This window comes from Pelodiscus sinensis, chromosome 1, assembly GCF_052426305.1.
Source record: "Pelodiscus sinensis isolate ZL-2025 chromosome 1, ASM5242630v1, whole genome shotgun sequence".
NCBI classification, from domain to species: Eukaryota; Metazoa; Chordata; order Testudines; family Trionychidae; genus Pelodiscus; species Pelodiscus sinensis.
Genome location: NC_143052.1, coordinates 267,729,089 through 267,873,267, shown reverse-complemented (window position 1 = coordinate 267,873,267; position 144,179 = coordinate 267,729,089).

The window sequence follows — 144,179 nt, the reverse complement described above, 5'->3', positions numbered from 1 at the left end:
GAGGAATAAGGGTTATTTCGAGAGAAGGGTTTTCTCTCAAAATAACCACATCTTAACAGTGTCTGTCATTTCGAAATAGCGCTATTTTGAAATAGCACCATAACGTGATTATGGAAATGAAGTACGGGATATTTAAATCCTGGCTTCATTTGCAATTTCGAATGTCTTCATTTGCATCCCTCTCTCAAAGGAGAGTGCAAGTATAGACATACCCTCTGTGGGGTGTGTAGGTGTTCAGCATAAGTCCCTTTCAAAGCAATACAAGCTAATCCACAAAAATGCCCTCTTATACTGGAATCAGTGTCCATACTGAAAGTAATACTGGCAGAACTATATTGGCTTAAATTTACATCTTACCATATTCCTGTAGAACCTTCCAATTTAGACCAGCAGCAGCTCCTCTGGCCAGGCTGTATGGTCTCCAGCCACACACCCAGCCCTTTCTCCATCGCTTCCATGCTGCTATCTGCATATCTTGTCCAGGGTATGCTTGTGATCCTGGTGTCCCCTCCTAATAGGCAGGGCTGGGGCCAGTATACTGTGACAAAAGAGCTGCCAGTGCAGGACATTGGCTCCTGGGAGCATCAGTTCCATATTTGCTCCTTTGTCCACTGGAGTTCCCAGGAGAACCCTGCAGTTCCACAGAAACCAGTTGGATATCTGCATCTGCAGATATACATTTGTATCTGCACAAAGTTCTTTTTATAGTAAATGTCTCTTCTGTTATACTTAGTGCTGGTATACATGAAAAGTTGTAGAGGAGTAAGCTAAGATGTAAATTTAAACCAACATAGTTCTTCCAGTATAACTCCCGGTACTCTAATTCCAGTATAAGAGGGCCTTTTTATGTATTTTGCTTTTATTGCTTTGGAAGGGATTTATGTTAAGCAACCCCCCTAAAAATGACTCCACTTATGTTATGGAATAACAGAGTTGTATATAAGGAACTCTTGCAGTTTAACTATTTTGGTATATTTATGCCCGTATAACTTGTAATACTTTTCTGTATGGAACAGCACTTTAAGGGTATGTCTAGACTACATCCCTCTGTCGCCAGAGGGATGTAAATTAGACATACTGAAATTGCTAATGAAGTGGGGATTTAAATATCCTGCGCTTCATTAAAATAAAAATGTCCGCCATCTTTTGCCAATGCGGCAATATGCCAGCAAAAAGCGGCAGTCTAGATGGGGATGAGTCGACAAGGAAAGCCTTTTCCAACCGATCCCTTATACCTCATGCAACAAGGTTTACAGGATCAGTCAGAAAAGGCTTTCCTTATTTACCGATCCCCGTCCAGACTTCCGCTTTTTGCCGGCAAATTGCCGTGTCAGCAAAAAGCTGTAGCAATTTTTATTCTAATGAAGCATGGGATATTTAAATCCCCACTTCATTAGCAATTTTGGTATGTCTAATTTACATCCCTCTGGATGGAGCCTCTCCTTAACTCTATCATTGAACCAGTCTTGCAGCCCACATCCAGAGAGCATGCAGCTTGCACTAACCTCCCTCCCCAACTTAACTTATAGGGCCTTGGAAATTGAGACCTCTGTCCATCCTAGTATATTTACACTGATTGGGTCTCTTCTTGTAACTGAGTTAAACACAGTCTGACTTTTCTGCATTCCCACAATAACTGGAAGCATTGGTGATTATATCTCACAATTCTTCCATTTAGTGTTAATACAATTTGTGACCCCACAACAGCCACATTGCTTACAATAAGCAAAACACCATTGTAACAGCTGAGTATCTAACACATCTAAGTGAAGCAGGGGCAAACTGCATTTACATAAACACACCTAGGATTTCTTTCTGATTCCTGCTGGCTGTCATGGAAGCATTGATTCAGACCCTGCTTACATCAATAAAAACTAAACAGCATGCATTCCTGACATGCTTACTGTAGAAGAGCCCTGGAGAATACCTAAGAATATTTCCCTTTCTGGGAACCTCTTAAAGATCAGATTACAAAAGCAATATAAAGCTACAAGATGCAGCCATGCAATAAAACATCAACAATTCCTTCTAGTCTGCAGACCAAAGAAGATGTGTCCTATGAGGCTAACATTAACAACAACAAAAAAACCCTTAGGTGACACATAATCCTTTGATCCTGAAGAAATAAATTTAAATATTGAGCTGAAGCATTTGTTGCACAGTACACCTCATATTAGATAGTGTATTGTTTAATTAAGTAGCTAGAAGCATAAACAAATTAGGTTCTCAAATTAAAAACAAAATAGAATTTGCTTCTGCCTCTTTTATGTTCTTTCTGCAAATGTACCAACACACAACTTTGGCAAGAAGGTTTTTGGAACTAGCTATTTTAAATCAAACTTGAAGAATATTCATTGAAATGAATCTTCCACTCATAAATGTGAATATTTTCACTGGAAAAATGATTCTGAAAATTATATTACATCTAATCAGGGAACAAAAGTATATTGAATATATGGAAAATAAAAACCTTGTAATAAAATGCTCACCCACATTTGATGGGCCAGGAATTGGTCATGGTAATTATCCTGAAGACAATTTCAAATAGCATGTTATTTTAGGTAAACTTGCCTATCTTTCCCACCTTTTTTATGATAGGTCTTTCACTAGAGAGAGATGATAACTAGTCTGGTAAATCATTGCTGCCACCCCTACATAATTAGAGGGTTTTTTTTTCATTCTACAATCCCCAAGATTTTACCATGTTCCCCACCAGATGACCACTGTGGGGTTTAGCTACCACCTAGAATTTTTTCAAAAGAACTGGAAATGAGGGTGTGTGTAAACTACATGCCTCCGTCGACGGAGGCATGTAGAGTAGACAGATCGGCAAAGGGAAATGAAGCCGCGATTTAAATAATCGCAGCTTCATTTAAATTTACATGGCTGCTGCGCTGAGCCGACAAACAGCTGATCAGCTGTTTGTCGGCTCAGCGCGCTAGTCTGGATGCTTCTGCACTGACCTGAAAGCCCTTTATCGACCTCCCCATTATGCCTCGTAGGATGAGGTTTACCGGGGAGGTCGATAAAGGGCTTTCATGTGGGCAGGGGAGCGTCCAGATTAGCGCGCTGAGCCGACAAACAGCTGATCAGCTGTTTGTTGGCTCAGCGCCACAGCCATGTAATTTTAAATGAAGCCATGATTATTTAAATCGCGGCTTCATTTCCCTTTGCCAAACAAAGAAATCTACATGGCTCCGTCGACAGAGCCATGTAGTTTAGACGTACCCTGAGACTAGCAGCTCCAGGAGGAAGGTATAAATGTTAGATCGCTTTGTTTTCCTGAAGATCTATAACTGGGGAAACCATTTGTATAATTTATGAATTTTGTGTGAGATTATAAATTCAGGGAGGGTGATGGGTGGTGCTGCAGATTTATTTTGGAAGCAGAAACTAGTTGTGTCTGTGCTGTTGTTTCTGTATTAGCTTGAAATTCCAATGCATGGTTACATAAGACTGAAAATGGGAATAGTCTTTAATTGGGATAGCCCTCTGTTGCAAAGTCATTGTTTTCGACCATAGACTATTTCATGAGGAACTGGTTCAGTGGGGAAAAAATCACCTTTTTAATGAAGTCACCTGGCAGCAGCTTGTGCTTACGTGTGAGGTGCTGGCAAGTGTGGCAGCTGCCAAAGGGTGGGAAGAGGGAGGAGCTGATTGTTCTGTACCATTTAGCTATTTTGGTTCTAGTTGGAAACAAGGGAGAATCAACCCAGCACAAAGGGACTATACTAGGCAGGGGGCAATCCTTGATTTCCTGACACAGATGACCTCAAGAACTCCCAGGGAAAAGGTCACACTGGTCAAGGGCAGAGGAAGCAAGCTTGCCTGAGGTAAAAAGGTTCCATATTAAGAACGTAAGAACATAAGAACGGCCATACTGGGTCAGACCAATGGTCCAGCTAGCCCAGTATCCTGTCTGCCAACAGTGGCCAATACTAGATACCCCAGAGGGAGGGAACACAACAGAGAATCCTCATGTGATCCCTCCCATGTCACCCACCTCCAGAGAAACTGGCTAGGGACACCATTCCTACCCATCCTGGCTAATAGCCATTGATTTACCTAATCTCCATGAATCTATCTAGCTCTTTTTTGAACCATGTTAAAGTTCTAGCCTTCACCACATCCTCTGGCAAGGAGTTCCAGAGGTTGTTGAGTTCCATATTGCACCTCCCAAGGCTATCCTGAAGCACAAAACAATGTCAGAATCTCTGATAACAAGTCAAATAATGCCTTGGAGAACATGAAATGTATATAGGGGTTTGTATTGTCCATATCTCATATTCTATGATTAAATTAAAAAAAATCTGTGTTAAACTGTGAAAAAAGTGTCTCTATATGTAAAATGTTTCACCCTTACCGCATGTCACCTGAGAGACTTAAACTGTAAATAGAAGATTCACACATTTGGGGTGGAGTTATGGGAGAGGTTATGTTAACTACAACCTTGAGAATCACTGTTGTGCTAAGAGGGATTAGGTAGCTGGACAGTGAAGTCCAGCTCGTAATAAGAATGGCAGGTAGGTCTATGACCTTGACAGATTTAGAAATTAGGAATACTAAAATTGTGGCAATGACTTGATTTCATTCAGGCTCTGGAAACTTAAATCTCCTGGAAGTCAAAGGATATCAAGGCTTGCATATCCCTCTCAGCAGTCTGGTAAGAAATATTTGATGAGGTGCTGGTGTCTGGGGACAAAGACCCACCAGTTTTCATGGAGTTTCATCTTATGAAAAGAACACCAGACTAAATATCCAGGCTTTTCATGACTATGGATTGTAATTCATGTCTTTGACAGAACTTGAACTCAAGGGTCAGTATGTGAGTGTTATTCAAGTGAACGTATCACAAAGGGTTTGGGATTTCTCTGAGAATATCCTCCCTAAGTGATAGGCCTTCGGACAAATGAGAGGATGGGTTGAAAACTCCAAATTTCTGAGAAAATGAAAGTTTCACATTTTGTTTGAAATTTTTATGTACTATGTTATTTGATAAGAAATTTTTAAACAAAAGCTCAATTGTCATTTCATTGCATACTGAAAAATATGTGTATAACTTTGAAAAAAGAAGAACTTTTTTTTTGCTTTCTTTTTTCTGCACACACATTACCTTTCTACACACACATTACCTCCCTTTTGTGATTTTTGTGGCTCACCTCTGGACTCCTTCCTATTTCTCTACATCTTTCTTAAAAAAATTGTGCCCAAAATTGGACACAGTATTCCACTGAGATTTCTGCAGTGCTAAGTAAAATGGAGGAACTATGTGTCTTACAATACAATAGTTCTATTAATATAGGCCAGAATGATATTAGGCTAATTTATAATTGCATCACGTTATTGACTTATATTCCATTTCTGATGCACTGTAACCATCAGACCCCTTTCAGCAGAATTACCATCTATCAGTTATTCCCCATTTTGTAGTTGTACATTATATTTTCCTCCTACATATAGTACTTCAAACTTCTCTTTACTGAATTTCATTTTGTTTATTTTAGACCAATTCTCCAACTTGTGAAAGACATTTTGAATTCTAATCCCAGTCTCCAGGATGTTATCTTGGTGTCCTCTGCAAATTTTATAAACATTCTACTATCCAAGTCACTATTGAACAATACCTGAATTGGAACAGACCCCTTCAGATACCTCCCCTCAGTCTGTCAGCAAACCATTGATAATTGCTGTTTGATTATGGCCTTTCAACCAATTGTATATCCACTGTGCTCATGGAGCAATTTACTGGACAACCCTTACTAAATTAAGTTAAACCTCACTGAATTAAATTTTTGTATCACGGTGGGCAAGGAGGGGAATGGGCGAAGGAACTGTAACATCTTCTAGAAAGCTGAGAGGCTAAATTCTGTTCTAAAAAATGGACTGCTCCTGAAGCTACTGAAGAGAGGAATTTCTCCAGAAAACATATGAACAGAAGGGAGACAGTGTAGAGTCCTTTATGGCTAAGGTTTTGAGATAAGAGCTGACGCATTTGAACTGGAATTATTTGCATGAGGGACAGACTTGGGGCATGGACTGCTTGGCTTGCGCTGACTTTTGAGGAAAGTATTTAGCAAGGCTTTAATTTTGTTTGCTAAAAAACCTTAAACAATTAAACCTCATGAAAACTGCATCGCTGGATACGTTGGGAAGGAATTAATCCAGGGAATGAGTTGAGTAAGCAAAGGACAAAGTGGGTCTGTTAGGAAGACATAGGCCCCATACTTTTACAGTATCCTAGTGTTCATTTCATCAGGTCAGATAACTTAGATGTATTCATCTCATCTTAATATTCTTTAACCTGTTCTTTCTTTATTTTGGCTTCCTTTCCTTCTCTCTTGCTGTAAATATTAATTGTTAAGTGTCTTGTCAAAACTAACCTTTTTTAAATGAACACTGTGGCAAAATAGGTATTAAACAATTCAGTCTTCCTGATGTTTATTGTTAACTCTCCTTCCCCTCTAAGCAGTGGACATAACTTTCCTATGTATTTCTTTGACACTTAAAAAACAATAAGGAGAGGTTCTATAAATATATTATGTCCCTCACTATGTGCCTCATACTCGCATACATGCAAGCGTGATGTGGGACGGGCAGCACAAATGGGCATGTACCTCATGCCAAGTGCGGGAGGGGCAAGAGGCCAGCTACCAAGAGGGCCAGAACCTCTGGGTAGCCCAGGACATTAGCAGAAGCTCCAGGTGCCTACAGTAGGTGTTGCCCTCGCCCCCCATGGGTGGGAAAAAGTAGAGTGACATGGCCCTCACCCACTCTGCTCCCCCAGCTCCTGGTCACATCGCTCTGGGGAGAAGATAGGACCATTCTCCACATTCACCATCAGGAAACAGAGTGAGGCTATTGAGAAATGCAGGGAGTAGAGTGGGTTGGGGCTGGATTGCTTTGCTTCCCCCTGCCATTGATGATAAGTGCAGTAGGACCAGATCCCTGCTAATCTCCTGGGCCTCATCATGTGGGGAAGGGGATTTGATGGAAGAGGTGGGATAGAGGCCAAATGGGGTGAAGAAGAGGGAGGAGAGGGGACGGTGCCTGAAGTGTAGGGGAGAATAGACGGGAGAGCTTCTTCTGCCCTCCCCCAGGCTAATTATGGCATGGGAAAAAGTCACGTAGGGGATAGTCAGGTATCCAATACTACCCCTGTGTCCCTTCTCAGCAGATGTCTCTGTATGTATGGTCTACTCTTTTGCATCCCTCCTTAGCTATTTGTCCATATTTCCACTCTTTGTAGAATTCTTTTTCAATTTTCAGGTCATATTGTGAGATTAACGACACTATTATAAGATTTGACAAATTAGAGAATGTTCAGAGAATAGCCACAAGAATGAATAAAGGATTGGATGACATTTCATACCTTGATGGACTAATGGAAATCAATGTGCTTAATGTAATCCAGAAAAGGTTAAAGGGTAACTTGATCACATGCAATAAGTATCTAATAAGGATAACAGAAATGTGATAATTGAAAAATCCATCTGTATAACATACAAAAGTATAACAAGATCAGATGGCTGAAAGTTAAAGCTATAGAAATTCAGTCTAGAAATAAGGAGTATATGTTTAACAGAAACGGTAATTAATCATTGAATCAACTTACCCAGGGTTCTAATGGATTCTCCATTATTAGTCACTTTTATATCAAGACTGGATTTTTTTCCCTTTAAATATATGCTCTAATTCAAACAAAAATTCAGGGAATTTTCATTGCCTGTGTTAGACAGGAGGTCAAACGAGATGATCAGAAGGGTACTTTCTGACTTTATAATCTACGAGCCACTGCAATTATGTGACTATTCAGCAGATAATGCCACTGAACTATAACTTTGAGTCAAATTATTTGTGACTCTTTTGAATGTTCTATATTATTTTTACTACCAGGTCATCATCTTAATCTCATGAGTGGGTCATGAAACCAAACCACTCCTGAAAAATGATGTTGCTCTGATAAGAAAATAATCTTCCACCTGTTTCTCTGCTTTCATACTAAGATACTTGCATAAAAGAAATGAGAAAAATTGTCTTATCTCTGAAAAGATAATTTAAAGATCAAATTTTGATTTAATGAAGATCTGAGTATTTCTAGTGAAAGGGTCCCTAATATAATTGCAGGTTAAAGTAGTTTTCTGGTGTAGTAATTTGTCTCCTTTTTCATATATTGCAAAATGTTTTTATGTCTCCCTGAGTAAGTGCTCTGCGGGTTTTTCAAGCATTCTGAGTGGCTGACTTCAATGCATCATTAATTTGAAAAAAAAATCCCCTTTTACTTCCACAAAAATCACAGACATCGAGAGGGCAAGAGAGCCATGAACAAAAAGGCAGCATGGGTCTTTAAAAGAAGAAAAATCTGCCCAGCAAACTTGACTTTTTTTTTTTTACAGAACTACAGTTTCTTTTTGATTAAAGCAGTAAGACTGCTTGGTCTGCTTCTCATACTAAAATAATTATGTAAAAATTATAGCTGTGCACACTGTAATTCAAATTGTTTTGCCTGTCATTAACATTGCTGCAGGTTCCCCTTCATACTAAAGGTACCACACTAAGATTATCTACTTACAAAAGCAAATTGTATAACAAAAATTGCAGTCTCCATAGAGGTTTGTATATGTTTAATGTTCAACCCACCTACTATTCTATTAAAGTATTTCATTTTAACGTCTGAGGAAGGAGTTATCAAACTTCTTTTCCAGGGACCTGCTTTGAAAATATTTTAGGAAGTGAGGACCCTCCTCCCAAAAGTGACACCCCATCCCATATCATGTCACCCTTACTTCTCCACTGCTGCTGAGGGAAGTGCTGCCTTCTGAGCAGAGCACCTACACAGCAGCTGCTGCTTTCCAGCTGCCCATTTCTTCAGGGCTTGGGCTGTCAGCCCTATGCATAACTGAGAGCTCACAACCTCCCTCCAATAATCTAATGGCTGTCTCAAAGGTTGTGACTCACAATTTGAGAACACCTGGCCTAAAGAAAGGGGGAATGACAAGAAGGTGGAAGGTAGAGTTTGCAGTTATATCAGTTCATACATATATGCAGAAAACAAAGCAAGGGATTTAGTTAAAAATGCAAAGATAAATGCAGAAGAGGGATATGGTAGTTACTGAGCATTTTCATTTGCTTACTTGAAATTATCAGAGATAGCTGCTGCTGCTGTTTTCCCTCTGTGGGTAGGCACTGATTTTTTTCCTAGACATGAACCAATCAGCCCTCTGCTAGGTGGATAATACTTTTTTATATATACACTGGAAGTTTTTAGTGGATTTAATTGAATGACAATGATACAAGACCAGAAATTATACCTGCTTTCATGGCTGGGTTTCAAAAATGGTATCATATTTTGGCTAAAGGAAAGGTCTGCTATAAGTTTGAACTAGCAAGGAAGCTTTAGAATAGGAATGATCCACTGCGGTGTGTCTTCTGGACAAAGAGAAAGGACCAGGAGAGAGCTTTTGCAAAACTCCATGCTATGGAAGACATGGAACTCTCACTGTGTTAGTGGCTAACTATTTTACATTGGGATTTGATCTTAGTTACTAAGAGAATGAACCAAGGTTGAACTCAGTGAAATGCAAATCTTTTATTTGACTCAGCTGGGCTCTTATAGAGTATGTCTAGACTGCATCCCTGTGTCGGCAGAAGGATGAAGATTAGGCAGATCAACATTGAAAACGAGGCAGGGATTTAAATATCCTGTGCCTAATTTGCATAAAAATGGCCACCATGTTTTGCCGACTCAGCCTTATGCCTCCTGCAAGGAGGTTTACAGGATCTGTCAAAAAAGCCTTTCTTTCTCAACAGATCCCCCCCTAGACTGCTGCTTTTTGCCGACAAAGAGCTGAGTTCGAATTAAGGGGTGTGTAGCCCCTTAATCCGAACTAGTGGGAGGCTAGCCCTCCCCAGCTTTCCCTGGTGGCCACCCTGGCCAACACCAGGGAAACTCGTCTGCCCCCCTCCCGGCCCCGGACCCCTTAAAGGGGCACGGGCTGGCTACGATGCCCGTGCCAGGTGCAAGCCTGCCAGCACCCAGCCAGCAGACCCTGCACCTGGCACGGCTTGAGCCAGCCACCCGATGCCCCCCAGCCCTCCCCCTCTTCCCGGGACCAGGCTGGCAGCTCCCGGGAGCTTGCCCAGGACCGCAAGAGGTGGGCACCCGCCTGGTCCAGTGCAGACATCGTGGACCTCGTCCACGACCTCCGCACTAGGCACAGGAAAGCGGCCGTCTAGGGCAGGAGAGCTGCCAGCCTGGCCACCCAAGAGCAGGTTTGAATGAAAATCAAGGTGGTCCATTGAGACCCCCGACCCTGAGCCCTGAGCTTAGAATGGCCGTAGTGGGTCAGACCAAAGGTCCATTTAGCCCAGTAGCCTGTCTGCCAACAGCGGCCAACCCTAGGGACCCTGGAGGGGATGGACCGAAGACATTGACCAAGCCATTTGTCTCGTGCCATCCCTCTCCAGCCTTCCACAAACTTTGGGCAGGGACACCACTCCGACCCCCTAGCTAATAGCACTCCTTGGACCCAACCTCCATGAATTGATCTCACTTCTCTTTAAACTCTGTTCTAGTTCTATCCTTCACAGCGTCCTGCAGCAAGGAGTTCCACAGGTTGACTATTTGCTTTGTGAAGAAGAACTTTCTGTTATTAGTTTGAAGCCTGCTACCCATTCCTTTCCTTTGGTGTCCTCTAGTCCTTCTATTATGGGAACTAATGAAGAACTTTTCTGTATGCACCCTCTCCACCCCACTCGTGCTTTTATAGACCTCTATCATATCCCCCCTCCGTCTCCTCTTTTCTAAGCTGAAAAGTCCTAGCCTCTTTAGCCTCTCTTCATATGGGACCTGTTCCAAACCCCTCATCATTGTAGTTGCCCTAACCTCTCCCACCCTCTCTCTTCCCCTCTCCCACCTCCTTTTCCCAGTCTTCCCTAGTTTTGTTCAATAAAGAGAGATTCTATTTTTGAACACAATTGTCCTTTATTTTGTACATCAGGAAGGGGGGCTAGGGAGGGGTAAGTGGAAGGAGGTGAGGGAGGAATGGAGTACGAGCCCCCGATGGGGAGGACTGGGCTGTCTTTGCGGGCTTCTGGGGGTGGAACCTCTCCTGCAGCCCTCCAATTGCCCCCTCTCCCCAGATGGCAGCCTGCGGCAAGTGCAGTCGGTCTGATGGCCGAGTGCTATGATGTGCCCAGTGTGGGTACTCCGGGCAATCCAAGCCAGGACTGCTTTGCAAGCGGGGCACCCCTGGGAACTGTCTGTCCGGGGTGGGGGTCGGGTCCCTTTAAGCACAGCCCTCGGCTAGCCTGAGACAGCAGCTCCACGCTCTAAGTCCTCATCTGATGCCCTGCCGGCACTGCTTCCGGCCATCCTTAACCCCGGTTCAGGGTCCACTCTGTGTGAACATGCTAGTTTGAATTAGCACAATGCTAATTCAAACTAGTTTTTTAGTCTGGATGCGTTAGTTCGAATTAGCTTAGTTCGAATAAACTAATTCTTACTAAGTTAGTTCGAATTAGCACTGTAGTGTAGACATAGCCTTAGAAAATGTGTGAAGATTAAAAGCATGGGTCCTGTCAGATCACTTTAAAGGGTTTTTCCCTCTCTCGCATACCACAAATGCATGAATTAAAGATAGATGTACTGTCTTTCTGTAATGAAAAAAAATCATCTTTACACTTCCACCCGGTGATATGACCCTCCTGCATCTAACAGTAAATGTGACCAACTAATGGATATGGGATACCAGATGAGGAAAGCTTCTGAGTTATTACAGAGAATTCTTTCCTAGGCTGGTGGATGTCTCCCATATGCTCTGGTCTAACTTTCATAACAGAGGTGGGAAAGGAATTTTTCTGCCAGGTTAGACTGGCAGAAATCTGGAAGCTTTTTTGTTTGTTTGTTTTTCTTTGTTGCTTGGGGCACAAGCCTCCTGCAGGCTTGAACTAGAGTAAATGGTGGATTCTTTGTAACCTAAAGTCTTCAAATCAGGACTTAAGGACTTCAGTAAGGCCTAGTCTCTGCTATAGCGTTAAAAGTAGGAGCTTATGTCTACCTAATTATGTCATTGCACACATTGCAGCCTTATTCACACTGATGTGCCCTACTACACTGACATAAGAACATAAGAACAGCCATACTGGGTCAGGCCAATGGTCCATCTAGCCCAGTATCCTGTCTGCCGACAGTGGCAATGCCAGACGCCCCAGAGGGAAGGATCAAATCAGGTAATTCTCACATGATCCCCCCGTCATCCATTTCCAGACAAATAGGGGTTAGGGACACCATCCCTACTCATCCTGCTAAAAGCCATTGATATAAATCCACAAGGGGCCATGGATTTGTCCATGTGTGTAGTTAGGGCAATTCAGTGCCAATCTAGACTAGGTTTGGGCAATAACACAGCTGTAGTTCTCCAAGGTTAGTCCCTGGTGGGCCTCTGCCACTATATTTACCTGAACAGCTGCAGGCACTGGCAATTGCAGCGCCCTTTGTCTACAGTTCACCTTTTCTGTCCAATGGGAGTGTCGAGAAGCTGCGTGGACTGGGATGCCACTTCCTGCAGCTCCAATTGGCTGGGAATGTTGATCCGTGGCTAATGAGAGCTGTGATTGCTAGTACTTGTGGCCATGCAGGTAAATATACAAGTGGGGGCCCATCAGGAGCTAACCCTGCTGGACTAGATCTGATCCATGGGCTGGTATTTGCCCACCCTTGATGTAGACCCTATTACTTACATGAGTTGCTGGCTATCTCCAGGATGGAGCCCTCAAATTGATAAGAGAGCCAGGCAGCTAGAGCCTATGGGTGCATCTACACAGCAGGGCCTAATTCAAAATAAGCTACACAAATTGCGCTACATCAATTACGTAGCTTATTTTGAAATAGTTTATTTCAAAATGGGGAGCATCTACACAGCACTTATTTTGAAATAGAGCTCTCTTCCTCCAACTTCCCTTCCTCCTCATACAATGTGGGTTACAGGAGTTGGAGTAAGAAGTCCTCCAGCACAAGTATTTTGACATTATTTCAAAATAACTGCCTGCTGTGTAGAGGCGGACTAAGTTATTTAAAAATAACGCTAGTTATTTTGAAATAATATTGCTCTGTAGACTTACCCTATGGCTACATCTAGACTGGAATGATTTTCCGCAAGGGCTTTTGCCCAAACGGGAGCAGCATAGCATTTCCTCAAGAACACTAACAATCTTACATGAGATCATCATTGTTCTTGCGGAAATTCAAGCAGCCAGTGTAGACAGCTGGAAAGTTTTTCCGCAAAAGCATCTGCTTTTGCAGAAAAACTTGCCAGTCTAGATGCAGCCAATGCATTTGTTCTTGGCTCCCCACTTGGGAAGATGACAAGCCCAAGCAGCTGCTGTCAGACTCCCACTTGAGGAGGTGGGAGCTGAGAGCCTGAAGGCAGCTAAACTCCTCGTAGGGAGCTCCATACAGCTGAGCCATGGATCTGAACCCCTTTACCCTTCCTTTTTTCAGTCAACTTAAGATAGGTCAAATTAAATCAATAGTGTAGATGTGCCTTAAATCAGCCAGAGAGTATGGGCCTGTTGCACAAGTGGGTGGGTGAGGTTCTGTTTCCTGTACTGTGCAAGAGGTCACTGTGGCTTGTTCTGGCCTCTGAGTCTTAGTTGGGCTGTCAAACCAAATGTGCATGACATTCCCATCCCAAAGTTATCAATCCATACAAAAGCTAAGTGAAATTAAATATGATTGGACACTGCTTTTATTTTTTTAGATTTAAGTGTGTCCTTCATAATCTGTCTTCATTTGAGCAAAGACTTACCAGGCAACTGACACAAAATTTCTTTTGGCTTATTTTTAACAGATTGAACACAACAAAGTTGTATTTAATTGTGCTACCAGCTATTTAGAAGAGTGCCTCTGTTAAAATCAACACTCTTGTCTACGCTATTCATTAGCATATCTCTTCTGCTAGACGATGAAATATCAAATGCTGAAATGTCTTGTCTCTATTCATTAGATTCATTAGTTTTCATGACTTTTTTTCCCCACTTATCGCCTCTTATAGGCAAGGCAGAATGAGCTAAATTTTACTCTTGCTTATACAGTTTTTTTGTGACAATAGAAAAGTTTACATTTGTGATTTCATAGTTTCTTGTTTTCAGTTAAACATAGAATTATGAATTGCTAAATCTTTTCAATGTTTATGTACATTTTATCCTCATTACTTTTGAACTTTAAAGCACCTAGATGGAAAATGCTATCAGTGGCTGGTGTGGACTCATTTTTAGAATTATAAAACATTCCAAGGACAGGACAAATGTTTGAATACCTCGCACTGGAGAAAAAATAAGGCGATTAGAGCCTGAATGATATTAATTAACTTATTTAATGAATTTTGTGGGATTTTAAAAAAAACCTTTTCTCCTATTATTCACCCAGTTTACACATTTTGGTGAAAAATCTACAAATATATGTATCAAAAGATGAATGTCATAGATTATAATACAATATTCAGTTCCATTCACTGTTCAGAAGTAAATTCATTTAACCCCAGACCTGTGATGTGGGCCTGCACTAAGCTGATGATCAGGTATTTTTCTCCATCCTTTTAGAAGGTATTTGTAAAACAGTTACATATGAGAGGTTTTATTTTTAAATAAGATATAAACCATATGAGGAATAGAAATGCCTGTTCCAGAATCAGGTTGCTTAGCTACTCGGGATGCCCAATTTCCCTTTCCCCAACCACAAGTATCCCAAAAAGAAACAATTATTTCTGAAATTTTGCATAGTGTGCATCATTCTATCACAGTGTTCTCTTGCAAAATCTGGTAAGAATCGGAGGAGGCTCAAAGATATGGGGTCCAATTTCTCCTTTACAGTGATACTTGTGCACCCTGACTTATACAGCCTGCATATCCCCAAACCAGAAATTTGTGGTCCAGCAACAGAATGTTCCTGGATCAGAGAACCCTGTTAGCCTAGTGGCAGGAGGGCAATCCAGGAGGGCCCGGGTTGAAGAAGTGGGACAGGGCAGGGGCTAGCACCAGCCTCTGGTAGCCTGCGACACTGGGACCAGGTTGGGGCATGCCCAGGGCAGCACAGGATTGGGTCGGCGACAGCCCATGGCAGCACAAAGCTGGGCCAGAGCCCCAGGAAGCCCATGGAAATGGAACCAAGGCTGAGGCTGGAGTCAACCTGCAGCAGCTTGGTGCTGAAGCCCTGGACAGCCTGTGCATGTGAACTGCCACATGGCAGGAGCCAGTGCTCTTGGCAGCCCATGGCAGAGGGACTGGGGCTGGTGGCAACCTCAGCAGCCCATGGTAACATGCGGCTGGAGACCCGGACAGCCCACAGAAGTGGGGCCCAAGCCCACAGGCTGTCACAGGGCTGAGACTGGAGCCGAAGCCTCTGGCAGTCTGACCAGGGCCAGAGCCAGCCCCCAGCAACGCATCATAGCATGGGGCTGGAGCCTATAGCAGTGTGGGCTGATGGACCCTACAGGCAGTTCAGCTGGGGCAGCAACAGTGGGGTCAGTGACCCGGCAGGCAGCCTGGCAGGGGCTGGAGGGATTCCCTCCAGCACCCCCCCCCCTCCAAGTTGGCAGAGTTGGCAGTTGGGGGCTATGGCAGTGAACCAGCTTTAGGCAAGCAAATTCCCTGGTTCGAGACTGATCCCAATGGTGCTGGATAAGAGATGTCCAATCTGTATTAGTACAAGGAAGGTATAAATGTGTTAACATGATGATTTGTGAGTTTTTTACACTTGGGATATGTCTACATTGCAGGCTAAAGTCAAGTGAAGTTAATTACATAGCTGAAGTCAAAGAGGCTTAACTCAGCTTTTAGCGCTCTCTACACAGCAGGAAGTTAAAGGAAGAACACCCTTACTTCGACTTCCCCTACTCCTCGTGAAATGAAGGTTACAGGAGTCAGAGTAAGAAGCCCGTTATGTTGAAGTTATTTCAAAATAACCGGCTTGCTGTGCAGATGCTCACTCTCTTAGATCAAAATAACAGGAGTTATTTCAAAATAAGTGTGCAGTGCTGACATAGCCTCACTTTGCTGTGCTGCACCTAACTGCACATGGGGCAGTGTAACAGAAAATCAGGCCTCTTGTGTGGAGAACATGTATTTGAAATTTAATTTTAAAATGGTATAATTCATTCAAGATATCTTCTAAATGGCTTAGTCTAAGGGAGCTCCACACTGAGGCTATGTCTAGACTGCAGGCTTCTTTCGAAAGAGGCTCTTTCGAAAGCATCTTTCGAAAGAGCCTCTTTCGAAAGATCGCGTCTAGACTGCAGGCGGATCTTTCGAAAGAGAAATCCGCTTTTTCGAAAGAGAGCACCCAGCGAGTCTGGATGCTCTCTTTCGAAGACGGCCTCTTTACGTTGAAGAACGCCTTCTTTCGAAAGAGGAACTTTCGAAAGAAGGCGTTCTTCCTCGTAAATTGAGGTTTACCGCCATCGAAAGAAAAGCCGCGTTCTTTCGAAATAATTTCGAAAGAACGCGGCTTGAGTCTGGACGCAGGGGAAGTTTTTTCGGGAAAAGGCTACTTTTCCCGAAAAAACCCCTGAGTCTGGACACGGCCTTAGGGTATGTCTACACTGCAAAGTTAATTCGAAATAACAGCCATTATTTCGAATGAAGTTTAATAGTGTCTATATATGCAAAACGCTATTTCAAAATAGTTTTTGTGTTTAGATGTGTTATTTCAAATTTGCTTAATTCGAATTAACTATTTTGAATTACGTTAACTTGAATTAACACTGTAGTATAGACATACCCTTAGTTTGTGGTCTTTGCCCAAAAGTGGCTTTTAATAAATGTTTTGGTTTTTTGTGTGGAAGTAATGAGGCATCAGAAAAAAAATCCTGTTCATGACATTTATCCAGTAAGACAGGCAGAGCAAGGATTAGCTACAGGTTCGGTAAAGCACGGATGTAAAAATAGAATCAATGGAATGCTGAGAGAAAGGCACTGAAGAGAAAGAAGAAAAGGAACTGCATGCTTAGGCTTTGCTGGCTTAAGGGGGCAAATTAATTTTGGGTGGGTGACTGAGTGTTGAAGGATTATGTGGCTATGGGGAATAGTCTGGATTTGTTACATCTTCACTTACAGAAAAGTCAATATTTGGTTTTTATTAACATTTCATTAGTTGTACAAATGCAGGGTTGTTTTGGGGAGTTAGCTGGATTCCAAAAAAACCATGTTTTTACCTTTAACTTCCTTTTTTTCTTAATTAAAATAAACCTCATACTCTGTGCTAAATGTTTTAAAATGAAATGTTATTTCTTTTCATTAGTTCCATACAGCTAGGCTAGGTCTACACTGTGTGATTATTTCAAAATAAGCTATTTTAAATGATAACCCCCTAAATAACTATTTCAAAATAGAGTGCTCACTCTACAAATCCCTCTCAAAATATTGCAGATTTATATCAAAATAGCACATCCACACTGATTGGAGCCTGAATCACATTTAAAGCTCCCCAGAAGTATTCCGGGCAGGGCATCAGGACAGCAGTCATTTCCTGTAGCTGTTTCCTGAGGCTATCTGAGGCTTGAGCTTAAAGGGGCTCTCCGCTACAGCTGTGTCTCAGACTCTTCTATATCACCTACCTCCTTGAGGGACAGCGAACTCACCATGTACTCTGGCTGCCCTTATGGATACCACAGCACTTCTATCATGGAGCCAGACTTGCTGCAAAGCAGTCACTGGCTCTTAGACCTCCCGCTTCACCACCTGTAGCAGTTTATGCAGGCTGACCTCATGGCACTGCAGGACCATGACAATCAGCTCAGAATGGGGCACCTTCAAACTCTGGCCCAGGTGCTCTTCATGCCCCATAGTCTCTTCCATCCTCCCCTGAACACCTTCCACCACTGCTTCTGGCACCAGGAGACTAGTTCCAACTGGTGGGACTGGATTATCATTGAGTGGTGAGATGACCAGCAGTGGCTCCAGAACTTCTGCGTACAGGACACCTTCCTGGAGCTCTGCGAGTGGCTCACCCCTGCCCTCTGGTGACTGGACACTTGAATGTGACATCCCATCCCCCTCTAGAAAAATGCTGCCATTGTACTTTGGAAGCTCACCATGCCGGAAAGCTACTGCTCTGTGGAGAGCCAGTTCAGTGTGAGGAGATTGACTGTTGGGGCTGTGCTTATGCAGGTTTGACTCTCTTTCTATAGTCCTTGGAGAGTGGTGAATTACTGGAATAGGTTGTGAGGGGCGCGGTGGACTTTTCCTCCCTGGAGGTTTTTCAGTCTCAGCTTCATAAAGCTCTGCCTGGAATGTTGGCCCTGGTGTGGGAAGGGTCTTATGTTCAGGGACCTGGCAAGGGCCCTGGCAATCCTCTGATTCTATGTTTCTATGATTCTACAGGTGGTGAAGGCCATTAATGATATCCAGCTGCGCAGGATCATCACTCTTGGCAATGCAGAGCCCATCATCACTGGCTTTCCTGCCATGGGCTTCACCAACTGCAGGAGGGGGCATTAATGATACCCTGATCCACATTGTGGCCTCTGGCCACCATGCCTTGAATTTCACCAATAGGAAAAGGTACTTTTCCATGGTCCTGCAGGTCCTCATGGACCACTGGGGCCAGTTCATGGACCTTTACGTCAGGTGATTAAGGAAGGCGCATGAGGCCTGTGTATTCAGGAACTCTAGCCTGTTCCAGGGGATGCACTCTGGCACATTTTTCCCTGACTGTACCATTAAGTTCAGAGAGGTGGACATGCCTATGTGCATCGTGGACAAAGCAGCCTGCCCCTTTTTCCCCTGGCTAACAAAGCCCTACACGGGACACCTGGACCCCATGAAAGAACGCTTCAACACCAGGCTCAGCAAGTGCTGCATCATTGTAGAGAGTACCTTTGGCTGCCTCAAGGGAGGTTCCGAAGCCTACTCTCCTACCTGGACCTCAGCAACTGGAACATCCCCCAGATGGTGGTGGCCTCCTGTGTGCTCCACAATCTTTGTGAGAATAAGGGGGAAACTTTTCTGCCTGGTGTGAGGGAGACAGAGGCAGAGTGACTTGCCAGAGCTTTTGAACAGCTGCCCACTACTGCCATCTGGAAAGCCATCTGGGGGATGTACTCATCCAGGACACCTTGTGGTTTCAGCCAAGGCCAGCCATAAGACTCTGCCCCAGGCCTCCCCATAAGAAGTGTCGGCATAGTCCCTGTGTGCCTTTTTCCCCCTCCCCCGCTCCTCACTACTTTCCCCCCTTCTCCCTTCCCTGCAGATTAAAAAAAAAAGACTTTTTGGTTTGAAACAATAAACTCAGTAATTTTTATTTGGGGAATATATAACTGGGGAAGGATTGCTGAAAGAACCTGGGAAGGGGGAAGAGGTGGAAGGGAGGAGGAGGAACTCAGGGATGGACCTGGGAGGGATGCCTACCTTGGGTGTGTTGTGATGCCTCGGCTGCCCAAATAGTCCTACCACCACATGTGTGAAGCCCTCTGTGGTCCAGAGAAAGGAGGAGAAGCCTGGGGGAGATGGGGTTGGCACAGGTGCTGGGGGGAATTGTCAGGGAGCGGCTGCTAGAGGGACTTGGGGGGAGTGAATGCTAGAGGTACCTAGGAGGCAGCAGGTGTGGGGAGCTGGCTGCTGGACTGCTCAATGGCAGCAACCAGGCACTCCATGTCAGTGGTGAATGCTGTGCATGTGGTCTCATGCTGGAGGGACAGCTGCTCCCTGATGGTACACCGCAGCTCCAGGTCAGCATGGTGCTTCTCAAGGTCAGTGGTCCACCCCTGCTGCTCCTGTTTAAAACTGCGTTGGAGGGCACACAGACACTTGAGGTGTTCTTGCACCAGGTCATTTTGGAGTCACCTTTGCCTGCATGTCTTGCGGGATCGAGAAGATGATGCAGGAGATGTTGCATGTGCTACACTCATAGTTGCCCCAGCTGAGATGATAAGTCAGAAGGGCAGTCATCTCAGGAGACACGTGAAGCCCTCATCTTTGAGCCAACACCACAGATCTCAGGTCAGACAATGGCAATGTGTCTTGAGCAAGGCCATTTGTTGCCTAGATAGTGTGCCCTTTCCTTGCTATCCCCACATCCCAGGGACAAGCAGGCATGAGAAGGTACCAGCCAGGCCACAAGTCTGTGGGCAGAAGCGGGGGAGATGGCTTCCTTCTGTGCTGCACACATGCCTGGTCCAGCAGTGGCGGTGTCCTGCAGAGAGAACTTCTATCCCTGCCTGCTGCAGGAGAGGGAGGAGGATGTTGGGGGAGGTGTGTGTAAGTGGCAGACACCACTTGTCAGGGAGGTCGGTAATGGGATCCCCCTCCTCGAGCTTCCTCCAACAGGTTGCTATGCAGAGGATCGGTGTCTTCTGCCTTGCTGCTCTTGAGTAGGAGCTGCCTAAGAGGATGGGCAGCTCTGCGCCTTGTGGTAGCACTTCTATGTGTGTCCCTGACCCCAGCCTCCTTAGTTGTGGCTTGTCACGGGAAGGTGTCCCACCACGGAATCCAGATTAAGGTAGGCCTCTGCAGAAACCTTGTGAGAAGGAGTAAGGGGTTCTTGTGTGATAGTCTCATAGGGCTCCATGTGTACCCATTTGCACAGGGTACACAATCCCCAGGTTAAGAAGGCTGAGAGAGGATTGGACAGATCTTCGCAGCCTGCCACCTCCCCCACCCCACATAAAGATAGGGAAAGTTACAGAATTCACCGGAAGTGCCTCCTCATCTGAGTCCTGGGAGATATCCTGGGAGAGGGGGACTGGCTCCAGGGAGATGATTATCTCCTGACTGGCAGGCATGGTATCAATGCTGGCCTCCTCTGCCTCCTCCTCCTCATCCTGGTCCTTTGCCCCACCCTCCTAGAGGCTGACAATGGGTGTGTCCATGCTTGAATCCACGACAGTGCTGGGATGTCACCAGCCCCTCCCTCCCAGGATTCCATGCAATTACTGGTAATACCAGCAGGTCTAAGGTGCCACTCCAGAACGGGAACTTTGTTCCCTGGCATTGATGTAGGCTTACTTCAGTTCCTTTATTTTCATCTGTACCTAGTCCAGGGTGTGGGTGTGCCCCTTCTGGGCCTGGCTTGCAGCCACCCAGCTGTAGATATTGGCATTCCTGTACCTGGTGCAGAGATCTCTATTCTTACTGCTGCTGTTGCTTCTGGGAAGCTTATACCAGGATGTCCGGCAGGATTTTCTGCTCTGTCCAACCAGTATTCTCAATTCCAAAAGACCAGTCACTTACCCTAGCTCAATTGTGTAATGAGTTGGGTCTCAGTGATCCTTGTGAAGGGCTGATCATACCATTAAGACCTCCTATCTGCCCTCTGGGATACCCCACCACCTGCTGAGCCAGCAGCTCTGGTCTCACACAGCAAAGGCACAGAATTATGGTTACAACCCACAGTAGAGCAACAGAGACACTGAGAACTGTTCAGTCCTGGGAACACTCACTCACAGGGACTTGATACAGCAGCTAGGCACACAACCCCACTGGGATCAACCCCCCGATAAATCAGTCTTATTCAGCAAAATCATAAGTTCTCTCTCTTTATCAATGAAAGAGAGATCTGCACCGCTGTTGTCCCCCCACCACAGGTAACAATTATTTGTACTGGGCGTATTAATAAACAAAAGTGATTTTATTAATTATAAAATGTAGTATTTAAATGGTTGCAAGTGATAACAGACAGAGTAAAGTATGTTACAAAGCTAAATAAAATAAAACATGCCAGCTAAGCCTAATGAACTAAGATGTTGTTTCAAATCCTAATTTCTTACCTAGATCAATCTGAAGGAGACGAGTGCATGAATTCATTATTACTCTTTGTCTATTGTTCTAATGTCTCACAATAGCTCCTTTTAGTTTCAAAGGCCTATTGCTTGGACTTGAGCTAACATCTGTAGGCGGCCAGCATTTGCATTAGAGAAGATTTTTTTCCTGTCTGAGTGACACCATTTGCTACTGCTTTCTAACAGGGAATACAGATAAGTGAGAGAAATGCATGAAATAACCTACAAGATATTCATAAGTTTTAAACATCAAACACATTCTTACATCTCTAATATCTATCTTAATAATGCTAACACAGGCAAGCCAGACTGGTTTCCTGCTGTGCATTTGTCGTCTCCAATGAGGCCTGGGGCTATGGGATGAGCAAGCACCTGGTCCTCCACTGTCACAGCCCTCTCTTAAGTAAACACAAAATAACATTTTGTTTTTACTGAGGGGGTAATCAAGGCAGAGTGTTAAATGACTGGGCTAAGGCAACAAAGGGACCTGGTTTCAGAGCTGGGATTAGAGAAAAGTTTGCTTTCAATCCCAATAATCACTAAAGACCAGATTGTAAAAGGATTTAGGCCTTGCTGCATTCAGTGTTGCAATTCTTAACTGATTTAGGTGCCTGAATATTAAAAAGGGATTTAGGAGCCAAAATAATATTGTTAGTTGATTAAATTTAGGCACCTAAATTCCTATGGATAATTACAATTAGGACAATAATATTGAATGCAGCAATGCTTGCCCATTTCTAAACATATGAGTTACACTCCTATTCCCAATACAGTCTACAGCGGATGGTCAGCAGAATTGGTGGCTGAGCTGCAGGTGGCTAAGTAGGAGCAGACTTGTGGTCTTTGCATGACTAGCATGAGCCAGGTAACACCTACTATTATTTCACATTCTTCTGTTATTCCCCTCACAATTGATTAAGCCTCTGATTATAAAAGCTAGTCCATAAATGCCTAGAAAAATCACTATGACAAAGTTCAAGTGCTAGATATGAGTTCACATTTTCAAGGCCATTTCTGCTAGATGCTTACTTGCCAAAGTAAATTGACCCTTTAAACATGTATAGAGTCAGTATACCTATTGCTGCTGTTTTCTGTGCTCAACAAAGATGGCTCTGTATGTAGGATAACATGGTGGTGTTGGCTACAGAACAATTGAAATAGTAGATCAAGGATGTGGGAGTAGATTTGTAGACTTCAGATAGGCTATTACAATGTAGTTAAAATGTAATTAACTATGGTCTGTGGTATGAGCTTTTTTCTCTCGTGCTGAGAAAATGAGCCATAAGTATGATATTTTAAAAGAGGGTTTTATAAAGGCTTTGGAGAGAAACTGGTAACTAGAAATTATATTCTGGTCAGGAGGAATAATCTATAAACTCAGTGGAAACTGGATGAATTATTTGTGATCACAACTTTTTAGTTTCAACTGCTATATACATTATCTCAAAAGTACCAGTATTCTTGTTATTATAAACAACTCTGAGGTGGGGTAGAAGGGCGTGTTACCGTCATTTTTCCCTTTACTGCTTTCAAAGTACTATGCTGCTTTCCCTACCTCTATACCCTCTGGTGTCCTATATAAAAGGTTTGTAAATGTTTTGTATAGTTCTGTATTGAGAAAAAAAGATGAAAGATTTCCAAACTCTGTCCTGCAGCTCACAGAAGATGGAAAAGAGTTCTTTCACTAGATCAAAATACATTGTTAAAAAAGATGCTAGGTACAATTAAGGGAATGAGAAATGTTACAGCAAGACTCCAGATTAGAAAGGGCCGTGAAGTCAATCTTATCAGTTGGGTATATTTTACATTTCCAGTGAATGCAACAATTTAATGAAATCAAACAGGGACTGTGCCTGATGCAAAAGAGCAGTAATTGCCCTAATCTCTATTCTACAAAGAAGCCAAAAAGTTGTTGTAATAATAGCCCCATGTCTCTGAACATGGAAGTCTACACCATTTTGATATGACTCTCCCAATAGGCTTAATTGCATAGTCTTCAACTTGAAAAATACAGATGAACTCAACTCTACCATTGCAGGCAGTGTGAATAGACAGTTTTATGTCTTTATTGATGCTTGGGGTTTGGGCCTTGGTATTAATATTCCTTGAAGTGAAGTTGTTCTGAGGACAGGCATCCTCAAATTTCCTATTGGGAAGGGGCACAGTAAGGGGACTTGCAATACTATGTGAGAAGAAATTATAGGGATCATATGGTCATAACCCTTAGTAAGTCAAATACTATCCAAGATGGAATTTTACTTGTTTTTGTGATGGGATTTCAGCAAGCAAATTTAGGATCCTGAAGTTTTGTATTGGACATATTTCAAGAAGTGGTGGTGTGGGGAAGCGGAGGAATCCTCTTGGGGCTATTTGAAAAAAAATGTACCTTGTCTCCCATGCAAACCTGATGATATCTCACTTCTACTTTTGTGGATTGTTGATGTCAGAAATGCTGACTCATCAAACTGAGCTCATTAAATGATTATTTGAACTAAAGAAATGATTGAAACATCAGCAGAAGCATCCTAAATTTTCTCTCTCTCTCTCTCTCTGTCTCATTGGGCCTTTGTTTCACATTTATACCTTGACAGGCTGAGCTAAAGTAATTGAAGACTATACGATCAAACAACAAATGGATCAGTGCTGGCATAGACTTTGACCCTGATGGGTTCAGATCTATACCTAATGCTCACATCTAAATCTTCTGAGCTCTCTTCTGTCTCCATCCTTCCAACTCAGCTAGCGTTTTCTTTTATGCCATCCTCTTTTATCTTACCGCTGAATAATCATTACTCATTTCTCTGTAATGATGCTTAGTACCTGACAGGCATATAAAATGCAATATCCTTGAGGAGTATACAACCTCAGGCCCTAACTGTACAAACTCTTATCCATGTGCTTAACTTTAGGCCTCTGGGTAGTCCCATTGAAATGACATGGATGCTGAGAGATGTCAAGTTAAATATGTATTTGCAAGTTCAGGGCCTTGATGATCCCCATAATATAATAAGAGTGACAGAGCATAATAGTTATGGAAGGGGATTGGAGGTGAGACAGAATAAACATAGCATTATAATACAGGTACTTCCCTCATCCATATAGAGAACAACATGTAGCTATGGGTTTATCACACATTTCTTATTACATGCTATCTTTGTGTAAATAAATACACACTCTAGTTGTGGGAAACTGCACACATTTAATAACTTGTGTACACTTGATTTAATTAATTTATTTTTAGGAAAATTTATATAGTTTTAATCTTATTTGCTGAAATGGTTTGAAATCAATAACAGACAATCAACATATATTTTAAATACATTTAAACCTATGAAATGGGTATACAGCTTTCCTCACAAGAGCAACATAGTGGCTAATATTTAGAAAAGCATTTTGAGATCCATGCAAGAGTGGTGCTGCTGTGTATGTGTGGGCAGGGGATGAAAATTAGTGGCTCTCAGAAAATGCACCACCTCTTTTAGAGATTGTTTACAAACAAAACCCTAAACTTCTAATGGCAAAATGGAACTGCACAACAAATTTGAGGTTAGGAGGGACTTTGAAATTTCAATTTATCTGCAGATGATCATAGATATATCATTTTTATATTAGGTCAATTTTGAGGTTTTTCTAATACAGGAGAGAAGACAAACTAAACATACTGCTCTCTAAGGGTACATTTACACAGTAGTGAGAACCTCGAAATAATCTACACAATTTGAGCCACACAAATTTCATAGCTTATTTCAAAATAGTTTATTTTGAAATTTGGTGCTGTCTTCACAGCACTTATTTCAAAATAAATTGCTATTCCAGTGTCTTCCTTATTCCTTGTGCATTGAGATTTACAGGAAGCTGGAATAAACTGCCCATTATTTCAAATGTATTTTGAAATAACAGGCGTGCTTTTAAGACATACACAACACTATTTCAGGATAACATATGTTATCCCGAAATAATACCTCTGTGTACACATATCCTAAGAGCTACAGTGCACCTGTAAATAGAACCTGAATGAATGGTGCAGTATATAGGCATATTTATCTTGGAAAGTAAGAAACACCATATTTCAGAGACACCTTAAGAGGAATAATTCTTTCTAGGGCTTTCTTGAGGAACTTGGGAAAGTGACTCCTATGATTCCTTTTCAAAAATAGCCTATATCTCATACTAAGACATATATCCATTTACCTCTTCCTTCTCCCTGCTTGTTTCCCTCCAACTGTCTGTGACACTTGGGAATGGAGTCTGAAAAAACCTAGGACATCCATGTGAGGGGGAGGGTAGTCCCAAACAAATAGGGGTATGTCTACACTACCACCCTAGTTCGAACTAGGGTGGTTAATGTAGGCAACCGGAGTTGCAAATGAAGCCCGGGATTTGAATTTCCCGGGCTTCATTTGCATATTGCCGGGAGCCGCCATTTTTAAATGTCCGCTAGTTCGGACTTCATGCCTGCGGCTATACGCGGCACGAACTAGGTAGTTCGGATTAGGCTTCCTATTCCGAACTACCGGTACACCTCGTTCCACGAGGAGTAACGGTAGTTCGGAATAGGAAGCCTAATCCGAGCTACCTAGTTCGTGCCACGTGTAGCCGCGGGCACGGAGTCCGAACTAGCGGACATTTAAAAATGGCAGCGCCCGGCCATATGTAAATGAGGCCCGGGAAATTCAAATCTCGAGCTTCATTTGCAACTCTAGTTGCCTACATTAACCACCCTAGTTCGAACTAGGGTGGTAGTGTAGACATACCCTAGTAGTTTGAGACTTCTATTCTTTTCAGAGAAGCATAATAGCTCATTTTATAGCAGTAGGTATATTGCTGAGAGAGAAAAGAAAAATGGAATGGATTACCTTAGGTACCAGGACACAACATTCACACAGGGGAAAAATAATTCTTATTCCTTTAGTGATGTACTTAATAGATGAGCTTCTCAATAGATTTCCTCTGGACTCATCCCTACAGTCCTGTGTAATTTCTATTCAATATGTCCTCATGGGCCAGCTCCTTACTTGATTCATCTCTATGGAAATACCTTAACATTCCACATAAGAACGTCTCAGAACTTCCCTGTTCTGACATTTACATTTCTCACTCCCCCCCCCCACCACCTTCCCTAAAAAACTGAATTTACAAAGTTTCATACCCAAAAACTGTTCTTGTACATGTTTTATTTGAGGAGAAATACAACATAGCAACTAAAGAGGTAAGTGATACAATTTTAACTGACTTTAAAATCCTTGCTAAGAATTAGGTGTTGCCTACACAGAATTGGGTGGTAAGACTTTCACTGACTTTATTGCTAACAGAAGGGTAAAACTAACTAAATATAAAAACTTTGTCTGACAATAGAGAGAGACAAATTTGTAATAGAAATTTCATATGCTGTGTATACTTCATCTAGCAAAGGAACAAGAAGAATGCACAGTGAAATGAACATTCACTTGGATGCAGATCGTGTACTGACCAGTTTAAATAACTATTTAAACATACGTCATTCAGTTCTCTGCAAAACTTCAGACCTTTGAATTGCAATATTATCTATTATACCCTATTATAATGATGAAGGGAAAGCATTAGGAAAATGAAAACTATCATTAGTGTCAAACCCAGCAAACACTACTTTAACAAGGACATATTCCCAATAGACATCTTTTATGTTTAAAAGCTCAAAGCACACACAGGACAATTGCAGCATAACCTCTGGATAACTATATAGTGATCATGTTTAGTGGATTTTTTAATGGCATTACTATGAAATGTGTTCATTTAGTTCTGTCTCTGTAAGAGGTTTCATTTAATGTTGCATTCCTTTTCTCTGAATCGTTGCTACTTACTATTAAAATTAGATTTTAGGTACAGTGCAAACCTATTCATTGATTAATTAAAAGTATCAAAGTAGAATAAAATAGGCCAGAAACATAATTGGCCATTTTCTGCCTTTGTCTTATTTCCTGTTCAGCCAACAAATAGACTTATACAGACATTAGGCCTCAGATACTTCCTCTATCTTCCTTATACTTTCTCTTGTTATTAAGTGGACTGCTAAGGTAAATGTGCACAGTAAAAGCGGCGAGGAGTCCTGTGGCACCTTATAGACTAACTGAAGTGTAGGAGCATAAGCTTTCATGGGCAAAGACCCACTTCGTCAGATGCATGGGCATGCATCTGACGAAGTAGGTCTTTGCCCATGAAAGCTTATGCTCCTACACTTCAGTTAGTCTATAAGGTGCCACAGGACTCCTCGCCGCTTTTGCAGATTCAGACTAACACGGCTACCCCTCTGATACTGTGCACAGTAGATAGACCCGTGGATTCAGTCTGTTCCTGGTTGGCCAGAGATGCTAATAAAGCATAGAAAGGAAGTAAATGACACCCTGTCAAGGGTTTCACAAAATGTATTTCCTACTTTCCCTTCAGACATACATTTATCCTGCCATACCCGTGAAGATGGGAGGAACTTACGAAAGAGGGCCAGTTTATGCACCACCCCTTGTTCAAAGCAATCCCTTGACGTGCATAGAATGCAAAATTCAGTGTCAGTAAATCTACCTACCTACAAATAATTTAAAACCAGATTTTGTCACCCATGTTAGTAGTGGCTTATGTTGTAAATAGCCCTGCTGATTTAAAAGGGTCACTCATGGAGTAAGATATTACTCAGTATGAATAAGACTATTCTTTGCAATCCGTGATAAATCAGTAACATATTTTATTCTAAAAAAAACTCTTTTCTTGACTCTTTCCGGGTTCTTTACCATATAACCCATATCTGCACCAGGATTAGAGGGCTCTATAATATGTAATCCATAAAGCAGAGTAGGCTTTCCTCAGCCTATCGTCAGGACTCAGCTGTTTGAGGTTTACCACTCTTCTCCTCACCCATCTGCAAAGGGAACAGACAGTGTTCAACATGATGGGGGGACATCATCCACAAAGGCCACAAGGTCTCACCCTATCATGAGAGCCCGAGGCTCATCATCAAAATTGCAGCTCTTTTACGAATTCATTTTATTCTCTTAACCACATTGGAAAGCAACCATTAAAAACATTAGGCAAGGTCCCATTGAAAGACCAATTAGGAAGAAAAGGAATTAAAGGGAGCTTGCAGATACTAAAAGATGTAATACTAGAGGATTAGCATCAAGCTATTTTCATACAGAGGAAAGATAAGACACATAAGAGATCAGTGTGGCTGCAAAAGGAGCATTTTAGCAATCTAAACCCCCCAAAGGACACATGCAAGAAATGGAAAGAGGGACATGTCACAAGGGAATTGTACATGGGAACAGCATGTGTGGACAAAATCAGAAAAGCCAAACAAAGAGTTAGTTACAGCTGACAAGAAATGTTAGCTTCAACTGAAGGGGGGTTCTTCAAATCCGTCAGACAAAAAAAAAAGGTCAGGGATGGTCTGGGTTTGCTTCTCAGTGGAGAAGGTGAATTAGTAATAGAAGAGAAGAGGAAGGTTCAATGCCCATTTTATATCAGTAGTCTCACAAAAAATTACTAGTCTTCTGGTCACATGTTACATTGCAACGGATAGTAAAGGGAAAGGTATGCAGACTGGGATAAGAAAAGAACACGTCAGAGATCTTCTGATCAGTTTCAATGAATTCAAATCAGTTGGACTGGATTTACCTCATAAGAACATAAGCACGGCTATACTGGATCAGACCAAAGGCCCATCTAGTCCAATATCCTGTCTGCCAACAGTGTCCAATACCAGATGCCCCAGAGGGTGGAATCACAACAGGTAGTCCTCATGTGATCCATCCCCTGTCAACCACCTCCATAGAAATAGAGGCTAGGGATACCATTCCTACCCATCCTGGATAGTAGCCATTCATGGATCTAACCTCCATGAATCGATCTAGTTCTTTTTTGAACCTTGTTAAAGTTCTAGCCTTCACTGCATTCTATTGTAAGGAGTTCCAGAGGTTGACTGTTGACCTCAGAGTACTTAAGGAATTAGTTGAAGAAATCTCAGAACCACTTGCAATAATATTTGTAGATTCATGGATGACAGGAGATGTTCCAGAAGACTGTAGAAGGGCTAATGAAATCTCCATCTTTAGAACGAGGGAAAGGAGATGGAAACTATAGATAAGGGGTTTCCTGACTTCAGTATCTGAGGAGCTACTCAAGTAATGTATGAAGCATTCAATTTGAACATATCTGTAGGTCAAAGGGGGAATCGCTAACAGCCAACCTGGGTTTAAGAACAAATAATTCCAAACTAGCTTGATTTCTTTCTTTGATGGGGTTACTGGTTTGGTGGATAATATACCTGGAGTTCAATAAGGCTTTGATATTCCATGATATTCTGATAAGTAAGTAGGAGAAATGACAGCTGGGCTGAACTACCATTAAGTGGATAATTGATTAAGCAACTACAGAGAAAAATAACTATTGTTGGTATGTCAGATTGGAAGGAGGCCTCTAGTGGGGACCCACAGGAAGCTGCTGTGGATCAGATGTGTAACATCTTTATTAACAATCTAGGTATAGGAATATAAAGCATATTGATTCAATTTTCAGATGACACAACGCTGAGGGTTATTGGAGAACTAGGCTATAGAGAATAAAATAAAATTCTTCAAAGAGAAATGAACTTCCATTATGAATAAAGATTTCCTTTGAGTCAATCAGCAAAAATGTGTAATTATCTCACATTTCTGAAGCATTGGGCTAATACACTCAATCAGTGAAAATATGTGGGTATTCTGAATATTAGCTCTTCTACTCAAAGTGAATTGACATTTGGTTTTATGCTGAATCAAAATAGTAAAAATCAGTTTTTCATTAAAAAAGCTTTCAAAAACAACATGTTGTGGAACAATCAAAATACCCCCATTTTTCAGAAAGTTGAAATCATTTTTGTTCTGACTTTAAAAATCAAAATATAAGTAGAATATAATATCACATTTTGAAACAGTCTTCCCCCCCCCCCCAAAAAAAAACAAATCTTCTGTTGTGGAATCTCATGCCTCTTTCACCTGGATTTCCAGTCCCTCTAGGCTCCCATCCCGTACCCCCTTCTACAGCCCCAAACTCTTCTTCTCTGCTTATTTCCTAATACCGCATTATCCTAGTAAGGATTCATATGTCTTATTTCCCCCTTCTCAGAAATACTCTGATTAAGCTCCCACAAAATAGAACTGCCACTCATCATTCAGTGTGGCAATCTCTAGCCAGTCATTTCAATTCCTCCTTTCACTTAAGTGGAGGTTTTTGATTAATTCATCCTTAGATATGTTAATTGAAGGGTGAGTTCACAACTATCAAGAGGCCTGTGGTTCATCCTGTCATCAGTTCCTCTTAGTTTGATGTTGACAGGACAACAAAATGAGGACAGACACATCCATGGAATTAAACAGCAGGTCCCAACTTTTACCAATAACATATAAAGCCCCCGCAGAAGCACTTTGGGATGGGCATCAGGACAGAAGTCACTTCCTGGAGCTGCTGTGTGAGGCTATCTGAGGCTTGTGCTTAAAGGAACCCCTCTATACAGTCTTGTCTCAGGCTCTTCTCCATTGCCTACCTCCAGTTCTAACTGGTGGGACCGCATCGTCATGGAGCGGTGGGATGACCAGCAGTAACTCCAGAACTTCCATATGTGGAAGGACACCTTCCTGGAGCTGTGCGAGTGGCTTGCCCCTGCCCTCCAGTAACAGGACACCCACATGTGACATGCTGTCCCCCTCCAGAAGCAGGTCGCCATCACTATATGGAAGTTTACCATGCTGGACAGCTACTGCTCCATTGGGAACTAGTTTAGTATGGGGAGATTGACCATAGGGGTCATGGTCATGTAGGTATGACCCACCAAGGAGGGTGGTGAACTGCTGTAATAAGGTTTTCTAGGGACGGTGTGGATGAGTGGAAGCTCCCTCCATGGAAGGTTTTTCAGTCCCACCTTCACAAAGCCCTGCTGGGGGATGGGGTAAGTTGGAGTTACGCCTGGTATGTGGACACGGAGGGGTTGTGCTTGGGGAAACTCCTGAGGGCTCTGGCAACCCTGTGATTCTATGTTTGTCTCCTTCTACAGGTGGTGAGGGCCATCAACACCATCCTACTGTGCAGGGTTGTCATCTTAGACGATGTGGGCCCCATCATCTCCAGCTTTGCTGCCAAGGGCATCCCCAACTGTGGGGGGCCCATTGATGGCACCTGTATCCCCATCCAGGCCCCTAACCACTGCACATTGGATTATATCAACTACAAGAGATATTATTCTATGGTGCTGCAGGACCTCATGAACCACCAAGGCTACTTCACAGGCATCAATGTTCGGTGGTCGGGGAAAGCACACAATGCCTGCATCTTCAGGAACTCCAGTTTTTTCCAGGAGATGCATGCTGGCACTTTTTCCCCAACCGTACCATCAGGGTTGGGGATGTGGACGTGCCTATGTGCATCATGGGGGATGCAACCTACCCTCAGCTCCCCTGACTGTTGAAGCCCTACACTGGACCCCTGGACCACATCAAGGAACATTTTAATGCCAAGTGTCAGGGTGTGTTAGGGTTAAATAAGGGGTCTTGGTAGGTGCAATCATGGTAATGAGGCATGACACAGGCAGACACAGCTTCTATTGATTTACAGACTTGTTTGAATTCCTCCTTACCTCCTTGTTCAGGATAAAGGAGCATGCAGCTGTACTCAAGGTGTAACTTTTTAATGAATGGCCTATGTGTTAGCAATGCTATCCTCCTTCTTCTTTTTTCTGCAATGAAATATAGATTCAGGGACACATATCCTGTACCCTTTGTAAGTTGCTAATGACAGGCATTTTGTGATGTGAAATCTGCCAACATTAGCCAAAAAGCTGTAAACAGTAAACAGGGGTGGGTATAATTATACACATTCACCACATGGTTATGATTATGGGTGTTCACATTACTAAATTAGGGCCTAAATGTAATTGATATGTGTATTTACACATTAACTAAGATAAAAAGGTATAGCTGGGAAAATTAGTTGCTCACTCGCATCCCAGGTAACAGGGATCTGAGACAGAATGAGTATCTTCAATAAAAGTGCCCTGTTACCCCATCCACCTCTGGGACAGCCTGTTTCTTTTCTAACACCAGGCTCAGCAGGGCCTGCATGATTGTGGAGGGTGCCTTCAGCCATCTTAAAGGGAAGTTCCATTGGTTCCTCACCCTCCTTGACCCCAGCCTCCTTAGTAGTGGCTTGTGGCAGGAAGATCTCCCACCATGGAGTAAGGAGTAAGGAAAGCCTGTGCAGGAACCCTGTGAGCAACAGTGGCATCCTCAGTGTAGCTGTCTGCTCCGGACTGGTGCTCCATGTGTACTCACATACACAGGCTGCTGTGTGATCTCCAGGTTGAGAAGGCCCCTTGCCGACTGTTGCCTCCCTCTACCTCCCTTTCATGTTTAGGGAAAGTAATAGAACTCACCTAATGGTCCTTCCCTGGCTTCATCTGATTCCTGTGTGGCATCCTGGGAGAGGGATACCAGCTCCAGGGACAGTGTGACCTCCTGGCTAGCATGCATAGTGTTGGTGCTGGCCTCCTTGCCTTCCTTCTCTTTCACCTCCTCCTCCTTCTCCTCATCTACAGCCACACCCTCCAGGTGGCTGTCCCAGGAGTCCACAACAAGGGAGTGGGGAATGGACAGATCACCCTCCCAGGATGATAGACAGGTTAGATAGACATCTGTCAGGGATGGTGTAGACGGAGCTTGGTCCTGCCTTGAGGGCGGGGGGCTAGACTCGATGACCTCTCGAGGTCCCTTCCAGTCCTATTATTCTATGATTCTATGATTCTATGCAATGGAGGTGCTCAAAACAGGGGCAGGAGTGGGGTGCTGCCATTGAAAGAAGTCCACCAGGTCTGACCTTAGCCTGCAAAATCTAAGGTTTCATATAAACCCAAGGCCTATCATCAACAACTCCAGGTCTTTTATCTCTGATAACCATTCATTTTATTCACTTAACTGCACTGGAAACAGGCTGTGAGTTGTGTCAAAGTCAGACACAGGAATCACAAATTTGTCAGACCACTCTGTTTATTAGCAAAGCCACTCTGCTAATACATCCAGAAAATGTGAGTACCATACAAGGCTCAAACCCCCTTGATTTATCCAGACAAAAGAAAGCAAAATTAACAAGATTACAAAAGGGAGCAAAACTTCATGTGATTCCCATGAGACTAGTCACGTATCTTCATTTCCTTATCAAGCCTCAGCAATCTCCTGTCCATATCTCACTGGTTATCTCAATTACTTTCTGTCTAACACCTAGGCTGTGTCTACACTGGCACCCTTTTCCGTAAAAGGGATGCTAATGAGACACTTCGGAATTGCAAATTCCGCGGGGGATTTAAATATCCCCCGCGGCATTTGCATGAACATGGCTGCCGCTTTTTTCCAGCTTGGGGTTTTGCTGGAGAAAAGCGCCAGTCTAGACGGGATCTTGCGGAAAATAAGCCCTTGAAAGTAGGAATAAGGGATCTTCCAGAAAAGGGCTTATTTTCTGCAAGATCCCGTCTAGACTGGCGCTTTTCTCCGGCAAAACCCCGAGCCGGAAAAAAGTGGCAGCCATGTTCATGCAAATGTCGCGGGGGATATTTAAATCCCCTGCGGAATTTGCAATTCCGAAGTGTCTCATTAGCATCCCTTTTACGGAAAAGGGTGCCAGTGTAGACACAGCCCAAATGTTCCTTTTCTTGTTATTCCAGACACACCTGGCTCCACTCTGACCATCCTGTATACCTACAAACAACATTAACATCATCTTCTCTTTTCTGTTCAGGAACAAACAGTATTCTTTGAACTTATTCTATTATTACAGTATAATTCATCTTTCTCTTACAATATAATTCTTTCCACTTTCACAGTTGATAGAAGTAAGCGGCACCACTTCAGTACCTCAGTTAGGTAGTATGCACATTCAAACTTTACCCACAGTGAATTGCATGTCCTGTCACTCCAGGGTGGCAGAAACTCCCTGGACCTCTGCCAGTTTGACCCAGGGGAAAAAAGTATTCCTTCCTGACTCTTTAAAGAGGAGATTGGCTAGACCCACTGTGTGTATCAGGCTGGGTTCCCATTCCTATCTGTGTGGGTAGGATGGACTGCTAGAACAGAGGTGAAAGAGGTACCGTATAGGTCTTGCACTGAGCTAAATCCTCGTAGCTGGAGAATACCAGCCAATCAGCACCTTTATTCCCTAGCTGACCAACGGGAGTCACACTATCATTGGAGGAGCTCCTAGTGTCCCTTGGCAAAAGCCTCCCTCCATTGGTACTGGGTCTGTCGCCCATTTACTGCTAGCCCCATTAATTCCCCCTGTTTTTTGTTGTGGGTGGCATTTAGCAGCATAAGGCAGCAGAAGGTAATTGAGTATTTTGGGGGGTATAGGCTGTAGTTAAGGAACTACTCAGTCAAATGAACCCAAATTTGGCTTACTAATGCTACTCTGTACTCGTATGAGGCACATAAAAAGTCAAAGCAATATGCTCATCCTTTTACAGTTTGGAGCACTTAAAAGTCTTAAGCATATAAAAGGGATGGAATATGAACCCTTTATCTGTTTCTCTGTGTGACAGTGTGTCTGTCCCACACTGGCCCTTTAAGGATCAAAAAGGGCTGTATGAATAAAGACTCCTGGAGGGGTGGAGACAGACATACTTAAATGGATACTATCCAGTTCTTATACACTACAGTACACATATATCCTAAATATTATATTTGAAGGAAGTGTGTGTGTATGTTTACAAAGTGTGTACTTATCTGTAATTATCACTATCCTACATAAAGAGCTTAAAATTTTCACTGTTTACATTAATTACAATAATTTTATTTTATAATTATAGTGAGAACCTCCAGGGAGTCTAATAATACCACATTTGGGATAGTGGAAAAAAACTCTGCTTTGCTTCTGCTCTCAGAATGCCCTAAAGATGTGGTATTATCTATGGATAATGCATGCACTTTTGGGTCTTAATTGCTTAATTATTGGATGCTCATTTCTTGTCTTCAGAAGTCATTACTATGTGTAAATCTGGAGTAGATATGTCAATGTTTGATTTAACTTTTTAAAAATTTGTCAAAAACATGGCATTAACCTACTATGTAATGATCCTGTATTTTAGCAGATTCTGGGTTAATAAATAAAAGTTAGGGGTAGGGAAAGTAGTTCTGTTATGAGTTATACAGTGTTGATTCATTTCAGAACCAGATTATACTATCAAATATCATTATCATACTTTAAAAAATATTCCTGTATGTGGGTCCTTACTGCATTTGGGATCACATTGTGGTGGTACATGGGACCAACAATGATTTGCTTTCCCACAGGTTGGCTATTTTGGACATATTAGAAAAGAGCCTTTGTATATCTTCTCTTTGGTTCTTCTCTCTTCCCACCCACCAAGATAGCTGCAAGTCATTCCTGCTGCCTTCTGTTGGGCAAACATATTTAAAATGCCTCGAGGGAGAACCAGTCCTGAAAATGAGAGTAATGGTGGCATAGCTGTGTTACAGACTGGGGGGCTGGCATGGAGTTTCCTTGTCTCAAACCACTGAGACTCTTCTTTATGCTTTCTGGGAGACTGTAGCAGATAAGCGAAGTATAGTGTTTCAGAGCTCAAAGTAGTGCACATGTAGATTAGTTTGATAATCATCTTCCCTATAACTGCTATCTTGCCACAGCTTTTGGGAGTTCATCTTTCTCACACCCCAAGTACTTAGACTGGTATCTTCTGCTCCCCATATGAAGTAATAGTAAACATGATAGCAAAGGAAACATTTGGAAGAGGCAATACGCTGCCCACTTTGTTCTGTTCTTTGATTTCTATTCAGCTAAGACATCTGTGTTTGTTTGGGTTTAAGTCAGACCAAGACCGCTGGCAAGCCCTGTATCATGAACACATGCAATATTAATACTGCATTAATAAATCCACATCCTCTTTACACAAGGGAGGCCAGTGACTTTGCTAAAATGACTTCCATGATAGGTCAAGCCCATTAGTCTTTCTGTGCCAAGAAAAAGAAGGGTACAATGGGTTGTAGAGAAGACTATTTTAGTTGGAGGGTGCTGATACAGGGACAAACCAAAAATTACCTAGGGTCAAGTTTACAAAACCCCAAGACCAATACTGTCTTAACACCTGTACTGGGACATACGTGTCGTTGATGGATGGCAGTTACCCATAATCTGGTCATATAATCTCGGGAAACTAATCCCTGCTGAAATGTTAGAATCATAGAATCCTAGGGCTGGAAGAAACCTCAGGAGGCCATAGAGTCCAGTCTCCTGCCCAAGGCAGGACCAATCCCAACTAAATCATCCCAGCCAGGGCTTTGTCAGCAGATCAAGACTTAAAAAACCTCTAGGGATGGAGATTCCACCACCTCCCTAGGTAATCTATTCCAGTGCGTCACCACTCTCCTTGTGAAAGTTTTTCCTAATATCCAACCTAGACTTCCAGCACTGTAACTTGAGACCATTGCTCCTCTTTCTGCAATCCATCACTACTGAGAACAGCCTCTCTCCATCCTCTTTGGAACCTCCCTTCAGGAAGTTGAAGGCTACTATCAAATTCCCCCTCACTCTTCTCTTCTGCAGACTAAATAAACTGAAATCCTTCACCTTCTCCTCATAAGTCATGTGTTCCAGCCCCCTAATCATTTTGGTTAGCCTCCGCTAGACCCTCTCCAATGTATTCACATCCTCTCTATAGTGGGGAGACGCAATACTGCAGATGTGGCCTCACCAGTGCTGAATAAAGGGGAATAATCACTTCTCTTGATCTGCTGGCAATGCTCCTCCTAATGCATCCTAATATGCCATTAGCCTTTTTGGCTACAAGGGCACACTGTTAACTCATATCCAGCTTCTCATCCATTGTCAGTCAGTCAGGGTATGACTACACTACAAAGTTAGTTTGAACTAATGGACGTTAGTTCGAACTAACATTCATAGACACTACACTAGCGCTCCGTTAGTTCGAATTTAATTCGAACTAACGGAGCGCTTAGTTCAAACTAGGTAAACCTCATTCCACAAGGACTAAGCCTAGTTCGAACTTACTAGTTCGAATTAAGGGCTGTGTAGCCCCTTAATTCGAACTAGTGGGAGGCTAGCCCTCCCCAGGTTTCCCTGGTGGCCACTCTGGCCAACACCAGGGAAACTCTATGCCCCCCTCCCGGCCCTGGACCCCTTAAAGGGGCACGGGCTGGCTACGGTGCCCATGCCAGGTGCAGGCCTGCCAGCATCCAGCCAGCAGACCCTGCACCTGGCACGGCTCGAGCCACCCACCCGATACCCCCCAGCCCTCCCCCTCTTCCCGGGACCAGGCTGGTGGCTCCCGGGAGCTTGCCCAGGATCGCAAGAGGCGGGCACCTGCCTGGGATAGTGCGGACATCGTGGACCTCATCCACAACCTCCGCACTAGGCACAGGAAAGTGGCCGGCTAGGGCAGGAGAGCTGCCAGCCTGGCCACCCAGGAGCAGGTGTGCATGAAAATCAAGGTGGTCCACTGAGACCCCCACCCTGAGCCCTGAGCTTACAATGGCCGTACTGGGCCAGACCAAAGGTCCATCTAGTCCAGTAGCCTGTCTGCCGACAGCGGCCAACCATAGGAACCCTGGAGGGGATGGACCGAAGACAGTGACCAAGCCATTTGTCTCGTGCCATCCCTCTCCAGCCTTCCACAAACTTTGGGCAGGGACACCACTCCTACCCCTGGCTAATAGCACTCCATGGACCCAACCTCCATGACTTGATCTCACGTCCCTTTAAACTCTGTTCTAGTTGTAGCCTTCACAGCCTCCTGCAGCAAGGAGTTCCACAGGTTGACTCTTTGCTTTGTGAAGAACAACTTTCTGTTACTACTTTGAAGCCTGCTACCCATTCCTTTCCTTTGGTGTCCTCTAGTCCTTCTTTATGGGAACTAATGAAGAACTTTTCTGTATGCACCCTCTCCACCCAACTCCTGCTTTTAGAGACCTCTATCCTGTCCCGCTTCTGTCTCCTCTTTTCTAAGCTGAAAAGTCCCAGTCTCTTTAGCCTCTCTTCATATGGGACCTGTTCCCAACCACTGATCATTTTAGTTGCCCTCCCCTCTCCCAGCCTCTCTCTTCCCCTCTCCCACCTCCTTTTCCCAGTCTCCCCCAGTTTTGTTCAATAAAGACAGATTCCATTTTGGAAGACATGTTATCTTTATTTTGTACATCAAGAAGAGGGGCTAGGGAAGAGTAAGTGGAAGGAGGAATGGGGCACGAGCCCCCGATGGGGAGGACTGGGCTGGCTCTGTGGGCTTCTCTGGGTGGAAGCTCTCCTGCAGCCCCCCAATTGCCCCCTCTCCCTAGATGGCAGCCTGCGGCAAGTGCAGCCGGTCTGATGGCCGAGTGGTGTGATGTGCCCAGTGTGGGTACTCCGGGCAATCCAAGCCAGGACTTCTTTGCAAGCGGGGCACCCCTGAGAACTGTCTGTCCGGGATGGGGGTCGGGACCCTTTAAGCACAGCCCTTGGCTAGCCTGAGACAGCATCTCCATGCTCTAAGTCCTCCTCTGATGCCCTGCCGGCACTGCTTCCGGCCATCCTTAAGCCTGGTTCAGGGTCCACTTAATGTGGACACGCTAGTTCAAATTAGCAAAACGGTAATTCGAACTAGTTTTTAGTTTAGTTCGAATTAGCTTAGTTCGAATTAACTAATTCGAACTAAGTTAGTTCAAATTAGCGCTGTAGTGTAGACGTACCCTGAGTCTCCAGCCTGTAACAATGCTTGGGGTTCTTCTGTCTCAAGTGCAGAACTCTGTACTTCTCCTTGTTGAACCTTATCAGATTTCTTTTGTCTCAATCCTCTAATTTGTCTAGATCACTCTGGACCCTATCCCTGCCCTCCAATGTATCTAGCTCTCCCCCTCCTTTTTGGGGATGTTCCCAGAGCCTAATATAACAAAATAAAAAGGCAGCTTTATTTGTATGTCTTCATGGATTATCAAAGAAAAGGATGTAATCAGGATTAAAGCTGAAGTGCAGTACATTCACCCCCCCTCTTTTTCAATCATGAATTTCAACAATATTGTGCCTGAAAGACAAATACGCTGTTTCTTCCCAGAAATGAAATACCTCACACAGAGATTAAGATTATGAGAACAAAGATATATTTCTTTTGAACTTGGTAATACTGGCATGCAAAAAAAAAAACCCCAGCAAAGTCACAAACAACATATTTAAACAAATGTTGCAGCATCATGTGAGAAACAAATCTTACGAGGCCAATTTGTTTCAACTCAATGCACTTAAATGTAGGTCTTTCTAAAAGATAAGCACTAGCTCAATAAAAAGTTATGTCTTACATGCAGGAATTACTGCATGAAATTTTATGCTACATTTTTTTTATTCGGGGAATAGTCTAGATTATTGTAATGGTCATTCTTTGGCCTTAATGTATGAATCTAGATAATTTATCATGACCATTAGTAGGTAATGTCACTCTGATATAGACCTCTGTCTATCTGGATGTGTCCATTCAGCTGGTAATATGCTCACAGGACATAGAAAGGAACTGAGGAACTACAGATATTTTACAGGCGCTTACCTCAGAGACCATCCTCTATTATTTCAAAGATATTTTCTTAATAAAGAACATTTTTAAAAGATGCAGGCTCAACCTCACTAATTATCAGATTGTTAACTGGGACAAGAGCTGTGCCGATAACTGATTTTATTTTTTGGCTTGCTGGCAGTTGTGAGTACAGGTTGAACCTCCTAAATCTGGGACTTTCTGGTCCAGCAACATCTGTGGTCTGGCAGGATCACAGATGTTGCTGGACAAGAGAGCCTCCACCATTGGGACTGGTGAGCCCCTGGATGAGGCACAGCAGGACAGCCATGGATTCCCATCTATGGGAAGCCCCAGCTGGGCACAGCAGCAGCCACTGAGCCCCGACCCGGCGTGGCAGCAGCAGGTCAGCCACAGAATTCCGGCCAGGAACAGCAGTCATGTGGCAGCCATGGAGCTTCATCCACAGGAAGCTCCAGCCAAGTGGGGCAGAAGCAGGGCCAGGGTGTCTGGGGAGCTCTGTCTCCAGAGAGCCCCATCAAGGTGGCAGAAGTGGGCCAGAGCCAAGCCCAAGCACTGTAACAGCAAGATTGGAGTAGAGCCAGCCATGGAGAGGGTCAACGTCCTGGGAGGCTGGTGGCAGGGAACATCTGGCAAATTCCCTCATTCAAGACGGGTCAGGTCCCAAGGGTGCTGGATCAGGAAGGGAGAACCAGTATTAAAAAAATAATATATTGAGTCTTACACATGTTTTGTTGAATCAAAAGCCAAAAGCCAAAGCTAGAACAGGTCAAACACATTGTTTCATTTCAATTTTGGGTACCTGGAAGCAAAGGGAAAATAGAAATGAAGGACTAGATTTAAGAGGAGAAATGGGTGTCCTTCAGAAAATTGAGGAAGATATGGTGGTGCTCTCACTGTGCCCTAGTCACTGGGCTATTGAGTACTTGACTAGAATGCAGAGACTTGAATCTATGTATCCTATAACCTAGGCTAGTTCCCCACTATTACGCTACTGGCTAATCTGTGGTAGGTGGCATGTCAGTGTCTGTTATTGAAGCTTCTCCACTTTGTATAGTTCAATATTCATAAAGCCAGAGGGTGAGATGCCCTGTAGCCTGTTGGTTAGGACACTCACCTAAAATTGTGGGTGGGGGAGGAAAAACCTCTGTTCCAGTCATTGCTCCAGCTCATCTTAAGTATTTATAGATTTGGGATAAAAGATAGAGAATTCAATGACTTGAATAGCAGTTTTCTTCTCTGATTCTTAATTTTACGAAAACTGCTGGGCCTATTCTCTTGACTCAAGATCAGTGTCATGAGGTAGGAGCAAATTCCCTAATTCAGCACTGCACAGATGGAAAATAGTGGTATTTCATATAGAATTGTATTTATATTCAGTAGCTGAAGAATTCAGGAGACTGTAGAACATCAGTTGCCTGATATGCTAATTCCAAATGCATTTGGCCTCATGAATGTACAAAACCATACATACTCTCACTGCCACAAAGTTATTAAAAGTAAATCAGAAGTGTGTATAGTAGGTACTGACTCTAAATTACACACAACACTAGAAAAAAATGAAGCAATGGCACAGATCATAAATTTAAGTTATCATATAATAAGGAGTGAACAATAGAAAAGGGAACAATTGGGCACCTCAAAACAAATGTACTTTTTATCTCTGCTAATTGCATGATAAACCTGTCCATGCAGTACTATACAGCGTGTGGTTTTTATAGTAATAATTGTTTGTTTGTTTGTTTGTTTGTTTGTTTGTTTGTTTGTTTGTTTGTTAATGCCCTGTCAGCCGACGGTCAGGGCAGTGCGTGTGTGTGTGTTTATACACCCGAGTCTTCAACTGTTAGGACACAAGGTCCTGTTACTGCAGGCGGCCTTAGGGGAGGCCTAAGGGCGCCCCAAAAAGTTTTACGTTCATGTCTTTGACCGTTAGGACCGGGGTCCCTTCACGGCGGGAAGCCAACAGGCTGACAGACACCCCAGAGTTTACAGGGAGAGCTTATTACACCTCAGACTTTGACTGCTAGGATACACGATCCCTTTGCAGTGGGCAGCCTAGGGACGGCTGAGAGATGCCCCTATGGATCTGTCCCCTGGAAGCGACATGATCCAAATGCTCAGTTCTGTCTCTATCTGACCCTTATAACCGGCTGGAGTTCTTTTAAATTGTGCTTGGTTCTGTAACAGCAACTGAAGGAGTCAGGTTAAAGCTTAAACAGTTACAGGTTTATTCAAGAAGCTTATAAATTATATGGTTACAATGGCTATTGCTCCATTTCTTAACCGCTAGCAAATACAGATTTTAAAATGGTTACAAAGGAAAAAGGAAGATAGAAAATAATGGTACCAAGTGACAGCTTAATTTTTAAAGAGCTTTATTTTATGCATGCACTAAAACAAAAGGACACATACGGGTACAATTTTTACCCCCTTCTGCGTTGCTCGATTCCAGCAGGTCAGGCCAGGATTGGTGCCTCAATTCCTTGGAAAGATGAAATACGAGGTGGGCGTCCCCATGGACCTAGGGAGGCAATGCACCTAACCCGACCAGCAGGAAAAGGGTGGATTGGCACTCAAAGTGAGTGTGCTGCTGGACCCATCTTTATACCCATGGGGTCACGTATTTCTCTTTCTTATCTGTGATGCCAAATGGTGCTGGTCCATCTTTGTGACGCCAGTTCTTACAAGGGAGTTGTGAACTTAATTTACACTTGTGAGAGAGATAACTAAATTGGGAGTACTGGGCATTCTTTTCTTAGTGGGAGATTCCTCTCCCAGGGATGACTATGTGTGATCATATCAATATAAGTGCCAGCCAGAGCAGTTCTCGCAGCCTCGAGGTCAGCTTATTGCCTTGATCACTCTTTCTCATATCTATGTTTTTAGCTTACCCAGGGTCTTGTCAAGGCTTCAAGGACTATGTTGATATTATTGCTCCTTCTCTGCCCTGTATACAGGCACTTCAGAGGGGCAAACAAGATGGATGTGACAGAGAGGGGTGGCCTGTCTGGCTACACACCCATGTTACAAAAATTTGTTTAATATTTTACTAACTAGTTATTTACAAAGAAGCTCATGATACCATCTACATTTTTGTTAGTCTTTGATGCTAGACTATTCATTGATTTTCAAGTTTTTCCAGTTACAGACTAACTTGGCAACCCCTCTGAAATTATTTAGTTACTGTATCCAACCAAAATAATCAGAATGGTGAAATGACGAACCACAAAATCTGACTTTGAAACAATTGTATCATATTTGTTTATTTGTTATGATTCCAAATGCTGCTAAAATAATGCCACTTTTACTACAAATGTGTATGAACAAATGTGGAATTTTCATGCATGCAAGGAGATGCTTAAGTAATAATATAATTCCATTTCTCCTACTACTTCATTTTCTGATCTCTTTGGGGGCAGGCATTCTGTTTTTTTCTGGGGCTTCATCCCCATTTTGTTAGGTATGTACAATTTCAGATGTGGACTCCATATGTTACTGTCATAGAAATTCAAAAAATCAATATAAGTATTTTAAATAAACAACATTCAGGTTTGGAAATCAGCTAAAGTATGGCACTGGTATTAATTATAATTTAACAGTAATCTTGGCTGAATAAGGATAATGGGACTTGACCCCTAGAAATGGGCATAGTTAATAATCAAGTTCATCTCATCTGAAGAAGTGGGTTTTGTCCACAAAAACTCATGATAGATAGATAGATAGATAGATAGATAGATAGATAGATAGATAGATAGATAGATAGATAGATAAGTGTCCAAGGTGCTACAGGACAACTCATTGATTTTATAGTCCATTATATGGTTAATGATTATTTTAGTACAACATTTTGTACTTATTTTTCTTAATATAAATTAATTGTATTTAACTCATTTTAACAGAAAGAATAAAAATTGATTAAATTTCATGGCAAACCACTAGAGAGCATCCATGCATAAGCAGCAAACAACTTTGTACTCTGCTTTAGTACACTGTATTTTAATAATGCAAAACTAATGCCTCTAAAATAATAATAATAATAATAATAATAATAATAAAAGGCAATTTCTTGACACCTTTGTTCAGTACTAGATTAAAAACTGAATATGCAAGTAAGTCAATAAAAATTCACCTCCTTCCTCCTCTCTCCACACACACATTTTTTATATGCTAATAGGGAGGTCAAGATAGGTGGAAGAAAGTTTGATGTTTTTCAGTTGAAAGTCCTATTATAGTTAAAGTAGTCATCTGAACCTTATTAAAAATATATTGTTGGAACAATTTCAAAAAGACTATGAATGCGCATTGCTAATCTTAAAAACACATAAACCATATTTTTCCCTCATGAAACTGGCAAATATATGTTGCTTAAAATGTAGCCACAATAGCTCTGCAATTTCAGTGTCACAGGCTATGTCTACACCATAAAATTAGACTGAATATATTGATGTTGACTTTTAGCATCCTATTTTATAAAATCGAAGGTGCATGTCCCCTCTAAGCATGTTTGGTCCATGGAGCGCATTCCCACTACCGTGGCTACTATCGACTCATAGGTTATGTCTACACTGCATTCCTCTTTCAACAGCGAAATTGCAAATGAATTTCCCATGCTGTTTTTGCATATTCGCTTTCAGGTGCTATTTCGAAATACCCTATTCTGAAAAAAGAAATGCTGTCTAGATGTGATTATTTTGAAAGAAAACCCTTCTTTCAAAATCACCTTACTCCTTATAAAATGAGGTTTACGGGTAATTTTGAAAGAAGGGTTTTCTTTTGAAATAACCACATCTAGACAGCGTTTCTTTTTTCAGAATAGGGTATTTCAAAATAGTGCCCGGATGCGGTTATGAAAATGAAGCATGGGAAATTCAAATCCGTACTTCATTTGAAATTTCTCTCAGCTACATTTGCATTGCTCTCTTGAAAGAGGAATGCAGTATAAACATACCCATACAGTGATGTGCTGTGGCTAGACATCCCACAGCTCCTTCCACCCATTTAAATTCTGTGTAAGGCTCCCAATGCCTGAAGGGACAAAAACATTGTCATGGGTGGTTCTGGGTACATCTCGCCAGCCTCCCATGATGCACATACCTCCTGCCTCCCTCCCTTCTTCTTAGTAAGCTGTGGCAAATAATCATGTCATGTCCTTTTTCCCCTGGTTATCCATGCAGATACCATATCATGACACACATGGACCCTGCTTAGCTGCACACTACTGTGGCAAGCATTGCAAACACCTCATGTATTATCCTGCCATTTAGCCAGCAGCCACCTACACAAGGAAGAATGTGAGGAGGATCCACACACAGACATGCGGGTGTAGCCCTGGAATTTTTAAACTAATAAGTCAGTTTGTTATAATAAAAGTATGTTATAGCAAAAGGTTTGGATTAAACACAAGACGTGGGCCTCAGAAAGGCCAGGTAGCTTTCTTAACTTAGCTCCAGCTCTGTTTGATGTTAGCATGTTCAGATGTTAAAGCAAAGGATGGAATATTGTAATACATAGTGATGTTAATATTAGGCAAGGCCTTGTAGTAGCTAGAAAGAAGTTTAATGTTGGAAGACTTTGTAACTTTGTTAAAGTGACTAGAAATATCCCTTTGTTTCATGCTGCAATTCTGCAATTGTATCGTTTGTGTGAATGAGAGAGAGAATGTTTTAGGAGAGATAAGTGTGAAGGCCACTGCATGCTCAAATGATCAGAGAGGGACCGGAGATTTAGAAGCACCAAATAATTATCAACTAAGTGAAAGCAAAGTGAAGACACAGACTACTGGGGCAGATTGATGAACCCTGAAGTTAGTGGCAAGCACCCCTTGATAGGGAACTGATAACAAATTTTACCAGAAAGACAATACTCCCAAGGGGTCGTCATCATATGGATACCAAATGACTATGAGAACAACTTCTTCCCAATAAGCATATGTTGTAGGAAGATTGTAGCCAGACAGGAACCCCCCTGTAACATCCATCTTTGCTTGCATACAGGGCACACAGAGTAGTAAAATCAGCATAGTATTTGAAGCCTTGGCAGGAGGCCCAGACATGCTAGCTCACAGTGACCCTAGACAACTGTAAGCAGAGATATGAGGGTGATCGAGCTAATCGCTGACCAAGAGGCTGCAGAAGAGTGCCCTTGACTGAAACCCATATTGATACGATCACACACTCATCCGCGGGAGGAGGAATCTTCTGCCCAGTAAAGAATGTCCAGTACTCACAATTTAGTTATCTCTCTTGCAAGTGTAAATTAACTTGAAACTCCCTTGGTCACAAAGACGGACCAACACATTTGGCATCTTAGATAAGAAAGAGGATACGGGCCCCTACGGGTATAAAGATGGGCCCAGCAGCACACTTACTCTGAGCTTCAATCTACCATCTATCTACTGGTTGGGTTAGGTGATTGGCCTCCCGAGGTTCCACAGGGACGCCCACCTCATATTCATCTTTCCTAGGAATTGAGGGACCAGCCATGGCCTGATACGCTGGAGTCGAGAGGCACAGAAGGGGGTAAAAATTGTACCTGTATGTGTCCTTTGTCTTAAGTGTACACATAGACTTAGAGCTCTTTAAGGATTAAGCTGTTATTTGATACCATTATTTCTATTTTCTATCTTTATTTTCTTTGTAACCATTTTTAAGATCTATATGTGCTAGCAGTTAAGAAATAAAGCAATAGCCATTGTAACCACATGATTTATAAGCTTCTTGAATAAACCTGTAACTGTTTAAGCTTTAACCTGACTCCTTCAGTTGCTGTAACAGAACTAAACACAATTTAAAATAACTCCAGCCGGTCATAGGGGCTGACACAGGCAGAGCTGGGCATTTTGGATCATGTCGCCTCCAGGGGGCAGATCCGTAGGGGCATCTCTCAGCCTTCCCTAGGCTGCCCACTGCGATGGAATCTCAGTCCTAGCAGCTAAAGACGCGGGTGTAAGAAGCTCTCCGGGCAAATTTTGGGGCATCCGGCAGCCTGTTGGCTGCCCGCCGCAAAGGGACCCCGGTCCTAGCGGTCAAAGACACAGACGTAAAACTTCTCGGGGTGCCCGTCGGCCTCCCCTAAGGTCTCCCGCTGTGACAGGACCTCGTGTCCTAGCAGTTGAAGACTCGGGTGTATAACACACACACACGCATACCACGCACTGCCCTGACCATTGGCTGACAAAGATTGATTGTCATGCCTAGTGACTGATTAAGGTCTTACAAGGCGTAATGAATAAACTTGCATGGAAGGAAAATCCTATAAAGGATGGGGTGTCTTGTATGGTTCTTTGGGTTCCTGTCCTGCTAAGTGTAGCATCAGCCCAGACTGACAAGAACCTGGCTCCTTCCTTGCATCTGACGTATCTGGCCAATAGGATGGTCCGAGCAACAGACTGGTCACTATTCCATCAGCATGGCCTGTGTGTATGTGTGTGTGTGTGTAAATGCATATGCTACTTTGTTATATTATCAAGAAATGTGGCGTGTTGCTTTATCCCCCTGAAAAAGATCCCGTGTACTTCTTTTAAGCCAGAATAAACTCACATTGAATAAAGCAATTTGCAATACAGCAATTATCAGAACGCCAATTCTGGTCCCAGGAAACAAGCACAGACTGGTGGGACTGCATAGTTATGCAGCTATGGGTCAATGAGCAGTAACTGCAAAACTTTCTCATGCATAAGGCACTTTAATGAACTTTGAAAGTGGCTTACCCCCATCCTGAAGGGTAGCATTCTATGACCTCTGTGAGAGGAGGATATAGAACTTAGGGTATGTCTACACTACCACCCTAGTTCGAACTAGGGTGGTTAATGTAGGCATTCGAAGTTGCAAATGAAGCCCGGGATTTAAATATGGAACGAGGTGTACCGGTAGTTCGAATTAGAAAGCCTAATTAGAACTACCTACTCTGTGCCGCGTGTAGCTGCGGGCACGGAGTCTCCACTAACAGGGATTTAAAAATGGCGGTGCCCAGCAAGATGCAAATGAAGCCCAGGATATTTAAATATCCCAGGCTTCATTTGCAACTTTGAATGCCTACATTAACCACCCTAGTTCGAACTAGGATGGTAGTGTAGACATACCCCCAGTGAGGCGGGCACGTGGTTTATGAATGGATGTAGGGGGGAGCTCTGTTCTTTAACTGCTTTCCCTGCACCTCTGCTAGGTACTTCCTCAGGACTGTTTGCTCCCTCATGAGCCTCAACCTCTCGTCCTTTGTGTGACGCTCATGTTCCCTGCATACTCCCCTGTCCTTCTGTTTGGTGCAGGTGACCTCAAGCAGCTTGGGCCCAGTGCATAGGGTTGTGCCCTACCAGTGAGGGCAGAGTGTATGATCTTGTTAAACATTTTGTCGCATGTACATTTTTTTCATCTTCTAATCTGAGAGGGTATGTCTACACTACAAAGTTAGTTCGAACTAACGGATGTTAGTTCGAACTAACTTTAATAGGTGCTACACTAGCGCTCCGCTAGTTCGAATTTGAATCGAACTAGCGGAGCGCTTAGTTCGAACTAGGTAAACCTCATTTTACGAGGACTAACGCCTAGTTCGAACTAGCTAGTTCGAACTAAGGGCTGTGTAGCCCTTTAGTTCGAACTAGTGGGAGGCTAGCCCTCCCCAGGTTTCCCTGGTGGCCACTCTGGCCAACACCAGGGAAACTCTATGCCCCCCTCCCGGCCCCGGACCCCTTAAAGGGGCACGGGCTGGCTACGGTGCCCGTGCCAGGTGCAAGCCTGCCAGCACCCAGCTAGCAGACCCTGCACCTGGCACGGCACAGAGCCACCCACCCGATGCCCCCCAGCCCACCCCCTCTTGCCGGGACCAGGCTGGCGGCTCCCGGGAGCTTGCCCTGGACCGCAAGAGGCGGGCACCTTCCTGGGCTAGTGCGGACATCGTGGACCTCGTCCACGATCTCCGCACTAGGCACAGGAAAGTGGCTGTCTAGGGCAGGAGAGCTGCCAGCCTGGCCACCCAGGACCAGGTGTGCATGAAAATCAAGGGGGTCCACTGAGACCCCCGACACTGAGCCCTGAGCTTACAATGGCCGTACTGGGTCAGACCAAAGGTCCATCTAGCCCAGTAGCCTGTCTGCCAACAGCGGCCAACCCTAGGGACCCTGGAGGGGATGGACCGAAGACAATGACCAAGCCATTTGTCTCGTGCCATCCCTCTCCAGCCTTCCACAAACTTTGGGCAGGGACACCACTCCTACCCTCTGGCTAATAGGACTCCATGGACCCAACCTCCATCACTTTATCTCACTTCCCTTTCAACTCTGTTCTAGTTGTAGCCTTCACAGCCTCCTGCAGCAAGGAGTTCCACAGGTTAACTATTTGCTTTGTCAACAACAACAACTTTCTCTTACTAGTTTCAAGCCTGCTACCCATTCCTTTCCTTTGGTGTCCTCTAGTCCTTCTTTATGGGAACTCAGGAAGAACTTTTCTGAATGCACCCTCTCCACCCAACCCCTGCTTTTAGAGACCTCTATCCTGTCCCCCCTCCGTCTCCTCTTTTCTAAGCTGAACAGTCCCAGTCTCTGTAGCCTTTCTTCATCTGGGACCTGTTCCCAACCCCTGATCATGTTAGTTGCCCTCCCCTCTCCCAGCCTTTCTCTTCCCCTCTCCCACCTCCTTTTCCCAGTCTCCCCCAGTTTTTTTCAATAAAGACAGAGTCAATGTTGGAAGAAACGTTATCTTTATTTTGTACATCAATAAGAAGAGGGGCTAGGGAAGGGTAAGTGGAAGGAGGTGAGGGAGGAATGGGGTACGAGCCCCCGATGGGGAGGACTGGGCTGGCTCTGCGGGCTTCTGGGGGTGGAAGCTCTCCTGCAGCCCCCCAATTACTCCCTCTCCCCAGATGGCAGCCTGCGGCAAGTGCAGCCGGGCTGATGGCCGAGTGGTGTGATGTGCCCAGTGTGGGCACTCCAAGCCAGAACTTCTTTGGAAGCGGGGCACCCCTTAGAACTGTGTGTCCGGGGTGGGGGTCGGGACCCTTTAAGCGCAGCCCTCGGCTAGCCTGAGACAGCATCTCCATGCTCTAAGTCCTCCTTTTATGCCCTGCCGGCACTGCTTCCGGCCATCCTTAAGCCCTGTTCAGAGTCCACTCAATGTGGACTTACTAGTTCGAACTAGCAAAACGCTAGTTCGAACTAGTTTTTAGTTCTAGACGCGTTAGTTCGAACTAGCTTAGTTCGAATTAACTAATTCGAACTAAGTTAGTTCGAACTAGCGCTGTAGTGTAGACGTACCCAGACAGTCTAACTGCTGGGGTAGAGACAGAGACCACAGATAGACTGCTAGCTGCATTAGGGAAAAGAAAAGTAAACATTACAGAAGATGCATTGTATAAAAATAGCCCCATAAACAAAAAACAAGCAAATAAACAAACAAAAACCCCTAGAAGGTTTATTCTTTTGCAGTGAGTGAAGCACTTCATAGCACAAAGCATATATACTGGTTACAAAGCCAATTTTTCCTTTTAAATTGAGCACCTACCAGTAAGATATACACACGGCTGAGTGCTGGGCAGCAGAAATTGATTTGCAGACATTCATGCCAAGCAAATCATTAGGAGGGGACTTGGACTTTTCTCTTTGAAAAATGCGAAAAAAGGTGCTTGCAAAATACAGTCTTCATTGTTCACATATTTGCATTTCCAAAGAGAAACAGTGGGTTGAGCTCTCTTTTGTCACATCAGCCTAGAGGGAGGAGAAGGTTCAGGGTGTAGGAGCACAGCTGCACATAGTCAGCATGGAATATGCCATACATCATGACTGTTCTCTAGTACGATCCCTTCAATACCATTTCAAACAGGGCTCACTGTTGGTTGGGGGTGAGCAGCTAGAGGTGAATCACGTCTGCACTATCCATTACAAAACTTCCCCCATTCCATCCAGGACACCATGCACGGTATCAGTCTTCTCAGAATCTCAGAGCATGATAAAGCAAAATGCAGGACAATGTAGCACTTTAAAGACTAACAAGATGGTTTATTAGATGATGAGCTTTCGTGGGCCAGACCCACTGAGGAAGTGGGTCTGGCCCACGAAAGCTCATCATCTAATAAACCATCTTGTTAGTCTTTAAAGTGCTACATTGTCCTGCATTTTGCTTCAGCTACCCCAGACTAACACGGCTACATCTCTATCACTATTCTTCAGAGCATGATAGGCACTGAATGTGGCCAGAAACCTGGACATTATGCTACTCTTCTCTGGGCTGTAATGATACCAGATTACTTACTACCGGATTGGTATGGTAAGGTTCCCTACTGTGCAGGACAGAATAAAACAGAAACCTTCTGAGAGGAGTGGCAGAGGACCCTGATGAGAGCTTTGAAGAGATGTGCATGGAGGATTCCTGCACATCTCTTCAAAGAATATTAATAAACTGTTTAGAATTCCTGCACATCTCCATGTCCAGGAATTTTAATGCACTGTTTCAGGGAGCACCAGCTGTGTAGGTGGACTGGTCGTCACTGTATCCCTGTTCAGAGCAGATCAAGGATTAAACTTAATTTCATTTAATCACTGTAGTATGATTACACATGTGCCCTTATCAGAGGTGCCCTCTCTGCCACCATGGTCTTGCAACAATAGGCTCTGGGAGGGGATTGGCTCCAGAGTTATGAAAAAAAATCTTGGGAGTTGGCAAGATCGGATCCTCCGATTGCCTGCTGAGTATTTTTCTCTCCTTCCTCTTTTTCATCTACAATGGCCTCCTTATTGCATGAGGCTTCTTGAGGAGTTGCTTGGGAGGTACCTATAATAGTTTAGGAATATTGGTCGGGTCCCCCCCTAGAATTCCATGCAGCTTCTCATAGACGTGTCATGTCTGTGGCTCTGACCTGGAGTTACTCTTTGGCACCTTTGTATTCTGGTATGTTTGCTCAAGCTCCATTTTTTTTCCACACAGCACTGCTGGGTGTCTCTATTGTATCCTTTTTCCACCATGCCCTGTGTGATTTTGGCATAGGTACCAGCATTTCTTCTGCTGCATTGGAGCTCTGCCTGCACAGATTCCCCCCCCCCCCCCCCCCCCCCCGCAGAACAACCGGATCCAGCATGTCCTGCATGCTCCATGCTATAGCTTGTTTGTAACCCTGAGCATTCATGGTCAGGTGTGCTGCTGGACTCTCCATGCTGGCCAAACAGGAAATTAAATTGAAAAGTTCACAGGGTTTTTCCTGTGTACCCAGGAGTGCAGCAAAGGAAAGTGCTGTCCAGAGTGATCATACTGGGGATACTGTCGGACACCTCCAGGAGTCCAAGAATGTTGACTTGAACAACATTGTGTCTGTATTACCCCAAGTTCAATCCCAGAAGGTCATATTCAGCAGTGCTCCTCTCATCAAGGTGGGGTATAGATGGTGATTTTAAAATCCCTTAAAGTCAGCAAAAGGGATGTGGTGATCTAGACACATTCATTATAAAATTGACCAAACACTGCTTACTTCAACCGAATCTCATAGGGTAGACCAGACCATAGGTTTGGTATTTTGTTGTCTAATAAAATGTACTTATCCTGTGAAATGAGTGCATATGTCCTCCTATTTTCTTTAATGTAAATGACGTATCATCTGCTGCCTTATGTTGTATCACTCAATTTGATTTGCACTCTAGACCCTGAGCCTGCAATTTGTTTTGTGAAGGCAGGACTCTGTGTCCATGCAGTTTGTCACTGATAGGAAGGAGATCCCATCTCCAGGGTGCTGCAGGATCATGGCCAGAATTTGAATAGATACCTTACACAATCCAATTGCATTTTCTTGTGTGATATAAGGAAAGGAAGGAATTTCCTCTAGGGAACAATTTAAATATGCATCTATTTTGAAAAAAAAGTATAGGAAAAATAAACAATAATAGTTAAGCAACTATTAACTGCTGGATCTAGGGGGACAGGGGAGAACCTCCTACATGTGAGCTGCACACTGTTCACCAAGGTTAGCAACTGGCAGGCCACCAGAAGCTTTGTTTATCTGAGTGTCCACGGATTGCAGTGGCTTCAATTCATTATTCTTGGTTAATGTGAGCTGTGGGAAACAGAGTGTGCTGGGCCACTGCTTCCCACAGCTGCCAATGACCCTGTGGAACAGTGAACTGCAGCCACTGGAGCTGCAGAGCTCCATGCCTGCAGACACTCAAATAAATAAAGATTTGGCAGTCTAAGCACAGTTCCCTTTTCAGTTTTGTCTTTTGGCAGAATTATTTAATTGCCACATTTTTGTCCTAGAAACAGGTTTTTTTTACATTTTTTTATATTTGCATAAACTGATTTACAATTTACCCATGATACAGGCAAATCGTAATCTACAATGGCTTTTAAATGTGATTTCTCCCATTCCCCAATTTTGACTACTATGGTTACAGAAATGCAGGTTTTTGTAATATGATGAATAATCTGGCAGTTCATATACAATGGTACTGTAAATTATGTATATTTACCAATCAAATATATGTTGTAAAAGCATTCGGGGTTCGACAGGTTACATTAAGAGCATGGAAGTTTCCATCCACCAGGTAGCAGCATGATGAATTAAGTATTTATTAAGGCACCCTGTTGGGACCAACACCGAATTTCAATGCTTGAGAACAATTTTTCTATATTACCTATTGTGAAAATACCCTTTACATTGTTTTAAAAAGTTGTATTTGCTGTAGCTACAGGGAGTGTGTTATTAAGATGTCATTGTCAGCTAAGCTCTCTAGCCTATAAAATGACCAAGTATTTCCAAACTCTGAGAGAGGTGTGTGTGTTGGGGGGAGGCAACCTTGTATCAATATTTATCAACCTTTTATTTGACACTGATATACTCCCTTTCTTATCCCCAGAATTCTTTTTGTTTGTTCTGTTTCTGCCATCATGTCATTATAAACACTAACCTAACTGTATTCGCCTACATTTAAAATGTCACTTACCATTTTCTAGAAATTCTTAATTACATGTTCAAAAGTTACCAATATGTTGATTGAAATGTCAGGTTAAAACATTTTCTGATTGGAAAAAAATGTGGTTTAGTCAAAACCAACATTTTTTCCCCCTAGGCTATGTCTAGACTGCAAGCCTCTTTCAAAAGAGAACATCTAGACTGCACGCGGAACTTTCGAAAAAGCAAGCCGCTTTTTCGAAAGAAAGCACCCGGTGAGTCTGGATGCTCTCTTTCGAGGAATCCCTATTTACATTCAAGAACGCCTTCTTTTGAAAGAGCACTTTCGAAAGAAGGCGTTCTTCCTCGTGCAATGAGGTTTACCGCCGTCGAAAGAAAAGCCGCCTTCTTTCGATTTAATTTCGAAAGAACGCGGCTGCAGTCTAGACGCAGGTGAAGTTTTTTCGAAAAAAGGCTACTTTTTCCGAAAAAAACCCCTGAGTCTGGACACAGCCCTAGAGAAAATGTCAGTTTTAACTGGGGAAAAGAATCAGGCAATTTTCCCAGGTGAAATGTCCAAACAAAATTTTCATTAGAAAAACCAAAAACCTAAACAAAAATTTCATTTCAACTTAAAAGTATAGATTTGTTTTCAAATGTCAACTTGAAAGATAATTTTTTATTTTCAGTTGGTACAAAATTTCCTGTGGGAAGACCAACATTTTCAACAACAAAAAAATAAACACATTTATTTTGGGTGGGGGAAAATAATACTAGTTTTCCAACTAATTACCAGCATTACTGGTCAGTTTCTATGAACAGACATTTGTTGAAGCACATGGGTGTTTTAATCAAAGTCTGCTATAGGTCACTTTACTAGGAGTTTACAGAATCTTTAGTCTTCTTACTAATATTTCATTAAAAAAGCAATCAACTCTAGCCTGAGCAGTAACAATTAGTATATGAGAATAATTTAAAAGTTTTTGGTTTGTTTTGGTTTCAAGCCCAGAAGGAAACATTGTGAATGTCTCGACTGACCTCCTGCTTTGCACAGAAAACAGGATTTCCATGTATAAATTCCAGCTTCAAATGCAAAAGCTGTGTTTGTTTTACAACATATCTTTTAGAGAAAAAAATCCAACTTTGATTAAACATTTCCAGCAATTGAGAATTTGAAACTAGAATTAGAAACCTAGGTGAGTTGTTCCAACAATTAACTAAAATCTTCATTAAAAATGTGCACCCTTTTTTCTTTTCTGAATTTGTCTTATTTTCAACTTCCAACTGTTATATGTTTTCTCTTCTAGACTGAAGAGTCCTCAGTTGTCATAGTTCAGTACTGCTATGAAACTAGTGCCTGTTTGTATTGGCTGTGGAAGTTCCATGAACGTTCCTAGGTACATAGCCATTGAGCTGCACTGAGAGAACTTCATTGTGATGATTTGTGATTCTGTCCATGAACAACTTATACATTCTGTCTGCTATAAAATAGCAGTATCTTCAGATGTCTTTGTATGTGTGAATCATGTTCTGTCAAGGCTGTGTCATGTATTTCCCTCACTAAGAACAATGGAAATCTTGGTCCCCTTCAAATAGGAGATGAAGGGTGCATCTATACTGCACCATTATTTAAAGGTAACTAACATTAGTTCAAAATAACAATGCACGCATCTACAAAGCCCCTCATCAGGGTCATTCTAAGTTATTCCTCCCTAGTGTCTTCTGGGGCTCTACATTGACATAGCACCTCTACATTAGGGAAACCTGCCTTGGACTAATTTTGAGGCTTCCCTGCAGTGTAGACGTGCTATTTCAAAATATGCTATTTCAGAATAACTATTCCAGAATAGCTTATTTTGAAATAGTTGTGAAGTGTACACGTACCCTAGGATGCATGAAGCTTAAAGAAACAAGTCCAACCATCTTTGTCTCCAGGTATAGAAATTGGAAAATCTCCAAAGAGGTGAACAAAAGTCAGAAATTAATACTGGGTCTTAAGTATCACAAGATGTGAAAGGCGCAGGAGAAAGTTAGGGGACTTGAAGCTTGTGTTGGAGAGAACAGTATGACTTTGTTTCAAAGGGATTATTTTTTCTCTCCATGCCCAGCTAAGGAAGAAGACATGTGAATGAGAGCAAATAACTTCCTATGGGTCTCAGTGGGTCTATGAGCCTGTGGAGAGGGGGAGCAAGTCTATGAAACTAAAGAGGGCAAAGACTGCCATTTTGAACAGCTTTGTGTCCCTATGTGGGAATTTATGATATTTCTTGACGGTCCTAAATGACCAGACGTGTGTCTTATGATAGTCCCACAAAAATCCAGAAAGAGACTAACGGTGAAAATAGGAAATATTATTTTTAATTTCTGATATGTGAAGCATATTGGTGTAGAATTCTGTTCATCTGAACCACAGCCAAATTATTGATAAAAAGCATTTAAGAAACACATAGCTAAATACAGGCGCAAAATCTATTGACTAATATGCTGAAACTCTTTATGTCTCATCTTATAAACATTGCTAGAAAATACAAAGGATATGAAAAGTTATTGACTAACTATGCTGTGATGCTCTTCCTCTACTTCGATAACAGAAAATATCAAATTACAAAAATATGTAAAAGGCATGGCTAAAGTGAGCATGAAGTCTTGAGGTTAGAGAAAAATAAAGAGAGAAGATTGGCTCAAGAAATGAGAGTCATTCATACCATTCATTTAGTGCTTTTTGACAGGAGAGGCTTAATATAACTTAGAAGAAAAGATCTTCTTTGATTTTAGTTAGACTTTATCAGGGGCCAGGGTCTAAAGAGTAAGTAACTTTTTTTGTATGATTTTGCTTTGAAATATTTAAGTTTGTATTTTAAATGTCAGGAAGAGCTGAGAACTTGTATCAGTAAAGAAGGAAAAGACATTTCAAAAGTACACATTCTTTCCAATAATTGAAAGGATATTGGCATATTTATTCAAAAAAATATATCCCTTTGTTTCTATTATGATTTCTTTAAATTTGGACTTATGTGAAATCTGATCATTGAACAGTTATAGAGTTTGAAGAACATGTCTTTAGCCTACTCAACAAAGAAAAATACATTCTTAAAAACCCAAAGAATTATTAAATTATTAAACAAATATATACACACAACCTATACAAAGTGTATGTGTGTGTATAGATAGATAGATAGATAGATAGATAGATAGATAGATATACAACCAATACAAGAATATTCTACCTTTTTTTTAACCTGAATTTAGCTCATTCTTGGAAACTATGCAAATATATGCTGTAGCAATGTTTCCACTATAGTGATTTTCTCTTAATTAACATACACCAAAATGACAAACATTCTATTCTTCAGATTGAAAGATGGTACCAATTATGTTTCACTTCCATAAACATTTTCTGCTTTTTTTTCTTACCAAAATCAGTGAGAATTTAATAGGAGTATTATTATTTTGTACAGAATTAGGTAACTGAGCTAGTTATATGCTTTTCTTCATCAAAAGATTCTGTTTAATCAAATCCAAAACATTTAGTTGTGGCATAGAATTATAGAATCATAGAATCATAGAACTGGAAGGGATCTTGAGAGGTCATTGAGTCCTGTCTCCTGCCCCCATTGCAGGACCGAGCACCTTCTAGATCAGGAGAGGGAAATAATTTTTGGTGGGGGAGCTATTCTAAGATTTTGGAAAGTGGTCAAGGGCCACACTTTTCTGTGAAGGAGATATGGGGTCTAGCATGGAGGATGGGTGCAGAAGGGAGCATGGAGTAAGGAAGGCTATGTCTAGACTATGCCATGTCCAGGAAACGCATCTGCTCTTCCGCTTTTTTTTTGCAGAAGAGCAGATGTGCTCTTTCGGAAGCCCTGTCTTCTTCATTCAAAGAGGAAGAAGGGCTCTTCTGAAAGAGGAGGTTTTTCTGAAATTTAGCCCAATATAGACAGGCCAAATTTTGGAAAAGCCTTTTCAAACAAAACTATCAGAAAAAGGTACGCAAATTGCGAAGCACAATTTGCGTACCTTTTTCTGATAAAACATTGTAGACTAGACATAGCCAGAGTGGGGTGCAAGAGATGGTGTGAGGTCTGAGAGGGAGTTTGGGTGAAGGAGAAGGTAGTGACATGGGTCAGGGGAAAGAAGTGTAGGGTCATGGAGGGAATATGGGTACAAGAGAGGATTCTGGCCTGGGGGAGGGGTTTTAGGAGGAGGTGCAAGTCTGGGAGAGAATTCGTGACCTGGGAGAAGGGAAAAAGGGAGTATAGACTGCAGAGGGTTTGGGTGGTGATGTGGTGCAGGGGATTGGGGTGCAGATTCTGGGAGGGTGTTTGGGTACAAGAAAGGGTTATGGCCTGGGGGAGGAGTGTAAGAGGGGCTTAAGAGTCTGAGAGGGAGTTGTGACCTGGGGCAGGGGGCTGCAGAGAATTTGGATGGTGACCTGGGGGAGGGAGTTGGAGTGCAGGAAGGGCAGAGGTGCCAGAGGCAGGCTCTGACTGCGAGGCACTTACCTAAGCCAGCAGCCCTGCAACACCCACAAGGCAGGCTGGGCTCCCTGCCTGATGCAGCCCCAGATTACTTTAAAGTGCAGGCTTGATCCCTCCATGTGGCTCTCAGCTCTAGGAAGGGAAAGAGGCTTGTGCTGCCCCCATCCACCAGTCCAATATCTCTCAGCTCCTATTGGCCGATTGTTACCAGCCAATAGAAACTGAGAGATTGGCTGGGGTCAATTCCTATTGGCCAATTGTTTCCAGCCTATAGGAGCTGAGGATTGGGCTGGGGGTGGGGAGACCACACAAAGCCTCCTAGTTGCCGCAAAGCAGAGAGCCACATGGACTGTGCTTTAAATTGGGGCAGCTGTGTTCCTGAGGGTCCCAGAAGGGTGGTCTGTGGGCCAGATCTGGTGGCTTGGCAGGCTAGATCTGGACCCTGGGCCATATTTTGCCCAGCCCTCTTCTAGATCATCCCTGATAGATAGATGTTAATCCAATCTGCTCTTAAATATCACCAGTGATAGAGATTCCACAGCCTCCCTAGGCAATTTATTCTGGTGTTTCACCATCCTGAATTTAAGAAGTTTTTCTGAATATCCAACCTAATCCTCCCTTGCTGCAATTTAAACCCATTGCTTTTTATTCTATCAACAGAGGCCAAGGCGAATAATTTTTCTACCTCTTCCTTGCAACACCCTTTTAAATACTTGAAAACAGTATCATGTCCCCTTTCATTCCTCTCTTTTCTAAACTAAACTAGCCCAATTCTTTCAGCCTTCCCTCATAGGACATGTATCCTAGACCTTTAATCATTTTTGTTACTCTTCTCTGGACCTTCTCCAATTTCTCCACTTCTTTCTTGAAATGTCGTGCCCAGAACTGGACACAACGCTCCAACTGAGGCCTAATTAACACAGAGTAGAGCAGAAGAATGACTTCTCGTGTCTTGCTCACAACACTCCTGTTAATGCATCGGTAGGGGATCCCCTTGTACCTGAGGGGGTACCCCCCTTTACTGTAGCCCTACCTGCAATGGGGAGGCCCCCCCCCCTCATTTGGGGTTCTCACAGTACCTATAGTCTCCATTATATAATTCCCCCTCCCTTCGTGTATAGCCGTGCCTAAAGAGAAGGCCTTTTGCCTCATGGGGGTTACACTGGGAGAAGGGGACCCGGGCCCACCCTCTCCACTGGGTCCCGGCCCGGAGCCCTGGGAAGGGATTATAATGCTCTCCTCTCCCTATTGGTTGATGGGGTGACCACCCATAACACATCAACCTGCAGGCCCTGAAGCCCTGTTCCGAGCTACTTCCTACCCCGTCGATGGTTTATCTTACCCCCATGATAGGACCTCGATCCATTTGTCCCACTCCCCTGCGAGTCCCCCTGATCCTGGCTCAGGCTCGTGGACCTGGGGTTGTCGTGGGTCTTGGTCCACTGGGCATCTTCCCAGATGCCAATTCCGAAGCTCCGTCACTCCAGTTCTACCCCCGTGTTCGCAGTTGGCTCTCCCACACTCCTGGGAACCCCCACCACCAATTCTCACTTCCTTCTCCTGGGCATGGGGGCCGCCATTTTTAAAGCTGACGACACATCGCTCATGTGGCCACCGGGCGCCCCGTGCTGTGTCTAACTCTTTCCCCTTCCACCATTCCTCCCCTAGCGAGGTTCCTGGGCAACCCAGGATGCCCACACCTGTGCACGCTTGTCAGCCCAGCTCCCCCTGGCTGTCTGCCAGCATATGGGGCTCATCTGCCCCATTGCTCAGGCAACCTGGGATGCCCACACCTGCGCGTCTTGGCCGGCACAGCTCTCCCCTGCTGTCTGCTGGAGTGCGGGGCTTGTCTGCCCCGTCACTGCATCCCAGAATTATGTTTGCTTTTCTTGCAACAGCATCACACTGTTGAGTCATATTTAGCTTGCGGTCCTCTATGACCCCTAGGAGTACTCCTTCTTAGATAGTCACTTCCCATTTTGTGTGTGTGAAACTGATTGTTCCTTTCTAAGTAGCATACTTAACATTTGCCCTTATTAAACTTCATCCTATTAACCTCAGACCATTTTTTGAGTTTGTCCAGATCATTATGACCCATAGCCATTCCAATTAAAGTTTCAATGAGATTCCTTCTGAGGTTGAAAGGGATTTTCCAACCACTTTCAGAGAGACACAAATCAAAATCCTGGTCTTTTCAATATGAAGACTAATAATCTTGTACAATTCATTTTTGAAAAAAATAGCCAGAAGATTTTTTTCTACTCTAATGCAGAAAAAGAACTGTGTATTTTTGCTACTATCTGATATTGATGTGCTGGTTCAAGTCTAAGATTTCAATCATTGAGGTTGTGTTCAGACTCAAGGGTTTTTTCGAAAAAAGTAGCCTTTTTTCGAAAAAAATTCATGTGTGTCTAGACTACAGACGTGTTCTTTCGAAATTAAATCAAAAGAATGTGGCTTTTCTTTTGATAGTGGAAAACCTCATTTCACGAGGAAGAACGCCTTTTTTGATGGAGATCCATCGAAAATAGGTGTGTGTGGACGCGGGGAGGCCTTTTTTTCGAAAGTAATGGCCTCCAGGAAGAAGCCCTGGTGGACAATCTGGGGCATGCCTTGCATGTCTCTGGTTCCTGTCTGCAGCCATTTTTTAAAGGGACAGGCACCCTCACAGCCACTTGTGGCAGCAAAGCAGCCAGAGCACATGGCTACTTAGGTGCAGCATGTCCCAGCCCCGAGTCCCTCCTGGCCCTTCTAGAGACCCTTCTGGGGACCCAACAAGGGGCTCCAAACGCTGGGCACCGGCATGGTCTGGGCCAGAGCTCAAGACCCTTCTCGAACTCTGGGCAGAGGAGGAGGCCTTATAAGCCCTACAAACCAGGCGGTGAAATGCGGACATTTTTGCCCACATGGCAGAGGCCCTGGCCAAGAGAGGACACTACCCCCGCACCCAGGACCAGGTGCGCTCCAAAGTTAAGAAGCTGCACCAAGGTTATGTGAAGGCAAGGGAGGAGAGCTCCCATTCTGGGGCAGCCCCCCACTCCTGCCCCTATTATTCTGAGCTGGACCACATCCTGGGTGGTGGTGAAGCACGCACACCACTGCGTCTTGTCCAGTCAGGCTTGGGGGACCCTGTGGTAGACGCGCCAGTGCAGGAGCCAGAGCAGTCTGGAGACAGAACACGGTGCCGGAGGAGGACAGTGAGGAGACGGGGACCCTCACTCTGGAGCCAGTCACGCAGATCCCAGAGGCCTCCCAGGTGTCATCTGATGCCGGAGATGAAGCAGCAGGTGAGTGCAGAGAGGTTGTGTAACACACGGGGGGGGGGGGGGGAGGTGGGTGCACAGTGGGTGATGCACAAGGGAAACCTGTCATGCTCAGGCTGATGCCCAGGTTACACATGGTGTTACCTTCAGAATGTCTGATTCCCCTGTCTCAAGGAGAGGGCATGCCCTTTTGGACAGCTGTTGCACACATGACTTATTGTGATAAAAATGTAGCCGTGTTAGTCTGATCTGAGGAAGTGGGTCTGGCCCACGAAAGCTCATCCCCTAATAAACCATGTTGTTAGTATTTTAAGTGCTACATAGTCCAGTTTTTTATGACTGATTGTGTCTTCCTCTTTTCCTCCACAGCCAGATCAGCCATGCAAGAGGGCCGCAGCACCCCAGCCCCACCTCCATCTCGGGGACATGGGAGCCGCAGACACAGGCATGTGTATGCGGACATTCTGAGACAGCATGTGGCGGCCGTGCAGGACCTCAACACCATCCTGTGAGAGAGGGCGGAGGCAGAGGATCGATGGCATGATCGGCTGATGGAAGAGCTTGTCCAGCAGCACACGTCCCTGTGTACCACACTCAGGGAGGTCTGCAGCTTGCCTGCTCCTGTGTCTGGTCCTGCTCCTCCAGCACCCCATGACTCCTCCCCACCAAACCCCCCTTCCACAGCACCATCCCTTTCCCCCTTTGTACCTCCCTCTCCCACCGCCCCCCCCAGTCCCCCAGCCCCTCTCTCCCCCAGCCCCCCCAGTCCTCCAGCCCCTCTCTCCCCCTGGCCCTCCTCTCCCCCAGGCCTCCCAGTCCCAAGAGCACCTACCCTCTGTTGTCCAGCCAACGGACAGTTGCCCCACCCGATCCCATGGCCATGGTGGACCCCGAACACGAGGCCCAAGCAGGAGACTGCGAGCAGGCAAGCACCGTGCAACCTGATCCCCTTCCCCCTTCCAGGTTTCAAGTCCCCTTCCCCCCTCCAGGTTTCAAGCACCCCCATCATCCCAGTTAAATAACAAGGATTGTGTTAAAGAAAATGTTTATTGTACATAGTTTGTCATGAAAGTATATTTTATACATCAAAAATGAACAAAAGCTTTTTTATGTTTGCAACGTTATACAATTTTTCAGTGACTGATATTTATAACAATAAAACAGAACTTATTCTTTTGAGACAAACCCTGGTGTTTATTATTTCTACCAGCAGGGTCAGGAGATGGGTTGAGGAGGGAAGCTTTTATTGGGCCAGGGCCCAGGGCCCAGGCCCCAGGCAGAAGCCCCTCAGTAGAGTCAATGGCCTCCAATTGAGAATCGCTCCCGTAGGGCCTCCCGTATGCAAACAGCAGACCGGTGAGCCTGGCGGATGGCAGCTGTCCGGGGCTGGGCAAAGTGCCTCTCCTGGCCATCAGCACCTGTACTCCACCCTGGTAGGAAGGCCTCCCCTTTCCTCTCCACCAGGTTATGGAGAACGAAACACGCGGCCACCACCTCAGGGATGTTGCGCTCCCCCATGTCTAGCTGTGTGAGCAAGCACCGGAATCTCCCTTTTAAATGTCCAAACGCACATTCCACCTGGTTGCGAGCCCGGTTAAGGTGAGCATTAAACTGCTCCTTGCTTGCATCCAAGTGGCCGGTGTAGGGCTTCATCAGCCACAGCATCAGGGGGTAGGCGTCATGAGCACATCCCCACTATGCACACCGGCATGTGTACATCCCCAACCGCAAAGTCGTGATGCGGGAAAAATGTTCCTGTCTGAAGCCTCCGATAGAGGTATGAGTTCCTGAAGATGCGGGCATCATGTGCCCGCCCTGACCACACAACACAAATGTCAGAAAACTGGCCACGATGGTCGACCAGGGCCTGGAGGACCATAGAAAAGTAGCCCTTTCTGTTAATGAATTGGGCTGCTCGATGGGGCAGTGCACGGATTGGAATGTGTGTCCCATCGAGTGCCCCTCCACAATTCGGGAAGCCAAGGGCAGCAAAGCCGGCCATGACGCTGTCCAGATCTGGTAGACAGACGAGCCTGTTGAGCAGCTCAGATTTGATGGCCCTCACCACCTGCAGAAGGAGATAGACAACAAAATTTTAGAAGGGGTACCTTATCTCTTAGGAGGAGAACCCACCACCCACCTTCCCTCTCAAACACCCCGAGAATCCTCTCCTCAGAACTCCCCTCCCAGCAGTTCAGGGTGAGTGGAGGAGCTCCCTCCCACTCCCACTCCACTTTGCCCTTACTGACAGTCTCCCTTCCCCCCACCCCAAACTGTGACTGTCCCCAGACATTGACTTACCTCCATCAGGATGTATCCAACAGCAGACCTGCCCACTCCAAATTGGTGTCCCATGGAGCGGTAGCTGTCGGGGGTGGCCAGCTTCCAGAGGGCAATAGCGACTCTCTTTTCCAGGGGGATAGCGGGCCGCAGGTTGGTGTCTTGCCACTGCAGAGCCGGGGCGAGCCAGGTACACAGCTCCTTGAAAGTGGTCTTTCGCATCCAGAAGTTGCGTAGCCACTCTTGGTCATCCCAGAGCTCCATCACGAGCCGGTCCCACCAGTCAGAGCTGGTGTCAAGCCTCCAAACACGCCTGTCCACAAAGAAGTTTGGAGGCAAGGGCAGTGGGGCTGCATGATGGACGATCCCTTTGTACCTCTGGTCTGGGTCCAGATGGGGAAGTAGCCTCATGATTGTGTCATGCAGATGCTGCAACACTTGCAGTATGATGGCGTGGGGCCATCGCCTGCCCAGGGGCAGCTCTGGCTCCATGCCAAAAAAACAGGTCTAAAACAGAAAAACCTCCAAACAAAAAACCTGCTGGGGTGTCCCAGGAAGCTGAACACTCCAAACAAGCACTGCAATACCTTGCTTACCTCCTAGAGGGACAGCAAAGGCAGCTGCAGGAGCAGAGCAATGGGTGTTCAGGGGCGTCCCTTTAACCACGCATCTCTGCAATGGGCAGGCAGCAGCACCCGGAAGGAAATGCTGCCCCCATACTCTGGCAAAAGCGGTTCCGGTGGCTTTTCCTTTCAAAAGAGCGTCCAGCAGTCAGGACGCTCTTTTTCGAAAAAGCGGATCGATTTTCCGATCCGCATATTGTAGTCTAGCTGCTCTTTTTCGAAAGAGGCTTTTTCGAAAGTATCTTTCGAAAAAGCCTCTTTCGAAAGAGGCTTGCAGTCTAGACGTAGCTTGAGGGACTTGCCATCCTTCCCATTTTAGTTTTCACATGACCAGTAATAACTGAAGAGTCTATTGTGATGCCAAAAGTTGTCAAGAGGGCTTCTAGAGGAGATTTTATTTACAGTTGGCAATAAGAGTAGTGTAATATTCAATCAAGGAACAGTGATTTGTTAGAGGAACAATCTTATTCCTCTGAGATCTTTCGAATTTCAGGTTCCCTGAGTTTCCGAGGAGCGCTCATCAAAACAGGCCCATTACCCCAACACTAACTTTAATTATACAATAATACCTGTATTAATATTAATTTTCCATATGGATTTATGCAAAGAAATAATTAGTTACTTCTTATATTATTTCAAAGGTCAAAGATTTGTATGAGTGCATGAATATTGCTATATTTAGGTTTCACGTAGCAAAATTGGTGAACAATTATTTAGCAGAATAGTCCCACTAATTTCAGTGTCAATGACACTACTATCCAACAGCAAAGTTACAAAACCAGGGCTTTAAGAAATATCAATATATTAAATCTATAATGGAATCAGAACATAAAACTTCATTTGAAAATGAGATAATTAATATTCAGATTTAAATAATCTATTTCTAATGCCTTAAGGCTTTTTAGAGGAAAAAGGGAGACTAAATATTAAATGTAAAAAAACTTAACATTTTGTCATTTTGAGTCAAATAGAATTGAGAAGTTGATTCATGGCTTTATATGTAAGGAGCCATAGGAATATAACCAGACCTCATCAGTTTTTTTGGTCTAACATTAGCCTCTTGAGACACTAGCAATGTTAATAAATTATGTCCAGTACTTGAACAATTTATTAAAAGAAATTTGTACAGAAAATATGGCTTTTAGTATTATTTTTAAACTCTTTAATATACTATTTTAATATAATCAAAGTAATAAGAACTGACAAAAGAATAATTTTTACAATGAAGCCCAAGACATAACATGTATGATGGTGACGCTATACGCAAAGATTCTAATGCAAGTTAAAGGATTCTATATTGTCATCCTTAAAGATAAAATTTCCTGATAAGCTTGAGAGGTTCTTATCTAGGTAAGCCAGTACTCACATGAACAGTCCCAGCTTCAGTTATACCACTAGCACAAATTACCACTCACCAGTGTTACTTAGAAGTTTGGCATCTGATCCTTTGAAAACAGCTATCCTCAGTTTTTTCTCTTGCAATATATGTTTTCATTGTACATGATATTTGCTTATTTTCTTGGGTCACAAATCACAGAAACTAGTTCTATAATCTGTATTCAACAACCTATTGAACAACTATATTGTTTAATGCTATTTAAGAAAACACTTCCACTAAATATAAGAATGGTGACTATTATTGTTACCATGATTTAAATCTCAATTATCTATGTTGTTCCTTCAGTGGCAAAACCTATGAATCTATTATTTTAATGAGGAGATTTTATCTGTGGATAAACATATGCTCTAGATAGCTGTTTATGTTGTAAACTGAAATCTTTATCCTAGACATTCTCTATGTACTCTGGTAGAGAAGATTATGGTTTTTATCTAAAGCTTAGATTAAGAAGATTTGCAAATAAAACTGAAGCACAAGTAACCTGCTCTTATATAGGCAGCTGTCTTATCACATATGATGCACATGCTAAAAATATGCTGGCATGCACAAAAAGCTTCAGCTTGGAATTGTTAGCTGCACACCTTTTTGTATTAAGGGTTTATATTCTTAGCAAGAAGCATGTGTGAAGGGAGACTGTAATTTTAATACCAGGGGTTAGGGCACTCAGCCCAAATGTGGGAGACTTTTGGTTCAAGTCCCCACTTATCTTATGGATAGACAAGGGATTTGAAAAGAGATTTACTAGCTCATAGCTGGGTGCTTTAACCTTTGGAATATGGGATATTTCAATTTGAAGGAGTGGAAGTGTGATGAAGTGGGTATTTTATTCGTCTTGTTCTGTTGCACGTGAGTTCTACTGTCCTATAGTAATCTCATGTATGTGCCTCAGTTTCCCCAGGCACTGCGCCAATACCTAAATGGTGAGGGGAATTTCAGGTGTGACTCTCTCTGTGAGAGGTGGCTCCAACATATACATAATGGCTGATACCCTTGGTAACCTGAGCAGGGAAGGGGTACAACCAACTGACACCTTTTGCCTGGAAAGCTGAACAAAGGCCAGAGGAGGAACTGGGACCAGGCTTCTGGGTGTAGGGGTAAGTCTTGACTGCTTTGGGGTGCAGAAGGAGGGTCAGGGTATTGGCTCTGGGCCTCCTCTCCCCAAAATGGATAGTACTGACTGCTTCTCATTTCTGTACTAAGTCTGTTCGATGCTGTAAACCTTCTGTTCTGCCTGCTGTCTGAGAGTCACATCTAACTGAGATGGTGGGTGCAGGGCCCAGTGACTCCCACACCTCGGTGACAGAGAGCTCCCTCCATCTCTGATGTGAAAAAGCTTCTGTGGATACATAAACAAGCTCAATGGTATAGGGGAGTAGTTCCTGGGTCTCCCATATTCTGGGTGGGTGGTCTAGTCACCAAACTAGATTATTTTGCATGCTTGCAAGTATGTGTGGTTGTGTCCACATGAACTGTTTTTGAGAATTATTTCAGCCTGAGAGAGAGAGCATGACCAGGCTAATGAACACCCAGCTGGGCAAGCTAGAGATTCAGTATCCACCTCCTCTGATATGAAGGACTTTACCAAGAAGGCAACACCTTCAAGAGCTAATGTTAACAAGCTGATCTGGCATAATGGTGCAGTGCAATGGTTAGCGCACTCACCTGAAAAGTATCATAACCCAGTCCCCTACCTTAGGGGAGGCGGAACTTGAATTGGAGGTCTCTTCTTCAGGGATGTGGCTCCTTAACCAGTAGGCTATATTGTAAGAACTTTCCCGAGGGACCTGATCCACTATGTATGCCGAAAATATACTTACTGGATTAGGCCCCACACACATTTTAGGCCAGTGTCATGTTTTGGGGTACAATCTAGACCAGTGCCTTCCCTGTAGCTCCAGATGCCTTGAATGCTCTGCTGCTGTATCTCAGAGCCTAGATGCTGAGAGTCTATGGACACACTTCTGTGGATAGTCCGTATGTTCAGCAGCTGATTCCTTGTTACATTTCAGCTGCACGCTGGTCCCCACAAGCACTAGTCTCACCAGGCAAGATGATCCCATCACTCATTAGTGCCAAATTTTCCCGTGACTATGCTCTCTATAATGTCCAGCCCTTTTCTGGAATTCTTATTTGAAGGAATAATAAGTTTTGTTTGGCTTTTTTAAGCACAGGTTCTCACAACACATTTTTGGTGGCCTCTGCATGTGGCCACGAACTCTTGTTGAAGGGTGCTCTGACAATTTTTCCTAAACTACTACATTAACTTTTAAAAATATAAATAGCCACCATATACCCTGCCAGTCATTGTAATTTCTGTAGGGGTATGCCTAGACTGCATCCCTCTGTCAGCAGAGGATGCAGAATAGGCAGGTTGACATTGCAAATGAGGTAGGGATTTAAATATCCCATGTATAATTTGCATAAAAATGGCCACCGCTTTTTGCGGACTCAGCACTTTGTCGGCAAAAATGGCAGTCTAGAGGGGGATCTGTTGAGAAAAAAAGCCTTTTTCGACAGATCCTGTAAATCTCCTTGCCTCCTATTCAGCATCCCTGAACAGTGTTTTGTTGTAGTGTAGCATGGTACAGGTGCCACTCAGTCTGTGGGGGAGCTGCCCAGCCCTGAATGGAGCAGATGAACTGCTGCAGTAGTTTCATCAACTCAGTTAGTGGGGCCCAGGTGAGGGAAACGCAGACCCATCTCTCTGTTGCTACTTCCCACAGCCCTTCAGTAAGAGCCTGCCTCAGGGTGGGAATACATTGACTGCCTCTCCCCATATACTAGCTGGACAGGAGTGAGGAAGTTCTCCAGGGGAGTGTCCCAGAGACTGAAGGTTTCCATCACCTCTACTGATAAGCTGCCTCCACTATCAAGCACACCGACACCACATGTCTCCAGAGGCAGCACCAGCACACCAAGTCAGTGCATCTTGGCAACAGCTATTAAGGTGCAACAGCTGGGTGCTGCAGTGCGAGGCCACTATTTTGCCTTCACCAATATCCACCAATACTTCATTGGGAGGCAGTCATGGGTGAAAAAAAATGCTGCCTGGAAGAGACAAAAAGTATAGCTAACCACTCTAAATGGCATTAATTATCACCACCGCACTGGATTGAAATGGAAGCTATGAGGAAGGTAACATGGAGTTGCTTGGTAAAGTCTCATGCTGGTTTCTTCCTCCACTGGTGTTTGCTAAAATGCAAATTGTCATGTTTCTTGCAATCTCCTCCCATTGCTATGAGGCTGAGTGTTATCTCCTCCCTTTGTTGTTCTGATGATCTTCTAATATGCCTTGGAAATACCTGCAGGGTGCCAGAACGACATTCCTTTGTTAAGGGTGGGGCAGACATTGATTGATAACATAATTGCCAATATTTTGTTACTTTGAAAATGTCTTCCATGCGTATTCCACACAACATTAATTATCAGTCTATTTGTTTTCTATTGATACCTTACACGACTCCTTTCAGATACACCTTATGAACTGAGTAAGTAGAAATACATTCAACTGGTCAAGCCACCTGAAACTGTCTACCAGATACCAGTTACTTTCTTACATTGGGATGCTATTAGGCTCAAGGTGGCAAAATGTCTATCTTACCCTGGCTCATGAATCACTCTGAGTTTTAGGATCTGTTTAGACTGCAGCTCTATTTCAGGATATCGGAAGTATCCTGAAATAGCAACTCTGTGTCTTTAAACACTCCCATTATTTCCTGAAATAGCGGGCATGCTATTCCAGCATCCCTGTAACACTTGTTCCACAAGGGTTAAGAGATTTGTCGAAATAGTGCCTTTTTTTGAAATTTGGCACTGTCTACACAGCACCCAATTTTAAAATAAGCTCTTTCAACCTAAAACTTGGAATAAGCTATGCAATTTGCATAGTGCAAATAGTGCTATCTAGACTCATCCTTATAAAGGAGATAGTTATATAAAGAAGGCAGCAGTGTGAATGCCTAGAGGCAGACACACACTTACCTATGAAACTTGTTTAGGGCAAAACCTTAGGTGTTGAGTGAATTTACATGCCCACAGACCTTACCAGGGATTTTGAGCATTGTAGTGGTCCCCAGACTAGGACTTTCACATATAAACCAGATACTTACGTGCTTAATTCCTTTTCTAGATTCAGGCCTATATCTTTTGATAAGGAACTTTATTGTAATTTATTGGAATTCAGACATGTTTTTTCTAGTCACAAGGATGGGCCCAGGAACTTCACCAACAACCAACAAAGCACCAGCTTTACAGATAATACCGTATAATTAACTAATATTCTCTCTCACATGGCTTATGCATAAATTTGTTAAAAAAAAAGAAAAAAAACCTATTTGTCTCCTTTATTTAGATATCAAAGCATCTAAGATTTGTCAGTAGATATCATGTTCTAAGTCCTTCCCATCTGAATTTCCTCCCTGAAGGTCTTTCTTGTATCACATTTGTATAAAAGATGATGCTTCTGTTGCCCCATGGTGAATTAAAATAAAAATATGGCAGCCATCTTTATCACAGATGATAGCTCTAATTAGTATTTGGTTTTTGTCTTGTCTGGAAGGCTAATTACTTCATTGAAGGCCACAATTTGTTTCACATTCATACTATTTTGTCAGAATAGATGACACATATCAGAGGGAAAGATGTTATATGAATGAGTTATTGTGGGGCAAAGCTTTTAATTTAATTACATACATGAAAGCTACTTGAGAGACAACCTACAATTCTAGGATGCAACAACTCTTTGAAAGAGTGAGTGTTGGCAGAGGAATTTCTAACTAGTTGGAGCTTACATAATATACATTTGCTATGGTAACAGATGCAAAAAATTTGTCCCATGACATTGCACTATAACCCCAAATCATCTCCTTTGATGATGAGTAAAATTCAAAGGTTCTTTACATGACAGTTTGTGGTATATGAAGGCATGGACTCCGGCCGGTGCAAGCACGAAATCATTTTATTGCAAGATTACAACTACCTTTATACCCTTAAAAGTTTACAAACTGCTTTTTCCCAAACTGCTTTTTCCCAGTCACAAAAACAGCATTCTCAAAGGTCATTGACTTAGGCAGATGTTGTTATTGTTGGCTCAGGACTCTTGCCTGGTTTCGTCCTTGGGACGCTCTGTCCCGCAGTCAAAGCACTATACTTGCCGATTCTCTACAACAGTTATTAACCTTAATAATCTCAGGAACTGATTCTCCACATATTAAACTGAGTAGTCCATTGAATTCAATGTATACTACTTAATGGGATGACTAATGTAACTATTACTTAACATAAAGAAAAGTAGTAGAATCAGGCCTTTGGTTTTAAATGTCTTTTTATTATTACACAACCCTGTCTACAACTGAAACAAAATACAGGACAATGTAGCACTTTAAAGACTAACAAGATGGTTTATTAGATGATGAGCTTTCGTGGGCCAGACCCACTTCCTCAGATCAAATAGTGGAAGAAAATAGTTTCTTCCACTATTTGATCTGAGGAAGTGGGTCTGGCCGACGAAAGCTCATCATCTAATAAACCATCTTGTTAGTCTTTAAAGTGCTACATAGTCCTGTATTTTGTTTCAGCTACACCAGACTAACACGGCTACATTTCTATCACTCTCTACAACTGTCTTTTGTTGTGATACCCATAAAAAACTTAACAAGGTACTGGTTTGTGGAGACCGCTGCTATCATGCAGACAAATATTGTCTCATTGTTTTTCTGTACTCCCGGATTTGTCTGTTAATGTGTTATCTCTTAAGGCATGTCTACACTATAAAATAATTTCAAAATAAGAAATAGCTATCAAAAATAATAAAATTGAAATAATAACTTCAAAAATAACAAAATCGAAATAGCATGTCCACACTATGGGGGAGCATCAAAATAACTCAGAGTTATATTGAAATAGTGTGTCCACACTGATTGAAACCTGCCTCAGACTTAGAATCCCTAGAAGCAGTCTGGGGAGGGCACCAGGAGGACAGACACTTCCTGTGACTGCTTGGTCAGGCAAGCTGAGACACTTGCTTTCAGGGTTCCTCTCTATGGCCACGTCTCACATGCCACTCCTCCACTGCCTCCCCCCTTCATGGGACACTGAACAGATGCAGTGTTCTCTGGTTGCTTTTGCAGATGCCGCAGGACTGGTACCATGGAGGCAGAGCTGCTGCAAAACAGCACCATGCTCAAGGGCTTCATGCTGCACCTCATGGCACATTTCTTCCAGATGCCCCACATGCTTCTCCAGCAGGATGACAACCAAACCAGAGGACCCCTTTACTCAGGTCCTGGTGCTCCTGCTGCTGCAAATGCCCCCAAACCACATGGACACAATAAAATGCCACGTGTGGCAGCGGGAGACCAGTTCTGATTCATGAGACCACATCGTGCAGTAATGGGATGACCAGCAGTGGCTCCAGAACTTCCACATGAGGAAGGCCACCTTCCTAGAGCTTTGTGAGTTGCTTGCCCCATCCTCAGGTAACAGGCCACCCAATTGTAACTCCCACCCCCGGGAGAAGTGTGTCACCATTGCACTCTTGAAGTTTGCCACAATGAACAGCTACCACTTGGTTAGGAACCAGTTTGGTGTGGGGAAATCCACAATTGGAGCCATGGTTCTGCAAGTAGCCAAGGACATAACCTATGTGCTGCTGCTTTCTTGACTGTGGTGGCGAGGGCGCATAGATGGCACTCACATCCTCATCCTGGCCCCCTACCACTGTGCATTGAACTATATAAACAGAAAGGGGTATGTCTCTATAGTGCTGCAGGCCCTCATAGACCACAAGGGCCATTTCCCAGACATCAGTGTTGGATGGTCAGGGAAGGCATACATTGCTCGGATTTTCTGGAACTCTTGCCTGTTCCAGAAGATGCATAACAGCACTTTTTTCCCTGACCCACATCATCAGGGTCGGGGACTTGGACATGCCCAGATGCATCCTGGGCGAACCAGCCTACCTGTTGCTCCCCTGGCTTATGAAGCCCTACACGGGCAGCCTGGACCCCACTGAGGAAAACTTCAACACCAGGTTCAGCAGGTACCACGTGGGTACCTCAGGAGGTTTTGGCTCCCCTCAAAGTCCCATCACCCTGTGTTCAGGGGCTCCGGGGGCCCCGGCAGCCCCTGGGGGGTTATGAGGGATAGTCCCTGGTGGGGGGGGAGTGGAGGCAGGGGAAGGTGGCTGGTGGCTCACTCCATGCATGAGGTCATGCACTCCATCAACAAGGTGAGGGAGGAGTACATGGTTTCATGCTGGCACAACAGGTGGTCTCAGGTGGTCTTATGCTGCTCCCGGTCAGCCCAGCACTCCTCCCGATCTGCAGCCTGCTCTAGAGGCTCATCATTGAACCCCCAGACAAAGGACTGGAGGCAGGCCATCTGCTCACATAGTAGGTCATCCCAGATATGTTTCCTCCAGTGAAACTCCAGAGTCGGGAGGATGGCACAGGAGGTGGTGAATGAGCCACACTCGCAGATAGCTCAGCTGTGAGGAAAAGTTACAAGGAGACACTGTATATGAAGCCTAGTTCTAATCTCTGAGCTGACACCGAAGGTCTCAATTCAGATCCTGGCAATGTGCTTTGAGCAAGGACATCTGTTGCCTAGACAGTGGGCACTTTCCAGAAGGGGCCAGAACATCCTAGGTAAGCATTGCAACACTCATGTCGCAGTGACAAGAAGGCCTGGGAATGTGCCAGCCAGCCTGCCCAGGAGCCTGAGGGTGAACACAGGGGGGATAGGGTTTCTCACCCTCCTTCTGTGTCCTGCACATGTTGGGTCCCAAACTGGCAGCAACCCACAGAGAGATAACTTCTATCCCTGCCTACTAGAGAAGGAGGAGGTATGTGAGTGGCAGATGCCACTTTCTGGGGAGAGTGCTACTAGGTTCTCCTCCTCTTCCTTCCCCTGGCAGGTTCCCATGCAGGGGGGCAGTCTCTTCCTCATTGCTTCACTTGACTGGGAGGAGCTGCTGCCCAAGTACAGGCATGATCCTGTCCATGTGTGGCATTGCTGTGTGTGTCCATAACCCCACCCCAGATGGTCGCTTGTTATGGGAAGGTGTCCCTCCATGGAAGCCAAGAAAGGCAGGCCTCTCCAGGAACCTTGCAAGAAGGACTGAAGGGTTCCTGTGTGAGAATGTCATGGAGCAGACTCATGTGCACAGGCTGTTATTCAACTCATGAGGCCAAGTAGGCTGAGTGAGGAGTGCCCAGCCCCTCACAGTCCACTTCCTGCCCCTGCCTGTATAAAAGTAAAATTATAAAACTCACCTGAAGTGCCTTCCTCATGTTCGTCCAATGCCTGGGAGACATCCTGCAAGGTAGGGACCAGCTCCAAGGTGAAGAGCAGGTCCTGGCTTGTGTGCATGATTGCCTGACTGGCCTCTTCCTTCTCATCCTCCACAACACCGCCCCCATGGAAGCTGATTCAGGTGTGTTCTAGCTAAACATGATGATGACGGGAAAGGGGAGGTGACCGGCCCACATCCCAGGATGGCATCAAGCTGGTGGTAGTATGGGCATGTATGGCCTAGTGAGGCGGGCTTTAAACTAGGTTCGTCGGGGGATGGTGACCAAAACCCTGAGGGGAATGGGAAAGTCGGATACCGGGAAGAAATGCAAAGAGGAACAAGCAACAAAGGAGGACCCCTGATTCAAATGGAGAAGATAGGGCGATCAGCTGGTTATCTGAGGTGTTTGTACTAATGCAAGAAGCCTGGGCAACAAACAGGAAGAACTGGAGGCCCTGGTTCAGTCCAAGAAATATGATTTAATTGGGATAACAGAGACTTGGTGGGATGACTCGCATGACTGGAGCGCTGTCATGGAAGGGTATAGACTGTTCAGGAAGAACAGGCAGGGGAGAAAAGGAGGAGGAATTGCATTATATGTAATAGAGCACTATGGTTGCTCTGAACTCCAGTATAAAGAGGGAGAAAAAAATGTTGAGAGTCTATGGTTTAAGTTTAAAGGAGCAAACAACAGCAGTGATGTTGTGGTTGGTGTCTGCTACAGGCCTCTGAATCAGGTGGATGAGGTAGATGAGGCTTTCTTCGGACAACTGAGAGAAGCTTCCAGATTGCAGGCCCTGGTTCTCGTAGGGGACTTTAATCACCCTGACATCTGTTGGGAAACCAATACGGCAGTACGCAGGCAATCCAGGAAGTTTTTGGAGAATGTTGGGGATAACTTCTTGGTACAAGTGCTGAAGGATCTGACCAGGGGCCGTGCATAGCTTGACCTTCTGCTCACAAACAGGGAGAAACTAATAGGGGAAGTAGAGGTGGGTTGGTCCTCAGCCTGTACCAATGCTTGGGATTCTTCCGTCCAAAGTGCAGGACTTTGCACTTGTCCTTGTTGAACCTCATCAGACTTCTTGTGGCCCAATCCTCCAATTTGTCTAAGTCACTCTGGACCCTGTCTCTGCCCTCAAGCATATCTACCTCTCCCTCTAGCTTAGTGTCACCCACAAACTTGCTGAGGGTGCAATCCATAACCTCATTCAGGTCATTAATAAAGATATTGAACAAAACCGGTCCTAGAACCAAACCTTGGGGCACTCCACTAGAAACCAACCGCCATCCTGACATCAAGCCATTGATCACTACCCACTGGGCCCGGCCTTCTAGCCATCTTTCTATCCATCCATTTATCCAATCCACATTCCCTTAACTTGCTGTCAAGAATATTTTGGGAGACCATATCAAAAGCCTTGCTAAAGTCAAGGTATATCACATCCACTGACTTTCCCATGTCCACAGAGTCAGTTGCCTCATCACAGAAGCTAATCAGATTGGTCAGGCACGACTTGCCCTTTGTGAATCCATGCTGACTATTCCTAATCACTTTCCACTCTTCCAAGTGCCTCAAAATGGATTCCTTAAGGATCCCTTCCATGATTTTTCCAGGAACTGAGGTAAGACTGACTGGCCTATAGTTCCCTGGATCGTCCTTCCCTTTTTTGAAGATGGGCACTACATTTGCCTTGTTGGGCCCAACGGGCAGTGATCAACCGCTCTATTTCTGGTTTGTGGTTGGTTTCAAGTGGAGTGCCCCAAGGATGGGTTCTAGGGCTGGTTTTGTTCAACAGCTTCATTAATTACCTGGATGAGGGGATGGATTGAGCCCTCAGTGAGTTTGTGGATGACACTAAATCGGGGGAGAAGTATATACATTGGAGGGTAGGGTTAAGGTCCAGAGTGACCTAGACAAATTGGAGGATTGGGCCAAAAGAAATCTGATGAAGTTCAATAAGGACAAGTGCAGAGTTCTGCACTTGGGACGGAAGCATCCTAAGCACTGGTACAGGCTGGGGACTGAATGGCTAAAGAGCAGTTCAGCAGAAAAGGACCTGGGGATTACAGTGGATGAGAAGCTGGATATGAGTCAACAGTGTGCTCTTGTAGCCAAGAAGACTGATGCCATATTAGATTGCATTAGGAGGAGCATTGCTAGCAGATCTCGAGAAGTTATTATTCCCCTTTATTTGGCACTGGTGAGGCCACATCTGGAGTATTGAGTCTAGTTCTGTCCCCCTCCCACTATAGAAAGGATATGGATGCATTGGAGAGGATCCTGTGAAGGACAATCAAAATGATTAGGGGGCTGGCCTTATTATAGTCCTGTTAGAGTTCCTTTATTTTCATGTGGATCTGTCAAGAATGCGTGTGTATCCTTTCTTGGCCCGGCTAGCGGCCAACCAACTTTAGACGTTGGCATTGTACCTTCTGAAGTGGAGATCCTGGAGACTGGTCTCCATGCCCCAGACCTCAATGCGATACAGGATCTCCGCACCTGTCCAGGCCAGTGCTTGCTTGCGTTCCTGGCCAGTGCAGTCAACGGTGCAGTGGGAGTGCTGGCAGCCGTGGGGGCTCAGAGGGAGTTCTGGGATCTGCCAGGGCTCCTTGGGTGGTGCAGTGTGGAATGGGGCTGGCAAGTCTGTCCTTGTGTCACAAGCCCTTCTAATGAAGCCTGCTGCTTTAAAAGCTCTGCTGGATTAGGGGAGCAGTGGAGCTGGCAGGTTTAGGCAGAGCGGCCACAAGTGAAGCTGTGAAAGGCCCCTGGAGGCCAATTACTTTGAAATAGCAGCAGCTGAGCATCCACACTAATGCTATTTCAAATTTATAATTTTTGAAATAAGTGTAATTCCTCGTGGAAAGCAGGAATTCAGATTTCGAAATAATCAGTCTGTTATTTTGATATAATGAACTTGATAGTTTGGATGCTTTTCCTTGTTATTTCAAAATAGACTCAGGCTTAGAGTGTGAACTCTTTAAGGGGAGGGGCCATCCTTTGGTTCTGTGTTTATACAGCACTTAGCATCCTGCGGTTCTCTTCTATGGATAGGGTTCCTAACTGCTATGGTAAAATAATTTTGTATTTTTAAATAAACGTATCCCTTGTGGATGTCAAAAAGAGAGCTTAAAAATACTAGAGGGCAGAACTTCAGCCAATACAAAGTGGCATAGTTTCATTGAAATTCAATTACACTAGGTAAGAATTTTGCCCCTCCCGCTTATATGCATAATACATTGTATATACGTAAAACTAAAACATCTCAAGAAAAAAAAATAGTATGAGGGTTTTTTTTTTAATTATATTAAAACCATTTTATAATATTAAAATATATATAAAATTTACCTTCTTCTAGTTTGATGCACTGTGTAATTATTTCAAATATACTCTTTCTCTTTTTATCTTTCAGTATTTCAGAACTTCTCTGAGCATTGAAGCTATCATAATAGTATTTTCATCACAAAGGTATGATGATGTGACAGTGACATCCTTAGGCAAAGACTCAATGATTCTGGCAGGAAATTTATTTTGCCAGCATCAGACATAATAGACACCATATCTCTACAAAGGAATTACCAACCATTTCAAAAGTTATCTCCCAAAACATTTTGTAGGGGTGTTATCAGGGTAATGTAATGAACTGAAGAAAAGAAACTCTATAGGACTATAAATTCTTCAGGGCAGGACTGTTTTCCTGTGTCTTTGTATAGCACAAAGCACAACTTGGCCCTCAGATCTGGGCCTTTGGCTATTTGATGCAGAATGAATATATTATGCAATCAAAATATACACCATTTGTTTTGGCATCTTTATACTGATTCTATTTTTATAACAAAATACTTGTTGCAAGCCTGCAACCAAGCTGCCACTTCTGCTCTCAAGTGTATCGTGGAAGCAGAGTAGTAGGATAGTATTGCCAGATTAAACTGCAGTAATAGTGATGCTAATGAACTTCAAGGATCACCTCTTCCCATTTTTCACTAGCAATTGTATGTTAACCAGAGCTAAGCCAACTGTAGTAACTATCACAAGCCAATTTCTTAGGCTGGATAAGGAGGGCTATCGTTATCAAGATAGTCCAATCCAAAATGTTATCATTAATTTTAAACATGTTTTAAAAATATAAAATTAAACTGTCTAAAGTGGCTCATGCTCATGGATGTCAACTTCAGGGTGGACTGTGAAGGAACACAGCACAAATCCCAAACTGGTCAAATGTGAACTTGTCATCTGTTATAGAAGCCTAACCATGGAGCCGTGGCACTTCAGTCTGCCTTACCATTCAAGCAAGCTTGCCTTTGTGGTAGATGACCCCATACTCCAAAAATCACATTGAGAATCAGTTTCCCGGGGGTAGAAGTGTAGGTCTATATCTTAAAAAATAATGAGGAGTCCTATGGCACCTTAAAGACTAACAGATTTATTAACGCACACGTTTTTGTGGATAAAACCCACATCATCAGATAAATTGGAGTGGATGTTACAGAAACAGTGGATGCTACTCCTGATAGATGCTGTGATGTCCAACCAGTTCTGAAGCAGTAGATATAGCAAACTAGCCATACTCAACCGTCTTAGCAGCCATACTCAACCAGCCAAACAGCCTCACGTGCCTAGTGGCTAGTGTGTTGGAAACCACAGAGATAGAAATTGCTTGTGTTAATGAAACTAATCAAGTCAGGGTGGAAATGGGTCATTCACAGCATTCGTTGCGGAAATGTGAATATCCATAGAGGAGAAATTGCCTTTATAATGTGATAGTCAGTTGAGATTCTTATTCAATCCTAAATTGATAGTGTTAAATTTGCAAATGGTTTCAAGTACAGACATCCATTAATGTGATACATGCCATCAAGTGGCAGCAATGCCCCTCTGCCATGTATATTGGCCAAATGAGACAGTCTCTATGCCAAAGGATAAATGGATACAAATAAAACATCAGAAATGGTACTACTCATAAACTGGTAGGGGACCACTTTAATCTCCCTAGACGTTCAGTAGTGGATTTGAAAGGAGCCATCCTTCTGCAAAAGAATTTCAAAACCTGATTACAAAGGGAGATAGCTGAACTAGAATTCACTTCCAAATTCGACACTATTAGTCTAGGATTGAATAAGGTTACTGGCAATCTTGTCATAGCTTCTAGAAGAAAGCAGAACTCCAGGTATTGGACTAAAATCTGACCTACTGGAATAATTGCAGTAAATTCCAGGCAAACTGCAGCCTGAGTCCCAAAAGTGCATGGATATGCATGAGAGTCTTTGTGCCTAGAGAGGTAATGGATAGAGTTCAGAAACTGGAGTGAGGGACCCTCGAGGATGCCAAGAAGGGATGAAAGATGTAGTTATCCCACAACTGATAGAAAAATCCTGGGTCAAAGTCTTCTGACACCAAAAGACATATGTGACAGGGTGTCGGGGTCCCCGAAGGAGAAAACCCCCAAACCCCACACTGACGCAGCACTCTGCAGCAGAGCTGTGGTGCCCTGGCAGCCATGCCGGGTCTGTTCCGTGGCCACCATGGCCACTGTGGGTGCATGCACGGTAGCGCTCAGCGACAGCACCTGCAACGGGGTCCCAGGGAAAGGGCACCGGCTTTGAAAAGCCTCCAGTGGGTGGGAGGAAGTGGCGAGCTGGAGGCTGAGGATAGGGGGCCCCAGCAGGTAGAATGGACTGGTGAGCTGGAGGCTGGGGGCAGGGGAATGAGCGGTGGCAGTGGTGCCCGGCAGACAGGACAAAGCCAAGGCAGACCCAACAAACTGGGCCGGACTGGGCCCACAGGAGGACGTCCTCGGCAGACGACGGCATGAGCCCCCAGGGAAGAGCCGCACCCTGGAGACCAGAGGAGGGCAGGAAGTGGCCCAGAACAGGGTGGAGAGATTACCTGCAGGTCAGTGAGTTACAGGCATGTCCCCACCACTTGAACAGGAGGTTGTTGTCCCTATTCTTAGGGTTTTGTGCCGAGACCTGGAGAGGGGGAAGGCCCAGGTCTCCCTGCCCTCCCTGCGGGGGGGAGGCCCTGAACTGCTAAAACTGAGCAAGCCAAGGACAGGAGATGGACACATAGGGTGTGTCACATTACCGAATTGGAGGGAAGCAGCCAGATCGCTGCTGCACCCCTAGGTGGAGGTGTTGGCCCCAGAAATCTGTATGAAAGGGAGCCATGTGGGGTATTGAATGGGAGCTTGTTGTTTTCTGATCCTGTGTACACTGTTTATGTGAGTATATAATGTCTGTGTGTGTAGATCTGTAATCTGTGTGGAAACTGAAGATTTCCCTGCATGTGGTTAAGCATTGGGCAGGGCTGAGTCTGTGGAGCCTGTGGACATGCTAATTACCTGTGGGACAATGGTTCTCAATGGGCCAAAGACACACCCAAAGAATGGGGGCTGTCCTGAGAGCAGCCAGCAGGGAACACAGAGAGGCTGAAGACCAGGTGACCTGCTACATACTAGAAGAGGCCAGGAAGGAGTATAAAGAGGCCATGTGGTCGATGCCATTTTGTTCTCAGCTCAGCACTTCATCCCAGAGGCAGCACTGCAGGGATTGAAGAGCCTGGAAGACCTGTGAACCCATCCTGATCGTAGGATGTGCAATAAGAACTTTTAAACCAGCAGCTGCAACATCTCTGCTAGAGCCTGCATCGAGGACTGGGAGATTCGGTGCATGTAACGTACTGTACTTTAATAACCTTACTCTCAGGCTTTTCTTTCTTGTAATAATAAACCTTTAGATATAGATTCTAAAGGATTGGCCCAGCGTGATTTGTGGGTAAGGTCCAGAGGGTAAATTGACCAGGGATCTGTGGCAGGTTTCTTGGAACCGGACAGAACTTGTTCGGGGTAGGTGGGATTGGGTGCTAGGACCCCCCACCTGTGTATAGGCCCGGGGCCATCTGGGGCACGGATATTGCTGGGGTGTCGGAGGGGTTTTGCTCGGGAGGCTTCAGGCAGGCTGCTGAAGCGCTCTGTGAGACTGGTTTGTGGCCTGTTTGGAGAGGTCGCCAGTCAGGGGAACTGTAAGGAGCCCCGGATTTGAGCAATTCGCCCTGAGCGGACGCCCTTAGCTGTGCCCAGACATGGCCCGGTCTGTCACAGGGTGTGTCTAGACTACAGGGTTTTGTCGACAAAACTATACCTGTATCTACACTACCGCCGAGTTCTGTCGACATAACAACATAACGTCGACAGAACTTGGCAGTCTTGTCGATGGTGGTAAACCTCATTCTACAAGGAATAACTCCTTTTGTTGACAGAGTTCTGTTGACAGAAGGCATTATTTCAGCTACACTGTCCTTTGCGTCTACGCTCTCATGTCAACAAAGCGGCTTGCTTTGTTGACAGAACTGGATGTAGTCTAGACACTCTTTGTCGACGGAAGCTTTGTCGACAGTATCCGTTGACAAAGCCTCTGTTGAAAAAAAGCCTGTAGTCTAGACGTTCCCACGGAACATGTAAATAACTGGTGGGTGGAGGATCCAAAGTGTGGGACTTATTCTCCCGGCGTAGGGAGGGTGACAACATATTATACATGGTTATCCTGTGGATTTTTATGTTCAATTATGTACAGTTTCCCTCACAGTTACCAAATCAAAAGTTTAGGAGCAGCTCCAGACCCCAAAGAATCCGTTTGACAGTTACCACAATGATATCATTCCGAACAATGATGTATCAGTCTAATTTTAAAGTTCCCAGGCACAGATGGTTCGCAACTTGTGACTCCTGAAGTTATGTGGGATACCTACATGTTGTTATATTTTTGACTGAACTACATATTCTGCCAAATATTAAAAATAAAACCAGTATCTAGAGGTTGCTCTACTCTTAACCAGGGGGAAAAAAAAGCCTCAATAAAACTAACTCTAAATACAATTCTATTCTTCTATTAAAATCAGTGCTTATCTTGCATCCTTTCACAAGAATTCATGTGGCAGACCAAGGCTGAAGTTCTTGTGATGTCTCATTCAGAGGAGGGACTTTAATGTTGGTCTTCTACATCCTAGTTGAGTGCCCTAACCAGCAGGCAATTCTGGGATGGTGCTCTCACTGCATTTCAGAAGTTTCCTATTTTTGTTCTGTAGAAACTCAAAAATCTTATAATCTCATTTTTGTGAAAAAAATTCTTGTTTTTCAGCCAGCACTATCCAAAATCCTACAAAGAGATGAGCTTTGCAATATGACTCAAAGGGTAACACATTTCAGGCTATTTAGACCAATGAAGAATTCCTTTTCAAAGTTTAACATCCCCCCCCCACACACACACACACCAGCTGTGTCTACACTGGGCCACTTATTCCGAAAAATCAGCCGCTTTTCCGGAATAAGCTGTGAGCTGTCAACACTGGCCACTTGAATTTCCAGAAAAGCAATGACGCTGTACTGTACAAAATCAGCCACTTTTCCGGAAAAGCTACGCTGCTCCCGCTCGGGCAAAAGTCCTTTTTCCGGAAAAGCTTTTCCAGAAAAGGGCCAGTGTAGACAGCTTTTCCGGAAAAGCAGAAGAAACGGAAAAAAGCGGTTTGGACGCCGCGAGACCCCGTAGGAGCCCTGGACTTCCTGGTAACCTGAGCTGTTAAAGAGCTCGGAGGCAGCTGGGCGCAGACCCTGCTGCCTGAGCTCTGCCACGTGCCGCTGTGCTGCCCAGGATTCACCTCGCAGCCCAGCATGGCAGTTCAGGGTGGTGAGCCACCTGCACCCCCAGCTCAGGAGGCCCCCAGGGGCCGCAAACGCCGGGCCCCATCCTGGACCCCCAGGGAGCTGGAGTCCCTCCTGGACTTCTGGCAGGAGGAGGAGGGTCTCCATGATCTGCATTCACGTCGACGCAATGTTGACATTTACACCCGGATGGCCGACAACCTTGAGCAGCAGGGACACCCCAGCCGCAATTGTGAGCAGGTCCGCTCCAAGGTGAAGGAGCTGCGGTTGGGGTACGTGCGGGCCAGCGAGGGGAGGGGGACAGGACCAGATGCCTGCCCCTACTATGACAGGATGAACGCATTTCTGGGCCAGCCAGCCCCACAAGGTCCGCCAGTCCCAGTGGACACCTGCCAGCGCCCCCCCATCATCCGACCCACCGAGCCGGAGGAGGGAGAGGACAGCAGCGGCGTGGCGGCTGGAAAGGAGGCCAGCATTGCCACCCAGCAGGCCCCCTCCAGCAGCTCTTCCGAGGCCGAGGCCGGGGAGGAATCCACTGGTGAGTGTTTGCAGTTTGTACCCCCAAAGGGCGGGGGGCGGAGGGCAAGGGGGGGAGAACCAAGCGCCCGAAGGGGAGAGGGGAAGAGCATGTCACTCAGGCCACGTGAGCTGCACGCTGCGTAGCATGAGGCAGCAAGCAGCACGTGCAACCACATGCAGCCTGGTGACCGAGCGGCACGTGGCTGCGGCAGGCAGCTGCAGGGCACGCCTGGGACTGTGCTGCTCACACACATTTGGCGGGACCAGGGGGAAGGGTGGATGCCGGCTGGAACCGGCCAGGGCCCCAGGGACTCAGCCCAGAGGCCGCACCTCTGCTAAGGGTGCAGCACAAAGAACGGCACACTGTCCCATGCCTGGCTGTGAGGCACAGCCAGCTGCTCCTGGGAAAACCGCAGCGTCACAGTCCCTCACCTGCTCCCGGTGCCTTGGCTGGTTCCCCAAGGGAAGTCCGCACTGTGGGCACACATGTCCCTGGGCTACACATGTCCTGAGTGGGCCTTGCAGGAGGGATAGTGGGAGGGAGAAGGGCCCCTGAGTTTTGCTGCAAGGATGGGACACCCCCTCCACCCAGTCACTCCTCTGGTTCCATTCAGGAGATATCCCACGCGAGGGGATCTGAGAGCCCAGACTGCCTCTGCCAGATGTGCTCCCAGGCACTGTGTGGGAATGCATCTCGCTCCCTGTCGAACACCACTGATTAGGCCAAAGCTTTTCACAGTCTCCACCAGCAGGGAGTTCCACAGGTGAATGCAGCACAAGCACCCTCCCGCCCTCCACGGGGCCAGGATACAGACTGGTGCTTACAATACTGGAGGGAGGACCCTACTCCAGGGGCGGTCCTCCTTGCCAACATACAACACGGGGGCAGAAGGGGAACTGAGTGGGCCCAAGCCACACAACTGTGGGGTCACCTGGGCTCAGGGGTGGAGGGCATGAGGTGTGGGGACAGTGGACGGCCTGCCTGACTGACCCATCCTTTCTTCTCTTCCCTGCAGCGGGACCCAGCACCAGACCCTCCACTGTGGCAGCAGCAGCACCCCCAGCTGGCCAACCCTGGAGGCGCAGGCTGCGTCAGATGGACCAGCTTCTGCACCGCCACGTGAATGCCGTGGAGGGAATCCAGGGCTCCATTGCCGAGTGGGTGCAGAGGGACCTGCAGTGGCGGCAGGAGGGCTGGGCTGCCTTCCTCGAAGCGTGCCGAGGGATGTGCAGCTCGCATGACATGCTGACAGCACATTTCGTGCACGCCATTCACTATGCCATGGCCAGACCCCATGCCCCTGCCATCCCTCCCGTAGCACAGCCCATGCCCCCCCCTATCCCTGCTCCTATCCCAGCTCCTGCCCCTGTTCCTGCCCCTGCCCCTGCCCCTGCTCCTGCTCCTGCCCCTGCCCCTGCCCCTGCGCCTGTCCCTGCCCCTGCCCCTGCCCCTGCCCCTTCCCCTTCCCCTTCCCCTGCCCCTGCCCCTGCTCTTCGCCACCTCTCCGTGCAGGCTGCCCTGACGCAGTCTGCCCAGCGTGTGCAGCTCCCCCCCGGAGGAGCACTCACAGGGGCTACACTTCGCAGTAACTGCCCCCCCTCCCTGTCCCAGGTGCAGGTCTTCCCCCCCCCCCCCCGACCTTGTAAATAAAAAGTTGTCTATTTTTCAGTTCATTCTTGTGTTGGTTCTTGTGTTACTCTAGTAACTGTAAGAAATTATTTGAGATGCCAATTAGCCACTTAAATTTAATAGGGTTACAAACTGTGGACAACAACTTCTTTACTCTATCACCGGGGGGACCCTTTGTAAGTGGTCATTGGTTTGTGGTGCATAAAGAAATACTGAGACTTTTCAGTAAAATGTAAACCACAAACTATATATACATAGCTACCAAACAAGCAAGAACGGTGAAAAGATGCACTCTACAGATTATTAAACATAGTCTAGGCGCAGGGAGGACAATTGGGTAGTGTTGCTGGCCACCTCAATCCTTTGGTCCTTCTAGGCCTCTGGAGAGGAACAGCCAGGAGATCCCTCGACAGAAGATGACGGCGAAGCTGGCCACCTCAATCCTTTGGTCCTCCCGAGGCCCGGAAGGACCAAAGGATTGAGGTGGCCAGCTTTGCCATCACAGTCCAGAGTTCCGGAGGATGCAGGCGTCGTGTGCCCGGCCGGACCAGCCCACGTAAATGTCCACGAAGCGGTCCCGGTGGTCCACGAGGGCCTGCAGAACAATGGAGCAGTACCCCTTGCGGTTCATGAAATGGCCCACTTAATGCTCCGGGGCCTGGATGGGGATGTGAGTGGCATCCAGGGCTCCCCCGCAGTTGGGGAACCCGCGGGCAGCGAAGCCGGCCATGGTATCATCCATGTCGCGCAGGCGGATGATTCGCAGGAGCAAGACGTCGTTGATGGCGTGGACGACCTGCAGAAGGGAGCAGAGAAACACAAGGGAACACATCACATACGGCAGGGGTGAGTGTGCACTCTCTTGGGCCCCCCTTGATTCCCTCTGTCCACACACACACACACACACACACACACACACACAAACCAGGGCCCCGCTCGCCCCATGGCCACCCCCACCACCAGCGGGCCTGTGCAAGGGAGGGACGGGCCAAACCCCTGGGCGACCCAGCCTGGAGTCTTGCTGTCCCTGGCCCTGGGACTTACCTCCACGATGATCACTCCAACGGTTGATCTTCCCACCCCGAACTGCTGTGCCACCGAGCAGTAGCTGTCCAGTGTGGCCAGCTTCCAGAGCGCGATGGCGACCCTCTTGTTCACGGGGATGGGCGCCCGCAGCTGGGTGGCGGCTCTCTGCAGTGCGCGGGTGAGCCAGGTGCACAGCTGCAGGAAGGTCCGCTTTCTCATCCGAAAATTCCTGATCCATTGCTGGTAGTCCCATAGTCCGAGGACTACCCAGTTCCACCAGTCGGTGCTGCTCTCCAAACTCCAGATGGGCCTCTCTACGATCGGGTGCTGATGCGACATGGTTGCCAGGGCCTCCCTGGTGAGGGAGTCCAAGGTGATCTCTGCCTCCTGGTACATGAACACCAGGGCACCGGCCTCCAGCACGAGCAGCAGGCACTTGTATAGCCCCAACAGGGGCCTGAGCAGGCACATGGCCACCCACGGCTCCATAGCAGACAGAGCAGGGCAGAAAAAACAAAACTCAGGGAAAAGCAGTTGGGGGCCAAAGGGTGGTGTCCCCAAAACTCAGAGGGCAACCACCGACCCTGCAAAGGGTGCCAGTCCCTGGCAGAGGTCCCAAGGCACGGGAGCAGGAGACCAACGGCTGTCCGGCGAGACTCCTTTAAGCACGTGTCTGAACGGAGCTCTGGCCCTGCCCCTGGAAAGATCTGGTGGCCTTTGCCCTCTTCAAAATGGCTCCGGGCTTCTGCTTTTCCAGAAAAGCGCGCCGCCAATGTAGACGCGCTTTTCCGGAAAAGCGCATCGTTATAACCGTAACTCCGGGGCCAATGTAAATGCTCCTTTTCCAGAAAAACTTAAAACGGAAAACTGTTCCGTTTTAAGCATTTCCGCAAAAAGGTGCCAGTGTAGACACAGCCCCCTTGTTAGACATAGAGATAAAATTTGTGCTACTCACATGGTCTATATATGTTGTGGTTCAGCATAAGTGGTACCTTTTTGACATCTCTACAGTCTCTTTCTGGCCACCTCTTTCAAGGATTTGGGCTGATGGATGTTCATAACTCACCTGTGTTTAGACTGAATCTTTTGTTTTCACTACCCCAGATCACAAACCATGTTTCCTCAGGAGCTTCACAATATTGACTGTTCACTGTGTGGAATGTGAGAGGAGGGAATACAGGAACCATGTGAATTCTTCCTATGCATAGTGCTGAGCTACTTTCAGTCTCTCTCAGTCTCTCAGGGGCTTGTGATCCTTCTTTGTTTACCTGAAGAAGTCTAATAAATTTGGAATATGTGTGATACTTGACAAAGTCAATTCTAGCACATCATTCCTGTCTGGGAACTAATGAGCTATTTTTGAAAATCTAGCCATCCCAGGAGATCAACTGAGGCTGTGTCACAGAACAGAATTCACCCTGCAGGATGAGCATGGGGATATTGCTGGGCACCAGGATTTAATATCACATTTTATATCATGTTTTACGGCTTTGCTTATGTCCTGTGTGCTGCATTGTAAGTGGTTTTATGTTATCAAGTTGTTTTAATACTGTGCACTATGATTCTTGGATGTCAAAATTAATCATATACAGTCAATAAGGACAGAAATTTCTGTCAAACTGATATTTTCTATTGGCTCCATGACTTTTATATCCTGTCAATGTTTGTCATAACTGTTGGTTATTTTTCATTAGCATGCTGTAACCCAATTGAGGCTTACAGCAGGTTAATGAAAAGTTATTTTCTCATACTGGCTACTGTAAAAGCTATTCACAAATTATATATCCACCTGCTGTTTCAAAAATCGGTGTGGGCTAGCACTCTGCATTGTGTTCCACTCTCTAGACAGATGTTTAGTTCCTATGCAGTCTCATTATGAACTTGATTAGTGCTTTTCTCCATTGCAGGCTAAAAGAAGTCAATGAAAATTACCAGTGACTTGAAAAGAGACACAAAGGTAATTTAGTCTCTTAAAAATAAAGACCCTGCAAGATGTTTAAATGTCCAGCTGATGTGACTTCTGGCTGTCAGTTACGGAATGTTTTAAACAGAAAGCAGTCTTTGAATATGATGTCCTGTGCCCTGCTCTGTGCCTTTTGAGAAAAGGTATACTATAAAACATCCTTTTTTAGGTCTTTGAGCTTACATTTAGTAATTTTGTATCCTCCTGGCATGAAAATATGATTATCTTTTTGCAGGCATTTTGGTAGAGCCCTAGAGCTGTATAGTCAAAAGACTTGCACTTAGCACCGAAGTAATTCTCTCTTTTATACACTTTCACAGTTAAAATTAATCTCCAGATTTAATATTCTCATTGTTCATTGGCCCATTTAATTTTCCATTTATATATTTAGTTTTCTAGCAAAATAAACCATTTTAAAACAAGTTCTTTTTTACACTTCCTCTAAAAATATAACATCAGGGCCTGAACTGGGGTGTTCTTTAGCTTTACTAACCACAGACACAAAGTCCAGATGTCTCATACACATTTATCCTGTAACATGTGACATAAGCCAACGCTTTAATTATAAATGCCAGCATCGGCAGTTATTTTCATTATTTGTTCACAATCTTATTTATCACTGCAAGGGAAAGTCAATTGTCAAGTTCAACCTCCCCTCACCCAGCTGCCATTCCCCAATTCACCTTGAATTGTCCCTTGAAATGTGTTAACTACTTATGGTAAACAATCTGTTTCATCTTATTTTTAGCTGTGATTCTCTGAATAAGTTTTCACAGACTTGAAGAAGAGCTCTGTGTGGCTCAAAATTTGTCTCTCTCACCCAGAAAAGTTGAAGATATTACTTCACCACCCTTGTATCTCTAAAGTCAATATTTATTAGTCTGACATTGTTAACTTACTTCCTTGAGTATGTAGCCTTGTTCAGAAAGGGAGAATTTGGGATCCAAGGAAGCAGTCTTTGTAATAGGCAGACATGGGGAGAAATCTGATGGGCTGTTATGGGGGAGAGGATTGGGGGTGCATCTTAAATCACCACACCTCTTTACCAATGTGGGGGACTTAAGAAGGTGAAAGTATAGGATGATGTTTGGGGAAGGCAGACTGCTGTGAAGAGACAGGATCTGCCTGCCTGAGAAGGGAAAGAGACACCAACTCACCAGACCAGTGAAGAGGGATTAAAACTAAGTTCAAAGGGTTCAGGTGTCTGCTACTTTCAGACAGGTAGCCTTCCCCGAGTTAAATGGTATACGTCGTGGGGAAGGTAAGATTATAATAGGATCAGCTGGAAACAGAGGGAGAATCTGATCAATATCATTTATGCCTATACACAACTTCTAGTGGTACTGGGAGCAACTTCTCATTTTGCAAATTTGGGGAAGTAATCTGGGGGAGAATTATTCTAGACATGATTCTAACAGGGAGGAATTGGTTGTGACTCTGAAGGTTGAGAGGAATTTGGGCGAAAGTGATCATGAAATGATAGATTTCATGATTCTAAGGAAAGAAAGGTGTGAAAGCAGAAGAATAAAGATGATGGACTTTAGAAAAGTAGACTTTAACGACCTCAGAGAACTAGTAGGTTTTATGAGGTGCTTAAAGTCTGTTTTTGAAGTAAGGTTTCATCTGAAGAAAATCTAAGGCAAAAAGGAGTTCAGGATAGGTGTCAGTTTCTCAAAAACTAATATTACGGAAGGGCACAAGAACAAACTAGACTGATGCAAAGTAAAGATAGATCCATTTTGACCTTAAACTATTTTTCTTAGGAGGAACTACTAAATGACCTAAAATAAAAAAAGAATAGTATAAAAAGTGGAAATATAGATAAATTGCTGAGGAATGTACTAGCTTATGCTAGGAAGGACAAAATTGGAAAGACTAAGGCCTAAAATGAGTTACAGCTACCAAGGGACATAGAAAACAGCAAGAGGAGGTTTTATACACACATTAGCAGCAAGAGAAAGACAAAGGAAAATGTAAGTTCACTACATAATGGGGAAGATAGCTAATAATTGCTGACAGCAAGTAGACTGTTGTTTAATACCTATTTTGCTTTAGTTTTTACTAAAGAAGACAATTGTAAAAACATAAGAACGGCCCTACTGGGTCAGACCAAAGGTCCATCTAACCTGGTATCCTGTCTGCTGACAGTGGCCAATACCAGATACCCCAAAGAGAGGGAACACTACAGGGAATCATCAGGTGATCCCTCTCCTGTCATATTCTTCTGGACAAATAGAGGCTACAGACACCATTCCTACCCATCCTGGCTAGTAGCCATTGATGGACCTAACCTCCTTATATCTATCTAGCTCTTTTTTGAACCCTGTTAAAGTCCTAGTCTTCACAACACCCTGTGGTAAGGAATTGTACCGGTTGACTGTGCACTGAGTGAAGAAAAACTTCCTTTTGTTTGTTTTAAACCTTCTTCCTATTAATTTCATTTGGTGTCTCCTAGTTCTTATACTGTGGGAATAAATAAATAACTTTTCCTTATTCACTTTTTTCACACCAGGCATGATTTTATAGATCTCTATCATATACCCTCTTGGTCTTCATATGCTTAACCCATTGGCAAAAAGGGGGAAAGAGACACAACCAGAATAGAAAAATAATAGGTTAAAGAGTGTTTAGATAAGTTAGTATATTTAAGCCAGCAGAGCCTGAAGAAATTTATCTTAAGGTACTTAAGGAACTAGTGCAGCAGTCTTGAAACCATTAGCAATGATCTTTTAGAACTGAGATAGGACAAATGAGATCCCAGAGGACAAGAGTAGGGTAAATATAGTATCTATTTTTAAAAGGGGGAATGAAGAGAATGAGAGGAATTTATACACCAGTCAGCATAATTGGAATAAATGGAAAAATACTGAGGAAATTATTATCATCATCATTCTGGGATGTATAAGCAGCAGTGTCATAATTAAGACATGGAAAGTAATTATTCTGCTTTACCCTGTGCTGATTAGGCCTCAACTGGAGTATTTTGTATTTCAGGAAAGATGTAGACAAATTGGAGAAGGTCCAAAGAAGAGCAACAACAATTAAAGGTCTATAAAACATGACCTTGAGACAAGATTGAAAAAATGGGTTTGTTTAGTGTAGAAAAGATAAGACTAAGGATACGTCTAGACTACAAGTCTCTTTTGAGAGAGGCTATGCAATTTGCATAGCTTTTTCAAAAAAAAAAAAGAAAAGGCTATAATGTAGACCTAGCCCCCACCTAGAAAATGTCAAAACAAGCCTTTGATATTTTAGTGGATATTTTTAATGAAACAATTTGGAAAAACTGAAACAAATTATTTTAGTGTCATCAAATATACATTTTTCAGTGGGAGCTAGAGGGAAGTAGTTTTGATTGAAAATGTTTGCCGAGCTCTAGTTATGGACTCCCAGTTTGCTGAAGCTTTGATGTGCATGGGAACTGAGGCAGCAGCATTGAGATAGTCCTTCAAGGCTTGGCAGTTTTTCTATCAACCTTCCTTACTCTGGAGCAGAGGATAGACCTGTCCAATACTCCTCTCTTCTAAAGCCCTGTGCTCCCTGGCAGCTAACTCCTTAGTCTTACACCTCATTCTCCTCCTTCCCAGAGAGAATAGCGACATCTTAACCATTCCCATCCAGCCCTTTGGTACACTCTTTCTCACATATCTCTGCATCTCTCAGACCTTTCCCTCCCACTTAACCCTGGAGGCTCATCACATGCTCCTGTACAGCTAGCAGACGATAGATCATCAACCTAAGCATAACCAAGTCAGGAGGGTAGCATGTTTGGATGCCACAGAAAGGACAGTCTGAACCCATGTCCCTCCTGTCAAAATTTCTGAGAAACATTTTTAGAAAACAAGTTTGTATATGTGCCTTCAGGGATATGTCTATTATCTTGGGTGGAAATCTGTGGAGGTAAGCCCCCAGCCCCGCTCCTGCCCCCAAGTCTTTTCACTGGCCAACCAAGGCCCAGTGGGAGACAGTGCCCCTTCAAAATAGGGGCAGGCCACCTTCCACCAGCATGGTCGCAACCTTTCCCCCCACCAGCCAAAGAGAATGAGGGAAAGGTGGGCAGTGTTCAGCCCCAGCCTTCTCTGGCCCCAGCAGGATCACAGAGATTGGAACGGAGAGCAGGCAGAGCACAACTCCCACCTTCCCTGGTCCCATACGGTGCACAGATGGGGAGAAGTAGGGCTGCGGTGGCAGTTTGGGAAGGCTGGGGCTGAACACTGCCCACCCTATTATGCCTGCTGCCCACGTCTGTCAGGGCCAGAAGACATGCACATTCTACAAAAAAAAAACACACACACTCATAGCTGGCCAGTTGAGGATCAGAAGACAACTTCTTTCCTAACCTTTAAAATTATTTGCTTTTTAAGTTTTCTTTGAGAAATGTGTTGTTGTACTACAAATGAATAAACAGAGAAGAAAAGTTTGAGGAAGTTGGACTATTCAGGGCATAAGGGTTGGGAAGGTTCTGGCTAGCTAGGTAAGGTGACTTGGAATGGAGACATGGAGACTTGGAATGGAGACTGGCAGGGCAAGGATCCTGGGAGTGGAGACTGGGGAGAGAAGTGGCAGGGACTGACATCAGATTTAGGAACCAAGGATGGAGACTGGGACTGAATTAGCAGAATCTAGGAGAAGAAATGATGGTGGGTGAGATACAGCAAGCCGTCTGTGGAGACTGGAACTGAGAGTCTGTTGGGATAGGGAAAGTAAGTCTGGGGAGACCGTGATTGATCAAACAAGTGATCTGGAAAGCAAACCTGTGACTGGCTGGGCAAAGAGACCTGGTACAAAGATCTGAGGAAGGGTGGGATCTAAGGTGGGGATGGTCAAAGAGGCTGAGACTGAGAAAGTAGGAGATATAATATAATATATGGAGATATACCATCTCATAGAGCTGGAAGGGACCTTGAGAGGTCATCAAGTCCAGTCCACTGCCCTCACAGCAGGACCAAGCACCATTCCTTACAGATTTGCACCAGATCCGTAAATGGCCCCCTCAGGGATTGAACTCACACCCATGGGTTTAGCAGGCCACTGAGCTATCCCGCCGCCTTTTCAAACAATGCTGAAATGCTATGACTCATTAACTAATTATTGCTTTTCAGTAGCATATTCTATTCCACTAACTACTTCAGCAAAAACCTGGGACTACTGCATTGAGGCTGGCTGCATCTTCCAAAATAGCCAATATTATAATCTGAGCATGGGGGCAGTAAAACTCTAATGCAGTATATTGCATCCTACACATCCTGAGGAATTTTAGCCGTATGGATTTATCCCTTGCAAAACAAATCTTATTCCCCATTCACTCTGTGCTGTTAGTCTAGGATTAATCATTCTAACTCTGTCTGTAAGATATTTTTACTGATAAAAGAGAAGGATAAGTTCTCACCACTTTTGGCACTTTTGTGAATATAACCATCCTGTAGTGTAATAAAAGTAACAAAGGAAAAATAGCTATTGAGAGCCCTGAATCCAAGAAAGCACTTAACATGGTTTTGTTTAAGCTTCAGTACCCTATTGACTTCAGTAGGGTTACTTACTTGCTTAAACTTAAACTTAAATTCTTTGATGGATCAGGACCTTAGATGCAGAGGCAGTAAATAGGACATATTTCCATTAATTGTTCTTAAAAAAACATGGTAAATTTTAGAGTTTTGATAAGTACCTTAAATTCCCTAATTCAGTTAATATTACTGTGGAGTGTTAATTCTAATACTCAGCCTCTAACAATGTTTACCAACGTAAAATATGCTGTACCTAGATCCCTTTTCTTTTCTTTTTCTTTTTTTTAAATATATTTTAGGCTATTGACAAGGTGGTGCTATTTTGTTTATTATTTTAAACCAAGTGCAGATTATATATGGTGCTGCAGAGAAGTATTTTTGTGAATGGTAAGCAGATTCTAAACTATAGAACAAAATGACCTAAAGTTAAGGGGACTGAAAATAATGAGAGAGGATTTAATAACCTGGAAGGTTTGCTTCTAGTGAGCAAAATGTTTTCTTTGTTCTGAACTTCAATGCTGAAAAGATAGAGAAGTTCTATCTTTTCACATATTGCATAAATAATCACTGGCAGTAATTGAATAAGTCAGCTATGGTTTTCCCTAAAATATTTTAAGAATTGTAAGCTCCTTTGCTGCCCCTCACTACCATTCCCCAATCACAACAGAAGTTAATCTATCTTGTACTGATTAAATAACATTGTCTTTGTATCTGTATAACTTTAAAGTACTTCTTTTTAAATAGACTTATGTGTCCTTTACAAAACTGTTGGAGATATTTAAGACCACATGCCTGAAAAAAATGTTAGTGTTTGAAGGGCTGTTCTTTGTGACATATTTTGCTGGAGCAATTCTTTGGAATAATGGTCCAGATAGCTCTGATAGCAAAAATCCTCAGTTTAGTTATAATTCAGATATCAAATGTGATAAGGCAGGATTGGATGAGAGGAAAACTATAAAAAGGAGGGTTAAAATGGAGGGCAAGGAAGGTGAAGAAAATAAACAAGAAGAAGAAAACAGAAGTAATTTCCATTAGAGGGCACAAAAGAATAGATGGAAGCTGAGAAACCAGAAATAACATGTTAGAAAGACCAAGAAAGGTCAAGAGAGGCCTACAATGAAATCCAAAAAAAGGGAATATAGGCTCTTTAGTATCTTAATAAGGTCATAAGTGGGAATGGAGAAACATTTAGCAAATGTAATGGTTCTTTTTTCTTGCACTGATGTGGAATAACAAAGCTAGTTCCATACCATTTAGAAATGCTCTCTTATAGCCAGTGTGTAGATGTGCGTGTGCAGAATCAGAAAAGGATATTTCTTCACATATGGAGGGAGATATTATATAATTAATCCTCAATTATCATATGATTCAGGTAATGTGAAAAATTATTTCTAATATAAAATTACTTTAAAAAAAAGTGCTTGTGAGCAGCATACTAGAAAATTCACACATGGAAACCTTGAAGCTTAAAGAATACTTACTAGGAAATAAAAACAAAGACTTGGTTATCAAAATATCCATCAAACCTGTAAGTTAACATGCTAGGTCATGTGAGTTACTTACCTGTATGTTTAGTGGATACGAATCAAGGGGTCAATGTGGTGTTGGACAGATTCCCTTCTGGAAAAGAGGTTAGTTTGGGTTGCTGAATGTTGTTTGTGGAACCTTAAAGTCTAACAAATAATTAGAGCATAAGCTTTCATGGGACTGAAGCTCACTTTGTAAGATGCATGAACTGTAAGTTTCTACATGATAGCAAATTACACATTCATACAAGGATGGGTGTGTTATGTTAATATCTGCAAGTTCAGTGCTAAATCAGGATCAATTTATCAGCTGTTAGAATTAGGCAACATCCACTGTAAGCCAAAACCTAGATGTACACGGGATTTTCACCATGGATATTTAGGTACCTATAATTTTTAGGTAGTTACAGGCTTTGAGGTCTAATCAGGCTTTTGAAGGTATCAGTGGTTCTTATATTTTGAGCTCAGCCATTGAGGTCCTTTTTGTGATTCTGAGATTAAAAAAAAGTGTTAGGAAAAGGTTCATAAGAATGCTGATTCTTATAATCGAACTCTTGCTGTCTTGATGAAAGCATTCTTAATCATTTTCAAAGAGAACCAACTATGGGGCAAAAAAGAAGAAGGTTTCTCAATCTTTCCCAAAGAAAGCATACAGTGGAGGTGTATGTGTGTGCGTGTGTGCTTTGTTTGGTTGTTGGTAGTTCATTTGGTTGTTTGGTTATAGAGTAGAAAGTGGAAAAATATTGGACCATGGACTTTTCCTGAACTTCCATGGTATGAAGGTAAAGCTTACAGAGGAATTCTGTTTTTCTTCAAATTAATTCTCATCCTTGTATTTAATGTTCTTTGAGACTTAAATTTATTGAAGCACCCAAAGCAACTTTCCACTTACTGAAGAACTGCAATTATGTAGAATTGTAATAAACAGTTATATATGACTGAACTCCATTTGTGCTTAGAGATGTTCTGATCACAGAAAGTATAACTTAAATTTCATAAATGAGAGGCTGTCAGACAAGGAGGGGAACCCTTTTATGATGTGCAATTTATTAAAGCCCTATGGTACTTAAAAACTTTTGGTCACTCATAGAGTGTTCCATGGATTGTGCACTGTTTTACAAATCAAAACAAGAGACTGGGAAATTTCTATATTGTTCGTAAAGGACTAAAATAATTTGTCAGTGAATTCATAAGAATCTCTTTTCTGGCCATATTATGTCCATAAATCACAGATGAAATTTTTAGAATACTGTATTTGATCACCAAACTTTTTGATGTGGCTGACTTCACTGTTAGTGCTATTTTAGGCTTTATAAGACTAACTTGTGAACTCATGACCACTTTGGCAATCACAGTAACTAAAGAGGCTTTGGTGGACAATAGATCGAGCTGGGTTTCAATTGATGACTTGGGTATAAAACCTTCCAATTCTAATTAATAATCATAATGGGACATTTTGTTCCCATACTCTATGAATTAGCAAAGAGAAGTAATATTCCACCCTTTTTGTTTATATGAGTAATTCAAATTCACCTATTTCTAGATTATTTTGAAGAGAATATTAATATATGTAGAACACATTCCTTTTAATAAAGAGTTTAACTCCCAGTGGCAGAGAATTTGGTAATTCAAATAATTCTTTTGTTTTTTAAATGATCTAGAAAAGCAACAGACTGGAAGCAGTCTAGACAATTTATGGCCAGTGGAAAAAATTACACAAAAGTCATAGCCTGTGGGGAACTACTATTGCTTGTAGTTTAGTTCTGAAAACTGACTTCCTATCACTGAGAAAATGGAATATACAATGTGTTTATACATCTCATGTACTGCCATTACCAAATGAATGGTAGCATACTCTCTGCACTTTACTGATTTGGCTTATGTCATATATCTAATATATTTAATTGTTTGAAGTTTAAACTGATTTCCTATACAGTATCTACTATATATTTGAGAGACTTCTCTGTTTTGGGAAGAAGCCTGTTTTGCCTCTTTCTTCTTGAGTTATTGCGTATTACCATTCTGAATTCTAAGACCCAGCTATAATGCTGCAATCTTCCAGCAAGAAAACAAAGTTTGTGTTGCATTTTACAGCCTATGTGATCATATTACCAACGTTTGCTTGAATAAAACAAGCAAGTTCACAATTGATTTTAAAATATATAGCTTTCCATATTAAGACATATCTTTCAAAAATTCAATGGAAGAGAAAAACAAGAATTTAAATTCCATTATTCTCTGACTCTGAAGAACAATTTTTAATGTTACAGAAAATTGTCATAAAAATCATACAAAGATAATTAAAAATAAAAAGTAACTTTCTCAGAGCCTCATAACTGCAATAATAGAAATGACATTATTGTCAGACAAACTGCATAATAAAAATACCTATCAACCCAGCAACTCAATGCCACACCTTAATGTAACATTAGTATACAGATCACCAGTTATATATGGAAACTGGGACTTGTACAGTAATATTTTCCATCTGTCACTTGACACTATCTGCACATGATGTTCTTGTTCATTGTTCTTTATGCTCGATGTTTCAATGCAAGTTAATCCCCATAGAGAAAGCTCATGTTTTCAATAATTATAAAATCTATACAAATTAAACTGAATTTTCTTTTGAGTTACTGGAGTTATGAAAAAATATAGTTTCCCATAATCTCTAGAAAATGTGACACCTCTGAAATATTGCATATGTGTTTTCATTTCAACAATTTGATTATGATCACCATTGCATTGCTGATCTGAGTCACAGGTAACTTAAATCAATCATAGAACTGGAAGAGAAAGTCTACACTGCAGAGCAAAAGTCAAATTAAGATATGTAACTTCAGCTACGTCAATTGTGTAGCTGAAGTCGAAATACCTTAATTTGGCTTTTGGACCTGTCTACACAGCAGGAAGTCAAAAGAGTAAAACTCTTTTGGAAATGAGGGGTTACAGGAGTTGGAGTAAGATGTCCTCCATCTTGATATTATTTTGAAGTAACAGCTTGCTGTGTTCACGCACACGATGTTAAATTGAAACGTCAGTTATTCTGAAATAACACTGCTCTGTAGCTATACCTGAAAGCAGCTCAAGAGGTAATCTAGTCCAGTCCCCTGCACTCAAGACTAAGTACTGTCTGGCTATACCAAAAGAAGGAAAGCAGGCATACGATGCAGATTTAATCAGGATGCAGCTTTATTATAAAATGTCTGGGACTACTCAGCAGATAAGGTAATCCAAAGTTTATTGCATAACTAGAAGACTTACGCAGCGCTACCCTAGTCCTTCAGGGCAGGGGGCTGGCAGTGGGGGGGGGGGTACAGGAGTCAGGATGGAAGGATGAAGAGGGGCTCAGTGTACAGAGCTGGGAATGTGTGGGTATGTGAGAAAGTAGGTTGCAAGATGAGGAGGGGATCAGGGTGCAGGGTCTCATTTGGGGAGGGGCTTTATCCCTCCCTCTCCCCGCAGCAGGGTCTTCTCTGCTCCCCCATCCTCAGCAAGGGCCTTTTATCTCCCTCAGATCCACAGGTCAGTACAGGCCTTTTCTATATCCTCAGGCTGATTGGCCTTTTCTCTCACACCAGATCCCCTTCCTCAGGCAATGTCTATACTGTGTTCTTTTTCCTTTTTCCCCTTTTTTGTTCAGAAGAGGCTTTTCCGACATTTGGCCCATATACACAGGACCAAATGCGGGAAAAACCTCCTCTTTCAGAAGATCCCTTATTCCTCATAAAATAAGGAATACAGGGCTTCCAAAAGAATGCACCTGCTTTTTCATAAACTTCTGAAAAAGTGGACGCATTCCCTGGATGCAGCAGAATTTTTCCGGGATACCTCTGGTAGCCCTGAAAAACTCTATAGTGTAGACACTGCTTCAGCCAGAAAGGGGCCTTCTCTCTACCCTCCAGCTCTACACCCGACAAGCAGGGTCCTTACCCTGATCTGGCAATGCTTTCTCTCCTCCCCCCACCCTCCCACATTCAGCACTGCAGCCAAAGGGTTTGGGACCTACTTAGGGACCTCCTTAGTCAGATAGCAGGAATCCTTCTATACAAAGAATTAAAACATTGGAATTGTTCACCCTAAAGAGGACCCAAATAAGAGTTAGCCTAAGAATGGTCTTCAAATTAATGTATAGTTTACACAAGGAAGATTAGGCACCTCTGTTTACAATGGGTCAGTCAGTATACTGAAAGGCAGAAAACTTAGTAGGCCTAGAAGGAAATACTTTTTCAGACCAGGCACAATGAGTCTTAGGACTCATTGCCCTAAAATGTTATTGAGCCCAAGAGTTTACCAGGTTTCCAGAAAAAAAAGTGTACGTTTATACGCATAAAAATAGCATCCAGAGTTATTGATAATGACATATTTAAACAAATATTTTGAAAGCGATAACATGAGGATATAAACCCTTCATGTTACAGGGCTCTCTCTAAATTTGAAGGCCAGGAAAAAGCTTTCTCTGTGGGTAAGATATTCTGTAATTCCCATTACAAAGTTCTTGCACCTTATTCTGAAACTTAACAATGCCATTGACTCTCTGAGACAGAATACTGGTCTAGCTGGAGTATGGCCCTGATCCACTTTAGCCATTCCTATGTTCCTGTTTGGACCCCTTAGGTTTCTCTTTACAGATTTCAGCCTTTGATCCAGCAGTTTGCCATCTCTTTAGGGTCTAGGTTTCCTCCATACCAACACCATGATTGTACCAACAGACTCATTTACACTTGACAAAGATATTTTTAACACTAGCAACTATCAAAAATTGGATTTAAAAATACCTTTTTCTCCTGGGAAATAATTAAAAAAATATTTAGATTAGTTTGAAATCTTTCCAAAACACATTCTTACCACCCAGTATAAAATACATTGGCACAGTACTACTGTCTGAGCTAAAGCTTAATAATTTTTTTCATAGTCTCACTCACATTCTTCATAAAAATTAACCTAAACTCCTAAAAATGGTAGTTTGGATAAGCTGGGTTGTACATTGCTACAATTGTCTTCTTCATTTTATTTTCTTCCTTCCATTTTTGAAGGTCTGGATACCCTTTAGGTAAACAGACCTGCAAAAACTAAACATATAAGCAGGTCTATCACCACCTCATTTTTAGGGATTTATTGAACTACTTGAATATATTTTATGTCTTCTCCAGGCTCTGGGTGGCAATCTACTTTATCTCCATAAGTGCATTGTTTAGTGTATAGTTGTTGATGCTGGTAGTTGGAATAAATTGCAATATTGATTCTCTAAATTATGCATAAAGATTAAAATGAAAACAACCTGAGAAGAGGGCAGGCAAACAAAGATTAATGCTCTGTGAAGGTCTTTTGTATAGGAGTTAAGGTTTATGATTTGTAACATAAGAAAAATGCATTTATTAGACATTAAAATGCAAATGTCTAGGTTTATGTAAACCAAAATATGAACTGTCAGGGAAAGGATTATAAATGGATCACTAGAATGAACAGGTAGGATATCCTTTTGTGCACAGTATATTGGCTTGATAACTATGTCACTGATTAGTGAAGGTTGCTTGCAATATTTCCATGGACATAGTTTTAATATCTTGTTAATTTTGTTTGCTAAAACATACTTTAGTGTTCATTTTGAAATGTACTGTTTCCTCCTTAAATAGCAGCTAGTAGGAACTTATTGCCTGACCTGACTTATGGTCTGTAACAAGTCAGACAGAGAAAATGAATAATTTGTATCAGCAAAGATGGAATTGGAATTCAACCATGACTGTACAAGTATGAGGCATAGTAGGAAGGACTTGTTCCGTTGTCACTTGTATCTTATATTTACATTTCACTTTCCATCGTAGAAAAAGTCAAAAGATCTATCAGACTACATAATGTAGAGACAATTCCCTACTACCTCACTATGGGGTAATATTGACCCTGTTCAAAGGGTCCTTCAGAAGGCCTCTTAAGCCATAAGCCATATTGTATACCCCTTAAATAGGTCTGAAGTGACACAGAGATTTTTTGCAGCATTAGACCCAGTGGTGTGTTTGACCCAAGATACTGTGAGATTTAATTAATGTGACTGAAGCACTTACATCTTCACATTAAAAGTATTAGTATGCCGAGTCACTTAGGTGTTGATTGTGCATACAATGTGGAACAGTTTTTTCTTCCAGAATGCGCAGCCTGGTTGATATTTTAACACTGGGAGGACACTCAAAGGGTACGTCTAGACTACAGGCTTTTGTCGACAGAAGTTTTGTCGACAGATACTGTCGACAAAGCTTCTGTCAACAAAGAGCGTCTAGACTACATTCAGTTCTGTCAACAAAGCAAGCTGCTTTGTCGACATGGCAGTGTAGACGCAAAGGACAGTTTAGATGCAATAACGCCTTCTGTCGACAGAACTCTGTCGACAAAAGGCGTTATTCCTCGTGAAATGTGGTTTACTAGCATCGACAAAACTGCTGAGTTCTGTCGACGTTATGTCGACAGAACTCAGCGGTAGTGTAGACGCAGGTTTAGTTTTGTCGACAAAACCCTGTAGTCTAGACACACCCTAAGAGGTTAGTTTGTGCCATTGAAGTACATATTCCTGGTTATAAATCAAGGGTGAGGAACTTCTGGCACACCGGCTGCGTGTGGTTCATCAGGGTTAGATGTTGGCAGGCCACCAGATGGTTGGTTTATCTAAGCATTTGCAGGCACAGAGCCCCATAGCTTCCAGTGGCCATGGTTCACCATTTCCAGCCAATGAGAGCTGCAGGAAGCATTCCCACCGCTCCCATTAGCCAGCTGGGTGCTGTGGGGTTCTGTGCCTGTGGATGCTCAGGTAAAGAAACCATCTGATGGCCTGCTAGTATCTAACACTGTTGAACCTCATGTGGCCTGTGGGCTGGAGATTCCCCACCTCTGTTATAAATTATGGGCCTGGTCCAAAGCCTGTTGCAACCCTGAACTTCTACAGGACAGGGAACAGTCTCTCTGAAAGGCAACCCTGACCAGCAGTGCCTCACTTACTGGCAAGGTAGGCATGTGATTGGTGGTTCCTCTTTTTTTTCTGCAACTCTGTCCTGTGAAGTTAATACCTTCTTTTGTGGCTCAGCCCTCTAGGTCATGCATTCATTTAGGACATATGCAAAGAAAAGTCCAGTAATGGAGAAGTCTTTTGGCGCTCGCAGATGCTTCAGGAATTTCTCTTTAGTTCCAAGATTTAGGGTCTGGACCCTTATGTATTCAGAGTCTTCCTGTCAGCTGGTGGCCAGGGTAGTGTGTGTGAACACCCGAGTCTTCAACTGCTAGGACAGGGTCCCTTCACAGCGGGCAGCCAGGGAAGGCTGACGGGTGCCCCAAGAGTCCGCAGGGCGAGCTTATTACACCCTAGTCTTTAGCTGCTAGGACGAGTCCCTTCGCAGCGGGCGGCCAAGGGAGGCTGATGGGTTCCCCAAGGGTCTGCCCCATGGAGGCGGCAGAACCCCAACACCCAGCTCTTACTGAATCTACCCCCTGACTGGCTAGTACTTTTAATTGTGTCTGGTTCTGTTACAGCAACAGAAGGAGTCAGGTTAAAGTTTAAACAGTTACAGGTTTCTTAAAGATACTTATAAAGCATTTGGTTACAGTGGCTATTGCTCTACTTCTTAACTGCTAGCAAATACAGGTCTTAAAGTGGTTACAAAGGAAAAGGAAGATAGAAATAACGGTACCAAGTGACAGCTTAATCTTTAAAGAGCTCTAATTCTATACATGTACTAAGACAAAAGGACACATACAGGTACAATTTTTATCCCCTTCTGCGTCTCTCGATTCCAGTGTGTCAGGCCAGGATTGGTCACTCAATTCACCGGGAAAGATGAATATGAGGCTGGGTGTCCCCATTTGGACCTCGGGATTCAGTCACCTAGCCTGACCAGCAGGCAGCTGATGGATTGATACTCAGAGTGAGTGTGTTGCTGGGACCATCTTTATACCCGTGGGGGTCACGTATTCTCTTTCTTATCTGTGATGCCAAATTGTTCTGGTTCATCTTTGTGACGCCAGTTCTTACAAGGGAGTTGTGAACTTAATTTACATTTGTAAGAGAGAGATAACTAAGGGTATGTCTACACTACCACCCTAGTTCGAACTAGGGTGGTAATGTAGGTAACCGGAGTTGCAAATGAAGCCCGGGATTTGAATTTCCCGGGCTTCATTTGCATAAAGCCGGGAGCCGCCATTTTTAAATGTCTGCTAGTGCGGACTCCATGCCACGCGGCTACACGCGACATGGACTAGGTAGTTCGGACTAGGCTTCCTAGTCTGAACTACCATTACTCCTCGTTTCCCGAGTAATGGTAGTTCGGACTAGGAAGCCTAGTCCAAACTACCTAGTCCGTGCCGCATGTAGCCACGCGGCACGGAGTCCGCACTAGCCGACATTTAAAAATGGCGGCGCCCGGCTTTATGCAAATGAAGCCTGGGAAATTCAAATCCCAGGCTTCATTTGCAACTCCAGTTGCCTACATTAACACCCTAGTTCAAACTAGGGTGGTAGTGTAGACATACCCTAAATTGGGAGTACTGGACATTCTTTACTCAGCGGGAGATTCCTCTCCCAGGACGGTTGTGTGATCGTATCAGTATCAGTGCTAGCCAAGGGCAGTTTCTGCAGCCTCTTTGGTCAATGGTTAGCTTGGTCACCCTCTTATCTACGTTTACAATTATCCAGGGTCATGATGAGCCAGCATATCCGGGCCTTCTGTCAAGGCATCAAAGACTATGCTGTTTTTATTGCTCTCTGTGTCCTGTGTGCTCTGAGGCATCTTGGAGGGGCAAGCAAGATGGACGTGATGACGCGTGGGGTGGGGGAGGGAGGGCTCTGTCTGGCTACACTTCCCCAGCCGGATTCCCCACTAAGAGCTAGACTCATCTTCAAGCAGTGTTAGGGTTCTCTCCTTCCACTGGGCTCCAATCCAGAGCCATGGGTGAGCAGCAACATTCTGTACTCTGGTGTACTAAATAGCTGCCTCCCTCAGGGTATGTCTACACGGCAGAGTTTTTCTGGAAAAACAGCTGTTTTTCCAACAAAATTACTCTTACATCCACACTGCAATTACATTCTTTCGCCAGAAAGTCGAAGGAACAGAGGTGTTTTTCCGACAGCGGTAAACCTCTTTCTATGAGGAAGAAGCCTTTTTCCAAAAAACTTTTTCAGAAAAAGGTGTGTGTGGACACAGAAGAGAGTGTTTTTTCAAAGGAAGAGGCCTTCGGGAAAAAGCACAGCTGTCCTGGTGGCCACTCCATTCTCACTAATCACAACTGAAATGTGAGCTAGCATCCAATCCATGTGGATGCTATCTTTCAAAAAAGCACATCGCTTTTTCGTTGCACTTTTGCTGTGTGGAGGCTCTCTTTCACAAAATATTTTTCCAGGAGATCTCTTCCAGAAAATCTTCTGGGCGTTTTGGAACAAATAGAAAAACTTAATGTTAACAAATCTCTGGGACCGGATGGCATTCATCCAAGGGTTCTAAAAGAACTTAAATGGGAAATTGCTGAGCTATTATCTGTGGTTTGTAACCTATCCTTTAAATCGGCTTCCGTACCTAATGACTGGAAGGTAGCCAATGTGACACCAATATTTAAAAAGGGCTCTAGAGGTGATCCTGGCAATTACAGACCGGTAAGTCTAACTTCAGTACCGGGCAAATTAGTTGAAACAATAGTAAAGAATAAAATTGTGAAGCATGTAGAAGAACATAATTTGTTGGACAAAAGTCAACATGGTTTCTGTAAAGGGAAATCCTGTCTTACTAATCTATTAGAGTTCTTTGAAGGGGTTAACAAACATGCGGACAAGGGGGATCCAGTAGATATAGTATACTTGGATTTTCAGAAAGCCTTTGACAAGGTCCCTTACCAAAGGCTCTTGTGTAAATTACATGGCCATGGGATAAGAGGGAAGGTCCTTTCTTGAATTGAGAACTGGTTAAAAGACAGGATACAAAGGGTAGGAATAAATGGTAAATTTTCAGATTGGAGAGGGGTAACTAGTGGTGTACCCCAAGGGTCAGTCCTGGGACCAATCCTTTTCAACTTATTCATAAATGATCTGGAGAAAGGGGTAAGCAGTGAGGTAGTAAAGTTTGCAGATGATACCAAACTATTTAGGATAGTCAAGACAGAAGCAGACTGTGAGGGACTCCAAGAAGATCTCACCAAACTGAGTGATTGGGCAACAAAATGGCAAATGAAATTTAATGTGGATAAGTGTAAAGTAATGCACATCGGGAAAAATAACCCCAACTATACGTACAGTATGATGGGGGCTAATTTGGCTATGACAAATCAGGAAAGAGATCTTGGAGTTATCGTGGACAGTTCTCTGAAAACTTCCACACAGAGTGCAGCGGTGGTCAAAAAGGCAAATAGGATGCTAGGAATTATTAGGAAAGGGATAGAAAATAAGACCCAGAAAATCTTACTGCCCCTGTATAAAACTATGGTACGCCCACATCTTGAATACTGTGTACAGATGTGGTCTCCTCACCTCAAAAAAGATATTTTGGCCTTGGAAAGGGTTCAGAAAAGGGCAACTAAAATGATTAGGGGTTTGGAACGGGTCTCATATGAGGAGAGGTTAAAGCTACTGGGACTTTTCAGTTTAGAAAAGAGGAGATTGAGGGGGGATATGATAGAGGTCTATAAAATCATGAGTGGTGTGGAGAGGGCTGATAAAGAAAAGTTATTTATTAGTTCCCATAATAGAAGAACTAGAGGACACCAAATGAAATTAATGGGTAGCAGGTTTAAAACTAATAAAAGAAGGTTCTTCTTCACACAGGGTGTTGTCAACCTGTGGAACTCCTTGCCAGAGGAGGCTGTGAAGGCTAGGACTATAATAGAGTTTAAGGAGAAGCTGGATAAATTCATGGAGGTTAGGTCCATAAAAGGCTATTAGCCAGGGGATAAAATGGTGTCCTTGGCCTCTGTTTGTCAGAAGCTGGAGAGGGATGGCAGGAGACAAATCGCTTGATCATTGTCTTCGGTCCATCCTCTCTGGGGCACCTGGTGCTGGCCACTGTCGGCAGACAGGATACTGGGCTAGATGGACCTTTGGTCTGACCCAGTACAGCCGTTCTTATGTTCTTATGTTCTTATGTTCTTCTGAAAGAAGCTTGCAGTCTAGACGTAGCCTCAATCACTTCCTATCTGAGTTCTCCTTTTTTCTCCTCTGCAGGGTAAATAAAAGAACTCATACAAAAATAAATGTGATGACCTTCTCAAACAGTCACCAGTCTCTCCTTTGCAGTCTTGGTCAGGTATCAGGCTACAATAGACTCGAAGGCTGAGAACAGAGGTCTATTTCCTACCACTGCTCCCTTCTGTGAGTTAGTGTGGCCTTTTCAGATACAGCTTGGCATGTCTTCCTGAGCCCAGAGTTGCTTTTTAACCCCGGTTATCTACTGTGCGGTTTGTATACCTGTCCACAGATCCACAAAGAAGAAACTTCATCTTGTCCTTCAACAAAAAACACATTTGGGACCAGAAGATTTTATATCATTTCCATAAAGGGAAATGTTCCTGTTCCTAGTTCTGCTTAGTTTGCAGGTCACTTCCAGTAACTTCAGCTTTTACTGTTCACTTATTTGATTGCTCTCTCCAGTGGAATCAGACGCTTATTAAAGTAAAAACATATCACGTCAAAAATGTTACAGAATTTGCATGTAAAGCACAAAACTCATTTTCTATTTGAATGAAAATTTACTACTGCTTTGGTTTTCACTGCATAGGAAAAAGCTTTCTGTGTGCAACTTGCAAAAGGGGAGGGGGATTGATATAATGCAGAACAGTGTGCTGAAACTTCAGAAGCCTTTATAAAAATGAAATTATAGGTGACAGAAGACCTATATCATGTGGTCCATCCCTTGTTATAATCTTAAGTGCTAAAAGCAAAACACTGAGGAAAACACGTTAGCTATTTTGTGGAGCACTGGTCACCAACTGGTAGGACGCAGGAGCAAAACTCCTGTTGCTTGTCCCAGCCCCTCACCACATCTTGTTCCTAGGAGATGCCAGCATGACCTCACGGTCCCAAGTGTGTGGACAGGGGACCGGAGTCTCAGCATGCTGCTCCTGCCTACATGCACCACCTCTGCAGCTCCCATTGGCCGATAATGGGGAACTGTGACCAATGGGAGCAAAGGATGCAGTCCTGGCAGAGAGGGGCAGCATGCGGATACAGGGGGGTATTGGCCCCTACAGTGAGCAGTGTTGGTCCAGAGCAGGTAGTGAGTCTCCATCGGCCTTATTGAACCCCCAACCTGAAGCTGCACACAGTAAGTACAACCCAGCTGGAGGCTGCACACCAACCCCCCCAGCACCCAATTCTCCCTCCTGCACTCCAAGCCCCAGCCTGAGCTACCTTTCAGAGCCAGCACACTGTACCCCCTCTTGCACGCCAATACTCTGCCCCACTCCAGAGACCCCTCCTGCACCCAAAATCCCTCCCAGAGCTTGCATCAATTGCTTTTCTTCCACCCTAACCCCCTGTCTCAAGCTTAGACTGGACTCCTCGTCTATACTGTGAACCCCTTGACCCCAGCCAAGAGACCACATCTACTCTGGAACCCAACCTGCTGCCCCAGCCTAGTGAAAGTGAGTAGGGGGAAAGCAAGCAATGGAGAAAGGGCAGAGGGGCTGGAGTAAGTGGGGTGGGCTCTCTGGAAGGAGGCAGGGTAGATCTTGGATTGCACTTAATTCAGAAGTTTTTTTGACATAAAATGGTTGGTGACCACTATTGTACAATTTAATGTAAATTCTATTAAATATCACAGCAGTTAAATATCAAAAACTGAGAATAGGGTTCAGAGAGTTAGCCATGTGAATCTGTTTCAGCAAAAACAACGAGTCAAATGGCACTTTAAAAACTGACACATTTATTATGGTATTACAGCATTAGCTTTCCTGAAGTACAACTCAGGCTATGTCTATACTGCAGAGCTTTTCCGGGATACTTTTGGTATCCCGGAAAAGCTCTACCACATCCAAGGAAAGTGTCTGCTTTTCCGAAAAAAAATTGGAAAAGCAGACATGTTTTTTCAGCATCCCATTCTAAGAGGAAAAAGGGATGTTCTGAAAGAGGGTTTTTTTTTCCTGACATTTGGCCCCCATGTAGGCGGTCCAAATGTCAGAATAGCCTCTTTTGGAAGAAAAATGGAAAAAGATACTCAAATTGAAGTTCACAACTTGTATATCTGTTTCCAACTTTTTTTTCTAGTGTAGACATCATCCTGAGATAGAAAGAAAGAAAGAAAGAAAGAAAGAAAGAAAGAAAGAAAGAAAGAAAGAAAGAAAGAAAGAAAGAAAGAAAGAAAGAAAGAAAGAAAGAAAGAACTTTGACATCCGCAAGAATATTTACTGAGAATATTTACTCTGACTTACATCAACCCAATGATTTCACCTTTTAAGAGTTGGTGAAAGCTAATTAATATGACAATCATAATGCAAAAATCCTCTATGAATAGAGTTAATGCTAAAAGACAAAATAAATATAACAATGCAAAGGAACACAAAAATATTAATTAGCAGTTATAATTGTTCTCCAGCATCTCTACCAAGACAAGTTGCAATTTTTGTGTGCGCAAATATTCTCCTTGTCAAAAAAGTAATAGTTTGCAAATTTGGGTTAATTTCAGCTAATTGTTTTGATATTCTTTTTTAATTAAGCATGTGAAAACATTAACTTTTTTCCATACAGATGTTTAATTATGGATTTCCCTCCTTTTTACTTAAAAACAATAAACATTTTGAAACCTCAAAATCGAATCAAACCATTTAGTTTCAGGTAAAATTAATCTTTCAATTGAGGTCAAAACCTTTTTTTTAGCTCTTTTCATTTTGTCATAACCATTTTCTTGGCCTTGGGCAACATAGCTAGGTTGATATAAGTTTTAGACATAAAAGAACCTCTTAAATGTATTGTGGCCTGAGCACCATGAAAGAATAGTTGACCTAACCCCTAGAGAAGATTTCTTCTGAAGATGCAGTTATCTCCTCTGAGAAGGTGATTACCTACATTGATAGAAAAAAACTTTCTGTTGATGTAAGAACTCTCTATACTACAGCTCTTAAGCAGCACAGCTGCATTGTCATAGCTGTGCTATAGCAATTCAGACATACCCTGAAAGTGGGGCTGTTGTGGTGTAGTCTCTGATCCCTGCACTTTTTTTTCCAGACAGCTGTGAATTTTTATAGGAAAATAATTATATAATTGGGTATAAAAGCTTGTTTATTGTTTAATAATAATCAAAGGAAGGTTTAAGAGACATTTGAGTGACAATCTAATCTTTAACCATTGACTATGTTTGGTGAGTGGAAAAAGAGCATTAACATAAGCCTTGATCCTGTGAATACTTATTACTAAGGATACAATTTAGTTACAGGTACTATTAGTAAAAATCATGGATGGGGCATAGGTAATAAATAAAAAATCATGGCTTTGATCTGTATGTGATTTACACTAACAATGCCTATGAATAAATCTTGTGAGGAGGATTTTGAAGGGGAAGCTGCTGAGTAGGGTCATCTGCTGATGGTGACCAGGGCCAGCGGCACCATCTGCCAGAGATACAGACGACACCTGCTCCATCCATCCATCCATCTGGAGACCATTACCTGCAGCCACCAATAGCAGCTGATCCAGCTGCCCTAGGCAGCTGGTGTGGCTGTCCTTGAAGCCATCTGAATGGCTGGTCCCAGATCCAGATGTTTGGGTGGCCCTCGGTCAGCCACATTAACTGCTGCAGTAGTCACAGAGATTGCAGAACGTCACTGAATCTCAGACTGCAATGATTTCTGTGGCAGACATGGAACTCTGTTTACAAAGAAAATGCAGGTCTTGATTGCTGTCTCTCACCATGCTTAAGATGTTGTTTGTTTCACCACCAGAAATAAACTAGATGGAAAAGCAATGGATGTAACTAACCAGGCAGGACTCCATAAGGACTCAACTGCCAAAAGCTTCTGATAAATGTAGGACTCTGCTTATTGGTAAGTCCTGTTAAGGCTAAAATCCTTTTTTTTCAAGGTTGTAATAGAGTTAGGGGAACCTAGCAGAGTGTCCTACTCCAGAGTTCCCTCCCATGGGCACTTCCGCTACAAAACATGTTCTAGGCCAAGGACTGACTGCATTAAGAGTGATGTGTTTTTATGTCTCATGGAAAGCAATGTGTGATTTTTGCTTGTTTGTTTGTTTGTTTTCCTGTAGAAAGTAATGTAAAAAGCAAATTACTACCTTTGCAGTGTTGCTAGTGTATGTTAACTGTATTTTCTTTCAGCAAACTAAGTATCTGGACTGCTTAGCATTCATTTTAAAAATTGCTTCGTGCAATCACTGAAGGGAATTTAGCTGAAAACTGATTTGAAAAAAAATCAGTGTCAGCAACACATTGATAATTTCTGCTATGTTATCAAGACTGCTAAGCTGTGCTGATATTAAAATAACACAATTGTACTCCAGTGTCTGATTAAAAGGAACGAAACAATTATCCGAAGGCTGATCCAACCAGTGAAGTAGAATGAGTCCTTCTTTTCAACACTGTATTGCCATTGTGCACAGCTGACTAGAAAACCTTTACTCAGACTGGTCTTGATTCATAGGCCATTAACGTTAATAGGAGTTTTTCCAGTCACAATGAAATTCATCCTTGTGCAAAGGCCAGGCACAAGGCTATGAACTATTGACTCTTCATAGGGAGACAAAGCCTTGAAGTGCTACCTCCAGAAATATGGTGCTCTGGGAGAAAAAAAAATCTCTCAAATCAATCTATCAGAGCACTAAGGCAGATTCATAAGGTTAAGCACATGAGTGGTCCCAATGAAGTCAGTTATGACTCTTATGATTACTCACATGCATAAATAAAGTAAAGCTTGTGCTTAAATGCTTAGCTGGATTCAGGCCCCAGTGGTTCCCATGGGCAAGTGCAATTCCATGCAACCCTCAGTATACAATTGTGACTTAAAAACACCATTGATCCCTGTCACAGAATGTCCTTTCTCCTGCTCAGTATGATGTGCTGCCTAGCCTGTTTGTCAGCTTGCTGTCAAACATTTCTAGACTATTTTCCTTTCAGTGTGTGCCCCTTTTATTCCTTCCCTCTGACACGCAGCCGAACACAGACTAAGGAAATGGGATCCTTCTGCACAGCTCACCTTCGGAGCCTCCACCCTTGTTTTCTCTTCCTTCTACTTCTATCCCCCACTTGTATCATTAGCTCAGTATCTACCAACTTGGTGCTCATAATAGTCCAACAGAAAGTCTTTAATCACTCACAGCTCAGCCTGCAGCCCTCTTCATTTTGCAGTAATGTCAGTGATCGGGGCACTGCTGCTAGTATTCTGTCACATAGCTCCTCCCTGTTTCAACCGGAATCTTTTCTTGTAGCCTGTGAGGTCTTTGCACTGGGTCTGTCTCTCTGGGTCAGAGTATCATCAGTTTATTAACTCAAATGACAGTGACACCACTCTTTTATGTCAGGTTGGGCCCTTTATATATAGGTTCCAGCTCTTTTTCTGGTAACCTTCTTCAATTAGTTCTACCCAGAATATGCAGTTTCCCCTGGGAGTAAGTGGGTAAGGCTTCTTCACACTTGTTGCCTGCCTGGGGATCTGCAGTAATTGCACCCCTATCCCAATGAGTTCCTTCAAAAAATGTCCTGTAACCACTCATCCCCCAGGAGCTAAAATGCAAACCCTAGCCCATACAGATACATATAACATGTATGAAGTTGAAATAACAGTCACAAAGATATTTCATGTGTCTGTGTCAGCAAATGTATGAATATTTTGAGTTGTGTTCATTAGATTCAGTTGTGGTGGGAACAGGTCACATGGTGTGGACAAGTGTAAGAAATTTAGGGGTGGAATCCTGGTCCCATTCGAGTCAATGGGAGCTTTGCTATTTACTTCAGTGGAGCCAGCATTTAATCATAGGAGTCTTGTGAAGACTGTGTTTATCAGTTAAAATTTTGCTTTCTAGAACTACTATTTTTCCCTAATCACACTTTCTGAACATTCTTACAAAAAAAATCATACTCCCTTAGGCCTGGTCTAGTATAGACCTTTGGCTTAAGGTGCATAATTCCAGCCACGCACAATGCGTAGCTGGATTCAGCTTACCTGAAGCTGAGCCATGGTGGCATACACAGAAAGGGAGTCTGATGGGAGCAAACACTTCTGTCAGCTTTCCTTACTTCTTGCAGAAGGAGAAGTACTGGACACCAGCAGGGACTGCCCTCAGCATTCTATTTACAGATCTACAGTAAACCCACTAAATCAAATGCCAGAAGATCAACCTCCAGAGCGTCGATCTTGCACTAGACCTGCCATTAGAATATCAGTGGATGATGGTAAGTAGCAGTGGAGCATAAAATCAACCAAGAGCCATCTATTCTTTATTCAGTTGAATATTCCTGAATTTTTAAAGGTATTCAGGCTGATCTAAGAGTCAAGCATAACCACAGTGTGAACTGACCATCTAGGTTGATAAAAAAATCTCCTTTATATTCAGTTGCCCAAACCTTTCCTTTTTTTCCTGTCAACAAATGAAATGTGACAAAAAGTTATTGCCATGTAGTCCACTTAAATGAACACATATGAATCCAAAAATCAAAAGAAAATGTGTAAGGAAGTACATTACCTCATGGGAATACATTAAATTAGTATAAATTTCCTAATACAGTAAACTTTCACTGGGAAATATTCTAAAAAATTTAGTAAGTATAGCTGAGGTCTCTCTTCATGACAATAAGGTTATCTGTAAAATTATATTTTCTCTGCGAGAAATCAATTTTTCCCAAAAAACATAATAGTTTGAAACAAATGCTTGTTAAATAAAACAATAAAAGACTAGTTTAACATCAACTATCCATACAGTTTCAGAGCGTAACAAAAAGGTTTTTGTTTCAGTCTAGTTGCATATACAAGTAACTGCCAAGATGTATCTGCTGAGAACAATACAGTTTTATAGTCTTGTGGTACTAAGCTTACTAATGTAAAAACAACCAACCGAACAAGCACTAAAATTCTACTCAATGTATCTTTATGATTGCATTGTAGCTAAGGAGAGCAATTGAGTACATTGGCTGAAGAATCATTTTCCTTTCACAGGTAGCATCTGTTTCGGCTGATGAGAATTTCTGCTTTTCCTTCTCTGTTTTTAGGTCTGTTGGATAATGAGAATGGAAAAAGCCAGCTGCTGTATTTACTTCAAAATGCATGATGACTTAGTCATTTATATCATGGAGAGATAATGAAAGATAAAGAACAGTGTAGGGATACGAAAATGACAAGCCAGATAAGAATATCAGTTTAGTTTGGTTCTCTATGTAAGTCAGAATCTCAACAGAGAACAATATACAGCTTTACTATTGAGTTCTGTGATTTAGTTTTTATTCTTCATAAAAAGTTTATTCTATTAATTAGCATATTACATAAACAAGGAAGAGACAAAAACATAGGACAAGACAAAAAAGTGTGAAAATAAAATTCTGGCCTCCAAAATGGCTGAAAGGAAGTAAAAACACTTAAGATATTCCTGCAGGTATAGAAATTAGTTTTCTATTAATTTTACTGGATAACAGTGTCTTCACTGAAGAAGTGGATTAAATGATGGAATGGTCATGGGACAGATACCTCCTTAATGAGCTCTTGGAGTGGTCCAGGAAAATATGAAAAGTTTTTTTTCAAACAACAAGAAGGATTTAGGTCTTCACCCTAGGTAGGAGTATAGGAAAGAGACAAAGAAAAATATAAATCAATGTACACACTATATTTGTGTGAGCTATGTTACTTGAGCATCCCTGATAGCAGTAGTTTATATTGTTTGCAAATGTCACAAACCAACTTTGTATTATTCTTCATAGTACCTAAAGGAATATGACCAAAGTTCTGGTTAGGATTTATGATAAATGCTTAGAGATTCCACATACTTTAAACTTCCCAAGCAAGAGTGCAAGATCCAAAGAAAAGTAGAAATCCAGGCTGAAGAAGATTAATTGTCTAGTGATAAATCCCATGTAATTACCTGACTACTAAATTCCCAAATCAGAGGAGGATTTTGCCATTCTTGAACTGCTGCAGTTTGTTATAATACCTGGGATAACATTTGCTTATGGATAAAGTTCATTTCATACAATACATTGTGTGTTTCCACAACAATCACATGAAGAGATTTACATACAAGACCCTATGCAACACTTAAACCTGATGTTAAGACATCAGAATTCAGTTCTTTGTAAACATACTTCATTGAAATGGAAGGACATTTACATCTGATTTGCTGTAAAAATTGTCATAAAAACCATGATGGTTTTTTGACTTTCCCTTTACTCTACATTTTTATGACAGGATTTTCTCTCCATGAATTAATTCTAGTTTTGTTTGAGAGAAAAGGTTCCCTTACATGGGCAATCTACCCAGGAATAAATTTCACCCATAGGCAGCACTAGTTAAAAGGATGCACAACAAATAGATAGAAGGACAGATTTCACTCACACTTCATTAATAGAATGTTAAGCCTCCAATCCTAGAATTGATAAGGCATGAGTGGAGACATGATATTTCTTTGTTCTGTTATTTCAATTAATCTAGAGATTTAGGAATATTTATCAGACTAATAGGTGTAAATTTATACATAGAGGTGCCAGAAGAAGCATGTTCTAATGGACTGAATATCAGATTGATAACAAGAAACTTCTTATTTCCATCCATTAATTTTGGGTATCTTAATTTTTTTTTGGTTGCCTATCTTGAAATATATAGGCACTTGAGCAAAATTAATGTTTTCAGTCAATGTTTGAGGAATTGGACCTTTCGAATTGTTTTCCACAGGATGAATACAGACAACTCCAGTGAAAACTGGTCTGAACTTCAGCTGCCATAACCCTCTGGACATCAGGCCCTAGGACTCTCATTCTGAAAAGGAAAAATGTTCAGAAAGGACTTTTGAAAACATGGCTCAGTCCCTTTGAAGTCAATGTAATTTAAGGACGTGCTTCCAGTCATGCACATTATTAAGTGTTTTCCTGAATTGGAACCTAACTGAGGGGTACTGAAAAATAGAGAAATCTAAAATTATTGGACACTTGACTATTACCTATGGGTACATCTATACTGCAACGCTATTTCAGGATACTGGAGCATCCCGAAATAGCTATCCAGCATCTTCACAGCAAGACTGTTATTTTGGGCTCGCTATTCCGATGTCCCTGTAAACCTTATTCTACAAGGAGTAAGGGACGTTTTGGAATAGAGCTTTATTTTGAAATTTGGTGCTGTATAGACCGAACCAAGTGACAAAATAAGCTATTTTGAAATAGCATCATAATAAGATATGCAATTTTAGTAGCTCAAATTGTGTATCTTTTTTCGAGTTACAGTGCTGTATAGACACACCCTTAGGCTGCTTAATTTTCCCCTTTAGTTATAAGGTGATATTGCTTACTCGTATATCTAATAGTGGTGTCATGAAGCATCCTTAGATAGCATTTGTTCAGCTAAAACGTTTCTCCTCCACGATCCTCAAACCATCAATTTTGTTTTTCAGTCCAAGAAAGAGCCATGTAGGGAGAGGGTGGAGTGATAGGCTTTACAAAAATGGAAAAAAAATATTTTGAATCGGGTAAAAATGTGTGGTCTAGAACTGCTTCCTTTTGCAGTGGCATTTCAGGATAGTCATTCATTCTTATTTACAGTAATTTGGACTAATTATTTACAGTAGTTGGGATCATTTGCTGTACAGTACAATCATCATTCTAATTTGGATTATCTTAGTTGTGTTCCACATACTGTGTGAAATAATTTGTAGTTTCACCCAGAGACTAACCAACCAACAATTTGCTTGTGTTTAATTTCATTTTAGTAATAACCTCATTACAAAAGAAAAAAAAATAATTTTCCAAAGTACATTTCATTCCATTTTAGAGCAGTGCCTGCAGTTTGCAATATTACTTAAATCTATTTAAGTGGACAACGGCTACATTTCCCAATTCTTCTGCCAGCAAATACTTTAAATAGCAAATTAAACAGTTATTATACTCATCTCTCTCTGAAGAGAAGTTGCACAATTAGCACAGCAGATCTTTAATTAAACGATTTTCAATTATTATAAATGATGTATTTGTTATTAAGTATTCAATTAAACTGCACTCATTGTGATTAATATCTCTAAACTCATCTCATTTTAAGTAGAAAAAACAAATAAATCATTTACGAGACAACTTTGATTAGTAAGAATTTGGGAAACAATCTTAAGTCAAATTCAATCTGTTGCACAGAAAACTATTAGGTATGGAAGGTTCAAATACATTACAAGACCAGTCAGACTTTATGGACTCAAAACTAGTCTCAGAATCAACCACCTGAAAAGCCTAAACATGTCTATTGGAAGCTCCTTTAAATTGCAAACTAAGGAAAGCGTATCATAACTACCACCTGAGAACATCAGCATCATTGAAAAATCAGCACAGTAACACATCAATTGTTGGGGTGGAAAGATAGATGAGCTCCTAAGAATAATATCTTAGCCAAAATTGGAACCTTATGTCAAGCCCTTTTTGAATTTTCAGGAGGATTCAGATTAGAAGCCTAATATCTAAACCTGTTTCCAGAAAAGATCTAAACCAGCAGAGACCCTTTTCCAGATATGGCTTGGAGGTTTCCAAGAGACAGCTTTAAAAACAAACAAAAATAGCATATGATGTTTTAATGTCATCAAATGTAAACCCACATTAAAAAAAAGTATACATATCTGCCTTCCCAGGTCCTTGTCCGCATTTTACTATATGCAGAATACAAGAACTGCCATACTGCGTAAGAGCATTGTGCATCTCGCCCAAGAGCCTGTGTCTAAGAGTGACCTGTATCAAAGCTTCAGGCAGAGTATATAGAACATAGCAGTCATGGAGTGATCCACACTTGTCTTCCTCTCCCCCACTTCTGGTAATAAGAGGCTTAGGGTTGCCTGACTTCTGAGGCTACTAGCAATTGATGGACCATTCCTACATGAATTTACTTAGCTCTTTTTTTAACCCAGTTATTCTTCTGGCCTTCAGAGATCCCACAACAATGAATTCCATGGCTTAGTTTTGCATTTTGTGCCACAGTACTTATTCTTTGTATTATACCTACTGCCTATTAATTTAATCAGGTGAGGTACTGCCTGTTTTTTTGTATTGTATATAGACATTTTTTTCCAACAGTAAAGATTTTCCAAGCTAAACAGCCCTAAACTTTATTGTATCTCTTCATTTGGAAACCATTCCATACACTTAATTATCTTTATTTAACTTCTTTGAACCATTTCTGTTCCTCTATATCCTTTCTCAGATGGACAGAACTTGACACAGTATTCAAGCCATTGGTCTACTATGGATTTATATTTTGACATTATGGTATTTTCTCTCTTATTTTATATCATTTTCCTAATAGTTCCTACCATACTGTTTGTCTTTTTGACCACTGCTGTGTGCACTGAGTATGTTTTCAGAGAACTGTTCATGTTGACTCCAAGATCTCTTCTGTTGCTGGTAAAAGCTAATTTAGAAACAATCTCTGTATGTTCATAGCAGGGTATGTGTATGTGCAGGGTTTTTTTCCCCACCCAATGTACATTACTTAGCACTTATCAATGTTGAATTTTATCTACCATTTTGTTGCACAGCCACCTGGTTTTGTGGGGTCCCTCCAGTTCCTTGCACTCTGCTATGGACTTAACAACCTTGAAGAATTTTGTACCATCTGCAAACCTTGCCACCTCACATTTAACTTTTTTTTTTTTAAGATGGTTAATGAACCTTCTGAACTCCTGGGTGAATACCATCTGGAGCTGTTGACTTATTACCATTTAATTTATCATTTTGTTCCAAAAACCTCTTTATCGACACATCAGTTTGAGACTGTACTTCAAATTTGTTGTGCCAAAGGAATAGCTCTGATATGGGTATCTCTGCCACTTCCTATGCAGTGAATACCAACGCAGATAATTAATTTAGTGTCTTTACAATGACCTTGTCTTCCTTGAGTGCTCTTTTGAAGCTTTATAGGCCCCACTGTCTATTTGGCAAGCTTCTGATGTACTTCATTAAATTTTTACTGTTACTTTTTGCCTCTTTAGCAAGTTGCTTCTCAGATTCTTTCCTGGCCTGCCATCACATACTTTTATATTTTTATAGCCAGAGTTTGTGCTCCTTCTTATTTTCTCTCTTGGGATTTGATTTCCAAATTTTAAAGAATGCCCTTTTGGCCCCTAATAATCTCCATTACTGTCATGTTTAGTTATGGTGAAATTATTCTGGTTCTTTTACCATTTTTTATTTGTTGTTTACATTAGGTTGAGCCTCTAATATGGTCTTTTTAAGTAATCTTCCTGCTGCTCTCAGGCATTTTTAAATTTCTTTTTATCATCTTCATTTTTGTCTAATTCCCCCTTTTAAAGTTAAATGTTACTGTAATGGGGTTTTCTGATATCTCCTAAGTATGAGAACATTATGATCACCACTACCAAATGGTTCAGCTATACATACGAGAATGAAAAAGTGTGAGGTAGAGTGTCAAAACCAAGGATGAAAAAAGACAAGAGCATTTGAGGATGCAGATGAAAGCAAGATTCTGAAAATAAAGGGATTTTTAGGACTGAGAGATACATGGAAAGGAAGGAGCAGGGTATTCTGAAGAGGAGAAGATCATTCCCAGTCCTGAAAAGATGATATGTGATTAATAGGACTAATTATGGAACTCAACTTATAGTAAAGAGCTCTCAAAGCTAATAAATAAAGGCATAAAAATGGCAAGAGGTTGTTGCTAAATAAATTCATACAAGAAATAAGGCATACATTTTAAACCGAGTGATTTAACAGATGCAAAAATAAGAGACATCGTGGATTATTTATCACTTGCAGTCTTTAAATTAAGACTAGATGTCTTTTCTAAAAAATATGCTCCACGTCAACCAGAACTGATTGGAAAATACTAATGAAAATATTTTCTATGGCCTTTATTCTGCAGTAGGTCAGATTAGAAGCCCAGAAATTTCAGTTCTGAATTTAAAAATCTATAGCTTTCCTTCTGTTTGAAAACTTATTTTCATTTGAAATTTAAAAGCAAATACAAAATTCCATTGGCTTTCTCCATCTGTGACAGGTTAAGGATGTGTCTACACTATACCTCTCCGTCGACAGAGAGATGTAGATTAGGCACATTGAAATTGCTAATGAAGCAAGGATTTAAATATCCCACACTTCATTAGCATAAACATAGCCACCGCTTTTTTTATGAACAGAGTTTTTTGAAAAAAAAAGATGGTCTAGATGTGGATCTGTTGAAAATAAACCCTTTTTCGACAGATCCTATATTCCTCAAAATATTAGGAATATTTAAATCCCAGCTTCATTAGCAATTTCGATGTGCCTAATCTACATCTCTCTGTCAACAGGGAGATGTAGTCTAGACACACCCTAAGATAGCTCTCCACTCACCATGAAGTTCTAGATTCATACAGTGTAAAGTGAGACAAGACCACTGTGATCATTACTCTAACCTGCAAAACACAGGGATAGAATTTAATCCAGTAATTCCTGGATTGAGCCATAATTTCTGTTTTAATGCAACAGAGAAAAATAAATCTTTGCTCCCTCTACCAGCACCAACAATCGACTCTAGAAAGGTTAGTTTATATCAGAGGAGGAGAACAAATATAGTACCCATTGCCTCAAATGTGATCCACCCAGAGGGTATGTCTACACTACAAAGTTAATTCGAACTAACGGACGTTAGTTTGAATTAACTTTGATAGGCGCTACACTAGCGCTCCGCTAGTTCGAACTTAATTCGAACTAGTGGAGCGCTTAGTTCGAACTAGGTAAACCTCATTGTACGAGGACTAAGCCTAGTTCGAACTTACTAGTTCGAATTAAGGGCTGTGTAGCCCTCCCCAGCTTTCCCAGATGGCCACTCTGGGCACCACCAGGGAAACTCTATTGCCCCCCTCCCGGCCCCGGACATCTTAAAGGGGCACGGGCTGGCTACGGCGCCCGTGCCAGGTGCAAGCCTGCCAGCACCCAGCCAGCAGACCCTGCACCTGGCACGGCTCGAGCCACCCACCCGATGCCTCCCAGTACTCCCCCTCTTCCCAGGACCAGGCTGGTGTCTCCCAGGAGCTTGCCCAGGACCGCAAGAGGCAGGCACCCGCTTGGTCCAGTGCAGACATCATGGACCTCGTCCACGACCTCCGCACTAGGCACAGGAAAGTGGCCGTCTAGGGCAGGAGAGCTGCCAGCCTGGCCACCCAGGAGCAGGTTTGCATGAAAATCAAGGTGGTCCATTGAGACCCCCGACCCTGAGCCCTGAGCTTAGAATGACCGTACTGGGTCAGACCAAAGGTCCATCTAGCCCAGTAGCCTGTCTGCTGACAGTGGCCAACCCTAGGGACCCTGGAAGGGATGGACCAAAGACAGTGACCAAGCCATTTGTCTCGTGCCATCCCTCTCCAGCCTTCCACAAACTTCGGGCAGGGACACCACTCCTAACCCCTGGCTAATAGCACTCCATGGACCCAACCTCCATCACTTTATCTCACTTCTCTTTAAACTCTGTTCTAGCCTTCACAGTCTCCTGCAGCAAGGAGTTCCACAGGTTGACTATTTGCTTTGTGAAGAAGAACTTTCTGTTGCTAGTTTGAAGCCTGCTACTCATTCATTTCATTTGGTGTCCCCTAGTCCTTCTATTATGGGAACTAATGAAGAACTTTTCTGTATGCACCTTCTCCACCCCACTCGTGCTTTTATAGACCTCTATCATATCCCCCCTCCATCTCCTCTTTTCTAAGCTGAAAAGTCCCAGTCTCTTTAGCCTCTCTTCATATGGGACCTGTTCCAAACCCCTCATCATTGTAGTTGCCCTCCCCTCTCCCACCCTCTCTCTTCCCCTCTCCCACGTCCTTTTCCCAGTCTCCCCCAGGTTTGTTCAATAAAGAGAGATTCTATTTTTGAACACAATTGTCCTTTATTTTGTACATCAGGAAGGGGGGCTAGGGAGGGGTAAGTGGAAGGAGGTGTGGGAGGAATTGGGTACAAGCCCCCGATGGGGAGGACTGGGCTGGCTCTGCGGGCTTCTGGGGGTGGAACCTCTCCTGCAGCCCCCAATTGCCCCCTCTCCCTTGATGGCAGCCTGCGGCAAGTGCAGTCGGTCTGATGGCCGAGTGCTATGATGTGCCCAGTGTGGGTACTCCGGGCAATCCAAGCCAGGACTGCTTTGCAAGCGGGGAACCCCTGAGAACTGTCTGTCCAGGGTGGGGGTCGGGTCCCTTTAAGCACAGCCCTCAGCTAGCCTGAGACAGCAGCTCCACACTCTAAGTCCTCCTCTGATGCCCTGCCAGCACTGCTTCCGGCCATCCTTAACCCCGGTTCAGGGTCCACTCTGTGTGGACATGCTAGTTTGAATTAGCAAAACGCTAATTCAAACTAGTTTTTTAGTCTGGATGCATTAACTAATTCGAACTAAGTTAGTTCGAATTAGCGCTGTACTGTAGACATACCCAGATTCATTAATTCCCATTAGCTTAATAGGGATTGGTGTTTCCTACTAATGTTGAATGAGAATTCAGAACTCTGCAGAAATAGGCCTGTGAAAAGCAGGAGTTGCAGATACTTTTAATCCTGCTAATTTGTGTCATATTTAGGCCTCAATTTAGCATAGAAATTAAATATACTCTAAAGCCATATTAAAGTTAATGGGAGGTAAGCACATGTTTAAGAGCTTTGCTAAACTGGGACCTTAGTGACATTTTAGCAAACACTGTACAAGCTACAACATTTATTATACAGTTTAAAAATCTCAATCTATACAAAGCACACAATGGCTATTAATAAGGTGAATCTGATAAATCAAAATTACATCCTTGTTTGTGTCACTTAAAACTAAACTATTTCTACATATTAAATCATGCTGATTGTTTCAAACCTTTCTACAAAAACGTGTCACATTTTTAAAAAACCCTACTGAAACAATAATCAAATCAACACAAAAAATTAGTTCTGCTTTCCATGCTTTGTCATTGTTATGAGGAATGGCCAATGATGTGACTCCATTCTAATCTGCTAATTAATCAGAATCTAAAGATGCTTAAACAAAGGATTAACCGGCAATGATATGGTGAACCCAAGCAGGAAAATAGTGCAATTTAAAACAGATCTTTCTAACAAATACAAGTTTATGGAATTTGCTAAGTCTGATTAAAGTGAGGCACAGTGGCTAAAAGCCGGAAAAAAGTGGCGGACATTTTTATTTAAATGCCGCGGGAGATATTTAAATCCCCCGCGGATTTCCCTATTACCACCTGGAAAATTAGCATGCCCCTTTCGGAAAAGGGGCCAGTGTAGTCGTAGCCGTTGTGGTATAGCAATACTCCCAGAATGCCAATAGCAATGTCTCTTGCTGTATTGTCACCATTGCCTTGAGGCAGCATGCTTCTGTTTCCCCTTCCATACAGCAGTACAGCTTAGTTGTGCTTCTGCTGCTAGGCCCAGTTCTAAGACTGTGCACAGTCATTAGCTTAGAAGCTGCATGCTCATGGGCTCCTCTTGCTCCTGTCCCCAGCAGGCACTAAAGTTTTTCCAAAAACACAAGCATGTCACATGCTCTCAAGAGGTTTATTGTCCCTATCAGTTTCTTTGTGCTAATCCATAAGTATTGCAGGAAAAGACATAAGATTACCAGAAAAGCAATGCTAGAGTAGTGTTTCCAAGTATGGTTTTCATACCACACTCTGGGTATGTCTACACTACCCCGCTAGTTCGAACTAGCGGGGTAATGTATGCATACCGCCCTTGCTAATGAAGCCCGGGATTTGAATTTCCCGGGCTTCATTAGCATAAGCGGGGAGCCGCCATTTTTAAATCCCCGCTGCTTCGAACCCCGTGCAGCGCGGCTACACGGGGCTCGAACTAGGTAGTTCGGACTAGGTTCCTAGTCCAAACTACCATTACTCCTCCCCCTGTAGATACATTCCTCACCTCTTCCCTCAAAAGCCTCAGTATCATGCTCCCATGCCTTTACAGACATCCAGAGATTTCTACCTCTCTGTTTCATATCAAATGCCAATTCAGTGTCTGGCACTAGTGTATTTTGGATTAATGGGGTTTCTACTGATCCCCCAGGTTCTGCTTCCAGGAGGCTAATTGCAGAGTCACCCCCCACTGGGAGTACAGACTTACCACTCCCCCTAGAAGCATGACTGAGAGTCAGGCAGCTTCGATTTACAGATACATACCCAGCATCCATCTACCAACTGCCACCTGCCCAGTTGTTGTCACACAGCTTCCAGCCATGACAGATACTTTCTCAGGAAGCCCTGAAATCTTTCCTCTTTTCCTATTGGGTAAATCCTCAGCCACCAAGTCCCTGGATTCCCATAACTGCATAATGATGCAATTCCCCCGTCAATCCTTATTTCCTGGGATCAAAAATGGTGCTTCAGCTGCTGTACTACTCCCACCGACAAGGAGCTGTTTTGTTCTATGGCTTACAGCAGGGTTGCTTGAAGAACATTGCAATATTTTGCAATGGTGGCTTAACTTGATTCTGCAAATCCTGCAGGATAAGGCACAAGGTGTTTGTCATGCTCACAACAAGACTGAACACTTAAGCAGGATCCAGGATTCTCAGACTATGGCATACTCAGTTGAAAAAAAGCACAAAAAACCATAGGTTGTTTACTGTTGCTATGAAGTAAGGTATGGAAGAAAGGAGCATGTTGCACCATGGAAGTCTGGAGCCATGTCCCCAAGCCATTCTCTCTTGCCACAATATTTTCATCCCATGAAGCATTGCAAGTCCTTCCTGAAATCCTCTGCAGCTAGTTGCACTGTGTGATAGCTACGCACTGCTCAGTGCATCAATGCAAGTACTGATAGTGATGAGGTGCTCTGCCAATGCAATGAGAGTGGTATGGATAAGCCTAATCGACAAAATTAGAGCAGTGGCTGGATATCAACTTCAAGTTCGGTGACTTATTTTTGTAGTGCAGACATGCCCTAATTTAAATCTACTCTTGTCAGGTCTACTTAAAATGCTTAATGGATATTTTCAAAGGCTGTTTCTTTCATGGGCCCAATCCTGCTAAATGCTTTGTGGCCTTGTGGATTTTAATGGAAGTTGAAGGGACTCAGACTCTTCCTTGTTTTTGCAGGATATGCGGGGTGGTTTAACATTCTATCTTTTCCTTGTACAAAGCAGCAATGCTTGAAAAGTAAAGCAGCGAAACATGAGTCAGAGGGGATATAGGGTGCTGTAGCTGTAGGTACTATCTGTGTATTTACAATATGTCACTTCTTTTCTGTGCCACCATTTGTTTTTGTTACAGGAATGCAGTCAGCTGGCAGAGATCTTATGTTATAGAGAATAGCGTCGTGCATTAAATGAAGCCTAGCTGGGGAGATAGTCATTGGAGGTGGGGCAGGCATTAGTGTTTCAAATCCCCCTTATTGGATTTCTGTGCATAGTATTTGTCAAAACTACATGTGCAGGTATCAAAGTACCTGTTTCACCAACTTCTGAGCCTGTTTCAAAGCCTTGGAAAATCTTTGCAGAATGTACAGAGTTGTGGAACGATGTCTAGCAACTGAATTGGGAAATATACCCAAGTCAATACTCAAACTTGATTTATATTCTGCTCACTGCTAACAGAATAGAAGAATCAAGTGAGGAGAACAGTCACAGGGGTGTTAAAATAAAAGTGTCTTTGTGTGTTTCTTAGCCCATGTCTATGGTGACAAGCGTACAGTGGCACAGATGTACTAATACAGGTAAGTCACTGTAAGGATCTCTTGGGTAGTTGCCTTATGTTAGGGATGCTGAAACAATTTTTACAGTGAGGACACCGAGAGCCGTTGAATCAAACTGCAACCCTTAATGTACAATGGAAACCAGTTCAAGCCATGGGTGGCAGCCCCTCCAGCACTCTTAGTTCTAGCACCTGTGAGGCTGAGGGGGGAGAGCATTCCTGTTGACATAAAAGTAGATCAATGTTTTGCTTTGTCTATGTCAGTAGGAGAGCGTCTTCTGCTAACATAGCGTTGTGCACACAAGTTCTTATGCTGGCAAAACAAATGTTCACTCAGGAGTTTGCTTTTTCGCACACCTCTGAGCAACAAAACTTTTGCTGACGTGTTATCGAAGACACAACCTTATCAGACACCTTTCTGCAAACTGAAGATGGAACAAAACTGCCTCTTGGTACATGCCACAATCTTTCTGTGTCTAGGGAAACCACTCCAGAGTAAAAATCATTGACATTTGGTGCCCGCTGTGAAACAAGTTGTTTGCCTCAATCCATTTCCAAGTGAATACAATAACTTCATGTCACAATCAGAACTGCTGGCAATTACAGCAAGGATGTGAAGCATGGGATAAGAGATAGTCATAGAGCATAAAATATCCCTTTTCTCTAAGGCTACGTCTATACTATGCACTTTGCTGGAAAAGGCAATGCAAATAAAGAGCTGATTAGCATTTTCTTGCACTTCATTTGCATAATCTCTTCCGATCTGGTTTTGCGCAAGAGGTTTTTGCGCAAAAACATGCAGGCTACGTCTACACTGCCTTCTGTTGTGCAAGAAAATATGCAAATGAGGCAAAGCAGTGACTATCACAATGCCTCATTTGCATACTTAATGTGCCGCCATTTTGCACAAGGAGCTTTTGCACAAAAAGGAAGCTTGTAAACAGCTTCCTTATGTGCAAAAGCCCCTTGTGCAAAATGGCGGCTCATTGAGTATGCAAATGAGGCATGATGATATTCACTGCTTTGCCTCATTTGCATATTTTCTTGTGCAAGAGAGGGCAGTGTACACGTAGCCTCAGTGTGGACATTTCCTTTTTGTGCAAAACCTCCTTTTTGTGCAATATCCTTATACCTCTCCCCAGGAGGAGTAGGCTGTCAATACCTTTCATGTACCCCATGAGACTTATGTACTATGGTTGAAGTCAATTATATAGATCATATTGACTTCAGTGAACTTAGATCCAACCTTATGGGACATGTCTACACTGTCAGAAACAGTAAGTCTCCTGCTCCAGTTTAATAGGTTTGGGCTGGTGGGGCTTGCACTAGGTCTCTAAAAATAGCCATGTAGAGAATGTTTTGAAGTTTTACCTTGGGCTGGAGCTTGGGGTCCGTAGCCCACCCTGCTCCCTAGGCCTCCGAGCTGAAGTGGCAACTTCAAAGCACTGTCTACACAGCTATTTTAGAGCACTAGTGCATGCTCTGCTAGCCTGCGTCTGTTGACCCAGGCTGGACGGCTCCCTGCTGTGGGAAGTATGATGCGCATATAGTTACATTCTGTAACTTAGGGAATGTCTACACTAGCTCGTTAGTTCGAGCTATGTAGGGTAATTAGGGCAAGCGGTGTTGCAAATGAAGCCCAGGATTTAAATATCCTGGGCTTCATTTGCATGTTCCTGGGCGCCGCCATTATTAAATCCCCCTTAGTTTGAACTCCGTGCCCATGGCTACATGTGGCACGGAGTAGGTAGTTCGAATTAGAGATCCTAATTCGAAGTATCGTTACTCCTTGTGGAACGTGGAACGAGGAGTAACGGTAGTTCGAATTAGGATCTTTACCCTGCTGGAGAAGTTATATATTGAATAAAGGCATCCACACCTGTTGTATTAGAAAGGAAACAGGAAAAATTAAAAGACCCCAATCTTTTAAAAGGCAGCACTCATACTAGGAGTCTGCCAGATCAGCTATACAGACAAGGTAAATTCTGGGAAACCAAAACAACAGCTAATCAATGAGGCAAATGCAGCTGAGCTGAACTACTTCCAGACAAGCTGATAATCTCTGTAATCTTGTAATTTTTATTTTGTGCTTACTAACTTCTATCATGGGCTGAGTCTGTCTTTAGAAAATAGCCCATAATGTAGAAATCTAAGAGATAGTAACAGAAAAAGCTGTTGAATTACAGAGTATTTCATATCTAAGGAGAAAAAAATATAATTATTTTTGTTGCAGTACTGTAATATTGTAGTCTCTTTTCCCCAGATGCAAGAGCATCCAAACTGCTTTGTCTGCTCCATTAAAATGATTATCAATAATGAGTCAAAGCTGCAAAATCCAGATCCAGTCCTTAGTTCAGATTAACTGTTACTCCTCCTGCAATGAGGTTTTAACTTCTGACTGCCGCGTGTAGCCGCAGGCAGTCAGTTTGAACTAAGGGGATTTAAAAATGGTGCCCGTCCGGGAACATGCAAATGAAGCTGGGGATATTTAAATCTCAGGCTTAATTTGCAAGTTTGAATGCCTACATTAGCCACCCTAGTTCAAACTAGGGGGCAAGTGTAGACATACCCTAATATAAGCATGTACCTAGAACTAATTAATATGTCTGTTAAAGCAAACAAAAAATAATAGACAAGGCATGAAATACCAAGGTTGTTATGATCAGCAACTGATTCCCACATCTCAAGTGTATATTCACAGCAGGAGGATTCCCTGCATCTTGGGGTCTTCAAAGTATTTGAAGGCTTCAATATCTGAGATATAGGTGAGAGGATTATTCTAGGAGGGGTGGGTGAGATTCTGTGGCCTGCACTGTGCAGGGGGTCAGACTAGATAATCATAATGGTCCCTTCTGACCTTAAAGTCCATGAGTCTATGAGGTATTTGGAAGATCTATCAGACAAAGCACATAACCTCATTGCCAAAGGACTAAGGCGTGGCCAGGATCACAACACCAATATGTGCTGTTAATACCCAGAGCCAAATGTCAGCACTTGCAATATGGAGTAAGAATGTTCTTGTAATTTGCTTTCAGGACAGTAAGTCAGGAGATTTGTATTCTATCCGGAATGCTGCAATAAAATCTGTGTGACTTTATACAAGTGAATTACTTCCTCCCTCTGCCTTGATTTCCTCATCTATAAAGGCTATCATTGGCCTCTTTCACAATAGCATGCCATTCCCTCCCAAAACATAAAGATAATGGGATGGTTTGCCTATATCTTCTTCTGCTTTGCCTGATTGTGCTGGGTAAAAACTTGAATAGTTAGTGGAGTTTTATTTTACATAAATGTGTGTGAAGATTATTATATACTGTGTTGTTGTAGCCATGTTAGTTCCAAGATAGTAGAGACACAAACTTTCATGTTTACACAGGCCTCTTTTCCAGCTCTGTGTGAATGTGAAAGTTTGTGTCCATCACTCTCACCAATAAAAGTTGGCCCAATACAAGATATTACATCGCCCAGCTTGTTCTGGGAAAGCTATTGTTGAATTGTAGAAATATATATTTTCTTTGGTTTTCAATTCACTGAGACAAAATATGGATATATTATTATCACACAGAGATTAATTATCCAAGTCCCCATACTGTGAAAATTATCTCAGAAACTGTTTCTACCAGTCAATACTTCCATGGTTTCAATACAAGAAACTTTATGGAGAGGGGGAGGACATAGTAACAGAGGACGAGGCACTCTATCAGGTACCTAAGTCTTAATGAGAAATTTGAATAGGATTTTGTATGCCTTCAGAAGTTACTTAATGACTTTCATAAAGTGTCTTATTTACACACACAGTGCTTCACTATATTTAGCTGAGCTGATAGATTTAAGCTGATGGATGTGCCACAGACTCCAGCAGAAATGACCAAAGTAGGGATTGCTGCACTGCAAGGGAGGGGAAATAATGGGGCCTTGTAGAAACCATTCCTGCATTGGCAGCACATGGATCCAGAACTGTCCAGGGGAGACCTCCCTACACACACACTGTGGGGGATGCTATAACCCATGACCCAGGTGCTACCTAGTTAAGGAGAAAACTGCAAAAGAGGTTCCATTCAGATAATGAATCAGGAAGGAGCAACTGTAAAAGCTGCTAAAAGGAGGAACTTCTGGACATTCAGACGCTGTTTTGACTGGTTTTTCTCTTCCCTGTGCTGATTGGCTGTCCTGGCTCAGCCCCTTCACGATATCTTCAACCTTCCTATCCCCCTTACTCTCTTCTCCCTGGTCCTGTCCTCCTTATCCCTTTCCCTTCCTTTTTCTTTCCATTTTTTGTAAGACTCCTAACTAAACCACTCTCCCCTTCCCAAATATGAAGATGTCATGCCATTAGCTGCCATCACATTGATCACTCTATTTGTGTTAAACCCCCTTCTCCACTTGGTGTCTATCTTGTCTATTTAGGTTGTAAGATGTTTGGGAAATAGACCGTGCACCAGACTCAACTGGACCCCTTTTCTGGTAAAAAGAGGTTACAGGATCTTTCAAAAAAGGGTTTATTTTCAAATGATCCATGTCTAGACTGCCGTATTTTTCAAAAAATCTCCATTTAGAAAAAAACGGTGGCCATGTTTATGCTAATGAAGCATGGGCTATTTAAATCCCCACTTCATTAGCAATTTCGATATGCCTAATCTACATCTCTCTGTCGACAGAGAGATGTAGTCTAGACGAACCCTGTGTGTTTGTGTGTGTGTGTGTGTGTGTGTGTGTATATACACATATAATAAATATGGACTAATTTCTATTTTAATTCCAGCTTTGCAGCTCCCCTTTTAATAAAACTGTATTTTAAATTTTCTTGAGATGGATTCAGTTGTGTGGAATTTTAAAAGCACAGTAAATTATGTACAATCAACAAAGTTTCTATGTGACACTGTCAAATATACAACTAATGAAACGCTAATCACCAGGCCTTCTTATTCTAGTTGAAATTATAATTTAATAATAGTTTCATATCCTCTAGAGCCTTCTTAAATTTATTTATCATGCATTTGCCATTACCTAATCCAAAATAATTGTCTAAAGTTGATTCTCTAAATTATACTAATCGCATCTTGAAAAGGTCTACATTTTCAGTAGGTTCATGATAATGTAAATATATACATCACATTAATATGCATATGCTGTTGTGTACCTCATTAACAAGGATTCTGTAGAGCTGCACATTTACTACTATAGATATTCCCTGCTGTGACCAGGCCATAGATCCAATTTGTTTCTTACCTCCTGAAGGCAAGGAATTTATCCAATCTGAATCACTGGATTTTCACCTACTGTTTCGTTTTGGACAGTTTCTCATCTATTACATACCTCCTTTAGTCTCCTAATGTCCTCACTTTTCAGGATGAGATCAATTCTGCAGATTTAAGGGCTTGATTCTGCACCCATTAAATCTAAGGCAAAACACCTATTGACTTTATTGTTCCAGGATTAGGCTCTAAATAAAGGAGCGGTTAGTTGATATAATCTCCTCATTCTTTTAGGGGTCAATTCTGCCAAATGCTGAATGTTCTGGCTTCAGTTCAGCAAAGTACTTAAGAATGTTCTGAACTCTTGCTTAAAACTCATAGACTCATAGACTTTAAGGTCAGAAGGGACCATTATGATCATCTAGTCTGACCCCCTGCACAGTGCAGGCCACAAAATCTCACCCACCCCTCCTAGAATAATCCTCTTACCTATATCTCAGATATTGAAGCCTTCAAATACTTTGAAGACCCCAAGATGCAGAGAATCCTCCAGCTGTGATCTGTACCCCATGCTATAGAGGAAGGCGAAAAACCTCCAGGGCCTCTGCCAATCTACGCTGGAGGAAAATTCCTTCCCAACCCCAAATATGGCGATCAGCTAAACCCTGAGCATGTGGGCAAGACTCATCAGCCAGACATCCAGAAAGTTCTCTATAGTAACTCCTATCATCCCTTCATTGACCTATTTACCACTGATAGTGAATGGTCAATTAGTTACCAAGATCATGTTATCTCATCAAACCATCCCCTTCATAAACCCATCTAGTTTAATCTTGAAACCAGATAGATCTTTTGCCCCCACTACTTCCCTTGGAAGGCCGTTCCAGAACCTCATTCCTCTAATGGTTAGAAATCTTCATCTAATCTCAAGTCTAAACTTCCTACTAGCCAGCTTATATCCATTTGTTCTTGTGTCCACATTGGTATTAAACTTAAATAATTCCTCTCCCTCCCTGGTATTTATCCCTCTAATATGTTTAAAAAGTGCAATCATGTCTCCCCTTAGCCTTCTTTTGGTTAAAGTAAATAAGCCAAGCTCCTTGAATCTCCTTTCATAAGACAGGTTTTCCATTCCTCGGATCATCCTAGTGGCCCTTCTTTGTACCTGTTCCAGTTTGAATTCATCCTTCGTAAACATGGGAGACCAGAACTGCACACAATATTCCAAATGGGGTCTCACCAATGCCTTGTATAATGACACTAACACCTCCTTATCCCTACTGGAAATACCTCGCCTAATACATCCCAAGATCGTATTATCTTTTTTCACGGCCATGTCACAATGGCGGCTCATAGTCATTCTATAATCAACCAGGACTCCGAGGCCCTTCTCCTCCTCCGTTACTTCCAACTGATGTGTCCCCAGCTTATAACTAAAATTCTTGTTATTAATCCCTAAATGCATAACCTTACACTTCTCACTATTAAATTTCATCCTATTGCTATCACTCCAATTTACAAGATCATCCAGATCTTCCTGTATGATATCCCGATCCTTTTCTGAATTGGCAATAGCTCTCAACTTTGTGTCATCCGCAAATTTTATTAAGACACTTCCACTTTTGGTGCCAAGATCAGCAATAAAAAGATTAAATAAAATTGGCCCCAAGACTGATCCCTGAGGAACTCCGCTAGTAACCTTCCTCCAACCTGACAGTTCACCTTTCAATATGACCCTCTGTAGTCTCCCCTTTAACCAGTTGCTTATCCACCTCTCAACTTTCATATTAATCCCTATAATTTCCAATTTAACCAATAATTCCCCATGTGGTACTGTATCAAATGCCTTACTAAAGTCGAGGTAGATTAGATCCACTGCATTTCCTTTATCTAAAAAATCTGTTACTTTCTCAAAAAAGGAGATCAGGTTGGTTTGGCACGATCTACCTTTTGTAAAACCATGTTGTAATTTGTCCCAATTGCCATTAGCCTCAATGTCTCTAACTACTTTCTCCTTCAAAATTTTTTCCAGGATCTTACATACTACAGATGTCAAACTAACAGGCCTATAGTTACCCGGGTCACTTTTTTTCCCTTTCTTAAAAATCGGAACTATATTAGCAATTCTCCAGTCAAATGGTACAACCCCTGAGTTTAGAGATTTATTAAAAAAATTTGCTAATGGACTTGCAAGTTCATGTGCCAGTTCCTTTAATATTCTTGGATGTAGATTATCTGGGCCCCCCGATTTACTCCCATTAAAGCTGTTCAAGTTTGGCTTTTACCTCGGATATGGTAATATCTACCTCCTTATCTTTAATCCCATTTGTTAACTTACCATTATCCCTAAGCTCTTCATTAGCCTCTTTAAAGACTAAAGCAAAGTATTTGTTCAAATATTGGGCCATTCCTAGATTATCCTTAACCTCCACTCTATCCTTAGTAATTAGCGGTCCTACTTCTGCTAAGATGAATCACTGGATTTTGCTGGAGTGGGGCCAGAGTGCTCAGTATCTCTCATGATCAAGCCCATTGTCAGGTTTCAGATAGGAACCCCACATATGCAGCCCTGTACACAAAAGCAATTGTGTTGTTCTCTTAGAAATGTAACAAATGGGCTTATCTTTGCAAAGGTGGAGCAGCAGCATTTGCACTCTTCCTGTGTCCCCTGGAAACACTGTGCTTGCTTCTGGCACAAAATTTCCAGGATCTCCCATTAAAAATTGGAAAAAAATCAGTTTACCTTAATTCACAGCCTTTTCTTCTCCTTTCTGTAGTTCACTTTCTCGATTACCCTTCCAGTAATTCACTACTATATTTTCTATGGATAAATGAATATAATTCAAATAAAAGTGACAAGGAGTCCTGTGGCACCTTAAAGACTAACAGATGTATTGGAGTATAAGCTTTCGTGGGCAAAGACCCACTTGCATCTGCATGCATCTGACGAAGTGGATCTTTGCCCACAAAAGCTTATGCTCCAATACATCTGTTAGTCTAGAAGGTGCCACAGGACTCTTTGTCACTTTTGCAGATCCGGACTAGCACGGATACCCCTCTGATACTTGACATAATTTAAATAAATAGCAACATGATCATTCTGTAGATTTGACGGTTTTCGGTGATAATTAAGCTATATTTTATGTTTTCTGTAATATAGTAGATAGCACTTTTTGCATAGTATTGTTTTCCTGTGAAATTTGGTTTCCTTTAGTTATTTAATGAAAGTTCTGTGGCTTTAACTAATGTCGAGATCAAGAGAAATAGTAGAAATAAAAACAAGTGACGCTAAGCCAGGCAGTATTTTGTCTTGCTTAATTTTTGTTTCCACCTATCAGAAATTCTGAAGATTAACCCTGACACTGCAATGCATATTAAAGCAGCGTATTAATGGGAAGCTAAAGAGTATGATAAGAGAGCTGGATTTCTGTACATACAAGAGATGGAATATTTCCCTAGTGAAAAAGAAAGCAGGTTATTGAAGAGGGAGTGTGTTGTGACACCCAGGCTGAACGTGGCCTTTAGATTTCACATGTACTGATGGTTAGAAACAATCGGGTGAACTATAACTGTACATAAGAAAAACTAAGGAATCCATTAAACTTCATTTGTATGGATTACACATGCTTGATTTTAGTGGGTTCTCAATGAAGCATTTTTTTATATATTAATACCTAAATACACTGGAATTAGAATCTATATGCACAAAACCCCTTTGGCAATTGTATATGTCTTGTAAAGGTGGGCTTCACAAGGGGGGACTTAGGTACATAAATTGAACATTTTAGGTGTTATTGGCATATACACTACTCCTGCTTATTAACCCCGTATATCCCAAATTTCCCTACATGCCTAAATTTCCACGGGTAAAGTCCCAAAGGCACTAATGATTGAGGGACTGGGTTTACATGAAGTTCCCTAAATCCTGACACTGCACAGCAACTGAGGTTACGTCTACACTGCAGCCTTTTTCCAGAAAACCTTATGAAAATGAAGTGTGGTGTGGAATATTGCTGTGCTTTTTTTGCATAATTCATTAGCAGCCATTTTTCCACAAGAGGCTATTGCACAAAAAGGAGCTGTGTAGAGGGCTCCTTTTTGCACAAAAACCCCCTCTTGCACAAGAGCCGTTCTTCCATGTGCACCAGCACCTGGAGGGAGAAGTGCATGGCTGTGGCAGCAGCTCCAGTGAGATCCACGCATTGGTTTAGAGGGCAGGGGGATAGGGGTGCCTGGCTCTGGGGGACCGGAAGGGGATTGGGCTAGAGCAGGGGATTGAGGGTGCCTGGCTCTGCGGGGTGGAGTGGATGCACTGGGTTAGAGTGGGGGGCTGAAGCATCTTAAACTCAAAGTCTTCATGGATGTAGAATAAGGCAGCCAACAGAGATGCCATATTTAAATTCCAGGGCAAAAAAAGAATCAACGGCTACGACTAGACTGGCATGATTTTCCGGAAATGCTTTTAATGAAAATGTTTTCTGTTAAAAGCATTTTCGGAAAAGAGCGTCTAGATTGGAATGGATGCTTTTCTGCAAAAGCACTTTTTGCGGAAAAGCGTCCGTTGCCAATCTAGATGCACTTTTGCTCAAAAAAGCCCCGATCGCCATTTTTGCGACTGGGGCTTTTTTGCGCAAAACAAATCTCAGCGATCTACACTGGCCCTTTTGCGCAAAACTTTTGCGCAAAAGGGACTTTTGCCCAAATGGGAGCAGCATAGTATTTCCGCAAGAAGCACTGATTTCTTACAGTAGGAAGTCAGTGCTTTTGAGGAAATTGGAGTGGCCAGAGTAGATAGCTGGCAAGTTTTTCCAGAAAAGCGGCTGATTTTCTGGAAAAAATGTCCAGTCTAGACACAGCCAGTATGTACATGGTTTACACTGTATTTCTTTAAAGAAAATTGAAAGGCTTATTGTTTGCCAAGCTGAAGAAATTATTCTGCGATATGAGTCTCTCCCTTATTGTTTTTGAACCTCTCATATTTGCAGTCTGGGACAGACCTGAATTTTTAGAACTATAAAAAAGCCATAATAGGAAACCATACCAAAGATCAACAGGGTGGAGTGAAACAGACACTTCAAATTTACTTCTCAGTTCAGTTTAATTTAAAAAAACTCACAGGATATAATAGGGCTGTAGTGTTAAACTTAAAATACATGGTAGGGATGCTTATTTTTAGAGTGAGAATATTACTTTATTTTTAAGGTGGTTTTTTTTTTAATTTGATGTTTGTTGCTTGTCAAGTTCCGTGTCAATATGGCTTCTTATTTGTTAATTGGAATTGGGAACTTGGACCTTATAAAAAAGTTGCTCAAACTCAGTTATAGGAGGTGATCTCTAGAAGAAAGAGTTTAAGGGGAGAAGGGTCACAGGAAGGAAAAAGGGAGCAACCTAGAAGAAAGATTGGGAACATCTGGATAACTACTTGGGGCTTGTTAACAAATAGGTTTCACTGTCAGAGTTGAAAAATAAGAGTGATGTCATGGTGCAGGTCAACTATAGATCACCAAATGAAGAAGAGGAAGTGAATAAGGTATTCCAATAGCAATAGAAATACCCAAAACACAGGACCTCATAGTCATGGGGATTTAAACTACCCAGGCATTTTTTAGGAATAGATATGGGAAAACAAAATGTCCAGTGAGTTCTTAGAGCATGAAGGAAGTAACCCGGGAGATAGCCATAGTTTTGAATCTGAAGGTGAATGGCAATTTGCATGAAAATGACGATGAAATCATAGATGTCAGGATCCTAAGTAAAGGAAGATGTTAAAGAAACAGAAAAAGGCAATAGACTTTAAAAAAGCAGGCTTTGACAAATTCAGAGAACTGGTTGGTAAGGTCCCACAGAAACAAAATCTAGGTGAAGAAAAATTTGGAAAGCTGGCCTTTCTCATGAAGACAATATTAAAGACACAACTATTAACTATTCTAAAGCAAAAGGCATGACAGGAAGAATAGTTTAAGAGGCTAATATGGCTCTGTCAGGATCTCTTTGATCACCTGAAAACTCAAAAGGAATTCTACAACAATTGGAAACCAGGTCAAAATGGCAAGGAAATGTACATAGGAACAGCACAAGTATGAAAGAAAACAATTAGAAAGGCTAAGGCACAAAGCCAGTTACACCTGGCAATGAACATAAAGAGCAATAAGAGGATGTTCTTTGAATACATTAGGGAAAAGATGAAGGAAAGGGTAGGCCCTCTGTTTACTGGGCAAGGAGAGCTAGCAACTGATGTGATGAAGAAAGCTGAGGTGATGAAAGCCTATTTTGCTTCAGTCCCCACTAAAAAGGTTAATGATAAGATACTTAACACAATTAATATTAACAACCAGTAGGAAGAATCCAAGCCAAAAATAGGAAAAGAACAAGTTTAAGAATATTTAAATAAATTATATGCATTGAAGTCAGTTGGGACTGATGAAATTCATCCTAGGGTTTTTGAGGAACTGCTCAAAGCAATCTCAGTCATTAGCAATCATCTTTAAGAACTCCTAGAGGAGAGGAGAGGTCCCAGAGGACTAGAGAATGCTGAATGTAGTATCTAAAGCTGAATGAGGACTCAGTGACCTCTACACTAGTCAGCCTAACTTCAATAGCTGGAAAGATAGTGGACCAAATTATTAAACAATGAATTTGTTAGCACCTGGAGGGTAATAGGGTTATAAGGACTAGTCAGACTGGATTTGTCAAGAGCAAATCATGCCACAACAACTTAAATTTCCTTCTTTTGATAGAGTTACTGACCAAATAGATGGGATGAAACAGTAGATGTGATAAACAAACTAGACTTGACAGTTCATAACCCAGGAATCTCTTATCTTGCTACCGCACTTAGGAAAGAAAAAAAATTGCTTGAGCCCTGGAACCTAAGTATTTGAGGGAGGTCATGAAGTCCCAGTTATTGGAAGCTTTTAATAACAGGATAGTCAAACAGCTCTCAGAGATGGTCTAGGTTTGCTGTCACAATGCAGGGGTGGGACTTGATTAGTTCTTGAACAGGGGCAGACAGCAGGTCACCCTGCAGAAACCCTGGTTTGAGAAAAATCAGTGTGAGAGTGTTGTGTAGCTAAATGTACAATTGAAAATCTCAGAGGCAGAGCATTCTCATTTGGAGTAGCTGAGCAAAGGTTTTGCATATGCATATGCTTTGTGATGATCTTTTCTGTTCAAAAAAAGACATACTCAAAGGGGAGTGGCACTTTACTACCTACATGCTGGAATGGACATGTTTATATCCCGGGAATATCAAGGCATGACTCTACTGCAGTGCCACATCAGACCTCAAAGGGGGCGGGGGTACCTGTGATATAACATCTTTCTTTGCAGATCTAACACTGAGACTCTTCCCAGTTGTAAGCCTCAAGCAGATTAATGCCTCTTTCTGGCCTGGAGTTAGGCATCTAACTTCTTTGGGGTAGAGGTAGGGGTGATGAAGTAGGGATGAGGCCACACTCTTTCTCACAGTAGCTCACATGGCTAGTTCATGTGGCTCTCCAGATAGCGTGATAGCTTTTGTGAATTGCATTCTTAAGTTTCTAGTGTTGTTGGTACCAACCCTGGTACCTTCCCTTGCAACAAACCCCGTTGCCAGCTTTGTCCACATATTCATTCTGCTGATACCATTTTTGGACCTAACCAAGTGAGTTATAAGATCAAGAACACATATTCCTGCGCATCCAGAAATATAATTTATGCTATCATGTGCCGAAAGTGTCCGTCTGCTATGTACATTGGACAAACATCTCAGACACTTCGCCAAAGGATTAATGCCCACAAAACAGATATCAGACAAGATCACAAAGAAAAGACAGTTTCTTGCCATTTTAACCAGAAAGGACACTCTCTCAATGACTTAACCACCTGCATTCTGCTACAAAGACCTTTTACATCTGCACTTGAAAGGGAATCCTCTGAACTGTCATTCGTGTTAAAATTCAACACTCTCTGGGGGGATTGAACAAAGACCCCAACTACCTTACCCATTACCAAGATAGCTTCCCCAATTATCACCTCTAATATCATTAGCTCACAGACATCTAACTTTCCCCACCTCTAATATCATTAACTCACAGACACTTACCTTCCTTCCTCCCCCCCCCCCCCCGCATACCCCTTCTGTTCTGAAATGTGATTTGTCCTTTTCATATGTGTTCATTTTTTTTAATTGTATCCTTTGGTATATTATGGTTGTGACTATTTTCTTCCACTATTCGATCTGAGGAAGTGGGTCTGGCCCACGAAAGCTCATCATCTTGTTAGTCTAATAAACCATCTTGTTAGTCTTTAAAGTGCTACATAGTCCTGCATTTTGCTTCAGCTACACCAGACTAACACGGCTACATTTCTATTACTAATGTGGATAAGATTGAATCAGACCAAAGAATACAACTTTCAGGTAAAGTATATTTCATAATATAGAATTTATAAAACAGACTAGTTAGGATATAATTTCCTACACTTGGAGACTTTGTGGTAGATATACTACTTCTTATGAAAAGTTCCAGTTTGTAAATTCAAGATAATTTGTAATTACAGAAGAAATCTGATATTAGACACTAAACTGATGGGCAAGAAACAAGCATGAAAGCCATTCAAGTTAGCAGAAACCTCAGTGGAAAAACTCATCTCAACAACACAGATGAGTTTGAGTAATGGGAAAGAAGAGCAGGGATGAGTAGCATAGCAAGAGGGTGAAAACCTGTTCCTACTGAAGTCAATGGGAGTTTTGCTATGGATATCGATAAGACTAAAGTTTCTTTCATAATGTAGGCTGTAATATGTCTTAAGTGGGAACTGAAATAAGGAGGACAATTTTAAATTGGATAAGGGGGTAGATGAGCAGAAGTAGAATTAAGGATAGGTGGTGGAGCCATTCACTTCTACAAAAGGAACAAACATTTCTTAAAATTCACTCTTGTATGAGATCAAGTCTGATTCAAAAATGGATTACACATTTATATGGCAAATGAAATCATCCACAGTTTCACCAAATTAAAAAAATAAAAACAAACCAGAGATACAAACCTTTATGCTTTAGGACATGAAGTCTATGACTACATTTTTTATCTTTCCTTGCATGAAAATTAAGGTGACTAGTCTGTAGTTTCCTGGGTTGTTCTTATTTCCCTTTTTATAGATGGATACTTTATTTGCCCTTTTCAAGTATTTTGGAATCTCTCCTGGCTTCCCTGGTTTTTCAAAGATGATAGAAGGACACTGATACCTCCTCCATCAGCTCCTTGAGTATTCTCAGGTGCATTTCATTAGGCCCTTCAACTTCCCCATCATCACCAGTGGCCATTATTCTAGCACCTCCCAAGGATTATTTCTCTCTCCTACCGCCCCTAAGTGGGGATGTGACTTTCATAGTATATTACGCCAACACTGTAATGTTTGATGCATTTTCAGTAGGGCATTTCCCCCCTTTTCTTAATCTGGAGTCCTTGACCTTACTACTGTTGAAGTGTGTTTTGCCTATAGGCTAATATATAAATAAATTATTATCATTTTATTATCAACTAATTATCATATAGATTAATTTGTTAATTTGTTACTATGGCCCTTTTGTGGTTAAATATCTCAGTTGTTATTTTTGTCATAGCTAGTTATTTTGGTTCCTTCCACGTTCCAAGTTGTGGTGTATCTGTTAAGTTCAAAAGGGTAGGAACTTAGGAAATCCTCTATGCCAACCTGCTTTAACACATCCTCTATGTTAAAGGTTGCAGCCACATATGTTTTAGCTCATCACCATCTGTAAGGTACCAAACACGTGTATGTTAACTTTGCCTTAGCTCAGAATGCCAGATGTGGCCTGCAGGTCCCTTGTGTTACAGCCAAAATACACTCTAATATAAACCTTTAATAATAAAACATAAATAATCAAACCCATAAGAAAAATATGATATTTACAAGAAAAAAATATATAGGTAAGCAAGCAGGCTAGCCTAAAATGTGTCCCCTATGCTTGTTTAGTACATCTGTTCATTCCCAGGATATTTTGTGGTTGAATTATATACCTGTGGTCAGAAGTCCCCTTTAAACTCTATTTTCAGCTTCCCAAATACTTGGGGTTTTCTAATGGGCCATTTATCTGTGCAAAGTTTATCCATTTTAAGTTCATAGGTCTTAAGCCTTATGACAATTTGCTGAATTTAATATCTTACACCATGTAAGTTTCTTGAGTTACTGCTTAATAAAATAGAAAGCAGACTATAATGCAAAGCAGTGAATATAGTAAAGGCAAACTAGCCCTCTGGGCTACTCCAGAGTGTGTTATCAAAATCATTCACAATTGTAATCAATTACTTAATTTAAACAAATTGGGGCTTCTGGTTTTTCTTGCATCTCATATTTATGCAAAAATTATTTTGAAAGTTTATGCCCATAATAATTATATCTGAGCTCAAATTAGCATTTTTGCATATCCAAGGTAATTGTCTCTCTTTGAAGAAATCTTTGTGGCATGCTAATTAACCTCTGTTCAAATATTTATTGTCCTTGGTTTAGGGTTTTATCTTGAAGAGACATGACCACTACTTTGCAGAAATTCTATATTCACATGATTTTATTCTGTATTATATATATAGTAGCCCAATGCCTATGACTCTGTAACACTGTAGTGGGGGGTGCTGTTGCCTTGCACTGTGGCTCTCAGCTGAGTTCTGCGCCGCTCAGCCAGGCCGCCGCGCGGTAGCAAGTGGCACAAGAGGCCGTTTGGGTCCCACAGTCCCCATGCAGCACCCCTGTGCTGCATGGGGAGCACAGGGCCCAAATGGCCACTTGCGCTGCTTGCTCCCCCGTGGCGGCCCAGCTGAGCAGCGCAGAACTCAGCTGGGGCACCACGGCGGGAGGGGAAGGGGTCAGGGCGGTGACATACACAGCCAGGGGGCGGGGTCCGGCCATGTATGTTCTGCACTGCTGAGCCGGGCTGCCGCGGCGGAGCGCAAATGGCCGCTTGCTCCACTTACTCCCCTGCGGCAGCCCGGCTGAGCGGCACAAAGCTCAGCCGAGCACCATGGAGGGAGGAGAAGGAGGCGGGGCACTGATGTACATGGCCAGGGGGCAGGGCCCAGCCATGTATGTCACCACGCCGCCCCCTTTGCCTCCCGCCGTGGCGCTCGGCTGAGTTCTGCGCCACTCCGTTTGGGCTCTGCAGTCCCCAAATGAGTGGCAGGAGGGGGAGGAGAAGAGAAAGGGAGAGTGAGAGGCAGGAGGGGGAGAAGAGAAAGAGAGATGGAGAGGCAGGAGGTGGAGGAGGAGGAGAGATAGAGAGAGATGGACATGGAGGAGAGTCCCAAAAAATCCCATTGCATGATGGGTTATTGGCTAGTTATATATGAATGATTAAAAAGCTAATCTACTGGTAAAATGTTAAAACAAAGCAGTTGTTTAAACTGTAATTAAATAATCATCTTTTAAATTAAATAATTAAATAATTATAATAATAATAACCTCTATAATTATAAATAGAAAGAGCCAGAAGACATTAACAATAATTTAAAAAGGCATATATAGTATATTGCTGTGCAAATTTACACTGAAATAAAATACAATTATTTTTTCCCACATTAAGCTTTTGTAAAATATTTTTGTTCAGTAAATCATTAGAACTTCTTTATATTCAGAAGATAAAAATAGATTAAAGGATTTTGGATATGCTCAAGATGGACTGATTTTAGACTACTAAAGTAATTCAGTTAAATTATTTCATTTTGGAATACCAGAGTTGTCCTAAAATAAATTATTCTAATAATTTTATACCATTCTAAACTGAAAGCTCAACATCCTGATAATTTTAAGTCTTGGCTATTTATAGTGGAGAAAGAAAAGGGGGAAAATCATTCAAAATACCAGTCATTTGTTTTGCTTTGCACAAATCCATTTTTTGATTTGCATTATTATAGAATCATAGAATCATAGAACTGGAAGAGACCTCAGAAGTGAACTCAGACACATATGCAAAATCTGAAATTATTTGCAGTTATTCAAACTTTTAAAAAGAGAAACCAAACAAAGTGAAGACAAAAAAGGAGCAAAAGAGGAACTAAATATGCAGGAGAAATTATATGGTATTGAACTGTGAAAAATGTCTACTATGGAACTCAAAACCATAAAGAATGCAGGTAGCCAAACAGAGTCACTAAAAGCTTAAAGATTTGCATATAGCTGAGGAAAGATCAGGAAAGGAAAAATGGAGAGAGAAACATAGGTTGTAATGCACCAGGGAAGGGATTGTAAACATGATTGGTTGCCAATTTCGAAAATGCTGATAGTTCAGTAGCTTGACTAAAATCAATGGGAACTGCAAACTGATGCATATTTTTTTTAATCAGGCGTCTTATTTAAGCATAAAAATATGGACCTAAGAAGCCCCTTTTTTTAGACACCCACTTTTGGCCTGCAAATATTATTTAGGTCCATCACTGATCAAAGAGGAAACTGGAGAGGGTCCATAACAAAGAGAGGGCTGGGAGATGAGTGTCCTGCAGAGCATGAGGGAATTAGGCTGAAACAAATATTCAAACTTGTACTCTTTTCCTTCTAACAAATCATGTCTTTCAAAATAAACTGCATCCCTGTTGCCACTGACACATGAACATAAGAATGGCCGTACTGGGTCAGACCAAAGGTCCATCCAGCCCAGTACCCTCTCTGTCGGCAGTGGCCAATGACAGGTGTCCCGGAGGGAGGGAGTGAATCAAACAGGTAATGATCAAGCTATCTCTCTCCTGCCATCCATCTCCACCCTCTGACAAACAGAGGCTAGGGACACCATTTCTTACCCATACTGGCTAATAGTCATTGATGGACTTAACCTCCATGAATTTATCTAGTTCTCTTTTAAACCCTGTTATAGTCCTAGCCTTCACAACCTCCTCAGGCAAGGAGTTCCACAGATTGACTATGCTCTGTGTAAAGAAGAACTTCCTTTTATTTGTTTTAAACCTACTGCCCATTAGTTTCATTTGGTGGCCCCTACTTCTTATATTATGGAAACAAATAAATAACTTTTCCTCATTCACTTTCTCCACATCACTTATGATTTCATATACCTCTATCATATCCCCTCTTAGTCTCCTCTTTTCCAAGCTGAAAAGTCCCAGTCTCTTTAATCTCTCCTCAGATGGTACCCGTTCCAAACCCCCTAATCATTTTTGTTGCCCTTCTCTGAATCTTTTCTAATGCCAGTATATCTTTTTTGAGATGAGGAGACCACATCTGTATGCAGTATTCCAGATGTTAGCATATCAGGGATTTATAAGGGCAATAAGATATTCTCCATCTTATTCTCTATCCTTTTTTTAATGATTCCTAACATCCGGTTTGCTTTTTTAACTGCCGCTCCACACTGAGTGGACGTCTTCAGAGAACTATCCACAATGACTCCAAGATTTCTTTCCTCATTAGTTGTAGCTAAATTAGCCCCCATCATATTATATGTATAGTTGGGGTTATTTTTTCCAATGTGCATTACTTGACGTTTATCCACATTAAATTACATTTGCCATTTTTGGTGCCCAGTCACTTAGGGTACGTCTAAACTACATGCCTCCGTCGACGGAGGCATGTAGATTAGCCAGATCGGCAGAGGGAAATGAAGCCGTGATTAAAATAATCGCGGCTTCATTTAAATTTAAATGGCTGCCCCGCTCTGCCGATCAGCTGTTTGTCGGCAGATCGGGGCAGTCTGGACGCGCTGCGCCGACAAAGAAGCCTTTCTTGATCGGCACAGGTATGTCTCATGAAACCAGGTTTACCTGTGCCGATCAAGAAAGGCTTCTTTGTCAGCGCGGCGTGTCCAGACTGCCCCGATCTGCCGACAAACAGCTGATCGGCA